The sequence below is a fragment of the Paroedura picta genome, chromosome 12 (genome assembly GCF_049243985.1).
Source record: "Paroedura picta isolate Pp20150507F chromosome 12, Ppicta_v3.0, whole genome shotgun sequence".
NCBI lineage: Eukaryota > Metazoa > Chordata > Lepidosauria > Squamata > Gekkonidae > Paroedura > Paroedura picta.
This window is the reverse complement of record NC_135380.1, coordinates 31,884,379-32,012,566: the sequence shown is the minus strand read 5'-3', so window position 1 is coordinate 32,012,566 and position 128,188 is coordinate 31,884,379. Positions and strand designations below refer to the sequence as shown.

Below are 128,188 nucleotides of genomic sequence, written 5' to 3'. Positions count from 1 at the left end.
GCATATGCAAAATTCTAATCTAACACAAGCTTCTTCTCATTTGAGCATTTACTGTTTATTTAATACATTTATACCAACATTTCTTCCCGGTGGATTATCTAGCACAAAATGAATAGGAAGAAAGGAAGATCTAAAAACAGATTTCAAAAGTTCTGAAAAGAGATGGGTGGGTAAGGAACCACTGTGGAAGTATGAAGCTGCCATATCGTGTTATTCATGCATTTATCCCAGGATTGTTTACTCAGACTCTCCCAGGACCTCAGGCAGAGAAAGATCTTGCCCAACAACTGACAATTCTTTAAGGCCAGAGGCTGAACCTGTCTCCAATCCTGTTCAACATCTTCATGCACCCTCTTACCCAGCTGGTACAAAAGTTCAGGCTGGGTTGTCACCAATATGCAGATGATACCCAGCTCTTCCTCCTGATGGATGACTGCCGTGATTCTCCCCCAGAAGCATTAGCCAGCTGCCTGGAAGCGGTGACAAAGTCGTCTGAAGCTCAGTCCTTCAAAGACTGAGGTCCTGTGACTGGGCAAGAAGGGTCCAAGCAAGAAAGTCCTTCTGTCCAACCTGGACTGGGTGCAACTGTCAGTGACCGACTCCGCCAGGAACCTGGGCGTGATCCTGGATGCTTCCCTTTCCATGGAGGCCCAGGTCACAAGAGTAGCATGGCTGGCCTTCTACTACCTTCACCAAGCCAAACTACTAGCACCCTACTTGGCCCTGGAGCACCTAGCCACAGTGATCCACGTGACGGTCACCTTCAGGCTAGACTTCTGCAACTCGCTCTATGTAGGCCTACCCTTAACTCTGATCCGGAAACTGCAACTGGTCCAGAATGTGGCAGCCAGGATCCTCACAGCAATACCGTAAAAGTCCCATATCCAGCCCATGCTCCAACAACTGTGCTGGCTACCAGTCAAATTCCAGATCAGGCTTAAGGTAACTACCTTCAAGGCCATACGAGGTCTGAGCCCAGTGTACCTGAAGGCCCGTTTCTCTGTGTTTCTCAAAGAGCTCTCCGCTCCGCCACCTCCAACCGGCAAGTGATCCCTGGCCCTAAGGAAGTCCACTTGACCTCAACCAGGGCCAGCGCCTTTTCTGTCCTGGCCCCCACCTGGTGGAACAAGTTCCCAGAGAAGATCAGGACCCTGACGAAGGTAAAACAGTTTTGCAGGTCCTGCAAAAGGGAGCTCCTCCACCAGGCATTTGGTTGAGGTTGATCAAAACTAAAAAACAGCTACTGGGTCCCGATCTTCCCTCCCTGAACCCATGTGACTGATCATACCAACTATGGGCCTGTTAGATTGTTTATATGCTGAAGGTTTTCTCTATTAATTGTTGTTATTATTGTTACCATTAATTCAATGAGATCAGTGAGTTCGATGGATTGTTCTGTTACTTTCTATGTGAACCGCCCTGAACCTTTATGGGATGACGGTATACAAATGCAAGCAAGCTGTAAATAAATAATAAAAACATGTGCTGGGTTCCAGAGGTACAGCTTTCCCCAAAATTCAGCATGTCTGAAGGAAGAACTTTGGCCAGGACAGAGAACAGGGCTGAGATGGTATTCGGTAAAAAATTGAGTGGGGAGAGAATATGTGAGGAAGATGCTGCCATACTCAGTAGCTCCAAAATCTGATGTGGTGTAATACAGTAAGACTCTGTTTCATTGTTTTGTGAGAGTTTCCAAACAGCCTTAGGAGAAGGCTGCCATAAACAAGATTTATCTTATAAAGGATGAGAAATATCTGGGTCAAAACTTCAGATAGAAGCTGTAAGACTGCCAAGAGGGTAACACCCATTATAATGAAACTACAAAGGTTCCTTCTAGATGATTTGTGTGAGCTTCAATTTAACTTAACAGGCCAGGCCTCAAGTTTGTTCTTTTGCATCGCAACATTTACTTCATTCTGTTTTCTGAGGCTGGCCTTGTACAGAAGTGAAAGACTAGGGCTAGATTCCTATCCATCAACCACTGGTAAAGTTGTAACAGTCCATGACCGAATTAATTTAATTTTTCTCGTGTAACATCAAAGTTGCCTTTGGGCAACCTTTTTGAATAATTCATATAGGCACAGAAAAATTGACAAGATATTATACTATAGCTTATAATACAAAGCATAGAAGAGGTATCAGTTTACCCCCAAATAAAATAAACTAAGAAACAAGTCTTCAAAATTTAGCTACTGGCTCTGTTACCCTGGTGTTAAGAATGGCAACCTCTAATCTAGCAAGCTGGGTTTGATTCCCCGTCCTCCACATGCAGCAAACTGAGTAACTTTGGCCCAGTCACAGTCCTGATAGTGCTGGTCTGTCATAGTTCTCTCAGTCCCAGCTACGTCATGGGGTGTCTGTTGTAGGGAGAGGAAGGGAAGGTAATTATAAGCCACTTGGAGACTCCTTTGGGTAGTGAAAAGCAGGGCATAGAACCCAGTTCCTATGCAGTAGTGCAGGTGGTCCTCCAGAATCTGGAGATGACCATGGACTACAATTACCATGAGCCCCTGCCATTGTTTGCTGGCAGGGGGCTCATGGGAATTGTAGTCCATGGACATCTGGAGGACCACAGGTTGACTACCCCTACTGCAATTAATTATCAGTTGGGTGTTTATCAGGGCCCCAGCCTAGGGCAATACACTGAATTAAAGAAAAAATAGCTTTTCATATGAAAAAGCTCCTTTATTCCCCGGGAAAAATCACATGAGCTTACTTGGCTAGGGGCTTATTGGGCAGGGAGGAGAGACTGTATAGAGGTAAGGTATCCCCTGTGCAAGCACCGAGTCATGTCTGACCCTTGGGGTGACGCCCTCTAGCGTTTTCTTGGCAGACTCAATACGGGGTGGTTTGCCAGTGCCTTCCCCAGTCATCACCGTTTACCCCCCAGCAAGCTGGGTACTCATTTTACCGACCTCGGAAGGATGGAAGGCTGAGTCAACCTTGAGCCGGCTGCTGGGATTGAACTCCCAACCTCATGGGCAGACAGATTCAGACAGCATATCGCTGCCTTACCACTCTGCGCCACAAGAGGCTCATGTATAGAGGTAGGGGGAAATAAAGAAGGAAAACAAAACATTGGTCCTGCAAAGAAATCTGAGTGTCCAGGTATATTTGAATCTAATAGCATCTTAGAGACAACAAGATTTTGGGGGGTATAATCTTTTGAGGATCAAAGTTCCCCTTGACTCTTACCCTCAAGCTCTTGTTGTCTCTAAGGCACTACTGGATCCAAATCCAGTTCTGTTTCAGACCAAAATGGCTGCCCTCTGAAACTCTCTTCATGAGAGTCCAGGGAAGGTGACTGAGAGCAGACATGAAGATAATGGGGGGGGGGGGAGAGGGAAAGGAAGAATTCAGTGATTTTAATGCTGTGGAAGTACATTCAGGAGCAGAACAGGCTGCAGAGATCTGACAGATACCTTTTACGTACCTTTAATTATAATTATATCAACACGGAGGTGGTTCCTTTTTTGAGATGGGATTGGACTCATGGTTGAAACTTGGAAGTCTTATTGAAGAGTTTGAAAGTAACTCCTAAAGTTGCCCCACGACAGGTGCCAAGATGAATCGGCTACTGATTGAATTATAAAATGATGAAGTTTGAGTGTCAGTGAAATGAGCTGGATGGGTTTTTGCAGGTAAGAAGAGAGGCTGAAGCAGGATCCTGGGTTGCTATTCATGGTCCCAAGTGGAGGGAGACGGGAGCTGCAGATTCTGCAGAGAAACCCTTCGTTAATTAATGCCATGGAGTGTTCAGGCAGGTAGGATGCTTAAAGGGGCCCACCTTTAATATTAAATTAGATATTTTATCCAGGCTTTATTGGCATTCCAGGAACTAGCAGTTGTACTCATAATGGGGGGGGGGGGTTACAAGTATCATCTTGCCCACTTTGACTCAGCAGCTGAGTAGGCATGGATTGTTTAATCAACATTTCAGTGTCTAAAGAATTTTAAAAAACTGACAGAAGGCTAACAATGGGGGAGTGTAGTCATGTTATTGATGAGTTCAGAAGAAAATTAACTAGGCTACATTATTGAGATGTTCATGAATTGCCAGTGAAGTATTGCCTTTATAGGCTGCCTTTCTACTGTGGAGCTTTGGGTGATTTATGTGTGGGATTCCCACTGAGTAACTGGCCAGGCCTAGACTTGCTTTGTTCTAACAAGGTGGTTACTGCTGCAACACATGCTTTTATACTGTATTGTATGTGAATATGTGTGAAGTCTTGTAAAGGGTGTGCATAAGAGACAGTAAATGGGGGGGGACTGGAAACGCACCACCAAAACTGTCCATGAACTACTTTGTGTTTCCTTGTTAAGAATTGTTATCTATTTATTGCTGCAAAAACATATACATACACATGAAGCTGCCTTATACAGAATCAGTCCATCAAGATAGTATTGTCTATTTACACTGGCTATGGCTCTCCAAGGTTTCAGGCTGAGATCCTTCGCATCACCTATGACCTGCTCCTGGGGATTGAACCTGGGACCTTCTGCATGCAAACCAGAGGCTCTTCCACTAAGCTGAATCCCCTCTCCAGCACAAAGATCCACAACTCTAGAAAGTGTGAGTAGGATGTTCTCTGCCTCTTTTCTCTCCTAAAGTAGTGAAGCAGTGCACATAATGTGGAAGTCTCTTCTCCACCCTCCCCAGTAGAATCCCAGCACTTTCTTTATATAGTACTTTTCTCTGTAGCCTGTCAGGGCACGCTTTCTCCCTGGCTCCTGGCTATTTTTGGAGACTTTGGACTGGGAGGAGGGGCTAGAACTTTGAAAGCCAATTGGCATCTGAGTAGAAAAGGAATATGACACATCTCTCCACCTACAACTGAGCAAAGGATTCCTGTAAGTTCCAACGATGTGCTGTTTGTACGCCTGTGTGAACAGTCATTCTTGTGTTACTTATTTGAGTCCCTGCTTTAATTTGGCAGCTGGTTTAAAGCATGCCTTGAAAACTCTACTGGCAAAACAGAAGGCAGATTATTCTGAATTGGCTCCAGAGTTATGATTATGTTTGTTTGCATCCGCATTAAGTCAGTTCAGTTAATTCTTCGCCAATAATATGCCCATCAGTATGACAGTGAGGGTAAATATGCCTAGAAGGAGGAATTCAGGGTTGCAAGAACCTGAGTGGGATGTGATATGTTTCTTGAACTGCTTCTGCACAACAATGACTTTTTGAAAAGCACAATAAAATCAAAGTTCATTTGCTACGGTAACAGAGCACTCATATGGAAGTCTGCCCCCCCCCACACACACACACTTTCCTTACCACAAATCCTTGTGGCCACCATCCCCCCCCCCCAAGCCCATAACAAGAATTATAGAAAGATGGGACTTTCTGCATGCAAAGTATGCAGTTTACCATTAAGCTTTGGCTGTGCCTCAAAAAACAGCTGTACTACACTGCATATTTCAGAGGTGCTGAAGTCATTCGTTAAAGGACCAGGTCTGACATAAATGTCACTTAGGGTGGGCCATGTGTGCCATAAAATGTAATGCCAGGTACCAGATATAAAAGACACAGACAAGCCTAATGAACTATTATTTTTCTCAAAATACAAACATGCTTAAAACATTAACATTCTTACCGTATTTCCTTTATTTAACAGTCTTTGATAACTGACATCTCTTGGTCCAAATTATTGCATCAAAATCTGGAGTCAACTTTAGAGCTCTAGCAATCTTGAGTATTTTGTTCAGGTTTGAATCTATAAGCTGAGAGAGAAGGAAGGAACAGATCCAGCAGATGCAACACAGGTCTTTTTGTAGCACTTTGCTGCTGCAGCCCCCTCCTCTTCTTTGCTTGTGGGCTGGAGAATAGACCTGGACCAGCCCACGATCCATCAGTTTGACATCCCTGGTATATTCCTTACATGGGCAAGATTGTTCTGGCTTGTCACCATTGCTGGGAAAGGTCCCCTTGTGAGTTTTTTGCCTAAATAGTTGCAAAGTTGGCTGTAAATGCACACTCGCTTTTGAATAATTCCTGCTACCTCCACCCTTTTGGACTATTGGTGCGACTCCTTAATGCCGTGGCTGAAGAAGTCCTCTGACAGAACTGAGACACCTCTCCCTCGACAGGCAGCAAAAAAACATAGTGGCAAAGGGAACAGGGCTAAGTGAGGCCTTGAATAGGAGTCAGGTCTTGCATCAGGGCAAGGAGCATTACTCTTTCGCCATTCTTCAGATAAGAAATTCTCCTGGCCTGTTGTGCTTTGAGCCCCAGGAGGGAAAAAGAAAAGTGGCCATATTGTTCTTCTTTTTATGTAAAAAAAATGTAATGCAACATTTTATTTATATCCCACCCTTCCCTGAAGGAACACCTAATAAAGATGATAATCAAAAGGTTCAGGACAGGCAAAAAGAAATACTTTTAACTCACTGAGTAATTGCACAGTTCGCTGCCAGTGGACATAGTGGTGGTCACAAGTGTAGATAGGACAGAGGCCAAAGCCTTCCCCGGATTTTGCCTCCTGGCTCTGGGATTCAGAAGTTTAGTGCCTGTAAATAAGGAGGTTCCCCTCAGTCACTATAGCTAGGAGCCATGTCCTCCATAAATCTTATCTAATCCTCCTTTAAAACTGTTTATTCCTGTGACCATCACTACATCCTCTGGCAATGAATTCCACTGTGTCAAGGCAGACAGCTAAAATCCTTTTGTATGAAGGCAGAGAGATCCTTTGTTGCTTAGAGTTGAATTCTGTGACATCTAGAGGCAGTAGCCTGCACTGAAAGTATGGGAGAAAATTCTCAAGATTGGGCTTTTGTTAAGACTGATGAGAGAGAGTTAACACCTTAATAATTAGGAGAGCTTTTCTCATTGGGGGTGGCAGGGTTCCACTTGTTTGAACTTGACTCTCTCTACTTCTGGTAAGCTACAAGAGACAGGACTGAGGAAGTCAAAGCAGGAAGCTAAAAATCTTTTGTACTGACGGCAGACAGCTCCTCTCTCTGGTGGCTTTAAGTAACTAATTGTGACTGCCTGAAGGCCAATGCTTGGAGCCCAACAGGTGACTGTCATGAGGGCTGGCAGCCATATGAAAGCTGAGAGGAACTCAATTAAGAAGCTCTGCAAGGGCCTATTCAGGTGGGACTCCAGTGCTGGTGTCCTGCTGCCAGTCCCCACAGTGATCGCATCGCATTACATATAATGTGTGCATAATAATGTGTAGTTTTGGCCTCAGATGGGGTCTGGGAGCATCATGCACAGGCAGGCCCAATTCTGATAAGGACTACAGAATACAGGGTCTAAAGCTTCTCTCCCATACCATCTTCCTGACCTTAAAATAGACCTTGGCAACTATGGTTTACCTTGCTGGAACAGCTAGATCATGTCTGTTCACAAGACCAGGACAGGCTCTGAGGGACATAGGCTTGCCAATTTTAGGAGATTTGGGAGTGAAGCCTGGAGAGGGGGGGATTTGGGATGAGGAGGGACTTCAGCTGGGTATAATGCCATGAAGCCCACCCTCCAAAGTAGCCATATTTTCCAGGGGAGAAAATGAAATCTGGAGATTAATTTTAATTCCAGGAGATTTCCAGGCCTGATCTGGACATAAGTTCTTTGCAACATAGGGCCCTAAGTGAGTTGCTTTGTTGATTGGTGGATGAGAGTGGGAAAAGAACTATGTGGAAGTATAATTTAGTTGGGAATTAAAGAAACATTGGTATCACTCATAACTAAGAGACACTTGGAGAATATGGAGTGTTTGGCAGCCTCTACTGCTGCTTCTGATTGGCTCCTTTAAATGTTACAATATCTGAACACTATAAGCATAAATGTCCTTATGTGTGATCTATTGAAGCCAGATGCTTATCTTAAAACTATGTATATCACAGTTCACTGTGATTTAGATGTAGAAAAGATAGGTCTTTTGTGTGACGAGCTCATGGACATGTAGAATGTGTAAGAAGTCCCTGGGAAGCCTCTCAGAGATGTGGTGTGTATACTTAGTCTGAACACAGCTGCACACTGTGCCCCAAAGTAGTTTGCATTCTCATAGCCAAGCTGCACAGTACAAAGGCAGAGAACCTTTTCAGGACTACCAGTGTTCTGAAGACATTAGCTAGGTGGACCATACATCTGAGACGCTTTTAGAATTTATCTTGATCTACCTAGTGCGGCTCCTTTAATTGAGGGAGCAGTCTATTAGTCAAAACTCCTTGAGTAGTTGACTGCCCAAAAGGTAAGGAGCAGCTGTATTTCTGTGATGTCTTTGCTGGGATTTTTGAACAGGCAGTTTTCAGAAGCTGAACCTGATCTTCTGAAGATGAGGCTGGGAAGAAGCACAAGTCCAAGAGAGCAAAACATATTGAAGGTGTCCAGTAGCCTGAGGACAAAAACTGACATTTGTTGAAACATGCCCAATTTTTTAAAAATCTAATTTTTATTTATTTATTTATTATTGGATTTCTACACCGCCCTCCCATATGGCTCAGGGCAGTTTACATACAACATTGCAGGGGTAATACATAGAACACAGTCACTAAACGCATCAGCAACAATCCAACAGTGGATCTAAAAGGAACTCCAATGGCTTTGGTCGGTGATAACAACAACTACAACTTAGACAAACCTCCAATGAGGTCAGGCTGGTTCAGGTCATGGAGGGGGTATCTGAGCGGGGACCCATGGATGTCGTTGGGCCGGTTGGACTCAATCAAATCTCTTTGTTAGTTAATCTGACTCTAAATTGAACACAATTTGAATTAGAAGTGTACTTATCTAGCTTAGAGTTAGGCACATATTTTGTGTAGTACAGTATCTTAGGAAAAGCCAGTTGACTCTCTGTTGTGTGTTTGGCCAAGCATTTTGCAGACAAAATTACTGCCGGGTGCGCTGCTGCTACAGTACCATTTGTATTTGATCTTGTTAGCTGGATGTTGCATTATTTCTGAAACAGTGGATGTGGTTTCCTAATATTTCTCCTGGGTTGCTTGAAGGAGCCAATACAAATTGTTCTGGTGTACAGGGCTGCAACTTTGGGGTAGAAATAGTTCAGTAGACTGAGGGAATATTTGTCCTGTAAATTAGTGTTGGTTTTGGCTTCCCCCAAAGAATCTTGGGAATTGTAGTTTGATTAACATAATGAGACTCGCTGTTAAGAGATCTGTAGCCTTTTCTGCATCAGAGCTATAATTTCTACAATCCCTTGGGAAGAGGGAATGACTATTAAACCAGTTTGTAGGATAGATGTGCCCTAGAGTGTCCTTTCCAAAAGCTGCATAAACTACACTTCTGTCTTATGGATAATTGCCAACAGTTGCTTGTGGGGTGGGCTGTGTAGTTCATTAAATAAAATTTAGCATCTTGAACATGCTTTGCTACGGTTGATAATTTGGATGGTTGATTACACAGGCAGTGCAGATACTCCTTGAAGGCAGATAAACCAGTTAAGGGAATTTATTCTATAATAACTCTAGAATTGCTACTCATCCTTTGGCTGATGCAACTCTGGTGTTCTGTGTCAGAATGTGGTGCAATACCAAGAAATTGTGACTCAGTAATCCTGCTACAAGCCCTCTGCAATTGGATGAACTTGTCCATTCACCTTTTTCTAAGGAGGCTCTGTGGGACCTTTAGACCTATCCAATGAACTCTGTGTACAGAAATGTGGTTCATGCTAACATATGTGTTAAGTAAGAGGTATGTTGTCTGTGAAAAGGAACATTAAATTAGCTTTGGTATCCTCTTGCTGTCTTTAGAGAACATTTATGGGATGCTATGATGTCTTCTGTGATGTGGGTTGGTATGGTCAAAAGGAGGAAGTGTCGTCAATTTTTTTTGTTATCTCAGAATTAGTATAGCTTAACCAAAGTTTGGCACTCAATGTGCAGTTAGACAGTACGTACTCAGGATAATTTTAATATGTATGAGGTTAAAGCATGCCAAAGAATAACTCAATGTTCCCTGAAAGGATGTTGGCTTCTCAGCAGGCAAACTTTTTAATCTGTCTACTTTGTGTGAGTATGCAACCATAACAATCCTCCCTCTTTTTTAAATGGAAAAAGGATGACCTCACACTTGAAGAGGACCATATCAACATTGTTGTACTGTATATCAGTGTTTGAAATTATAGCAGTTCGGTGTAGCAGATAGAGTGTCAGTCTAGGATCTAGGAGACCTGATACAAATTAGGGTTACTGGGTCCTCTCTGGCCACTGTTGGAGTGGGGGGGGGGGGGGCTGCCAGCTCCAGGTTGGGAAATTCCTAGATATTTTGGGGTGGAATTTGAGGAGAACAGAAACCTTAGTTGGGTACAATATCGCAGTGTCTACACTCCACAGCATACATTTCTTCTAGGGGAACTGATCTCTGTAGTCTGGAGATAAACTGTAATTCTGGGGCATCCTCCAGTCCCACCTGGAAGCTGGCATCCATAATGCAAATCTACACTGCAATGTGCCTTTGTGGGGATGAAGTGGAGAAGAGGAGAATATTGTTATGCTTTGGATCAGCATTGGGAAGCAAAGTAGGGGTACAAATGTCTAAGTAATGTTTTAAAATATGCTTTTCCTTCCAAGGCATACTCCTTAATCAGTACAAATCTAATCCTAGGACTATAGGTACATTCAGTATACTCTGTTTTCTGGGCCATTGACTTCACTAGAAGGTAATGCTTCAGTGTTCTTTTTGTTCTGTAATTTGAATCAGTATGGAGGCAATTTGCTCCTTTCTTCTTCCTGGCTGGGAGCTCCATCCCTGGCTCCATCTTCCCCTAGTTCAGGTTCTTGCTAAGTGATGTTGTGAACATTTCCTTCAGAACCCTATTACAGTATTTGCCGGCATATAAGATGACTGGGCGTATAAGACGACCCCCCTACATTTCCACTCAAAATATAGAGTTTGTTATCTACCCGGCCCGGCCCTGCATCTCCCTGTGACCGGCACTAGTGCGCAAGTGCGCGTGTGCTAGCTCTGCGTAGACAAGGGGCAGGCCAGAGAGGCTGGCAACCCCTGTCTCACTGCTGATGCTCGCCGCAGCCACGCTGGATACCACACGATACTGGATGGTATGTAGAATGAGGTGGGCGGGCATCAGGAGGCCACTATGGGCACCGGGCGGGCATCAGGAGGCCACTATGGGCACTGGGTGGGAATCGGGAGGCCACTATGGGCAGCTATATCTATCCCAACTGAAGTGCACCCGGCATATAGGACGACCCCCCCCCCCCCACTTGGATGCATGTTTTTCAGGGGGGAAAAGTAGTCTTATATGCCAGCAAATACAGTAATTAATGCAACATACAAAGAGAAGTTCTTGTTTTCATGAGTGCCTTTCAGTTTTCAGGAGACAAAAATTGTTAATACACTGCTTGCACTCGAAAGCTTGTACCCTGAATAAATCTTTGTTGGTCTTAAAGGTTCTACTGGACTCTGATTTTACTATGATATCAAGTACGGGTTTTGCAAATATTGTTGCACAACTAGGTTTTTTTTCTCACTGCTGTAAAAAACAGACATTGAAAAAGGATGTAATGAGGAAGGTGAGGAAAGATTAAAAAGAACATTCAGCCCCTTGGCCTCTCAGAGGACCTGAACCACCAGCAGAATTTATTTTCAATTAATGTGGAGTGCAAAATGTATTTTTGTGTAGTGTCAAAAGGCTAAATGTTTCTCAGCATGTTTGATACTGGAGCGGGGTTACTATTCTAATATGTACCAGTTCCAGGGGATATACAATATTTTCAAAGAGCCCAGAACCAAATTTCTAGATAAGATCCTAGCAACTTTCCCCTCTTCTTCAGATCTTGAAAAATTCTCATTTACGTTATCCGATGATGATCCCTTTATAACTAACAGAGTTGTACTCTTTGCTCTGGCTGCTGGGAGGCTTCGAGACAAGCAAGGAAAAGTTTTGGAAACAAATACCCAGCAGATATATCAGCTTGATTAAACCATGGGGCTTTTGTTGGTTTCATTTACACTGTTTTATTATAAGAATTTTTCTGGCATCTTTGTTTTATTCTGAATTTTGTATATTATATTATTTATTTTGTACTTATTTTCTACTCCTAATGTTTTATATTGTTACGCCTATTGCCACACACAATAAATTCAACTATGAGACTATTCTAATGTAAATATGGAACCATGGAGTGTCAGTTAGAGTTGCCAGCCCCAGCTTTGGAAATTCCTGGAGAGCTGTTTGAGAAGAGCAGGAAGACTCAGTGGGAATGTGATGCCACAATCTGTCCCACAAAGCTGCCTCTTGTCCCAGGGGACTTATCTCTATAGTCTAGACTAGGGGTAGTCAGTTTGCTGTCAGGGGCTCATGGGAATTGTAGTCCATGAACATCTGGAGGACCACAGGTTGACTACCCCTGCTCTAGACATCAGTCATAATTTCAGATCTCCAGACTCCACTGACAGGTTGGCAATCTTAGTAGCAAATACTCAAGACTGATTAATCTGCCAGTGTTTTTGTTTAATTTAAGCAGCATCATGGAGTGTCATAATATTATTTTGTTTGTAATTACTAACTAGAGTCAAGATTCAATCTAGGTTAGCATATTGCACCATGCAAATCAATCCTCATGTTTAAATTTCTAGTGTTTTAGTTACTTCTTCTGTTTATAAATTAAAGTCTTTATTGGGGCAATTGCTTCAATGGTTAGAAAAATATTTTAGTTTTTTTCTGATCAGGGAAATGACCATTGGAATGTGCCCCCCCTCCCTTTAAAGCTGTATGTAACACTACTCACATTAATAAACAATTCACACAACAATTCGCACTGGCTGTGTGGTTTTGTACATAAAATTACTTCGCTCTAGGAAAAATCAGGTGAAATTCATGGATAGCAATGAGGGGGCATTAATTTTCAAAAAGTTTTGTTAAATAAATAAATCTTTATTGTTCCCTCCTGCCCTTCCTGTTAGCTCAGAGGATAACAACTTTAATCATGATTTAAACACCAGTAAATGCATTAAAACACTTACATATGTTCCATCCGCCCCATTTCAGTTCACTTAGGCCTGTGATGGTTAGGCATTTACTATTTACTATAGCCATTCATTCATTCATTCATTCATTCATTCATTCACTGCCCTCCTCGAAGGCTCAGGGCGGTTTACATAGAACTATACAAGAAACAATCCGTACATATAAATAATCCGTACAAATAAATAATATTACTATAAAATCAGAATCCAGTAGCACTTTTAAGACAAAGATTTATTCAAGGTGTGAGTTTTCGAGTGCAAGCATGCTTGCATTTGAAAACTCACACCTTGAATAAATCTTTGGTCTTAAAGGTGCTACTGGATTCTGATTTTATTGTGCTATTTCAGATCAACACAGCTACTCATTTGAATCTATTAATATTACTGATAATTATAACAGTGGAAACAGTGCTGTATGTGTTGGTTTTTTTTTGGGTGCTGCTGAACGTTCTGATGTTAACCGGAACGAACAGTTTAAATGGGAGACTGGTATGAAAGCAGCATGACTTATGTACAATAACCAAATACCTAAAGATTCCTTTAAAATATCATGCCCGAATGTTGCTTCTCTGGGTATTTGCAACATGTAATAAGGGGAGCAGCCCTCCCCCTCCTTGGTTGCCTGATGGGCCTAAAGTAGCAACCCCCTTCTTCTCTGACAGTCCCCGCCCAGCGGTTGCTAAGGGCCCAGTAACCATAGAAACTTCCAGAAAGGCCCAGCCCTTCCTAGCCTTCATTTTTTAAATATGACGTGTCGCTGCGGCCAATGGGCTTCCTCCGCTTGGCCCATGCTCCGTCATCTGATTGGCTCGCGATACCGGGCAAGGCGGCCCAAGGAGTCTCTCGGCGGATAGGCAGTTCCAGGGGGAGGAAAGAGGAGGGTAACGTCGCGTCTCGTGGTGGGGTACGTCACGGCTGCAGTGGCCCAATAGCTATCGGACAGCATGGTGGGAAGCGACCAATAAGGAGGCTCCAGCGAGGAAAAGGTGACCAATAAGAGGAGTCCACGCAAGGCTGAGGGAAAGTATATAAAGCAGTCGGCCCCTGGGTCTGCTTACTGGGGTCGCACGAGAAAAGAAGATAGAGGCGGAATAAGAATCCTGCGGGCCGGCCGGCTTTGTGAATTGGGGATTGCGGGCCTAGCCAAGTAAGACTAGACGCAATATTTTTTCGGGGGGTGGGGAGCGTCGCTGCTCTGCGCGGGTAGATCTTGTAGAGCGCCCTTTGGGATCGCAGCATCCCAGGAGGGATCCGAGGGCCCCCTTCCCCCGTGCACTCGATACCCTCAGCGTGTCTTCTTGCCCCCCCCTTATTTTGTGCACCGGAGATCCTTGGAATAAAAGGCTCGGGGAGATTGAGCGGGGGGGGGGCACAGTCATGCTTAAGTCAGCGACACGAGGGGCTACGTGGGGCTTTCCCCCCCCCCCAAAGCTTTCCTGTCCCCAGTTCAAGATGGGGTAGATTTGAGGAGGGTTCACGTTCCCCCCTCTCCTCCAGGATGTGTGGCCTTGCGCGCTCGTTGTCTTCCTGTCTCTCGTTCGCCGTCTCCCCCCCCCCAAAAAAAAAGAAACCCGATAAATTAAAGCTTTGTAGTAATTAAACTGCAGCAGTCTTTTGTGCTGAACGGAGTCTTTCGATGAGGGAGGGGTTTAAAGCTATATGGGAATTTAGAGACCCCCCCCCTATTTTTTTTGGTCCTGATAGTGTTCGTTTCTATGATGGAGAGTACCTCGAATGACTATTATACGCCTTTCATTAGTGCCGTGTTCTTCAGAACTGGGTAGAAGAACGTGGATTATAGCATTGATGTAAAGCCATTTTGCAAAGGAGTTCAATACAGGAGTTGGTGTCTGTATCCCCCCCCCCCTTCGTTGTGGTTGTCTATGGCCCACCTGTTCAAACACCCCCTTATCCTGTGTGGCTTCCAACAATTTAACACATTCTGGGTGTTTAATGGTTTAATCTTTGATTGTTCTTTGCTCTCCCCTAGTTTTGGGCAGGTTGTGCCTTTATTACAGCATGTTAATTTTGGGTGTTAAAACTGGTTTCTTCTTCCAAAACTGGAAAGGAAGGAACAGGAATCCACAGTAGGCTGGTTCTGTGATGCCGGGATGTGTTGTATGTCAAGTTAAATTTTTGCTTCTCCAGTCTTTATTAAACTGGTTTTTCAATCAAGGGTTGTGGGTAAAAGCTAGAAAGGTTGGGCCTTGGTTATGCTGACCAGTAGTTTCTAGAGAACAGAGCATTCCATGAGAGAGTGTCTTGGAATTCCAGCCAGTGAGCTTTGATAGGTGACTGTCTGCTTTCCGTCTGCTTTTGGATGATGTGTGACTCCAGCAAGTCTTGTTCTTGTTCATGCCGCTCTAAATCATTTGTGCCTAGATTGGAGGCACTCTCCCAAGACTGCCAACATATGGTGGATTGGCAGCAGTATTTAAGCTGTGGCAAGCTGGCCTGCCTCAGCCTTCACACAGCCATTCTGGTATGCATTCTCTTTCTGCCTGGTGTTACAACTGATTGCTGGGCATTCTTTTTTACAGGGTTTTCAGCTACTGATTAAAAACACAAAGACTCTTCACGTGCTGTTAAGAAAACCACAAAGACAATATGAAGTACATACTTGTCTGTCTGCTGCTTGTTGGCAGTGTATTTTCAGACGAAGATGACAAAAAGGAAGATGTGGGGACTGTGGTCGGCATTGATCTGGGAACAACCTACTCCTGGTGTGTATAATGAGGGAGCAGAATGAGTTGATTAGCTCTTTTCTGGTGCTTGCCTCTAATAGTTCAGTCTAGTATGCAAGGTGAAATAGGGTAAAATCTAATGGAATAAAACATTTGCAAAAGTCAAGGGGTGTCAGCATCTTGTATGTAAGGATTCTCTTCTGTCCAATTAAATCCCAGTCTCTCCCTCCCTTTCTGAAATTTAGGAGAAAAAAAGATGCACATTTTGAGACACCATATTTCATGTTTCATGTATGGTTCATAAGTTCAATGTAAACCGCCCTGAGCCTCCAGGGAGGGAGGTATATAAATATAATAAATAAATAAATCTTGCTTGAGTCTGTGTTGCATTTAGAAATTTATTTATTTATTTATTTTTTAGATTTATATACCGCCATCCCCGAAGGCTCAGGGCGGTTTACATTAAACTAATCAACAATACATAAAACAGTCTTCGTTAAAAACATACAGTAATTTATAACAGTATAACAATATAATAAATAGTATAACGATGCAACATTGCAATACCACAACAGGTCCAGAGCGCTCTGGTGGAGTTCTGGGAGGAAGGGGGGAGCAGGGGGCCCTTCATTTGCTGTTGGTTGTGCCTGGTCTCAACCAAATGCCTGGTGGAAGAGCTCCTTTTTGCAGGCCCTGCGGAACTGTTTAAGCTCCGTCAGGGCCCTGATCTCCTCCGGGAGCTCCAGAATGCTCTGGCCCTGGTCGAGACCAGGCAGACTTCTTTAGGGCCAGGGACCATTAGCCGGTTGGTGGCGGTGGAGCGCAGAGCTCTTTTGGGGGCATAGGCAGGGAGGCAGTCCCTCAGGTACACTGGGCCCTGACCATGAATGGCCTTGAATTACCAGAACCTTTAGTCTGGTCCGGAATTCAACTGGCAAACACTGCAGTTGGTGGAGAATGGGCCGGATGTGGGAACTCCACGGTGTTGCTGTGAGGATCCTGGCCGCTGCCTTTTGGACCAGCTGTAGTTTCCGGGTCAAGGCTAAGGGCAGGCCTGCGTAGAGCGAGTTACAGAAGTCCAGTCTAGAGGTGACCATCGTATGGATGACTGTGCTAGCAGTAGAGAGAATTACAGAGGCATGTGTTTCAAATAGTTGCAGTGGTGTACCTTAAACCATTATTAATGCTAGTAAGGAGTATTCCTTGGCAGCTTTGCTGTATACATTTTAATGACCTTGATCACAATTCTCCTTAACAGTGTTGGAGTCTTCAAGAATGGGCGTGTAGAGATAATTGCCAATGACCAGGGAAACAGAATAACTCCATCCTACGTGGCCTTTACAACTGAAGGAGAACGTCTTATAGGAGATGCAGCAAAGAATCAGTTGACCTCCAATCCTGAGAACACAGTGTTCGATGCCAAGCGTCTGATTGGACGAACTTGGAATGATCCTTCTGTACAGCAGGATATCAAGTATCTGCCTTTCAAGGTGTGTATCTTTGTATTCTGATTTCTTTTAAAGCTTTAACTTGAAATTTGTTTTGGGGTAAACTGCTTCTCTGCTGGAAATAGTGATTTGCCAAGAACTAAGAATGCCTCTTGCTTGGGAAGCAGTATCCTGACCTTTTACAGTTTGAATCACTAAGTCAAACCAGGACTCTTCTCGCACATGTAAACACACCCCTATGTGGGACTCAGTAAAGCTAGAAAAAGGGATGCCAAGCACCTTACAGGCCATAGTATATGGTTACTGAGCCTTTATTACTTACTGAGTTGTAAACTGGATGACTAGTTTGCCCAGGATTTTTAAATGATTGCTTTTTATAAAGTCAGCCATAGTTCTATATTTCTTAGGAAGGGTTTTGACATGCAATGATTTTGATAGACTGGGAGAATCTGTACGGCAGGGGTAGTCAAACTGCGGCCCTCCAGATGTCCATGGACTACAATTCCCAGGAGTCCCCTGCCAGCAAACGCTGGCAGGGGGCTCCTGGGAATTGTAGTCCATGGACATCTGGAGGGCTGCAGTTTGACTACCCCTGCTGTACGGTGTTCACATGCTTCTAATTTGGTTGTTTCCTTGGGATAATGAACACAATGTATTAATTTTAATTGTAGTTTAGAGTTTGAGATTCTAGTTAAGGGGGAAACATACCATAAGTATGGGATGGCAACTAAGTGGTCTATTGATTTGAACAGGTTCTTGAAAAGAAGGCGAAGCCCCATATTCAGGTTGATATTGGAGGAGGGCAAATGAAGACCTTTGCTCCAGAAGAAATTTCAGCTATGGTTTTGACCAAAATGAAGGAAACTGCTGAAGCTTATTTGGGAAAGAAGGTAAGATGAAATATGTGCTTTTGAGGAAAACAGCATATTTCCCCCCTCCCCTTAAAACAGGAGTGGTTCAGATGCCTTTGCCTGCTCCAGGATCCCCTTAAACACTACTAAATTTGTGAACTTTTACTAGAAAAGCATTTTAATAGCTACTGATCTGTGGGCCTTTCAGAAGTAGCTTGGCTGCTCAAATCTGTGTGGTCTAGCCTTTTGAAATGTTCTTGGGAGAGCATTTGAAAAAACCAGGACTTTGGGTGCTGCAAGTGAGGTTCCCAAGTACAGAAATGAGGCTCAGGAGATGATGTTGTAGCAGTAGCACTTATTCATCTCTCTTTTTTTTTAAATCAGGTTACTCATGCTGTTGTCACTGTGCCAGCATACTTCAATGACGCTCAGCGCCAGGCTACTAAAGATGCTGGTACCATTGCTGGACTGAATGTCATGAGAATCATTAATGAGCCGTAAGTATGCTTTTAATAGTTGGCCTTCTGTAGGTGTTTGGGCACCTGTTTCTGGGGGAAAGGCTGATAATAAAAGTCCTGACATGCTTGCATATTTTTGCAGGACTGCAGCTGCAATTGCTTATGGACTGGACAAGAGAGAGGGCGAGAAGAACATCCTGGTATTCGACCTGGGTGGCGGAACCTTTGATGTCTCTCTTCTGACAATTGATAACGGAGTGTTTGAGGTTGTGGCTACCAATGGGGACACTCACCTGGGCGGTGAAGATTTTGACCAGCGTGTGATGGAACACTTCATTAAGCTGTACAAAAAGAAAACCGGGAAGGATGTTCGGAAGGATAACCGGGCTGTTCAGAAGCTGCGCCGAGAAGTGGAGAAAGCAAAGCGTGCTCTCTCTTCTCAGCATCAGTCCAGGATTGAGATTGAATCTTTCTTTGAAGGTGAAGACTTCTCAGAGACATTGACCAGGGCCAAGTTTGAAGAACTGAACATGGTAGGTATCTTGAGGTACCCTAAATGGGGCTCTATTTCTCCTCTAAAATGAAGTTGTTGCATTGGACAGGTGGAAGGGCAGCCATGAGTAATACTTGCCTCTGATTTTAAAGTAGTTCATAACAAATGCAAAACAAAATTTTGTGGTTGAGAATAAAATGGCTGAACCAACATGATGCAACTTAAAGTTTTGTGTTCTAAAAGATTGAACTGAGTGTTATTTGAAGTCCCTTCCACAAATGAAATACAGCTGTCAAAGGCCAGTCATCAAATATACATGAATCAACAATTGGGATCTAATTGATCCTTTGTATTTCATCTTTGAGCAAAAACAGATTTGAAGGGATCCATTTTGCAGCTCATTGTAGTAAAAATGGTGTGCTTTTTCTTAACTAAGTGATTTTAAATATTTGTAGGATCTCTTCCGCTCTACTATGAAGCCTGTCCAGAAAGTACTAGAGGATGCAGACCTAAAGAAGTCCGACATAGATGAAATTGTTCTTGTTGGTGGCTCTACTCGAATCCCCAAGATACAGCAGCTTGTGAAGGAATTCTTCAATGGGAAGGAACCCTCTCGAGGCATTAATCCAGATGAAGCAGTAGCTTATGGTGCTGCTGTCCAAGCTGGCGTGCTCTCTGGGGATCAAGATACTGGTAAGTTGAGCAGCCTTAATGACACACAATAATATGTTGGGAGCTACAGCTACTATCTTGTATACAGCATGCACCAGAGGAAGCTGAATAATTTTTTCATTAGATCTGAGATATGGTGACAGCTTTGTGTCCGATACTTACAAGCTCACCTTTGAATACCTCTGAATATTGTATAGCTGCTGCACTGAAATGGAATAGCCTTTAGACCACATATGTGATGTTGCACTGCGTGACAAGGGACACTCATGTCTTAACTGCTTTGTATTCTACCATAGGTGATCTGGTGCTCCTTGATGTCTGCCCCTTAACTCTTGGCATTGAGACAGTTGGCGGAGTCATGACAAAGCTTATCCCAAGGAACACTGTTGTGCCTACCAAGAAATCACAGATCTTCTCCACTGCTTCAGATAACCAGCCAACTGTGACAATCAAGGTGTTTGAAGGTAAATAGCCTGCATTCTTTTCACTCAGAAACTTTTCCTACTGCCTTGTATTGGGCTGCTGCGAGGGATGGGTTTTTAAAGCAGTAGGTGGGTCCAGTGTTAGAACCTGATTTTTTGAGGCAGACTTGATTACTTCTCAGGATTTTAGAGTTTGGGAATTATGATTAGCCATTGTGTAGACCAGTGTGTGTGTGTGTGATGCTAGTTGCTAAATAAGAAGCAGTTTTATGTTCGGATTCTCAGATAATGTAATTTGAACATGACTCTTCTTGTAGGAGAACGTCCTCTCACAAAGGACAACCATCTCCTGGGAACCTTTGACCTGACTGGCATTCCTCCAGCACCTCGGGGCGTCCCCCAGATTGAGGTCACCTTTGAAATAGATGTGAATGGAATCCTGCGTGTGACAGCTGAGGACAAAGGCACAGGCAACAAAAATAAGATCACCATCACCAACGATCAGAACCGTCTAACTCCAGAAGAAATCGAGAGGATGGTCAACGATGCAGAGAAGTTTGCAGAGGAGGACAAAAAGATGAAGGAGCGGATTGATGCCAGGAACGAGCTGGAAAGCTATGCCTATTCACTGAAAAATCAGATCGGGGATAAGGAGAAACTGGGAGGCAAGTTGTCATCTGAAGACAAAGACACGATAGAGAAGGCTGTGGAAGAGAAGATCGAATGGCTTGAGGGTCACCAAGATGCTGAGATTGAAGATTACAAAGCGCAAAAGAAGGAACTGGAAGATGTGGTACAGCCTATTGTGGGCAAGCTGTATGGTGGTGCAGCTCCTCCCCCTGGCGAAGATGAAACAGGAGGAGAAAAAGATGAATTGTAGGCCTCAATCTTCTGAATGTTATTACTGTAAATATTGGACTTTGAACTTTTGTTAAACTATTGAACTCTGGAATGTGATCAGAATCTTCACTCATGTGGAGTTGGAAATGCTAGCCCAAAGTGGCTGTTTACTGCTTTTCATTAGCAGCTGATAAATGTGGGGGGGGGGGGCAACCAACCAGGGCTATAGAAGTGTTCACCTTGAAACCATTCTATTTAACAAAGTGGGCCATGTGCGTTCTGTGAACTTTTCTACCCTCAAGTGACAATAAATTTGTTACTGACACCGGATCTGGATCTCCTTTATCGTTCCTATAGCAAGTGAATTCACAGGAATTATGACTCTGCAGTCACTAATCCAATAACAGGCAGATGCTACACTTCTGTTCATGTGAAAGCGCCATTCAGTCATGACTGAGTGTGTCCAATGTTCCATATTGCTTCTGGCCCCTCAAAAGATGGATCATAATGGAACTTGTGTGGGCCGAGTCCTTGACTAGCTGCTGTAAACACCAGCAGGGTTTCTTCAGTGATAGAATCTGGTATAACTAGCAATGAGAGAAGGTCTCAGTTTCCATCTGGTACACTAAACTCAGAAGGGGAAGCATGTCGATCAACTTATTTGGTCAGATGGATGAGCAATTGCACAGCCTGTCTTCGCAGTACCCTCAGCAGTTGTCTTGGTTCTGTAACTTTAAATTCTTGTGCCCTGCTGGTACTGCCACTGAAGGCCTCCAAAGAGTTATCCTATGCCATGGCTTCAGCAACTGCTGAGGGTACAGTGAAAATGTGCAATGGTTCATCCTGTCAAGGAAACCTCTGCCAGAATAAGCTGACCAACATCATTTCCCTTCTGCATTTAGTGTGGCTGGTTGAACATGAGACCTTTCATTGGATTGCTTGGGGGAATTGGAGTAGTCTGAAAAGGGACGATTCTGTAATTCAGAGTTAAATAGGTTTACCTTACCATGCCTTCAATCAAAATACACATTTCATTTCATCAATAGGGACATTTTGAGGCATAGGATATGGGCACACATTTTCTTTTGCTGAAGAGGTACTGTAAGAGGTATTTCACCCCACTTGGCCAACACTGAAAGATATACATCCTGCCTTACAGAGAGAGCAGAAGAGGGGATAAGTACTTTGTCAGATAGCCATGCGTATAAATGTAACCAAGCAAGAATGTTTCAATTTTTTTACCATTGAGGAATCCCTGAAATATTCTTCAGGCCTATAAAAAAACCCCAATGTAGCGTGATCATGCAGAATATAGTTGGGAAGCATAGCTGTGTACACACAAACCCCAGAGCCCCTCCCCATTCCCTCCAGGTCCATCATTGGCCATTTTGGGAGGAATGGGTGGGTCAACATGGCCATATATGGTCATACATTTTTACATTTCTTTAAAAATAGTTTTTAAATTAACTCCTACCATTCAAGAAACCCCATGGCCATCAAGAAACCACAGGTTTCATGAAACCCTGGTTGAGAAAGCCTGATGTAAGATATTGGAAGAGGGAGAGAAGAAGCAAAACAAATACACCATGGCATTGCTTCTGTAGACTTGAACTCGGCAGTAGTCCAGCATTTCCCTCCTATTGGTTGAAAGGATTACTTCTCTCACCTGTTGTGTCTCCCCCTAATTGTAATCCCTTATGCACTCTTCAGATTTAAGCTTGACAAGATTCTCTGGTGATGGTGCTTTAAAATCACATCCATCTTTACCGCTTCACAAGTTCCTTGTTGTGAGTCCTCTTATGCATGCTAGAAACAGCATTTCCCCCCTGCCCTAGTGGTAGCTGAAGTGAAGGCACCAACTTAAATGTAGAAAAACTGAGATGATGAGCAACCAGCCCAAGGAAGGAAAAGGTACAAGCTACATTTAACTACATATTTGAATACTTTCTATTTATACATATTTAAATTACCAGATACAATAATGAAAAACAACTCTTTTGTACAGGTTCTCCTTGCCCAGTCATTTTGAGCACTTTGGAAACCTAGGCCTCAAGAAGCACAAGAATGCACATATTCACAGTAGTTTGCCAAAAAGTTTTGGATTGTCAGTGAAAAGGCTCCACAGATGAAGGGTCAACCTTTGTGGTCCCTAAGAGCTGTGCTGCTTTCAGTACACTCTGATATTCTTACTGAAGTAGACTTACAATGCAATCCTTGTACAGCTCCCCCCTCATATCCATTCCCCCAAATATGAGACACAGGTGCTCCTTTGGGCAGCTTTCCTTCTGGCCACTGACCCCTTCCCCAGCTCCTGCTTCACCATCTTTCTTCTGGGAAGGAGCCTGCCAGGGGATGATGCACATGGAGTGGTCCAGGCGCCCTGGGGGCAAAGGAGTCTTGAACTCCAGATGTGTCCAGTGACCTTTTTCTGAAATGTTAAAAGGAATAGCAATGTTATGTTATGAAAATAATTTGGAGGATGGCAAAGCACAGGGAACTGGGTGAGCAACTGTGTTGATAATATTTCATCCCTCTGGCTTACTGTGAATGGGATGATTTGAATACAGGACTTGTGTGCTGGCTGTTGGAGACAGATAGCAAGGCTCAGTTAGCTAACTGCTCATGATAGGCCAGTCGCTTCCCAGTCATCCTTGCCAGAACCCACCTATGTGATACTTGTACATTGAGTCCAGTGCACCTGTTGGGTCCATTCCACCAAAGATGTACAAACAACCCTGAAAAACAGCTGCTGAATGAGCTGCCCGCCCTCCTGGGACAGATCCAGTGGCCGACAGCATCTCCCATTTCATATCTCCTGTACAAATAAGATAAATCCAATCATCGGAGGTATCCCACACAGAACTAGTTTGCAATTCACACACAGGCTTGCAACGGTATTCACAGACTATGCAGTCACATGGGTGAAAGAGAATTAAATGCATACTGAGAATCTCTGCTTCATACAGAATCAAAACAAATCTGAGAAAGATTTCTAGGACTCCGTATGTGGCACAGTTCCAGCAGTTCACCTTGCACTGCAGAATTAGAATCAGTTTCAGAATCCCAGTGATACCCAACAGGTTCTCCTTTAATAACTCTCTGGTTCCACAACTGGGAATGCATCTGTCCATTAATTGTTAATCTTGACATTTTTATTTCCTTAACTTTGTCCCTCCGGAATTAAAAAAATATATGATAAATTTGGCTTATAATTTCTGTAGGGCCATTGTATCTGGTAAAATACAGTATGTAACAAATTAAATGATCTATCCAAAAAGGTGGTCAGTCAAAGTTTATGAACTGGGGTATCTGTTTTACCACCTCCCTTTATTGCTGTATTTTAGCCGAAATGCTGTCTAAAGACTACTTGCTCTTATTGCATCTTATTATACTGTTCATACTGGGCAAAGACTAACAAATAACCTAAATCGTTGTACCTAGTAAACATCTCCATTCTTAGGTATACAGATCCATGACCTATTTATAATATGTGATTTTGTAACTCACGTTTCATGGACTGACGAAATATGCTATGCACACAAAAGTTTACACCTTGAATGAAATTTTGCTGGTCTTAAAGGCGCCACTGGACTCCAAGTTTGTGCTGCTACTTCATACCAACACAGCTACCCACTTGAATCCGTATAGTATAGTTTGTGTTTTAACAGGGAGAAACCTAAATATGTTCTTTTTGAGCTAGATTTAAAAGGCACAAGTGTGGAGAGCTATGAAACACTTTCTTTAAAATCAGCACCATCCCTTACTTACTTGTATCAATGCAGTACAGATCACTGTAGAAAGTATCACCAGCCAAACCACCATGGATGAAGAGCTTGCTCCCAAGAGCCACCACTGCGTGGCCGTGCCGAGGGGCAGGAGGGCTGCCCTGTACTTCTGCCTGCTGCCATGTCAGTGTGGCTATGCAAGAACAAACCAAGAGCATTAGGGTGAGGAGAGAAGACTTTCCTTTGACCTACAGTACAATAGCTTGGATTAGGACCTGCCAATATATTGCAATGTTGTGAGTAAGCTTTCACATCATCCAGAACTTTTCATCACAAGCTTGCTATTAGCCAACACTGGCTAGATGTTAATACGACACAAAGGTGGTGGTGGGGAAGATGTTGCAGGACTAAGCTAGACTCGGAAGAAGGCAGCTTCATCATTTAGGTACCTGATTCTTATTTTGGATGCCTGGACCACGTGTGGGGAAAGGCATCCTAAAATATTTAGAAAGGGGCCACAATAAGGTATTAAGGGGCTTACCGAGGCACATTTTGCACATGCAGAAGGTCCAAGGTTCAGTCCCAGTCAAAGGAGTGGGCTGGCTCCAAACTCAAGTAGCAATTTCCATCTACTCCCTTTCCCCTTGCACACACACATATTTTATTCCTATCCCCTCAAGGGTAGAATTTTGTGAAGATTGGGGGGGGGGGCGGCTACGGTGAAAGGGGTGAAGGAGGAAAGTTTCCTCCTGCTGACTAAAACTTTTGTCTGGACACCACCCACTTCCTCTGCCTGGGGTCCTGCTTCCAGTCACAGGTAAAACTACATGAGATGCACTAAAAAAGCACAGCAGCTTCATATATCCCAGGCACAAGGATCACATTCTCCTCATTAAAAGAAATTATATTTAATTATTTTCTTGGATGACAGCCCTTGCTTGTGCTTCCTGTTCGCTTTGAGATACCTGCAGTTCTAACAAGCTGCCAGTAAGACCAGCACTGCCATCGTGCCAGGCCTGCCCTCCCCCTGACCACAGCAGGGCTAAGCTTCCCTCCTGCCCCCTGCCTCCAAATGCCCCTAAAATGAATGGAAAGAGGGAAGCTGCTACCTACACAGGGGTACTTGACGTCAAGGGGTATCTGATCACAGTCCAAAATATTAATATTTAACTGGTTTTGCCCAGTGCTTATTCTGTAAACAGAAGATGTGCCGGTATTCATATATAAGGTTGCACTGATTTCCAGGAGTTGGGAGGGCAGCCCAAAAAGGGCCAGACAGTACTTCATATTGGCAACTACTGCCACCAACAAACAGCCCTGAATGTGTCAAGCCTACTCGAGGCAAGGCAGACTTTCATTCATATAGATGAAGACAATACTCCTTCTTAGAAAGTAAATAGTAAATCACCTGAGTCAAACACATGAAGTTGCTGGTCTTGGACAGGATCTGCCCCTTTATAACCTCCTCCAAACACATACAACCGGTCCCCAATTGCTGCAGAGGATGTGTGGTATGTCCTTGGAGACGGTGGGGTGCCAGTTACTTCAGGACTCTCCCAAATTCCACTTTCTAGTGAGGAAACCATAAAGATTCACAAAGGATCAGATTCATACCATGAAACCAATCTAGTTGTTGAAGCCATCCTTCTTGGAGGTTATATCTGGAGAATTGAGCTGGGCCTAACAAAAGCTCATATTGAAACAAACAGTTACTTCTTTGTTTCCTTCCTGTCCTATCACTGGAGGTCGAACAGGAAGTGACAGTCTCTTTTTGATGGTAACGCCAGGGTTGCTGACGCCCCCTCCCACAAGGCATGGATGATATCTTTCATGGCAGCTTTTAGGAGGACAGCAACAATTTACCTCTTCTGCAAAAATTTTAGTTTGTCTGAGGCTGGCTATACTAGAGATTTTAAATTTCTATCTAGAGACCAACATAACTGATTACTCTTATTGTTTTCCCAAGCACTCAATTTACGCTTTGTGAACTTTAACTCTGTGTTTTTAATGATTTCATATTTTTATGATAATGACTTTTATATTGCAAAGGGCCACATTTCATTGAAAACAGAGAGAGAGAGAGAGAAGCATTTTTAATAGGCAATGCAAGCATTACATTGAAATTAGGAACATCAGACATGCATACATTTTGGGAAAAGACAGCCACAGAACTTTTACACAGCTTTACAAAGCTTTTTATTTACTTGTTCAAAAGTAATTCAAGAGTGATCTGTTCTATTACTTCTTTCCCCTGGGCAGAAGAAGCCTCTTGAAGGGGAAGGCTCCTCATATGGGTGAGAGTGCCTGATAGTGGCACGGATCAATGGGATATGACCAATAATATTGTACGGAGGTCTTTTAAAAAGATAGTTTGAAGAAGTAACAAATAAGAAATAACAAACACTTACGTAGGTCCAAAACTTGCAAGCAGTTCCTGTTCCCTGACTCATTGGCCCCTCCAAACACCCAGAGTTTTGTGGGCTGGCTTACAGGAATGAAGGCTGAATGCTCATATCGGGGCAAGAGGCCCTCCCAGTGAGGCAAGGTCCAGCTGTGTCCATCTATTTTTAAAAAAACAACACTGGTGGCATCAGGTGGCTTGCAGTGCAATCCTAAGAATGTTTCCTCAGCAGTAAGCCACATTGAAGAGATCTGAATGGGATTCTAGAATCACAGAGTTGGAAGGGGCAATACAGGCCATCTAGTCCAACTCCCTGCTTAATGCAGGATCAGTCTAAATCATCCATTAAAAATAGTTGTCCTTAAAGACTGCCAGTGAGGGGGACCTCACCACCTCCTTAGGCAGCCAATTTCACTGCTGAAACTACTGTGTTAAATTTTTTTTGTCTTGATATCTAGCCAATACTGTTGTAGTTTCAACTCATTACTACTTTGCTGCCAACAGGTACCTTTCCCTGCCCTCTTCCAAGTGACAACCTTTCAAATACTTGAAGAGAGCAATCCTGTCCCCTCTCAACCTCCTCTTTTCCAGGCAGAACATTCCTGAATCCTTCAGCCTTTCCTCATAAGGTTTGGTCCCCAGGCCCCAAATCATCCTTATTGCTTTTCTCTACACCCTCTCAATATTGTCCACATCCTTTTGAAGCGAGGCCTCCAGAACTGCACACAGTACCCCAGATGCAGTGTGACCAATGAAGTATACAGAGCATTGATTAGACCTGCTTGGGATTGCTCTGTTACCATCACGGAGCAAAGTCTCTTGCACTGAATAAAATATACACATGCAAGTATTGTAATCATCTTCCTCTAAATAGGAAACAACATTCTGTATCCAAGTAACCTAAATCCAGGGAGCAGAAACACTCAATTCAGCAACTAGTATAAATTAAGTTTTATTCAAGGCATGAGCTTTTGTGTGCACGCATACTTCCTCAGATATAATGTGTGCATGCACTCAAAAGCTCATACCTTGAATAAAACTTTGATGGTCTTAAAGGTGCCACTGGACTCTAAATTTGTTCTGCTGCTTCAGACCAACAAGATGCTACCCACTTGCATCTAGCATAAATTATGTAAAGAAATTGGATTTCTCTTTATTTTGCACATTTTATAATGCAACATTTACTGTTTCCTTTCATTTTAACCTGCTTTTACTAGTCCACAGGGAGAGGCAAGAAACACATTAAGCTCAGAGTGCTCTAAATTGAGCAATAACCTGTAGTTATGGTGATTACTCCACATGACAAAGTTTGAGTAAAGTGGCATCTTTGAACTCAAAACTTTCTGCTGCTTCAGACCAATATGTCTACACACCCAATTACTCCACGTTAGTCACACCCTTTCAGGCATATTTTCAGAACCACAAAGACCAGTAACCTGCTTTTTAAGTATGAAAACTTAAGATTCCTGGGAAGTAGATTTCAGTACTTAATGTTGTACTTTTTCTGCACTCCTATCACATAAACTCAGCTGGAAAATATACCCAAATCCTTACCAAGATCAATGAAGTACACATCAGAGAAGCTGCCGTTTGGGTTTGCTCCCCCTACAATGACAACTTGGCCTTTACTACTGCCAGAGTCCAAGGGAGGCAAGTACAAGCAGTTGTGGCCCACACGAGCACAGGGGCTCTCTCCAAGCGGGGCAAAGTGGTACCTGAAATAAATAAGCAAAGGGTTTGCCGACAGACTGTAGTTTTATATGGACCAAGCAGGGGAGAGTGATAATTTTGCCAGGGCATAAATGCCATTGAATTCAGTAGGGATGACCTCTGTGCAAACTTGTACAGGGCTGGATTGCACAGCAGCTCAGAGGCCAGCCTGTGAATCAGGAAGCCTCCGGTTCCAATCATCCTCTGCTATGTATTCAGTGGCCTTAGGCCAAGACTCAAGACTACAAAATCGGAATAACACAAGGTAATATAGAACTCTGGTGCTGGAGAAGTTGCGAGTCCCTTGGACTGCAAGGTGAACAAACCGGTCAGTCCTAGAGGAGATCAGCCCTGACTACTCTTTAGAAGGCCAGATCCTGAAGATGAAACTCAAATACTTTGGCCACCTCATGAGAAGGAAGGACTCCCTGGAGAAGAGCCTAATGCTGGGAGCGATCGAGGGCAAAAGAAGAAGGGGACGACAGAGAATGAGGTGGCTGGATGGAGTCACTGAAGCAGTTGGTGTAAACGTAAATGGACTCTGGGGAATTGTAAAGGACAGGAAGGCCTGGAGGGTCATTGTCCATGGGGTTGCGATGGATCAGACACGACTTCGCACCTAACAACAACAAAGTCTACAGATAGGGCAGAGGCACAGGACCACATCAGAGCCTCAGAAAGTGAAAGAAAGCCTACACCCCACTGCTTCTGCCAACCCCCTCTCAATCATCTTTAAATCCCTCCTTTCCTCTCTTTCTTATGCACTAGTTTTTCTCCTTTCAGCTGAGAGTGGGTCATCCCTTCCAACCCAAATACCCCATTTCCAGGCTCAGCTCTTGCAGACAAAACAACTGGTCAACTCAGGCACCAGTCCTGTATTGATGGACGGAATCCTGGTGATCATTACCATATTATTATAGCATAATTCTATTTTAAGGAAGAGCTGTGCTTCCATGTTGCACATGCGCCTGGTATCTCCAGATTCCATGCAGCAGAATGTGGGGGAACCTTTTCTCTGCATGAGACTCTGGCATGCTAGCCAGAGAAAATCCTACCCAATTAACCAATGGCTTGCCCCATCCCCCGGATATTCGAGCATGACTTCAGCCACAAGAGAACTAGGAAGGTGTCCCTCTCTCCATTCGTGAACACAAAACTGACAAAGGGCTTGCTCCTTTCCCACTGGGATAGGCCACCAACCACGCAGGAGCGCCGAGAGCTCTTCCGCGTCGGATCCCAGCCCCCTCTCCCGAACCCTGCAGCGCTGACTCGCCTAGTCGCGAGGGGAAAGCTACATTCACACGTGCACGAGCCTCGCCAACGCACCAGGTCGCGCCCTCTGGCGCCTCTCCAGGCTGTAGCTCCCGCAGCGATACCGGTGAGTCCGAGTCCGGCCCCATTGATCCAGCCCGAGGAAGAAGAGCAGGGGGCGGGGCCAGAATCCGGTCCCCGCCTCCCCCCGGGCCGTTGCTAGGAGACGCATGGCCCCGCCCTTGGAGGCGTAGCGGCGCGGCCCTTCTTCCCCGCGATTTGTACGCGCGGTTCTGCCCTTTTAATGCCGAGGCCCCGAAATCCATTTTGAATCCAAGGGAGGGGCATTGGAGAAACAGTGCAGATAGTGCCGGAGAGCATGTGCGGAGATCCGCGCAACAGAGAAACACTCCCGTTACGGATTAAGCACTGCACATTATTCAACACCATTAACAAAAGAAAAGAAAAAATGGGGGGGCTAAAAGGGTCTTGCGGCATTTTATAAATTTAGCGGCAGGAACTTCTGAGATCTGGAGTCTATTTCGTCCAACGCAGGGAGTATTATTCTCAATTAGCAGACTCTCCATATAAGCAGAGAATAGACATATGCACATGCATGGATACCACTTTAACGTTTTGTAGACATTTCCCACATACCAGGAACTTGTGCACACAGCAAGTTAATCCAGCGAGATTCGAGTCTGGTAGTAAACAAATATTGCAAAACAGTGGCAAAGATTATGACAACTGTATCCCTCGAAACCACAAGTTCAAGGTGGCAATCTTAAACACATTTACTTAAAAACAAGAGAATTATTGTCTGCAGTCAACCCATTTACCAAGGTCTAGTTCTAAAACTGTCACAAGTTATGAGTTATATGAATCCATCATATGAATTCCTTTTCAGCAGCTTCATGATGGAGTCTTTCTTTGAAATTCTATTGCTGAAATGCAACTTTTAAGTCCGCTATGGCAGTGGTCCCCAACCCCCGGTCCAGGGACCAGGACCAGTTAGTGGATCAGTCAGTACTGGGCTGTGACTCCTCCTTGTCCTCCTTCCTGGTTGCTGCCTCGGGGGCTGCCCTGCCAGTCTGCTGCTGGCTCACCTTTATTGCTCTCCAGTGGCAACCATGGCTGCCCCCCCCCCCTCGGCATGGCACCGCAGAGCTGCTGCTCCCCCCCAGTGGGCGATGGGAAATCAGGCACGCTGGCGGGAAAGCAAGTGGAACAGTGGCTCAGGCAGTGGCGACATCCCTCAGCAAAAGACTACCCCCCACCCCCTGGCCTCAGTAAAATTGTCAAGCTTGATCACCCCAGTGATAAAAAGGTTGGGGAACACTGCGCTATGGAATTTCAGAGAGTTTGAAATAGTTTGAGTCTATTTCTAACGTGTAAAACCAAAAAGGAGTTTTGTACAATGTTATGTGGCTCTATTCAGAATCGTACTGGTCTACTCAGTGGGGAAAGTTCACTTTCAGACTGACAGGTGTTTTGATACACAAGCTTTCTTGGGCTAAAACCCATTTTATCAAATGCCAGCAACACTCTTACTCATGAAATCCCCCAGAAGAGCCATACATCCTCTTCATTTTATTTCTTATTTTGGATAACATAATTGAATAGCATATTGCACTGTCACATAATGAACAGTAGAACAAAGTGTAATTTAGGAATTTAGTTCTCAGGTCTGAGGACAGAATTCTGCATGGCCAGTTACTTATGGGGATGCCTCCATGCTTGGGTGGAGACAAATTACTCTCATGTTCCACAATTGGGAAAGCATCTGTCCGTGAATCTTGAATATTGACATTTTAATATATACTATGTCCCCCCCCCCCCAAGCGTTGAACTCAAACGACCTCAGAAATGCTGGTTTTCGTTTCTGGGCCTTGGTGTCTCCTTCCCCCTCTCCTTTCTCTTGTTCTCTCCCTTCCTCCCTCCCTTCTCTCCTTCACTTCTTCCCCCACCTCAAAGCAGCTCTTCCAAAATGGCAACCCTGAACTTGGATAAGTTCGCGGAGATTGGTTAGTTTCTAGCTTAAGTGGCTTTTGGCTTTGGAAAAAGACAAGGAAAATTAATGGAAATGTCAGTCCATAGCTGTTCGACACAATGGATAAATGAAAACTCCATGTTCAGGAGGAGTATACCTGTGAATTCTCATTGCATGGCGAGGAACAACAGAAACAGGTTTCGACCTCTTGCCCCAGTTTCTGGGCTTTCCCCGTGCCTGGACATTTGCTTTGATTCAGCCGGGTTCTCTTCTTCTGCTCAGACACTTAATCTATTGCACTTAATCGGGCGACTTTTTTGGAGAAGCGCCGTTATTTTAGGCTAAGGAAAGAGGAATGGACTACGAATCCCAGAAAGCCACGGGGCAAAAAAAACGGATTCTCGCGCCCAGTCACGCAAAACGCCGCAGTGCAGACTGGGTATGGGAAAGTCGGAAACAGCCTTTGCCCAGCTAGGACGTCCGCTCGTCTATAGAATTCAAACGTAAACCGGAAGTGGGTGTTCAAATTTCCGGTGAGGTCTCGCTCCCTCCCGCCGGGAGGGAACTGAGAAAGAGAAAAGGAGGGGGGGGGGAGAAAGAATTTGTGCCATTCTTGATATCCTTCCGCGCGCGGTGAGCCCGAAAAATTCCGGGAGCTGATTTACGCGCGCGCAACCCGGAAGTGCTAGGTTTTGTTTCCGGGCCCTGGTCTCTCTCCTTCTCCTTTCTCTTGTTCTCTCCCTTCCTTCCTCCTTCACCTCTTCCCCCACTTCAAAGCGGCTCTTCCAAAATGGCGCCCCTGGACTTGGATAAGTACGTGGAGATCGCGCGGCTCTGCAAGTACCTGCCCGAGAACGACCTCAAGGTAAGATGGGCCGCCGCGGGGAGGGAAAGGAGCGGCTGGGTCGTCTCCTCCTCTCGCTCCACTTGGTTACCTTTTAGGTAAGCCGCCTGGGGGAGAGAGGCGGCGCACGAAAGTTTTAGTGGCGTTAGACAGCGAGCTGGGAATGCGGCTGGGGCTGCGGTGATTTGGAGGGAGTTGAGGTGGCCCTGAGATGGCATCATCAGGTCCCTCCGAAGAGAGTTTTGGGTGGGGAGTAACGTGAACTCCTCTCTCAGTTGATGTTGTGGCAGTGGGTTTCAGGGAGGTTTTGTAAGCCTTGTCCAGCATCTGACGACTGGGATGCCACAGAAATCCTATAAATAGGCTGTATTGTAAACTGATGGTTAATAGTAACATTTTCTGGAGGGCAACTAAGTTTTCCTTACAAGGTCTATGGTTCATTGCAACGTTTTTGTAAACTTTCTGAAGCCCAAGGTTATGCACAAACAAATTAGTTAGGGGGCCTTGACTAAGTTGGGTAGGACACTGGCATTTGACATATGGTTAGGAACAGATAAAATTTTCTGCCAGCAAATAGAATTTTCCTACCTCCATACTGCAGCCCACTCATTTCTACACAACGAGCCATACAGGACCTTGAGGATGGCATGAATTGTTTAGCAGGAAGGACAAATTGGTGGAAGCTGCTACTTAAGTCTGCATCCAGCTCATAGAGATAAGCTAATATTTTAAAGTGCAATCAGGGAGAAGAAGGAAGTATATGTTCTGATAAATGTAGTATTTTAGTAGAAGAGAAAACCAAAATGGAGCTTCATTCTTAGAATATGAACCTGATGAAAGGAGAACAGCAGGGCTTCCTTTTTCTAGAAGGTGGATAGAAGAATATATTTAATCAGGTATGGCTTTTCTTATCTCTGCATGACACACTACTATCTATTATCTCAGTACTTTTATACACACCTATGACAAGGTTTGAGAGCCCTGCTGGGTTAGTTGAAAAGTACAAATTATCTTCTCCCCAGTGTGAGTGTATTACTGCAATGACAGATTGGAATACGTGGGTTCATTTCCTATGAGCAGTTTTTTGTTCAGCAGGCTGCAAAGCAGTTGTCTCCAGGAAATGGTTTGTAGCTAATTTTTTGCCGTAATTTTGTGCTTCAAGCTCTTGGCAGCCAGGGGTTTTTAAATCTATTTTTCTCTTTTAGATCACTGTAACCTGCTTGTTAAACCACTTTAGTTTTGCAATGATATACTAATTTTTATGTTAAAACAAAATTGTCTTTCAAATGTACTTGTGCCTGATAAAGTTCTTTGCCATGAACAATGCTTTGTATTGTATACTGGAGCAGTAATTTGATGGGAGAAAAATATAACCTAATTGTGCATTTTATTTTTAAAAATGGTTCACAGTGACAACCTTTTACCTTTTCTGTGAAACTAGTATTTGGTTAAGCCTTTGTTCAGTCAACTTTATTCTCTTTTCTGTTGCTATTAAATATCTAAATTTATTGGAAGTTCTCAACAGAAAAGATTGGAAATAATTCGGGATGTAGGTAGCTGTGATGGTCTATAGGAAAGTCCAGGAAGGGGGAAAAGATTAATTCCTTATAATGAAACTAACCAAAATACCACACCATGGTTTTGCTAGTGTTCATATTCTCCAGAATTCTTCCTGGATGTTTAAGGGTGGGGGGAATTTCAGGAGCGAGAGCTTTTATTCCCTAATTGTAAGGTCACCAAATGTGCCTCTTGCATGAGGTGATCTGCCACCTTGGAAGGATAGAGGGTGGGACTAGTATCAAACTGGACCTTTGCAAAAAAAGGGAATCCATTAATTTAAAAACATGAACTGTGGTAGCTTATTTATTTATCGTTGCATTTTAGCCTGCCTTTCTCTAGTGGCTCAGGGCAGTTTACAACACAGTTAAAAACATACATCCATTCTTATAAAATTATAATCAATGGCTTCAGGTTGTTCTCATATAGCTGCTATCTACCCAAAATGTACACATTCCATCATTAGCTGCAAAGCCCGTTCATAAGAACGGGCTTTGAAAGGGTCTTCCCCATGAGCTTCCCGGCGGCTTTACAGGCTGCCAGGAATCACTGAGGGCGAGGGGGGGAGAGGGAGCACTTTCCGGGGGTCTGGTAAGCACACCGGGAACCTCTGCGAGGCCCCGGGTGTACTTCTCAGGCCTTTAGGAAGCGCCCCGTCTCTCCCCCCTCTTGCATGGCTGGATGGACTACCAGGGGCCTCTGCGGGGCCCCGGGTGTGCTTTCCAGGCCTTTGGGAAGCGCCCCCCCCCCCCAAGGCTGGGCCTTTTACCTGGGGCGCTGCAAGTGGAGCGGTAGAGTCACAGACATGCCTGGCTCTAAGCCAGCCAGTTACGTCTGTGAGGCAAGGGGTGAGGACTTGGTGAGGGAGGGCGGGAGCAATAGGGGCAGGGCGCATCAGGGTGCAGATGGCTGCACCTGTTTGGCCCTGAAGAGGCCAGACCGTTTGTCCCCCAAGGCTGTTTCAAAATTATTAAGAGGCACTAAATGGAAAAGGATGCAGCATCAGGTAATTATTCAGAGTTCAGACAAACTTTCATAATGACCCAAGTAATTTCTTCTCCCTGTAGCGTTTGTGTGATTATGTGTGTGACCTGCTTCTGGAAGAATCTAACGTGCAGCCTGTTTCTACGCCAGTGACCGTCTGTGGAGATATACATGGACAGGTAGAATTTCATACATATTATACTTTTGATACTGTCCTTTCCAGCACCAGAGAGGGCAGAAAACTGCCAATGTTATAGAAGAGTGATTTATTTGTTTTTCAGTGTTTTTGGTGCCATTGAAGGAAAGTGGTCTCTTATTTGTGCTTACTAACAATACTAGAATGTCTGTGTAATTCAGGAGTGATAGTCTGTATGCTGCATGCCTATAATCTTGCTGGTGTTTTCTAACTTTTCCAAAGTGAGCTTTCAGTCCTATCATCTCCCTACCCCAGACATATGTTGGTTGTCTCCCCACCTCAAAAGTATGTTTAGTAAACCAAGATGGGTAATTCAATAATTTTCTGATGATCACAGTTATGTAAGGTAACCAGATTTTAACATTGGTAAAACGGTACACCATTGACCGGGGGGGGGGGTGTCTTGAATTTTCATAGAATGCAAAAATAGTATTGTAATATATATATATTTTAATTTCAACGTAAGTACATTTTGCCAGGTGCCCCCAGTTGTCCCTCCAAAAGTAGGACAATCTAGTCACACGGTTATGTAACATCCTTTTTTCTGATCTGTATTCAGAATCTGGTAGTTTTTAGACTACTGTTAATTGAGTTCCTTAATGCTTATTATTATTATTATTATTATTATTATTATTATTATTATTATTATTATTATCATTATCATCATCATCATCATTATTATTATTATTATTATTATTATTATTATTAATTAGATTTATTTCCCACCACTCCCCCTAGGCTCGTGGCGGGTCACAACAGTCTTATCCCCATTAAAATACCCATTAAAAGACTTTAAAACAATCCCAACATGGCGGAAGTTCTTATTATTCCCACCCCTGCTATCAGAGCGGCAGGGAGAGTGGGGAGGAGATCTAACTTACTAGGTCCGGGGGGGGGGGGGAATGTTGGCACTCATTCGCTGACTCCGGCCTCAACCAAAAACCTGGAGGAAGAGCTCCGTCTTGCAGGCCCTGCGGAAAGCTGGTAAATCCTGCAGAGCCCACAGCACACCCGGGAGCTCATTCCACCAGGTAGGGGCCAGGACCAAAAAAGCCCTGGCCCTGGTCGAGGCCAGGCGCGCTTCTCTAGGGCCAGGAACGATCAAGGGTAGGCCGGCGTAGAGCGAGTTACAGAAATCTATTCTGGAGGTGACTGTCACATGGATCACTGTAGCCAAGTGGTCAGGGGACAGGTAGGGTGCTAGTAGTCGGGCCTGGCGAAGATAGAAAAACGCCTGACCCGCTACTCTCTTGACCTGAGCCTCCATAGTCAGGGAGGTATTGATGGTCACCCCCAAATTCCTGGCCTGGGGCGCGATAGTAAGTTGCGTTCCTGCCAGGGTGGGTAAGCTCGCTGCCTGGTCCTGCCCTCTGCCTCCCAGCCACAGGACCTCCGTCCTGGAGGGGTTGAGTTTCAGGCGACTCTGCTCGAACCATTCAGTCACTGCTTCCAAACATCTGGCGAATGGTTCCGGGGGGGAGTCTGGGCGGCCGTCCATGAGGAGATAGAGCTGGGTGTCATCAGCGTACTGCTGGCAACCCAGCCCAAAACTCCGTACCAGTTGGGCCAGAGGGTGCATAAAGATGTTGAAAAACGTGGGGGAGAGGACTGCGCCCTGCGGTACCCCACAGGGGAGTCCGTAGGGACATGAGAACTCTTCCCCCACCGCAACCCTCTGGGTCCGGTTCTGGAGAAAGGAGCGTATCCAGCGCAAGGCTAAAACGGCCGATTAGCTTGCGGCTTGGCAAGCTTCTCTTCCCTCCCCTCCCGAAATAAGAAGCTTGCCGGGCCGCAAGCTAATCGGCTGGTTTGGCAGCCGATTTGCTCGCGGCCCGGCGAGCTTCTTGCTTCGGGGGGGAGGGAAGAAGGAGCCGCGGCCCAGCGCCAAGGCCTTCGCAGACCGGCACCGGGCCGCGGCCCGCGAGTTGGGGACCACTTCCTTAAGCAACCCATCTCTTTTAGCTCTCAGAAACAACTTGAATTGGGTTTAAAATGTTGCCACCTAATTATAGTAGGAATTTATTTATTTGCTCTCCTGCTTTTATTTCCCTTGTGGAATTCGAGACATTGAACTCATCTGAAGGTTTCTTCTCTCCAGTTAGGGCAAAGTCATCCAGAGTGGTTAGGTCACACCTCTGCTCTCTCAGGTAGGGAAATTGTAATGCAAATTTTGCAATCCTCTAGCTGGTGACCAGAGCTTGACCTTCCAGTTCTTCCCAAGGCCTGCTGCATTCAGTTCTTGTGTGAGGCTATGCCATCAATGGTGAGGTGTCCTTTTTCAGCTGACCGTTCTGGCATCAGTGCTGAAAGCAGCGGCTTTTCTTTTTGTGAGTCTACAGTGAACATACACCTCCCTTGGGCAGGATGTGGATGACTTCGCTCTGCTGGAGAGAAGAAACCTTCAGATAAGTGCAATGTTTTGTTCTCCTACAGTGAGGCTGAAGTCATCCAGAGTGGTTAGCTGTTCCAAAGCTATAGTCAGGGCGGGTAAAGCCCCTTGAAGTCAGTCCTGCATGGCTTGCCGCAAAACTCAACGTCCAAAGGTAGACTCCAGGGAGTCCTTCTGGTCGATGCATGAATGTCTGACGAAAGTGGAGAATGTTGATCATGTTGTCGCTCTGCAGATCTCTGCTACAGGTGCTCTGGTGGAAAAAGTCACAGACGACATGGCAGCTTGAGTGGAATGGGCTGTGATCCTGCCTGGTGGTATCTTGCCTTGTACCTCATAGGTTTTGATGATGCACTGTTTGACCCAGTAGGCTGTGGTAGCTGAGGAGACCTTCCGACCTATATTGAAGGAGTTGTGGGAAATGAAGAAGGTCCTGAAGTTTGCCATCCTGGACAAGTAAACTCATAGAGCCCTGCACACATCCAGTTTTTGGCGTTCCTTGTATCCCTGTGTTTTAGGTTTGGGGAAGAAAGCAGGGAGAATGACAGGCTGTTCCATGTGGAAACATGAAGAGACCTTGAGAATAAAGCTAGGATCTGTCTAGCATGACTGAGTTTTTTCCCCAAAGTAGACAGTTCCTTTCTGGATGACAGTGCGGCCAACTTTGACACCTGTCTTGCTGACATTATGGCCACTAGAAATGCTACCTTCCAGGACAGATACTTGAGTTCAGCTTGATGTATGAGCTCAAAGGTAGGTTTGATTAAGGCGGCACAAGGAACTAATGGAAGCATCCATGCGAGAAATCTATGATGTAGGGGAGAGTCCAATTGCTGAGCTCCCTTGAGAAAACAGTGGACCTACACGTTGTCGGGAAAGAAGTTAGACCTCTAAAGCCCTAACATGGTGTTTAGGGCTGCCACTTGCCTCCTAAGTGTATTTCCCCTACAGCCCTGTTTCTGACCTCCATAAAGAATGCTATCACATCCTTCTAGGATGCATGAGTTGGTGCCAGCCCATTCCTGGTGGCCCATCTTGTAAATGCAATCCGGGCATGGTTGTAAATGTGTCTGGTAGATGGTCTCCTGGCCTGCAGCATAATGTCCCCTACTTCCAAAGCAAAGCCAAGGCTCTGCAGAGTTCGCCGCTCAATTTCCAGGCTGCCAATCGCAGCCACCCTGGGTCTGTATGTTGCAAAGGACCTTGAAGAAGGCCCCTCCTGCTTGGTAATGGCCATGGGTGTGTCGTCGAGAGGTGGATCAGGTCTGAGAACCATGGCCACCAGGGCCAATGAGGAGCTACAATGATGACTGTGGCCCTTCCCCGCCATATTCTGTGGAGTAAGTTGCCCACTAGAGGTAGCAGAGGAAATGTGTACAGGAGTCCCTGAGGCTATGGGAAGGTAAGAGCAGCCTCACCTGTTGCTGCTTTATGATAAAAGCATGTCAGAAATTTCGGCATCTCTGCATTCTGAGGTGTTGCCAATAGGTCAATTATTGGTGACCCAAATTGGGCTGTGACTTGGATGAATATCTTCTGGTTCCAACTCTACTCTCCCAGGTCCAGGTCCTGTCTGCTGAGCCAATCTGCTTGTTGGTTCATGGTCCCTTGCAGGTGCTCAGCCCTGAGGTTGGCCAGGTTCTTCTCTGCCCATTTTAGAAGGAGGCATGCTTCTAAGTAAAGGGAGATGGACTGTGTCTCACCCTGTCTGTTGATGTGGGCTTTGGTTGTCATATTGTCTGTGTGCCCCAAAACATGGATGTTTCAAAAAAGTGGCTGAAGTCTTTGGAAGGCCAAACACACTGCCCGAAGTTCCAGACAGTTGATGCTGTGCTGCTTTTTCCATCCATCTGTGTTGTAGTCGCAGACATTTAAATTGGTCTTGCAAATTCTTCTTGCATCCCAGTGATGATTCGCTCGGAATCTGGATTTCTTAAGGTTTCTCTCCTTGTTGATATTTAATTAAATAATTCCTTATCTGAAGCAAGGCTCGGGATCTGCTACCTGAGCATGAAGACTGGAAGGTCAGGCTCTGGTCACCAGCTAGAGGGCTGCAAAATTTGCATTACAGTTGCCTACCTGAGCAAGCAGAGGCGTGACCGAACCACTGGATGACTTGGGCCCCACTGTAGGAGAACAGGTCTCCCACCCAGGTTGCTGGTGGGACCAAGGCCTGCCTAGCCTTGTATAGTTTGTATAATTGTTGTATAATTGTTATAATTGTTACATCAGCTTGTTACAGAGTGAGTAACCTTGGTTGAGATAAGTATGGGATTCTAAGCAGGTGCATGCTATGGATGGGCTCTGTTCAATCTGTATGTAGTAAAAATGCCTTTTAAAGCCATTGCTTATTAACAAAAGCAAAGGTCACCTATCAAATTAGGGTTCTGAGTAATTGGATTCTCACACTAAAAGCTACAAACTTGCTCTTGGTAAAGTTCCCTTTTTTACACTTTTGTATTTCAGTTTTACGATCTATGTGAATTGTTTAGAACTGGAGGTCAAGTTCCTGACACAAACTACATATTTATGGTATGTATAAACTGAATGCTAAAGAAATACTGTTAATGAAGCATAGCATAATGAAACATAAACCAACAGGCTTTTGGCTTGTATTCAGTCTGTCTTGCCTCTCTGCTTTCCTTACAGTCTGGGGGGAAAGTGGGGGATGGGGCAGAGAGCTAAAATGTGCTGCCCGTGAGCAGGAAAGGCAATTAAAGGAGCAGAGGTCCATAATTCTAGAATTAACCAAAACATTAAAAGTCTGCATTTTTCTGTAGAGTAGTCCTGATGGTCATGATCTTCCAAGCTTTTTTTGCTGATTTACTTTGTGAAAGAGAGTGGCATGGGAAGTACATTTTAAAGTAGAAATAGTGGGCTAGTCATGTGCATGTGCTGTCTCAGATTCCACAGAGCTCAGTTAAACTTGCTCTCAAGTAAATGCAACTAATATTGCTACCCAAATAATTGCTATAAATGTACATATGCATGCAAAATATATGTTCTGCCACTGAGTGAAACACTGTTTGAACTTACAGGGTGACTTTGTAGACAGAGGCTACTACAGCCTTGAGACATTCACATATCTTCTTGCCCTAAAAGCAAAATGGCCTGATCGTATCACACTCTTGCGTGGAAATCATGAAAGCAGACAGATAACACAAGTCTACGGATTCTATGGTAAGAAGTTTTCTTTTTAAAAAAACTCCATTGTAGTCAGTGCACAACCATAAGAAACAAACTCGTCTCTCTGGAAATTGTAGTTTTTGGAAACTTGTCTCTCTGGAAATTGCAGTAATGTGAACCTGGATTATGGGAAATGATTTTTATCACAACTGTAAACAAAGATAAGAATGTAGGAAGCTGTAGGCAAAGATCTAATGCTGTGGATTACTAAAATCTAGCAACAGTAGTTCTAGGTGTGGGTTTTTTTTGGTGCTATTTGCATAGGTGTGAGTCTTGGCTGATGGATAGTAAACTGGATTGGGCTTGAAAATGCTGTATTCAAATCCCTAGTTTTTTATGACAATGCTGAATGATCCTAGCCCTGGGAATTTTAAATATTCATTCTGTCATGTTGTTAAAGTTCCCCATCCTTGAACAGTGAGGAAGAGCAGGTAAAGATTGTCCATAGCCTGTCCCATCTTTGCTTTAGACAGCGTATTTTAAATTGGTGCTCAGTCATTCATGAAACATTGATGAGTGCAAAAGGGCTATCCAAATGAAGTGGCTTGTGGAGGTGTCTGTAGACTGAGTTAGGTGAACATACATGGCCAGGCGCTCATCCATTCTAAAAGCTTGCTTGAGGCCGACTGACCCAAAGCATCTCCAGGTGTCCCCCCCCCCATCAGAATGAGAGGTCGAACTTACCAAGGGACTGTCAAAGTTATTGTTGTTGAAACGTTGTTCGAGTTGATATGTTATTGTTATTGTTATTTTGATATTGTTCAATGTAAATGTTCCAAAATGTTTTATATAAAGTGCCCAGAGCCATAGGGAAGGGCGGTATAATAAATAAATAAAGGTCAGTGTGGTTTGTCTTGTTATCTGCTGAACCTGTGACTACTAGTCCAGCTGGACTGTGAAATCGTAGCTAACGTAACACGGTTTTGTGTGCCTTTTCCCTTTCTTTCATTCTGACAGATGAATGCCAAACCAAATATGGCAATGCTAATGCCTGGAGATATTGCACCAAAGTCTTTGACATGCTTACAGTAGCGGCGGTAAGGGTTTTCTTTTTAAAATGCATCTTCTGAAAATGGGAAATGAGTGACAATCCAGTTTCCTAAATGTCCGCTGAATTTCAAACTTGTGACGCTTGTATCCCTCTCTTCACCTTTAAGTTAATAGACGAGCAGATACTCTGTGTACATGGGGGCCTGTCTCCAGACATCAAAACACTGGATCAGATCCGAACTATTGAACGCAACCAAGAGATTCCACACAAAGGAGCATTTTGTGACCTGGTCTGGTCAGACCCAGAAGATGTTGACACCTGGGCTATTAGTCCTCGAGGAGCAGGCTGGTTATTTGGAGCAAAAGTTACCAATGAGGTAAAAAAAGTCCCAAGCCCATTTCATAAAGCGGTGTGCCTAGCAGCAGTTTCTGGTGTTTAATGGTATTATAAGCAAGAGAGGTCAGGAGGCTTGTCTGGCCTGTATATTTTGTGTGTGTTGTCTCTAAAACGATGGTAAGATTGCTGAACTTTTTCTTTCTTTCTTTTTTAAATTGAGGGAGTTAATCCCTGATTTTTTTAAAGACAATACATCAACTTGGTAGCAGCCATAATGGTCCAGAATAGCCCAGTCTCCTCAGAATTTGGAAACTGAGCAGGGTTGGGACTGAGAGGGGCAATCACAAGGGAAGACTGTGGCTACTATCCAGATGAAGGCAAACCAACTCTGCTCACTTCTTGCCTTGAGAATCTCACATGGTGGAACTTCATGGGGTTGCCATGAGTCAGTTGCAACTTGGCAATACACTTAAATCCTCATCTTGAAAGAATTGCTGAAATCTATTTTTCCAGCTTGCTATTGCCTCTGGGACAAACAAGTATTTTGCAGGGAGAAATACTTTTTTTTGCTTCTCTTGCAGTCTTCTCATTTGGTGTGCTATGATTGCAGGTAGCAGGTAACATGGAGGGGAGAGGAGGAGGCTGCAATCCTGCTGAATTGGCAAGCCCTAGTTATACTTGTGGCCCAGTGGAAAGCTCTATCTGGAGATGCAGCTGTGACACTGATGTTAGAATGGCACTACCGCTGAAGCCTTAGGGCAGGGGTAGTCAACCTGTGGTCCTCCAGATGTTCATGGACTACAGTTCCCATGAGCCCCTGCCAGAATTTGCTGGCAGGGGCTCATGGGAATTGTAGCCCATGGACATCTGGAGGACCACAGGTTGATTACCCTTGCCTTAGGGTGCAGCAAAAAAACAGCAGTGGTACTGTATCCCGAGTTTATGTGTTTTGCACCATTTGGTGCAAAATGCAGCTGCTAGGGTCCTTGCAAGTGCATCTTTATTAATCTCACAAATACATCTTTATTAATCTTTAAGGCCATCCATAGTCAGGGTCCCACGTACCTGAAGGATCGCTTACCTGCTTATACCCTCAAGCTCTGCATATGCAAACTTACTCGAGAGCCCTGGCCCGAGGGAGGTTTGTCTGGCCTTGACCTGGGCCAGGGCCTTTTTCGTCCTGGCCCCAACCTGGTGGAATGAGCTCCCAGGAGAGCTGAGAGCCACGATGGAGCTTACACAGTTCCACAAGGCCTGCAAGACAGAGCACGTCCGCCAAATCTTTAGTTGAGGCCAGGGCAGTTAAGATCTGGGCTCCCCCTTGAACGAGTAAGATCTAAACTACACCCTATCAACCCCCCCGAGGTGTTATGCATCTTCTGTGAGGGAGGATGGGAGGGGGTTTTAGTCTGCCACTAAAATGTTGTGCTGATTTTTATGCTTTATAGGGGGGTTATTGTGCGTTCATTTTTTATTGTTAGCGACCTTGAGCCTATATGGGAGTGGTGGGTTGTAAGTTAAATTATAAATAAATATAAATATTCCTTAAGCTTTTATGAGCAGATTTTTAAGCTTTGGGTTGCATCCTTAGCACCATGTAGAGGTGTGCTTATGGAATTTTTCCATTCCTTGCTTTAACCTGCTGTGTTTCCCAAAATTCAGTTCCTGGGGATTGATGAACCCTTGAGAAAGCCTGGGGTGCAGTGTTGAGGTGTGCATTGTCTAAATTTTTAAAATATATACAATGATCTTTTGAAGGGCTGCCATCACTGCTGCCAATGACATGGGTTTCCTCCTTTATTGTCTCCATTGTAAATGTTTTCTCTCCTGCTCCTTTTAAACGTTAACAGTTTGTCCACATCAACAACTTAAAGCTCATCTGCAGAGCCCATCAGCTGGTGCACGAAGGCTACAAATTCATGTTTGACGAGAAGCTGGTAACAGTATGGTCGGCTCCAAACTACTGCTATCGCTGTGGAAACATTGCTTCAATCATGGTCTTTAAAGATGTAAATACGAGGGAACCAAAACTCTTCCGGGCAGTCCCAGACTCTGAACGTGTGATCCCGCCAAGAACGACCACGCCGTATTTCCTTTGAGACATCGCTCAGCTCCTTGTACTGTTTTCTCTGTGGCATACTTTTTATCGAGCACTTTGCTGCTGAAATGTTGCCTCTTCCCTTTTTTTATTTTTAAATTATCTAAATGTGTTGTATATGGTGTCTGTAGCAATGCGTCTCTCGATCCTTTCCGCGCACCTTTTGTACCCCACCTGCCTTCCCCAGACTTGTCTGTGAGTGCTTGTGAAATGTCTCTAGCACTTATCCTGCTGATGGTTGTTCTGGCATATTTGTGGGAGCGTGTGTGTGTGTTTTTTTAGGGAAAACTGCACTTTTCCTTAAAATAATAAAAATAGAGCAAGGCATCAGAACTAGTCTGAACTTCATTTCATTCAGGAGGTTGTTTTCAGGGAGGTTTTTTCTTTCTTTTTTTTGGAGGGGGGGAGTTTTAAAGAAATTTCAGCAGCAAAGGCATATTCAACATTCACAATGGGACTTGTGATGGAAAGTGTAGCATACACATGTCCAAGATGTGAAAGTGAATTGTCCTAGTTATATTTTTTGTTTTAAATTGGGTATAAATAAGTAGTCTAAAAGGCTGCCCCGATTATATTTTTGTTTTGTTTGCTTCGCTTTGGGTTTTTTAGGATTCAAAAGTAAAATACAGAACTGGCTACAGGTATTTGAATTTGTATAGTAAAATAATTGTTCTGATTTTTTTCAGATACCTTGTATTTTTAATAAAGTCATATCCTGAACTCTGCCTCTAGGTTAAACATTGGAAATAAAACCCTACATTGTTAATGTGGATGTATATTCTCGTTCTCTTGCCTGTGTACATAAACATCTATGGAAGATGTGATTTTGAGTGGGCTGAGCACAGCTGAGTCCCATAGGAATGCTGTTGTATGAAACTGATACCACCAATGTGTCAGTTCTCTGTTCCTACTAAAACTTGAAGTATCCAGACAGCTTTGGGTGGATTTGCCCAGTTTTTCTTCAATTGTGGTACAGCTGTAGAAATAGCAGAAGGATGGATTTGACAACTAGAAAGGACTGGATTCTGACCTCCCTTTATCTTTGTTCTGCCAAGAACACCTGAAATACTTAATATCATAATTGGTGATTCTTTATTAGATTCCCAAAGAAGCAAATACTTTTTAAACAAATAGTATCATTTTACTTGAATCATCACTCTCTTTTTTTTTTGGGGGGGGGGGTTACTTACCTCACCAGTGCCCTTCTGCTGTGCAGTGCCAGGATAATAAAGTTGGATTCTGTCATTTGTTTAAACTCCCTTTGAAAGCATGATGTCAAGACAAATGAGTCTTGTGCCTATTTACTACAGTCTGCAGAAGCAGCAGTACCAATTTCCTATATTTCACAAATGCCCCACCCTTGTCATATGACTTGCTGTGTGAGTGTATATAAGAAGTATCAGTGCTGGAATATGATTAAGTGTATACAAAATCTCTTCTGTCTGAGTGAATGTATTATGACCTGATCAACTTTTTAAATATGCTGCAGGGTTCATTTTCAGGTACCAGGATATCTTTGTGCTGTGCTGTCTTTGTTCACAACAACTAGGTAAGGCCATCTTCACAGTGCTGTTTAAAAATGAAATTCAACTGTCTTTTTTCCCCTGCTCTTGTAGAAGAAAGCTTTCCAAGTCACTTCTTTCAACTGTTAGCAGCCCTTTTTCTCAGAGCATAAAATTTCACATAATTACTTTTCCAATACACAGATATCCAGATTAAATAAAGCACCTCATCTAAAAATCTTGAATGTGTATTTACAAAATCTATCCTACATAAGAGTGCAGGTAGATTCTTTATACTTTTTTTATAGCCATGCCATGATAAAGTAATTGGTTCCAGTAGACAATCTGATATTTTTACCTGTTCTTCAGCATTTTATAAACAGCATTAAGCCCAGTATCTCTGAGAAATTGTTAATGTGCGATCCGAAGAACTGAGAGCATATACAATGATATATTTTAAAGGCTTGGAAAAAGCCCTCAGTGCAAGCTATTTTAATATCCACTTGTGCCTACCTCCCACTTCAGAAATTGTATGAGTCATGTGTGAGTTTGTGGTAGGGTATAAGTTGTGTTCATAGTAATTTGTAAAATTGTAGCTTCCTAATATCACAGCTATACTGAATACTGATGTTTTAGAAATCTATATAATTGTAGGAAACTCTAACTTGCAACTGAGTGGTAGAGCATGCCCATGAATGCTGAGGCTTCCAGGTTCTATCTCGGCTAAAGGTTTGCAGGCACCAGGTGATTGGAAATACCTTTCTCTGTCCAGGGCTTTGGGAAAGTCACTGTCCGTCAGAGTAAACAGTGTTGGACTGAGTGGTTTGAGCAGCTTCATATGGCTTTCATCTGTTCATAAATGTGTTATATTTTTATATTGCCCTCCCTTGCGGTTCACTTATTTTGACACTTAAATGAAGACTGCCTTTTTGCCATTTAGGGGGACATTTTGTCTGTGAATTTAAGGGTAAATCCAAAATCATGTTGCAACAAATCTGAATGTACAGTCAATATGGTGTTTGTGTTTAATCCTCCATGAAGTTGCAAAATACAAAAGGCACTCCTGGTTTTGTTTCTTTGTTAAATTGTGAGCAGCTTGGTGATTTGTGTACAATGAATGTTCAGCTGGGTACTTTACTCCTAAGCAGGTCTAACCACTGTCTTACTAAAGCCTATTTGATGGGGCTTAATCCTGGGGAAATGCTGTTAGGATGGCACTGTGAATCAAATTTATGTCAGTGGTATCACTGGGTTTAAGGTTTGTGTGTGTGTGTATACATACACTTGAAAGTGATAACCAAGCAACAACCCAGTGAGCTCAAATTAGCTGAAAATGCTAATACCATAACAAGAATTGGTTATTTATATGCTACTTATAGCATTTTAGAAATAAACGACAATAAAAAATTGTCTTTTGCGTCTCATAGGCTTAAGGCTTGTTCTTATACTCTTTACTGATAACTGTTGTTAAATTTATAATAAAAATGGCTCAAGTTGCATAAGTGAATAGTGTTCAACGGGAGTCAAGTAAATTCGAGGTACTCGGTTACAGGAATTATTGTCAATTAAACGGCAGAACCGAAGGAATGGGTTGCAGTCCTAAAGTGAAGGGACGGCGAAACCGACGGCAGATGGACTCGGATGGGGCCGTTAGAATGCATTACTACTTATTCACCTCCAGGGGAGTCAAACTGAAAGGCTCTTGAAAGAAGGAAGCCAGGTGAGTTTTCCTGGAAAGTACCTGCCGCAGGTGAATGAGGTGGAGTTAAGGTCAGACCATCCCGAGACTACCCCCCTCCCTCCCCCCCAAAATGCAGAAGTTGCCTCCGGCCAGCCCTGGGCACCGAAGCGGGGACTGAATCGGAGGGCAGATCCGAGCAGGAGATGGAAGCGCGTTTCAAGGGAAACGGAACGGCGAGCCCGACAAGGGCGACACGGGAGACGAGTGCCCGCGGCTCCCCGGCCAAGGGACAAGGCGGGGCCGCAGATCCTGCTCGGCTCCGGGATTGCAGGGCGGGGCTTGGCTGAGGCGCGCACCCCGCCTCCCCTGCCGTCTCAAGCACAACTGCAGCCTCCGAGGGGGTCACGTGGGAGGCGGCAAGCCACAGTCAGGCGGCGCCGCTCGAGGCCGAAGCGCGAGTTCCGGAGGCGAAGCCCCGCCCCTTTTCCAAGTCCCCACCCTCCGCTGCTCAGCACCGCACGCGGATTGGCTGGCGCGCCCGTCGGTCACGGTTTCCCTTTGCCGTCTGCCGGCGAGTTTCCGCTTCCGGCCGGTGCGTGGGGAGGGGGCGGAAGTGGCGGCAGCGGCGGTGCCGGACGGGCGGTCGTCTCGTCGCGCTCCCTCCTCTCGGCGCGGCCTGTCATGGCGCGGAACTCGCTCTCCTCGCGCTTCCGCCGCCTGGACATCGACCAGTTCGACGAGAACCGCTTCGTAGATGAGCACGACGGGGCCGACACCGGCACTGCGGCGGGCGCCTCGGAGACTGACGGAGGGCCCGGCCCGGAGGTGGAGGCGGCGCTGCGGCAATATCCTTTGGCGGGCCGAGGGGAAGAGAACCGCCGCCCCGCAATTCTAGGCGTCCAGAGACTCCCCTCCCCTTTCCCATAGAGGCAGGTCTTCCCCTTCGCAGGGCGCCTTAACTTTTTTGTGGGGAGGGGGCGGCATTCCTCCGCTTTCCCCTTCTTTGCCGCTGGATGGCCTCCCTCTGCCCGATCTCTGTTCACGGAGGGCCATTCATTCATTCACAACTGCACCTTCTTCCCTCTTCGTACATTTGGAGATGTTTTCAATATGCGCCTCTGATCATTGGAATCCCCCCCCCGGGGGCCTTTCCTAGGGTACCGCATGTCCCATTGTTCTGAGTTTAGGATAGAGGTGACTGTATTTGGAAATTTACACACCGCCCCCTCAATATTGGCACGGTATTGGTCTTGTGTGTTGAGAGAAGTTATTAGGTCTCTTGTTTTTATGGGCCTTAATGTGACTCATTTATACCCAGGAGAGTTGGTGGAATAGCAATGGCTTAAAAAAAAAGTAATGCCTATAATTGCCTAGAGAGAATGTGCCCCAGCTGACAGGCTATTTGCAAATTGTCTTGGAAATGCAGGTCATCTGCAGTAGCTGTCTTGCTGTCCTTGCCCTATCTATAATATTTACTACAATGAGTAACTCATCTCAAGGTGCCCACCTTTTCTGTTCATTCCTGTGCAATGAAAACTGGATCTTGAGTTTGGAGTATTACATTGATGCAGAAAGGGAGTGGACATGGGACATTAAGACCATAAAAGCTAGCAGGGTAATTTCAGGCAGCTGAGCTGTGCTTAATAACTGTAGCCTTTGTGAAGCTGCTAAGTGTGTCATGGTTACTGTTTGCTGCAGTGTGTGTGGCATGTCCTTGTCTCCTGTACAATCAGGTCTGTCTAATAACCAAGATTATTTGAAGCAGGTGTGTGAACTTCGTAGGCTGTTAAGTGATAGGGTAGAGATATAAATTTGTAAAGACAAAATGATGGTAGGGTGCTGTAGTATAAGATGAGCCCCACCCTGTAGATGCCCATAGTTGTCACCAGCAATGAACCCATGTAAGGTTGTGATGCATCTATCCATCATGCAGGGAATTGAGTTGAGCAAGATAGGACTGGTTTTACTAGGTGCAGCAAGTGTCATGACAGATGGGCTTGTCCTGGCTGGTTAGGGTCATCAAATGCTGCTCTGCATGTTGCTAATCTTGAAAAAGGAGTCTTGTTTTGTTCAGAAATGTAAATACTCAAGAGGTTTTCAAAGCTAAGTAGTTTGAGGCCCATGTTTTAGAGTTTTTAAGGCTCTAGCAGGGAGCAGTTTCTCCTTTGCTTGGCGGCTTGCATCTCTTCAGCTCTTTTCTGACCCAGTTTTCATGAATTGTTTTTAAAAAGTAAATGGGCATATGTAGGACTCGACTATTTTACTGAGAACAGGTTAAGTTGGTGCTAGCATCTGAGAGATTTATTTTTATTTGCTTCCTCTGGGGTTTAATATTTTTGAATTAAGTGGCTCCTTGCAAATAAGCATGACAAATTATATGGTTGACTTTCAAAAATTTTTTAGTTCTGCTGTTGACGTTGTGACTTTCAATTTGTATTCTGAAGATTCCAGAAGTTCCTCCAGATTAGTAATGGTAGACAAGAATCATTCATAGTATATGAAGAAGTGAGCTGTAACTCACAAAAGTTCATGCTGAAATAAATAGCCTTTAAAAGGCCTTTGAACTTTTTATTTGGTAACAGTAGACTAACCTGGCTACCCCCTTGGAACTGTCCACCACAGCCTATCTTTCCTTGAAATTCCCAGCACATTCAGTTCACGTGAAGCAGGGGGGAGGCCCAACAGGTTAGCCATTGCCTTTGTGAACACAGCAAGTTCTGGAATTTTCTGCAGTAAATTTGATTTTCTTATGCAACCGATAAATTACATGGAAAGAATAAATAGTCTTGGAGCCCTTTAAAACAGGTAGCTTGTTATAACTAATTGCGTTGGACTAGAGCCCACTTTGTCAGAAAGATAGGCCATCTGAAGAACACTGAAGTGGTAGGGATGCGTATGATTTTGGATCTGGTGATCAAGACAAGACAACCTGGTTAGAATTTTTCCAGGATTTGCCAGGTCTCCAGTGTTGATGGATTGAAGAATTAAGTACATAGTAATGCTACAGGGAGTGAATACTACCTTTTACATGTCTTTTGAAAAAATATCTTGGGCTGGCTGATATAGTTTATAATGAGATATTAGAACCCAGCTGATATAAAGCTGCTCAAAATAACTGCCATTAATCTCTTTGGGATGAGACCCAGATCACTGCATTTCTGTGGATGTTATTCTGTTTGAGCTTTGCAGCTTTTGTGAAGTGGGAAGACATTAGTATCAGGCCAGGCTTATCCTGCTTCTAGTATAGTGTGAATGTTTGTCTTATTTGTTCTCTGTCAACAAAAGGGTAGCTGTGCCAGGTACAGTAGCAAAGGGCATCTCCATCTGGTGTGCAACACCAAAACCTGTGTAGTCAATCTCTTAGAAAGGAGGTTTCCTGATCTTTTAACAGGGCTGTGCTCTGTGGGATGAAGTGGTGAATCACTAGGGTGGTATTAGAAACAGTTATGGGCTTGCCAGTTCAAAACCTTGATGGTGCCATAGTTGTGAATCAGAATCCTGTGGATTTTTTTTTAGTTGTTCAACAGTTTTTACTTATTTAATACAAGGCATTTTTAGCCCCCTTTCCATCTTATGGAAATCAGGGTGGCTTATGTCGTAAATAACATAATAAAGCCCCAAATTTAAACCACAGATTAAGCCTGCCATCAAATTAAAATATAGTCCTCAATAAAACCTTATTTCAGTGCTTCTCCAAAAAATTAAAGTGAAGGCCTCCCAGGGGAGGCTGTTCCATAATCATGGGGCTGTCTCCCAGAAGGCTGTCTTGTGTACCCAAGCAAGATTCTTTGATTTAGGGGACGCCAAGAGAACTTCTGCCTCTTGCTTTAGTTCCCAGGCAGGAGACTGTCCTTCAGATACCCACTCCCAGGCTATCTAGATCTTTAAAGGACTAAACACCTTGAATTGGGGGAGTAGATCAGTAGCCAGTATAATTGCTGCAATGCTGGGCCTTACTATTGGTGTAGGGATTTATGTATGGAAATCTGTATCAGTGTTTCTCAATACATTTATTATGTATGTATATGAACTTACTGTGAGGTATACCAGTGTGGTATAGTGCTTAAGAGCAGTGCATTCTAATCTGGAGAACAGGTTTTGATTCCCCACTCCTCCACACGCAGCCAGCTGGGTGACCTTTGGGCCAGTCACACTTCTCTTAGGGCTGGTTCTCACAGAGCAGTTCTTGCAGATCTCTTTCAACCCTGCCTACCTCACAGGGTGTATGTTCTGGGGAGAGGAAGGGAAAGGTGTTTGTAAGCCACTTTGGGACTCCTTTTGGTAGTGAAAAGCAGGGGAAAGCAGCTCCTCTTAATAGTGAAAAGCAGCTCCTCTTAATATGGATTTAAAATAATTGTGGCCACAAAAAGTAGCAGCAGAGCACTATCTGTGTTCAGTCATGGAATACTAAATTTTATTTTTGGAAGTCTTCTTCAAGTGTAAAGATCTCTCCCTTGTTTGTATGATAAGTGCAGTTGTTAAGACATCACAAAACCCATACCTAAGAAGCAACCCCCACCCCTAGGAACTAAAGGGGAATGAAAGTTTCTTTGATAAAAACTGGGTTTCTACATTTAGTTTCCTGAACCAAATCCCTACCTTGCTTTTTAATTCAGGAGTTACAGGGTCATTACTTTCTAGGAGCTTAAGGGGACAAAATGATGCAGAAAGAGTGTTGACACAAGTTAATTCGTAGCTCAGTTTGAGGGTCTGGTCTTGGTCTAATGGCTTCTGTGTACTCAGTAGTTGGCTCTTTAACTTGCCCTGCTGCACAGGGGACATGCTCCGTGCATTCCACGTGGCTTTACGGAATTCGCCCGTCAACACTAAAAACCCAGCAGCAAAGGTGAGTGGTGTCTTTGGTCATCATCAGTGTAATAAGATATAAAGTTCAGTAAATCCAATCTTGTGGGCATCGTACCATCGGTGCTTGAAATCCCTTGTAAAGTATGGCATTTTTCCTAATGGGTTACAGGTGCTGTGGGAGCCCTCCTTTGGTCAAGTCTCTTCACTGTTATATTAGTTGCTAGGAAATAGCTGTTAAGAGTTGATGCTGTATCTGCTACTAACCTGGGGGGGGGGAATTTATGCTGTATCTGTGACCTCACTCTCCTTGTATCTTTCTCTAGGAGAGGGCCCAGGAAGTAGTGATGAAGGTCCTCACCTCTTTTAAAGGCAGCGAAATCGAACAGGCGGTAAACTCCTTAGACAGAAATGGTATTGATTTGTTAATGAAGTACATTTATAAAGGATTTGAAAAGCCAACAGAAAATAGCAGTGCAATACTACTCCAGTGGCATGAAAAGGTATGTGATTTCTGTCATTCACCTGGCCATATAAGCCAATGATGTTTTGAATGATTGTCCACTTGTCTGTTAACATTCCATATTTAGCCACCTAGAGACCAGATCTTCCAACTAGATGAGGTAGTATAGCAGGTTATTAAATATCATGTTTGTGTAGAAGTTAAGGCCACTTCTAAATAGAGAGTGATGATTTCTAGAATTGCCCAAGGCTCTGTTTTTCTACAGTGATGATTTAGCACATTTGATCGGTAAGTCCCACCTAGGCCACGAGTTTGTTCCCCAGCACACAAGCCTGGCAGAGAAGGTGCCAGGAAAAGTGCATGGAGCATCCTGGGCAAGACAGCTCTTGTTGGCTCCAAGGCATTATTTGTATTAGTGGTCATACTGCCAAGTGCCAGAACAAGAGATAGAAGCTGCGTGCCTAATGCACAGTCCATCCAGGAAGATAATTTCAGAAGGTAGCCATGCTGGTCCACAGGAAAGCTTAAGTCCAGAAGCACCTTAGAGACCAACAAGAGTTTTGTTATCAAGTTTCGAGAGTCAAAGTTCCCTTTGTCAGACACTAGAAATGGAGAACTCTGGAGTCCTCTTATTCGAGTTAGAAGGGGCTTGTAATCAGCTTGATCAGAGCAGAGGGAGAGCTTGTGCATGTGAGCTGGGTTCTTGAGGAAAGCATCTATGCATAAGCTGTAGAACTAGTCTTTGCCCTGTAGTATTGGCATGATGAGAATTATATTGATCTCTGCTGTGAATAAATTTCCACAGCTTACTGGTGAAATCATGTCAGTATTGGATTTCTTGCAGATCTACCAGGGGGTGGTTGCAGGCCCTGTTCTCATGACAACATGAAGAGCGTCTTTGCTTGCTCTCCTGTTTCCATTGGAAACGGCCGCTTGTGGCCAGTATAGGTTGGCATTTGTGGTTCTGTGAAGCCAGACAAACTGCCTATTAGGTAGGAGGAAAGACTGCTGAGTGTCTGTGTGTGTGGCTGCAGCAAAGCATTTCCGAATGTTTTGGACAGCATCTCAGGGAAACCTTTACTGGCATCATTCTGCAACGGTAAAATGTTGACCTTATGGCGAGGCGTCTTTCAGTTGCTGTGAGCAAATTCTGCTGTCTGAAGGCAGGCATCCACAGCCACTTGAAGTAGTTTTGCCAGTAGGGCCACAAAAACTGATCTTGCATGCCTTTTATGCTCAGGGATACACATGAAACAGGGATTGACTACAATTGTCTATTCCATGGAGATGCCTTAATTGATAAGGGAAGGGAGCTTCTGGTAGCTTACTTGTCAGTCGTCTACCAAACAAATCATGACTTGAGCACTGATGTTTTCTCTCCCCTCTTATCACACAGACTCTGCTTCAACAGTCCTGCAGCCTTTTTGGCTTGGGCTTAGCGCCTGCATTATAGCTATATGCTTAAAGACATAGGTTGTTTTTGATGCATATATGGGTTTGCTTTTGTCTTGAACTGGGTTCAGTTATGCACGGATTTCTTTTCTCATTCACGCACAGAGCCTGAAAGTTAGAACTACTGACTTTTGAATTCTCAGGATGCCATAAAATCTAACAAATGTGCTATTTTTTTCTCTTGGAAATATTTATGTCCAGGAGATGAAATAGCAGGTTTGTTAAAATGTTTGATTTGGAATTGCTGTGCCCTGAGGGAGCTGATTTGTTTTCCTTCTGGCCCTCTTTACCTATACCCTTCCCTAATTTAGGAGCACTAAGGATAGAAACTTGGCTTCATACAGCAGAGCCCTGAAGGATAGGGATTAAGAGAGAGGTGGTGTTCCTACTAGACAAAAGAATGGATTGGGAAGATACAGTATTTTAGATATAGAAGCTGCTTTGTGAATCAAGAGCCAGTAGGAACCTGAAAATCCTTTAGAGCACTTGGGAGATGTTTCATAATTGGCATGTTTATGATTAGCCCCTAAACTAACATTTGTGTTTTTCTCTTTCCCCTTAGGCATTAGCAGTAGGTGGACTTGGATCCATAGTAAGAGTTCTTACTGCACGAAAGACTGTTTAACAAACTGTTCCCTTGAATTGAGACACCGAGAACTCTCTTGGAGCTAGGAGGCGGCACTGGCTATGCTGATACATTGGTGTTCCCTTCTAGGATCCACAATCTACTGAAATACTTTGGGAATCTCCTTCCTCTCTTGGAACACGTTTTAACCATAGAAATGGTGGGGGAGGTCCAGTATATTCATGTTTTCTGACTATCAGATTCAGGAGCTGGGAGGGGACTACTTGCGATTTGTGCTGCAAACAGAAATGGGGGTGGTATATACGCGTGTGCCTGTCTGCAATATGGTGGCTGTTCTGGCCAAGTGCGTGTGCGTGTGTGTGTGTATGTGCTTGGGTGAATAAGTGAGACTTAATTTAAACTTAACAAAAGTGAGTGATGGGGGCAGGGGTGGAGCTGGGCTGTCAAAGAGAGAAACAAAAGACCGGTTTGGGAGTTGGAGGGTTTTCTTATGCAAGAGGGCTTTTTGTATATATGGATAAGAATAGCTGGACTACAGAGTTTGTTTCATGTAAAGTGCCTGCTGCTCTATCTAGAAGTTCTTGGATGGTTAGAATAAATAATATTCCATGATGGATTTTGAATGTCCTTCTTGGTTCATTCTTTACTTTCTCACATGCACATATTTGTTCTAGCCCAATTTACCTACTCTCAAGTTTAGGGGTGGGGCAATGAAATACCCAAGTCTGTTTCTTATATTTTTTGTCCTGGGCTCATATAACCAAAAGCGGGAGTTCTGTGCCCCGTGCACGTCCCTTATGATGTTTACCTGTTGGGTCTCTAGCTGCTCCATTTTCCTGAAGATAATATGTGCTACAAAATATTTGACCCAGAATAGTTTAGAAATTAGATCTTGTTCATCTGTTTTAAGTTATGTAGTACACCTTTCTTTTACTTAACTCTGTGCACATTTGCCCTAACCCTGCTAAATGGAAAGCTGAATTCTCCGATGTCTTTTCTTGTTTCTTGGGTACTTAATGGCTGGAATCTCTCTGATGTATTTCAGGAGGGAATGGTATCACTCCAAGTCCGACTTAATTCTGGTTCTCAGGTGGTGAGACAGGCGCTTACTGTTTTGTTAAATACACAACTTGGCAGTAGTGGTAAGAAGGTAAAACAAGGCAGCTTCTAGTTTTAATCAAAAATGTATTGCACCACAAATTAACTTTCTACAAGCCATTACATAATACAGTCCCTCTGTACACAGAATGAGTAGACAAACCAAGTATCCATAAAAAGGCTTTTTTATATACATTCTATATGTATTATTTGTACAAGAAAAGTGCATCAGTTACTATTTAATGAATACATACATGAACACAACCGCAGGTATGCTCTGATAGCTGAAAATAATTCAACACTTGAGCTACAAAAGGTATCGGAGGGTTTTATTTTCTATGCTGTGCCTTAAAATTGGCTCTAAAAAGGGCTGGCTGAGCCATGGGTTGGAAATTTTACTCTGTGCTCCTCATGGTAAGGAGGATACACACACCCCAATCAAACTAGCAGATTCAATTTCTTAAGCAGTTGGTAAAAAATTAGAAAAAAATTAATTCTGCAATATGCCACAGTTTGGGCAGTTCTGTAAGCTACTGGTTTGCATGGTCAGCCACCCCTACAGTACATAATAGTACATTTTGGATACTTCAGTTAACCTGTAGCTTCCAAACTAGGTGTTCTTGGTTTTTAAGTTACTAAAAGAATAAAATTAAACCAAGAGAGATTTCATATTGAAGGCTTCCCTGTCTGTAGTGTCATTTCTAACCACATTCACATTGACAGCAGTGGCTCCAGTTCATATTGCATCTACTGATAGCATATGAATAAGTTCTAGGATCTGTCTGAAGTAGCTCAAGTCCTCATTGTGAGAATGGCGCACCAGACCCCATAAAGCACACTTCCAGATGAAACACAAGCTCTGGTCTCCTTCATCAGCAGCAGCCACCTCACGTTCCCACTTATTGGGGGGGAGGGGGAAGAGCTCAGAGATAGGCTGCTACCCTTTCCCATCTGTACAGTCTCCTCTGTGAATCTAAAATTCTATAGACCAACAAACCAGGACAAATATGGACTTATCTCACCCAACATAAAAGGTAAAGGTATCCCCTGTGCAAGCACCGAGTCATGTCTGACCCTTTGGGTGACGCCCTCTAGCGTTTTCATGGCAGACTCAATACGGGGTGGTTTGCCAGTGCCTCACGCTGACCAAAGTGGACAAGTTGCTAAAAGCAGCAAAACCAACTACCTGCTCTCTGGATCCATGTCCATCATGGCTGCTAAAAACATCCCATTCTAGAGTAGTAACCCCCCTCCGGGAAATAATCAACCTCTCCTTTCAACAGGAGAATTCCCAGAGGGTCTAAAAGAGGCAGTGGTCTGCCTGCTACTCTAGATCCACGACAGCCATCCAACTATTGCCCCGTCTCGCACTTAGAGTTTCTGGGGAAAATGCTTGAAAAAGCAGTCATGGACCAACTATCAGAATACTTGGAAGAAGCTTCGGTCCTAGATCCATTCCAGTCTGGTTTCCAGCCTGGCCGTGGGGTAGAGACAGTGCTGGTCGCCATGATGGACGACCTCCGTCGCCAGCTAGATCGGGGCGGATCGGCACTGCTTATATTGTTAGATCTCTCAGCAGCGTTCGACACAGTAGACCATGAGCTTCTAGCTTGCCGCCTCGCCGATGCCGGGATCAGAGGGACTGCCCTTCAGTGGCTGATCTTCTTTCTCTGGAATCGCGGACAGAGGGTAGCATTAGGAGAGAGCTCATCAAGCCGTCACCAACTGGCTTGTGGAGTCCCCCAGGGGGCAATTCTCTCTCTAACCTTATTTAACATCTTTATGCGCCCTCTTGCCCAGCTGGTGTGGAGGTTTGGGCTGGGTTGCCACCAATATGCAGACGACACCCAGCTTTTCCTCCTGATGGATGGCCACCCTGATTCTCCCCCTGCAACATTAGCCAGCTGCCTGGAAGCAGTGATGGAATGGCTTAAGCAAAGTCGTCTGAAGCTCAACTCTTCAAAGACGGAGGTCCTATGGCTGGGCAGGAAAGGTCCAAGCGAGGAAGCGCGCCTTCCCAATCTGGATAGAGTGCAGCTGACAGTGGCCCACTCCGCCAGGAACCTGGGAGTGATACTTGATGCCTCCCTCTCAATAGAGGCTCAGATCACGACGGTAGCACGGCTAGCATTTTACCACCTCCGCCAAGCCAAACTACTAGCGCCCTACTTGGCCCCAGAACACCTAGCCACAGTGATCCATGCAACTGTCACCTCTAGGCTGGACTTATGTAACTCGCTCTATGTTGGCCTGCCCTTTTCCTTGATCTGGAAACTGCAATTAGTCCAAAATGCAGCTGCCAGGGTCCTCACATCAACACCTCGGAGGTCCCACATCCAACCCATCCTCCAGCAGGTGTGTTGGCTCCCGATTGAATTCCAGATCAGGCTTTCAGTTTTGGTTGTCAACTTCAAGGCCATGCGCAGTCTGGGTCCAGTATAGCTGAGGGATCGCCCCTCCGCCTACACTCCTCAAAGAGCCTTGCGCTCTACCTCCTCCAACCCCCTGCTGGTCCCTGGCCCCAAGGAAGCCCACTTGACCTCGGCCAGGGCCAGAGCCTTTTCCATTCTTGGCCCCCACCTGGTGGAATGAGCTCCCAGAGGAGATCAGGGCCCTGACAGAACTAAAACATTTCCACAGGCCTGCAAAAGGGAACTCCTCCACCGGGCATTTGGTTGCGGTCGACCTGTCCATCGCTTCCAATTGGCCCCCAAGCCCTCCCCTCCTAACATGACTAAACAAATCCACCCAATCCCTGGGTCTCAGTACGAGTTGACCTAAGGCTCTTGTAGTTGCAGTTTCACCTTCCTTTAATGTTACTGTTGTTATTGTTATTATGTAAATGTTGTTATCGTTGTTGTTACCACCTTACTGTTACTTGAATGATGCTACCTGTACTATTTTGTTGTTTCTTATAAACCAACCTGAGCCTTTATTAAAAAGAATAAATAAATAAAAGGCAACTGAATAGCTATGACATAAAAGACCATTTAGAACTATTTTTCTTTAAGAAATATAAAGGCAGCCAACTCTTGAAGAAGTTGGGTGATCCTGCTGGAAGCTCAAATCTGCTCTTTCCAGCAGCCGTGCTCGCAGTCTGACAAGGCAGAAGATCCCATCAGGCCTGGAACGTTTTATACTGTCAGGAATGATCCCAGCACCATGCTGACTGAAGAGATGTGCATTCTGTGATGACAGGAGTAAAGATGCATCCCACGCAGACAAGCACTTCCTCCATGAAGGCAGTACTTCAGTTCCTCAAGATGTCGAGAGCCAGCCCCTTCCAAGCCCCCTGCCCTCCCCCCAAGGGAGTCGCAGTTGTAGCAAAGGATACTCCCTTTTACAATACAGTTTTGTAAACAGTTTTTTAAAGTCCTTATACAAAATACTATGGTGAGCATAATTAAGACACACCTTAATAGACAGGTGCAGTATCTTTTTTCTAGAAAGAAAGAACAACTAAAAGGCCAGTAGGCAGTCCATTCTTTGGAGCCATTCACAACCATGGGGTCCTGGGATTTGAGATGGAGGGTCGGATGCTGCCCCTGGAAGATGGTTTTGACCCAAACCAGGACCTCTGGCAGGGAAAAAGCACAACACAACACTTACAGCTTAAACGGCAGTCCTTGAGCAATCATGCACAGCGTTCTCTCACTTTTTAAGCCATGTGTTTTTCAACAGGAAAGCAGCCCCCTAGTGGCCACAAGGTCCTCAATTCCAGTCTACTTCTCAGACAGGGAGAGGACTTTTGTGTGGCCACCCCTATCCGGAATGAATGTGAACCAAAGTGCTCAGGACACAGCCCCAAATTGGCAAGGCACCTACGCATCAGTGCCCCAAATTGGAAACGTGAGAAACACAAACCATTTTCATGGATTAGTAAAGGGCCAGGAACAGGAGGCCGTTGCAATAAGTATCTATCCACCCATTGAACCAGGCAAAGGGAAGAAGTCTTTAAATGTGGCAAGAAAATAGTTGCCCCTTTTCCACCTTGATCAATCTTAGACTGATGAAGCCGTACCCACAGCCCCTCACGACCGCTAGTAATGTCCTCTATTCCCAAAGCTGCGTGCCCCATGCTTGATCGTGAAGGTGCTAACAGCTCACTGCACCTAAATGCCCCGTAATATGCTAAGCAAAAGGCGGCACTAGCCAATGCCACTTCAAATTTCGTATAGCAGATTTCCGGCAATTTGGCCAGTAGTCCTTTTAGTATGTCCCTGGTAACTGGGCGCCGAGTGTCTGCCAAATTTGGCTTCACCCTTTTCCATCCCTTTATAGCTCTCTTAGCCAAAAATGATGACCCAGGGTCCCACATGCCCAGCACTTTGCTATACAATGAAAGTCCTGCTAATGTCACCCTCATCGAAGTTGGTGACCTGCCAGCCTGCCAGAGATGGGCTAAATAACACAATAATAAGTCCTCCCGAATGGGCCAGCAGTTTCTCCGACCGAGCCTTGTAATAAACTGATTGTAACCCCGAACTGCCGCCTCATAAGCTTTCTGGGTAGAGGGGGCCAAGGACCCTGTGATTCCTTGTAGGATTACTCGACGCCAAGGCTCCATTTCTGCGAAGACATCAGGCTTCGGGTTGGCTTCTGGTACCAAAACTCGAAATTTTGCGCCCAGGGAACGAGAAAGTGCATCCGCTGCTTCATTCTGCAATCCCGCAATGTGCGTGGCAGAGAAAGAAATATTATGGTCAAGGCATAACAATACTAAGTGCCTAACCAGTTTCATGACTCTTACTGATTTCGCTGTCTGTTTGTTCACTCTGGATACGACTGCTAAGTTGTCACACCAAAAACGCACCCGTTTGTTGGTGAACGCCCTATGCCATAGAGACATTGCAACTACTATTGGGAAAAACTCCAGGAAAGTCAAATCCCGGAGCACTTCCGCTTTCCATCCAGCTGGCCACTTTTGTGCACACCAATGATTGTTGTAGTAAACTCCGAAACCCATATTGCCTGCTGCGTCCGAATGAACTTGTAACGCATCCTGTAAGTCCAATGGTGTTTGCCATATGGCCACGCCATTGAATTTCTCTAAAAACTGTTGCCAAACAGCCAAATCCTGCTTTATCTGTGTTGTGACCCTAATGCAATATCCAGGTCTCTGCACCCCTGATGTAGAACTTGCTAACCTGGCGCAAAATGCCCTTCCTGGAGACACCACTTTGCACGCAAAATTTAGATGACCTATAAGGGACTGCATCTCTTTTAGAGTGCATTTTCTACGTGAGCCCATGGCTTCCAATAAATTCTTTAAAGTGTGAAGCTCATCTTCAGGAAGCCGGGATGTGCCCTGTACCGAGTCCAACTGTTTGCCCAGAAATGTCAACACACTAGCAGGACCCTCGGTCTTTTCTTTTGCCAAGGGGACACCCAATTCCTCGGCTAATGTCTGAAATGTCTTTAAGCGCTCCGCACATATGGAGGTCCCAGCAGGCCCAGCAAAAAGAAAATCGTCTAAAGAGTGAGTGGTCTGCGTAAACCCACCCTTGTCCCTCACTGCCCGAAGGTCTCAAATGCAGCACAAGCAATTGAGCACCCCATGGGCATGGCCTTATCTACATACCATTTTCCTTGGAAGCGGAATCCCAGCAGTCCGAAATCCTTCGGGCGAACAGGCAGCAGACGGAAGGTGGACTGGACATCACTTTTTGCCATCAAGGCACCCGGGCCACACTCCCGAACAATGGCAACTGCAGGGTCGAACGAAGAATATCTGACCGCACATAACTCAGGCGGGATGGCATCATTGACGGGGCCCCCCCCGGGGGTATGACAGATGATGGATCAAGCGGTATTCCCTGGGGGCCTTCTTGGGTACCACCCCAAGGGGCGATAACCGCAACTTATCCAACGGAGGGGCAGAGAATGGCCCCGCTACTCTACCCGCCTCGCATTCTTTGGCAATTTTCCGCGCAACCACTTCTGGAAGATCTGTTGTAGATTTTAAATTGCCACAAGTCGTGGCTATCCTGACCCCTTGATAAGGTATTGGAAAACCCTTCTTAAAACTGTCCCCAATATACTGAGCGGCTTCCCTTTTGGGGTATCTCCTAATGAGAGATAACAAAGCTGGTAACTTTACTGGGGTCGGGGCCAGAACAGTCAATACTGGAGGTATTGGATTAGATTGTTTTTGCGCCAGCTGAAGGCCCTCCGGTTCCCGATCCTCCCGCCTTCTTGGCAGAGGATCGGGCCCCTCGAAAGGGCGTGGAAGAGCCACCCTGAGTGCAAGCCGGCAATCCGTGATTGCCCCCACAAGCTTCACAGTGATGATCAAAGCGGCAACGCCGCCGCATGCATCCTTCGTTATTAAAATCCCAGCAGGGAAGTCCCACAGCCCGACGGCCAGGTCCAGTCCCTGCAAATCTTTCTCTCGGCTTTCTAACACTAGGGCCTACGTGCAACAACCCGGTGTCTTGGTGCTTGACATCCCACCTTGCAGAAGCATTGTGAGATGCCAATTCCCGAAACCTCTGGTCATACTCCATCGCGGCCTCATCTCCAGCCAGGTCCCTGGCTTCTAAAACATTAGAGAGATGTCAACCCAAATGCTAACCTCGTTCAGGATAAGAGGCAGATACTAGTGTAAAATATTCCGTGAACCCTTTTAGCCAATTGTCAAATGTGCGCTCATGGGTGGGCACGGTTCTCTGTCTTTTACTGTCTTTTTTACTGCCTGTGTTGCCTGCTTTTCCTTTTCCTCGCACAAAAGAGAACACATCCACATAATATCCCTCTAGTGCTCTTTCTCGTAGTTTCGTAGGCAAGTGAACACCCGGAGGAGCCTCTGTATCCTTGAATCTGTTTGGTGGAACCCTATCTCCCACTGGGATACCCTCGGCATCCAGCAAGCGGGTGGCTTCCCCCCGCCTGTAATGCAACCATGCTGGCAGGCCAGGAACAAAAGCCCCCTCAAGCCAGTACCAGCCCTTCCTCCGCACACCCATTCCCTCCTCGGAGCTGGAGGACTCACCAGAGGTTGGGCTGCTGTGTGCCGCGCGCCTGCGCTTATGGCCACCAGACCTCTGCCGCCTTCCACGCTTTCGTCTGAGCCCCATTTGGACCCTCGCAGGATCAACCATGCCCGTTCCGGAACCCCCGCTGGCCTCCTCAGATGTACTGCACCTGTGGGAGGAACCATGCCTGGCCTTGGCCCCAGTGAGTTGAGCCACCGCCTGGGAGTAGCCCTGCCAATATGCGCTGGACCCGGTTTGAGGAATCAAGTTGATGCTAGAAGTGCTCTCTGTTCCCCTATTCCCAGATGCCTCCGAAGAAGAATCACCATCTGAGACCCGTGTTGCTGTAGCAGGAGCTCTAGCACGTAAATGACTGCTGCTTTTTTGACTACCCTGTGATGCCTGCTGGCCACTGGTAGAAGGGGCCACCTCTCCGGTTTTTTGTCTGCGCCTTATTCCTAAGCCCCCTGATATCCTCCTCTTCATTAGGAATGCTGGCAGCAGCTTCAGGCCTGCGCTCTGAGGCTGCATGCTGACTCTTACTAGGCCTCTGCCTGCTTCTAGAAGCAGAAGTTTTGCGCCCTCTTTTGGTGACTATTGGTGTGGCCACCCTTTGCCGGCTTCGATCTGGGGCCTGCCTAACTCGCTGCCGCCCACGCTGCGATGCTGGCTCCACTGTGGCCTGTGTCATGGCCGAATCCCCCCCGTTTCCCCGAGGAGTGGGCGCTGCCGAAGCCCATGCCTCAGGAGCCCGGGCGGTGCTCTTTCGCCCACTCCCTTTCCTTCCTGCCCCCCGAGGAGATTTTTCCTTGGGTGCTGGGTCGCACACCCTCTCTCTGTCCCGACTAGCTGTCTTCCCCACTGATCTCGATGAACGCCTTGAAAACGGCATCCCTTCGCCTGCAAGCTTTGTTTTAATTTTTTTTTTTTTAAAGATATCAGGCCAAAGCACTGGGGGGGAAATCAAGCCGCTCTCTGCCCGGCCCACAAACCGCTCAGCCGCAGCTGACTAAAACCCCTTTTTTTTTTTTTAAACTACCCTCGCTCACCGACGGATTAACGAGTGGCAAAAAAGGATCCTTGCCCCTCACTAATCCGCCACTCCCCGCCGATTACTCCCAATTCAAGGTCCCACGACGCTGAACAGCAAGCTGTTCAGAGACGCTCGGCGAAGAGGCCGAGCCCTAGCCACAGGGTGCCTTAAATAGGCTCCCCGTGGCCCCGCCCACACCGGCGAGCGCACTCCAGCGCGCCGCACACTCGCCGGTGCTTCAGGGACCAGCCGCGTCCCTTTTCTGCCCGCCCGCACCTCCACCACGCCAACAGCCAGCCCCGGTAAATCGCGGCCGTGTCTTACTCAGCAATTCAGAGGTTTAGTTCCAACGAGCAAAAAAGCCTGTCGTACCTCTAAATGCAACATGTGCTACCACCCTAGGCAGGCCAGGCAAGTCCTGCTGCAGCGGCCAGAGCTGCTCAGGGCAGAGGGAGTGCTGGTGGGGACTGGCTTGTGCTCTCCCCCTGCCTTTGCAGCGCCGGCAAGGGCTGGCGAGATCATGGCTGGGGCACCTCCGGGTGGGGGAGATTGCTGGCAGGGACTCCCACACCCAAGGGGCTGCAGTCCCAGCCCTCCACCCTCTCTCCAGCTCCCACTCACCAAGTTGACTGTTGGGAAGGAGTTGCATGAGGAACAGTAATGAAAGCTCTGCTGGTGGGGCTTCAATAATAGCTTTGCGTATACAAAGTTACCCGGTGATGTAGGTGCACATGTGAACAGTAACTGCGAGTTCAGCTCAAGCCTCACCTTGTATTCCAGGGTTTCCCTGAGCATGCTTTCTTCCTCTTGAGAGAAGTTCAGCAAAACAGATACAGCTTTGATGAGGTGGAATGCCTAAAAGACAGCAAAGCCACGATCGGTCATCACAGCCCCTTCATTCAGAAAAGTATATTCTGCCTACTTAAAAAGCGACCACAACTTAGAAAGACTGGGAGCTGAGCTCAGAGCTAATGATGCCAATACAAACAGTCCAGAGAAATGTATGGGAGGAAAGTGCTTTACAGGTCCTGCAAAACCCCAACAAGGATGCTGCCTTGTGTACTTCTGGCAGGCTGTATCACAACACCAGGGCTGCCATAGGAGATGATAGCAGAGAGGAAACAACCAGAAATGTCTCTTGAAAAAAAGCCCTGAATTGTCACCTGGGCTCACAGGGAGAGGCAGGCATTCAGGTTTGATCATGGAAGCCAGGCCAGGTAGCTAAAGAGCAGTCTCCCACTAATGGCATAAGTTAAGGGCCATGGCTCAGTGGTACAACACACGTCTTTGAAGTATATGGGTCTCTAGTGTGTGCGGGGGAGGGGGATCTGGAGAACTCTTGGAGAACCGCTGCCAGCCAAAACAGTATCACAGCCCCTTCTCGAATTAGCAAGTACTGGGAAAGATCATTTGCTCCCTGACACTTTGAGAAAACTACTGCCAGTCAGAGGAGAAAATAGTAAACTGCATGGATCAAAGGCCTGGCACAGTTTGGTATATGGTTTAGAAGCCTCTTAATCAATTGCACCCTTACTTTGTGCTCCTCTGCTATTTGCTTCTTCAGTTCCCTGTTCTCCTTCTGCAGCTGGAGTACGTCCGTAGCAGCCACTTCCCCATTTGGCTTCACTTTGCCAACTTCAGTGGAGTGCAATTGTTTCTTCAAGGCTTTGGATGCCAGTTCCAGCCCAGCAGTCTATTTGGAAACAAAAGGAGCCAAGATAAGCAAGATCAGAGCAATAACAAGGAAGTGCTCCATATCAATTAAGAAAAAAAAACAAACCTAAATTTCTTCTTGCCATATATGCATGATGGAGATGGACAAAGAGGCACTAATACCAAAGGGACAGCTATTCCAGATTACATGTTAGCCTTAGTAGCGCGGGCTTTATGAACAGAGCCCATACAAATCAAGGAAAGCAAGGGCATATATACACAATCAGTTGTATGCCAATTCTGCAAATCTGAACACTTGTTTTATCTTACACGTGTCACTTCTCACCACAGAACAGGGCAAGGATAGGTACAAGACATAATAGCTTAATTGACTGGCCAATGGAATCGTTTCTCCACCCGCCCCCCACTCCCCAGATTCACCATGACTACCCAGACACCCTCAGATGTCTCTCTTTACCATAAGGGCTAGGAACCTTCTTAAAAATAAAAAAACTAAAATCCACAAAGTTTAATTCTGTGCCCAATATTGCAAGGGCACTTTTCCCAACTCTCATGATACACAGAGCCCCAAATTTAAGCTATGAGGGATGCCTCAGAGTCTAATCCATATTGTCTAACATACATAAGGACTCATGGGATTAGGCCAGGAGTCAACCTGGTTCAGCTTGCTCTTTCTGCTAATGACCAGCCTGCAAGACATCCACAAGCAGGGCCTGAAGGTCATGGTGCCCTCCCCTCATTTGACACCCCTTCTATGTTAGCTAGATTTAGTCTCTCTAAAACTGGAGTTCCATTTAGCTGCTGCTCTCCAGATACACCAACAGGCAGGAGGTCTTTAGGCCAGAAGCACTAGGGGTGGGCAGAAGCAGTTCACGGAAAGGCCTTGGCAGACTGTGAGGGCTCCCTGCCACACGCTGAAGGGACATCTGCTCACCTGGCTCTGGCTCTTGCGGGTCAGCAGGCGTGCCTGCTGCTCTTTTACCTTTTTCTGCAAAGTACTCATCTGCTTTCCCATCACAGTTTTCTTCTCTGTAGCTTGTTTGTGGCACAACTCGAGGTCGGTCTTCAACCGCTGCGTCTGCACATGAAGCCCCTTATAGGCTGGAGCAGAGGGACACAGCAAGAAGTGGATTCAGAGAAAGCTTCCCACAGAGCCATTCTTTAGATCAGGGGTAGTCGAACTGTGGCCCTCCAGATGACCATGAACTACAATTCCCATGAGCCCCTGCCAGCATTTGTTTCTATTTATCTGAGTAGTCCATGGAGATCTGGAAGGCCACAGTTTGACTACCCCTGCTTTAGATAGTACATGCAGATGTGGCATTGGGGGGCCTCAGATTCACAGGAGAAGAAGAGGGGAGAGGGGCCAGCTATCATGGCATTACCACCCCTGCCAGTAGGCAGGATTTGCTGGGCCTCACCTCGCTTGATGTATTTCAGCTCTTCCTCCTTTTTCTGGAGTGTGTCCGTTTTATCCAGAATTAGCCTGTCCTTCTCCTTCAGCAACAAGGTCAGGTCTGCAACCTAAACACCAAAATAGGATCAGGGGACTTAAAAGGTGGCTGTTGGACTTGACTTGAGAAATTCTCCATCCATCACTCCGGGCAACTTCACACATGGATATCTGTTTTGAATCGCTTCATTCAACTTGCATGTGTGATAAAAACCATCACAAATCAATAGTCAAAACCAGAGCCCTTGTTATCTCCTTGGCACACAAGGCCTTTCAAACAAAACCTGTTGGGTCATGAACGGCAAAATACTCAGTTATGCACAGTACACACACGCAAATCAATCTCTTTTTCTTCCCCCTGTAAAGCTCATCCTCACTTCCTGTCTGTCCCTTGGTCTCTTAGAACTGCTGTCCCTCTCGAGTCTATTTCCCTTCACATTCTGCTCAGACACTCACTTCTATTCAAAGCTTGCCTTGAATAATCCTGAGCAGCACTTCCACACTCTCTCTAATGTCCCCCCTCACACATTCACCAGCACTGTTATTTTTCTTCCCAGTGTTGACTGTGAACTCTCCAGGTAATTCCATGCTCCGTGTGGCAACCAAGCTCTATATATGTTGGACTTTGTCATTTAGCAAGAGCCAGCCACAGACTGTCAGTCAAAAGGGTTAAACTGTTTGTTTACACTTGTTGCTAGTGGGACAGGCAGAGTGGGTCAAACGGTCTGTTTTACAATGTAAATTTCCTAGCTTCCCGGCCATAGCTTCCCGGCCTGACTCTGGTTTGTCATGTACACAAGTTTGGTAGGAAGAGAAAGAATTCTACTTCCTCTCTTTGTTTTGAGAAGAACTCTGCTTTGGGCAGAGAAGCAGATCCATCTTGAATCTCAACCATGTAGCAGCTAAGGTAGTCAGCTCCTGTAATGAGCTAAGTATTTTCTTGTTTTTTTACTTCCAGTGCCCTTACCCTGTTTAGCTAGTAAAGTTTGTCTTTTTATATACAGTAAACCTGCCTCGTCTGGTCTCATTATTTATATAATAACTCTGCTAAGGAAATCTGATTTTTCCCAACATAAAGGTTATGGTGGCCCAGATGTTTTTTTCTGTGCATGTTTGAATTTTTGAGACCTGGCAGTGAAGTTTAAAAGCTAGAACAGGATAGGAAGGAAAAAGCATTTTTTGCATTTTTCTTATTGGAGATCGTCCTGAGCTTTTTTTGCAAGAAGAAGACGGATTAATGTCTTTTTAAGCCAGAGCTAAGAGCTTGAGAAAAGTCTCTTTGATAGCTGTGCAAAAAGAAAGACCCGCGCTGACTTTCTGCAAAGGAAACGGGAGCTGAGCCTGTGTGTGCGTTTGTGGATATCTGGAAAGCAGCCAGCAGCAGCAGCAGCAGCCAGCCAAGATGGCCCCAACTGGAGAAGAATATGATCCTGATTCTGGAGAAAACAGGGTACCCCTACTCCTAAATTAAATTCCTCCTCAACCCAATGTTTGCCATTTCTAACTCAAGACAACTTTATTTCGTGGCGTTTCAAAGTACATAATGTCTTAGGAATGAATGGATTAATCCATACTATAAAGAAAGATTTTCCAGATGAGAATGCCCCAGAGTATGAACAGTTTGAAATGGATAATTATGCTGCAATGCATATTATTTCTGGAGCAATTCAAGACTCTGAGACAAGGCTGTTCTTAACTGCAAAATCAGCAAAAGAAATGTGGGAAAAATTAGAGGAGAGATATCAGAATAACTCTGCACTATCCCAAAGATCTCTCTATGTAAAATTTCTGACTTCAAGATTAGAAGAGGGGCGGGACTTAAGTAAACATTTAAACATGCTGTTGGAATATGCAGACAGACTGAAGAAAATTGGACATGATATTAAAGATGAGTTGATAATTAATGTTATACTTGGATCTTTACCAAAAAGATATGAAGCCAGAGTTCACAATTTGATGTGTAAGGACAATCTTACAGTGGATTATACTACTGACTATTTGCTGAAGAGTGATTTGAATGCTACAGAGCATGGAGCTGAAGGTTCAAAAGGCACATCTGTGCTACAATTAAATAAGAAAGAAATTGTGTGTTATTACTGTGGAAAATCTGGTCATAAGAAAAATGTGTGTAGGAAATTCTTGAAAAATAAGAATAAGGACCAGACAGATTCTAATGTACAGAGTGGATCTCAGCGAAAGGACTTTAAAACTGATAAGAGCAAAGGCCAAAGGTGTTAACTCTGTCTGTGAATCAGTTGTGTGGGACTGAAAGAGACAATATTGTTTGTGAAACAGAATTAAATTTTTGCTTAGATTCTGGATCAGAGGTTGTTTTAGCAAATGAGAAAAGTCTGTTTACTCATTTTGAGGAATGTTCTGAGTCTCTGTATTCTGTGGATGGTCAAGAAATTAGAGTCATTGGAAGAGGAACTATATCTTTCAAATGTAAAGGGATTAGTGGAAATTTTGTGCACTACAGTATAAGAGATGCTTTCTTTGTTCCCAATGCTAAAGCTACAGAAAGAGGAAATCTTTATTTTCTGAATGCTGAAATGGAAGGATCTGATAAGGAAGATAAGCATAAATTGCTGAATGTAAACAGGGATGTTTGCAAGCATAGGAACTGTATTTATGTATTTCATAGGCGAATGGGACACAGAAACTTTGAATCTGTTAAGAAATCTTTGTGTGATATTGATTATAAGATTGTAGAATGTGAAATGTCCAGGAAAGGTTGTGAAATTTGTCTCATGGGAAAGGCAACAAGGCCCACCATGTGCAGCAAACAAAGGAACTCTCAGAACAAGGAATACAAGCTTCTAGAGAGGGTCCATGCTGACTTAATCAGTCCCATTACAGCATCTGCTGGAAAAGCAAGATATATTCTCACTATAATTGATAATGGAACAAAATATGCTTGTGTGTACTTCCTGAAAACAAAGGATCAAACTTTGGACAAATTTAAAACTTATGCAAGCTATTTAAAGACAAAATTCTCGAAAGTTCCTGAATGTTTAATTACAGATGGAGGTTCTGAGTTCAGCAATTTTGCATTTGAAAACTATCTTGAGCAAGAGGGGATTTCACATGGGAAGACTGTCCTATACACCCCAGAATTGAATGGAACTGCAGAGAGATTTAATAGAACCTTGATGGAAAGTGCTAGATGCATGTTATTAGGTTCAAATTTGCCTGATGTGTGCTGGGCTGAAGCTGTGAATACAGCAACTTACTTGTACAATATATCACATTCAAAAGTGATTGGCAAAATACCATATGAGGCCTGGAATGGTAGAAAACCTAGCCTGGGACATTTGAAAACTTTTGGAGCTAAGGTTTATGCTTATGTGCCGAAGCAAAAGCGTGGAAAGTTGGATCCCAGAACTGAGCTGGGAATTTTTGTAGGTTAAAATTCATACAACAAAGGATTTAGAGTCATGAATCCTAAAACTTTTGAAGTTGATATAAAACATGTTGTGTTCGTGGATGAGAATTGTACCAAGCAGTTTTCTTTACAGGATTTCTCTACAGGAGAAGAGGAATGCAGGAACAATGAGGCAAGCAGCTTCACGCAATGGGTGAAGATGGCGGCCACCAGAGCTAATGCTCAGGAACAAAGAGCAAGCTCAGCAGAAGGGGCAGCGCCACCCAGTGAAGAGAATGCCAAATTACATCACCTTATTCAGACAGAAGGGGCAACGCCATCTGCTGGTGAAGACACAGAACTACAAGATAATGCCCAACCGGAAGGAGCAACCCAAGAAGCAGATGAGACAGCGCCACCTGCTGTGAGGAGGTCGAAAAGACAGAATAAAGGAATACCTGCAAAACGTTATACTTGTCAAGTCAAAGCACCAGATGAATGTGAACCGTCAACATGGGAAAAGATGATGAATCTTCCAATGAATGAAAGAATCAAATGGCTGGATGCAGTGGATGAAGAGCTTGATTCTCTTCGTGGATGAAGAGCTTGATTCTCTTCGCAACAACCAAACATGGTCATACACCAAATTGCCAGCTGGAAGGAACACAGTTGGATGCAAATGGGTATTCAAGATAAAGCGATTACCCGATGGAAGCGTGGACAGATACAAAGCACGTTTAGTAGCAAAAGGATATACCCAGACCGTCAAACTGAGCTATAAACTTGTGTCAACACTCTTTCTGCATCATTTTGTCCCCTTAAGCTCCTAGAAAGTAATGACCCTGTAACTCATGAATTAAAAAGCAAGGTAGGGATTTGGTTCAGGAAACTAAATGTAGAAACCCAGTTTTTATCAAAAAACTTTCATTCCCCTTTAGTTCCTGGGGGCGGGGGGGGGGGGTGGGAATGCTTCTTAGGTATGGGTTTTGTGATGTCTTAACAACTGCACTTATCATACAAACAAGGGAGAGATCTTTACACTTGAAGAAGACTTCCAAAAATAAAATTTAGTATTCCATGACTGAACACAGATAGTGCTCTGCTGCTACTTTTTGTGGCCACAATTATTTTAAATCCATATTAAGAGGAGCTGTTTTTTTATACCCTGCTTTTCACTACCAAAAGGAGTCCCAAAGTGGCTTACATACACCTTTCCCTTCCTGTCCCCAGAACATACACCCTGTGAGGTAGGCAGGGTTGAAAGAGGTCTGCAAGAACTGCTCTGTGAGAACCAGCCCTAAGAGAAGTGTGACTGGCCCAAAGGTCACCCAGCTGGCTGCGTGTGGAGGAGTGGGGAATCAAACCCTGTTCTCCAGATTAGAATTCACTGCTCTTAAGCACTATACCACACTGGTATACCTCACAGTAAGTTCATATACATACATAATAAATGTATTGAGAAACACTGATACAGATTTCCATACATAAATCCCTATACCAATAGTAAGGCCCACCATTGCAGCAATTATACTGGCTACTGATCTACTCTACCCCAATTCAAGGTGTTTAGCCCTTTAAAGATCTAGATAGACTGGGAGTGGGTATCTGAAGGACAGTCTCCTGCCTGGGAGCTAAAGCAAGAGGCAGAAGTTCTCTTGGCGTCCCTTAAATCAAAGAATCTTGCTTGGGCACACAAGACAGCCTTTTGGGTGACAGCCCCACGGTTATGGAACAGCCTCCCCTGGGAAGTGACCTTCACTTTAATTTTTTGGAGACGCACTGAAATAAGGTTTTATTGAGGACTATATTTTAGTTTGATGGTAGGCTTAATCTGTGGTTTAAATTCGGGGCTTTATTATTATGTTATTGACGACATAAGCCACCCTGATTTCCATAAGATGGAAAGGGGGCTGAGGAGGGCTCGACTTCCCGGAGGCTCCTCGGCCGCGGAGGAGGCGGTTGTCCCGGCGGCGTGGAGAGTCCGGGGGAGGCGTGGGGGGAGGCGGTCAGGATCAGAGGTCCTTTCAGGGAGCCGGCGGCGGGTGGGGGGGGTAGGCTCCAGCCGGGCGCCCTGGACAGTTGCTGAGAGTCCTTCTCGCCGTCTGCTTAAAGGGGCTCGGGGGAGCCTTGGGGGGCAGGCGGACCCCTATCCATGGCAGGAGTCCACTCTGAGGGGCTGAAGGAAGCCTTAGCGGATGACCGGCCCCTGAACTCGTGGTTGTCGCGCCAGGAAGCGGAGTACTTAAAAAAAAGAATTTAATGCTTATTACTTCTGTGCCGTGTAGTGTGCAGGGAGGCCCGGTGGGTATACTAATAGTACATAATAGTACCTTTTTGTATACTTCAGTCAACCTGTAGCTTCCAAGCTAGGTGTTCTTAAGTTAAGGTTAAGGTTTTTAAGTTACTAAAAGAATAAAATTAAACCAAGAGAGATTTCATATTGAAGGCTTCCCTGTCTGTAGTGTCATTTTTAACCACATTCACATTGACAGCAGCGGCTCCAGTTCATATTGCATCTACTGACAGCATATGAATAAGTTCTAGGATCTGTCTGAAGTAGCTTAAGTCCTCATTGTGAGAATGGCGCACCATGAAGCACACTTCCAGATGAAACACAAGCTCTGGTCTCCTTCATCAGCAGCAGCCGCCTCACGTTCCCACTTATTGGGGGAGGGGGGGAAGAGCTCAGAGATAGGCTGCTACCCTTTCCCATCTGTACAGTCTCCTCTGTGAATCTAAAATTCTATAGACCAACAAACCAGGACAAATATGGAATTATCTCACCCAACATAAAAGGTAAAGGTATCCCCTATGCAAGCACCGAGTCATGTTTGACCCTTTGGGTGACGCCCTCTAGCGTTTTCATGGCAGATTCAATACAGGGTGGTTTGCTAGTGCCTTCCCCAGTCATTACCGTTTACCCCCCAGCAAGCTGGGCACTCATTTTACCGACCTCGGAAGGATGGAAGGCTGAGTCAATCTTGAGCTGGCTGCTGGGATCGAACTCCCAGCCTCATGGTCAGAGTCAGACAGCATGTCGCTGCCTTACCACTCTGCACCCAACATAGACATCAATAAAAATGGAGGGGGTGACAACATCAGGGGGGCTGATGGAGTCAGGGATCCCGATACTGAGGGGAAGAGTTGGGAAAAGACAAGGAACCCGATGCATAGGCACCCTCGGGACTCTTCCCGCCTCCGCCCCATCCCTCGGGTTACTAGGGAGGAGGCAAAGGTGTATAACCCGCCTCCGACACTGATGTTGTGCAATGCCAGATCGATCAAGAACAAAACGCACACTCCGCAAGATTACCTGGGTCAGGGAAGCCGAAACAGTCGCCCTTAAAGAATTAGCCCCACTTGGCTTCTCTATCCATCAGTTTCGGAAGCAGGGCAGGGAGGAGGGGTGGCCATCCTAATCCGAGAGAATTACTCCTTTAGGGCTCTCCCTGCATCGTCAATCCCAGGAATTGAATGTGCTGGCCTCGGGTGGGACTCAAAAGAGCGTGGCTGTCTGGCTGGTGTACCATGCGCCCAATGTACCTCCAGATGCCCTGCCAGTTCTACTGGAGGAGGTAGCGGCCTGGGCGCTACAGTTCCCCGACTCCTAATTCTGGGTGACTTTAACGTCCATGCTGAGCTGCCGCCCTCTAGGAATAGGCTGGACCTAGTGTCAGCCATGGCAACACTGGGGCTCTCGCAATTTGTTGTTGGCTCGCCCGCAGAGACTTATGGATCCAATAGGATTCCTGAATGCTCTGCGGGACCCAATGACTCCCGGCACTTCTCTAGATGGCCTGATCAGTGACTGGCACAACAGAATGCTGGCAGCCATCGATGAGATAGATCCCGATGTCCTCTCCGCCCCCGTTGCAGACGAGCTCCTTGGTACACTCAGGAGCTCCGCGAGAAGAAACGAGAGCTGAGACTATTAGAGTGAGTCTGGAGGAAGACTCGTGACGAAGTGGCGAGAGCATCTTATAGAATGTAGTTAAGAGCCCATGAGATGGCGGTGAAGTCAGTAAAATGCAAATTCTACTCGACGGAAATCGCATCTGCTAACTCACACCAAGCTCAATTATTTAGAGTAGTCAGATCTCTTACCGCCCTAGAGGAAGGGCACCAAAATAATAGCCAATTGGACATTAGCTGTGAGGCCTTTGTGAGTCACTTTGCAGATAAAATCTCGTCACTCTACCATGACCTCCCTCCTACTTTAGAGATAGTAAGTGAACTAGAGGCCCCTTGGCCACCTTTGGAGGATTCACTGAGTAACTTCAGACGACTCACGCTGACCCAAGTGGACAAGTTGTTAAAAGCAGCAAAACCAACTACCTGCTCTCTGGATCCATGTCCATCATGGCTGCTAAAAACATCCGATTCTAGAGTAGTAACCCCCCTCGGGGAAATAATCAACCTCTCCCTTTCAACAGGAGAATTCCCAGAGGGTCTAAAAGAGGCAGTGGTCTGCCTGCTACTCTAGATCCACAACAGCCATCCCACTATTGCCCCGTCTCGCACTTAGCGTATCTGGGGAAAATGCTTGAAAAAGCAGTCATGGACCAACTATCAGATTACTTGGAAGAAGCTTCGGTCCTAGATCCATTCCAGTCTGGTTTCTGGCCTGGCCGTGGGGTAGAGACAGTGCTGGTCGCCATGATGGATGACCTCCATCGCCAGCTAGATCGGGGCGACCACCTTACTGTTACTTGAATGATGCTACCTGTACTATTTTGTTGTTTCTTATAAACCAACTTGAGCCTTTATTAAAAAGAATAAATAAATAAAAGGCAACTGAATAGCTATGACATAAAAGACCATTTCGAATTATTTTTCTTTAAGAACTATAAAGGCAGCCAACTCTTGAAGAAGTTGCGTGATCCTGCTGGAAGCTCAAATCTGCTCTTTCCAGCAGCCGTGCTCACAGTCTGACAAGGCAGAAGATCCCATCAGGCCTGGAATGTTTTATACTGTCAGGAATGATCCCAGCACCATGCTGACCTAAGAGATGTGCATTCTGTAATGACAGGAGTAAAGATGCATCCCACGCAGACAAGCACTTCCTCCACGAAGGCAGTACTTCAGTTCCTCAAGATGTCGAGAGCCAGCCTCTTCCAAGCCCCCTGCCCTCCCCCCAAGGGAGTCGCAGTTGTAGCAAAGGATACTCCCTTTTACAATACAGTTTTGTAAACAGTTTTTTAAAGTCCTTATACAAAATACTATGGTGAGCATAATTAAGACACACCTTAATAGACAGGTGCAGTATCTTTTTTCTAGAAAGAAAGAACAACTAAAAGGCCAGTAGGCAGTCTATTCTTTGGAGCCATTCACAACCATGGCGTCCTGGGATTTGAGATGGAGGGTCGGATGCTGCCTCTGGGAGATGGTTTTGACCCAAACCAGGACCTCTGGCAGGGAAAAAGCACAACACAACACTTACAGCTTAAACGGCAGTCCTTGATCAATCATGCACAGCGTTCTCTCACTTTTTAAGCCATGTGTTTTTCAACAGGAAAGCAGCCCCCTAGTGGCCACAAGGTCCCCAATTCCAGTCTACTTCTCAGACAAGGAGAGGACTTTTGTTCACTGAGACTGCAAAGTACTATCCTAGAACCAAAGCAAACATGTTGGAGGATTCAGGTAAATTGTGCAATCAGATGTAACGAGGACCAGGGCCACATAGGAAAAGGAAACCCGTAAAGCCTACTCCGGCTTGCCAATCAAAACCTATGCTATTAAGTCAGTTGGAAGAAAAACACCACGGCTTTTAAATGGTACAGCTTTCCCTTACAAATTGTTACTAATAGGACAGGGAAACCAACAGGGCTTGAAGCTTACATTCCCTTGCTCTCCACCTAGCCCTCGTCTGGATCATGGCTGGTGTATAGCACACCTCTAACTAACTATCAGAAGAGCAATTAACAGAAAGGTGATCCACTGCAATAGGGAGTAATTGCTTTGGGAAGCAGGAACTTAATAGAGAAGGCCTCTTTCACTATAAGAAGCAGACCTACAATCAGGATTACTGTGGATATAGTCGTTAGAGAAAGAAAAGGCTTGGTTTAGATCAAATCCCATGCATCTGGTAAACTTTTATAGACTAAGAAAGGAACAAAGGGGTAGAAGGGATCTGGAATACAGAGCCAATGGCATAGTAAGCAGAGAGAGCAATGAGGAAAGAAATCTCTTTTAACAAAGCATTTGGGGAGAACGCAGGTGAAGATAAGGCCTTAGTGAGCAGGAAGGTTAAAGCCAGGTAGGAATATTTTAAGTAGTAGCTGCTAAAAGAGTTAATATTTTGGTGATTTGGAAAAGGCCTAACGCATACTAGCATTTCCTAGACAACAGCAGGCAGCAGCATTTAAAACCTGGACAAAAGTGCTCCATTCAACAGAAGAAAAGGGGGGGGGTTAGTTTAGTTCCAACGAGCAAAAAAGCCTGTCATACCTCTAAATGCAACATGTGCTACCACCCTAGGCAGGCCAGGCAAGTCCTGCTGCAGCGGCCAGAGCTGCTCAGGGCAGCGGGAGTGCTGGTGGGGACTGGCTTGTGCTCTCCCCCTGCCTTTGCAGCGCCGGCAAGGGCTGGCGAGATCATGGCTGGGGCACCTCCGGGTGGGGGAGATTGCTGGCAGGGACTCCCACACCCAAGGGGCTGCAGTCCCAGCCCTCCACCCTCTCTCCAGCTCCCACTCACCAAGTTGACTGTTGGGAAGGAGTTGCATGAGGAACAGTAATGAAAGCTCTTCTGGTGGGGCTTCAATAATAGCTTTGCGTATACAAAGTTACCCGGTGATGTAGGTGCACATGTGAACAGTAACTGCGAGTTCAGCTCAAGCCTCACCTTGTATTCCAGGGTTTCCCTGAGCATGCTTTCTTCCTCTTGAGAGAAGTTCAGCAAAACAGATACAGCTTTGATGAGGTGGAATGCCTAAAACACAGCAAAGCCACGATCGGTCGTCACAGCCCCTTCATTCAGAAAAGTATATTCTGCCTACTTAAGGTGATGATAGGAGAGAGGAAACAACCAGAAATGTCTCTTGAAAGAAAACCCTGAATTGTCACCTGGGCTCACAGGGAGAGGCAGGCATTCAGGTTTGATCATGGAAGCCAGGCCAGGTAGCTAAAGAGCAGTCTCCCACTAATGGCATAAGTTAAGGGCCATGGCTCAGTGGTACAACACATGTCTTTGAATCATATGGGTCTCTAGTGTGTGCGGGGGGGGGGGGATCCAGCTAGCAGATGGTGTTTGAGCTGCCGTTTCATCGTTGCCACGCTCCCCCCGAGTGAAACCCCCCCCCTCACGGGCGCGATTTTCGGCCGAAAACAGTGTGAAAATAAAGGGAAAATAAAGGGAAAATAAACCAGCAAACGGGCCTCTGTGTTGCTTGTGCTTGGTGACTTTAAACAGAGGGATTGCAGCCGGGGAAGCCTTGCTGGGTACACGAAGGCTTGCCGGTGCGTTGATGTCCACTCGCTCGGAAAAAAACAAATCTCTTTTTGCGGATCGGTTTCATAGAATTATAGAATCATAGAGTTGGAGGGGGCCATACAGGCCATCTAGTCCAACCCCCTGCTCAATGCAGGATCAGCCCTAAGCATCCTAAAGCATCCAAGAAAAGTGTGTATCCAACCTTTGCTTGAAGACTTCCAGTGAGGGGGAGCTCACCACCTCCTTAGGCAGCCTATTCCACGGCTGAACTACTCTGACTGTGAAAAATTTTTTCCTGATATCTAGCCTATATCGTTGTACTTGAAGTTTAAACCCATTATTGCGTGTCCTCTCCTCTGCAGCCAACAGAAACAGCATCCAGTGACAACCTTTCAAATACTTAAAGAGGGCTATCATGTCCCCTCTCAACCTCCTTTTCTCCAGGCTGAACATTCCCAAGTCCCTCAACCTATCTTCATAGGGCTTGGTCCCTTGGCCCCATATCATCTTCGTCGCTCTCCTCTGTACCCTTTCAATTTTATCTACGTCCTTCTTGAAGTGAGGCCTCCAGAACTGCATACAGTACTCCAAGTGTGGTCTGACCAGTGCCATATACAATGGGACTATGACATCTTGTGATTTTGATGTGATGCCTCTGTTGATACAGCCCAAAATGGCATTTGCCTTTTTTACCGCTGCATCACACTGCCTGCTCATGTTTAGTTTACAATCCACAAGTACCCCAAGGTCTCGTTCACACACAGTGTTACCTAGAAGCGTATCCCCCATCCAGTAGGCATGCTTTTCATTTTTCTGACCCAGATGTAGAACTTTACACTTATCTTTATTAAATTGCATCTTGTTCTCATTTGCCCATTTTTCCATTGTGTTCAGATCTCGTTGAACTCTGTCTCTATCTTCCGGAGTATTTGCCAGTCCTCCCAATTTGGTGTCATCTGCAAACTTGATGAGTAGTCCCTCCACCCCCTCATCTAGATCATTAATAAATATGTTTAAAAGTACCGGGCCAAGCACCGAGCCCTGAGGTACCCCGCTACTCACCTCTCTCCAGTCTGATGAAACACCATTGACAACAACTCTTTGAGTGCGGTTTTCTAACCAATTCCCTATCCACCTGACTATCTGAAAATCCAGATTGCAGTCTTTCAATTTATCCATCAGAACATCATGGGGAACCTTGTCAAAAGCTTTACTAAAATCCAAGTAAATGACATCAACCGAATTTCCCTGATCCAGCAAACCTGTTACTTGGTCAAAAAAGGAAACCAGGTTGGTCTGGCAAGACCTGTTGGAGACAAATCCATGCTGACTTCCTTGGATCACCAAATTGTCCTCCAGATGTTTGCAGATCGCTCCCTTTAATATCTGCTCCATTATCTTCCCCACAACAGAGGTCAGACTCAGTAGTCTGTAGTTTCCCGGGTCATCCTTCCTCCCTTTTTTGAAGATTGGAATAACATTTGCTCTCTTCCAGTCCTCCGGGACATCTCCAGTCCTTAAAGAGGTTCCGAAGATGATGGACAAGGGCTTTGCAAGTTCTCTGGAAAGTTCTTTGAGTACTCTCGGGTGCATTTCATCCGGACCAGGGGATTTGAACTCATCCAGTGCAGCTAAATGCCTCTCGACAACCTCTCTATCCATGTTAACCTGCCACCCAGACACTGTCCTTTGGCTATGGCCATCTCTAGATGTGCCTAAACACTTTGACCTGTGGGAAAAAACAGATGTAAAATAGGCACTAAGCCTTTCTGCTTTCTCTGCATCTTCCGTTAGAGTTTGTCCATCCGCACCCAACAGTGGGCCTATTTCCTCCTTTACTTTACGTTTGCTCCTCACATAACTGAAAAATCTTTTCTTGTTACAATGGGCTTCCCTGGCCAATCTTAGCTCACTCTTAGCCTTGGCCTTTCTTATGATTGATCTACAGTGCCTAGTAACCTGTAGGTACTCTTCTTTAGAGCTCTGTCCTTCCCTCCAGTTCCTGAACATTTTCCTTTTCTTTCTTAGTTCCTCTTGAAGTTCTCTGTTCATCCAAATAGGCTTCTTAGAGCTCCTGCAGTGTTTTCGTCTTTCTGGGATAGTCATTGATTGAGCATGCAATAGCTCTTGTTTGAGTAGCGCCCATCCTTCACATGCTCCCTTCCCTTCCAGCATTCTCGTCCATGGTATGACACTCATCATGTCTCTGAGTTTATTAAAGTTTGCCCTACGAAAATCCAACATCCAAGAAACTAGCTGCTGGGAATATGAAGAAATATTTCCTGTCTAGAAGGGCTGATGGCCCATAGCTGGCAAATCCTGGATGATTGTCTTTTCCCTTACTACTATCCCCAGGCACAAGCAAAGACCAAATCTTGGATTAGATGTTGAAAGAGAGTGGCCAGTTCCCTTTATGAGACAATGTGCTTGGCTGGCTGGAGGGGAGTCTTGGGTGGGGTGCCTTTGTCTCTTTGTAGTTGCCAGGTGTGCTGACAAACTCCTCTTTTGTTTGCAAGCAAGTAGGTTGGGGGAAGCCTACCTCCAAGTCCTGCTTCAGAGCCAGAAGTGGGTTTTAGTTGCTCTCCCATTATGCTTTGCAAGGCTTGACCTGGCTTTTCTCTCTGGGGCCAGGATCTGCGCAGGAGTGTCAGGAAGGGTTGACACGCGTGTGCCAGCCTTTGATGGAGGGGTGACAGCCCACATAACAATCCCCCCCTTCATTTGGGAACTACAAAGAGTGGAACTCTTTGGAATGTTCACAAATGACCAAACACATGTAAGCAAAGATAAACTGTCCACAAAAGAAAATAGTCAGAAAGACTTTTGGGAGGGTGAGGTAGGTTTCCAGTTCTTGCCACTAGAAAAACTTCCTACTCTATCAAAGCCAAATTAAAAGCAAAAATAGTATTAGGAGCTAAGGGCTGGTCCCTTTTAGTTGTCTGTGGAAATGTGTGGGCAAAGTGAAAGCTGAATCTTTTTCCTTATGACAGGTATGGGCAGTTATTTCTAACATGTGGGCAGCAATCTACCTTACAAATACAATCTATAGTAAAACATTCTAAATATCATTAATTAAAATTACATTCAAATGCTTAAAACCTAAGGGAAAATACACACAGATACACATCAATACAACAATACAATAACAGCAAATGAAATAAAATACATAACTCTCATGGAGGGAAAGAGGTTAGGCGTCTTTCCCTTTAAATCAAATGTCCAATCTGGTAGGGCTAGCAGCTGCAATTGCTTTGCTGCTATTCAGTCCAGTCCATGTGTAGGCTAGAGTCAAATTTCTTCCAATCAAAAATGAATTTTTATTCCATCACCATCTTGAGTGGGTAGACAGGAAGGGCTGCTGTAGGTGATGCAGGTCCACAGCTGTACAAGAAAAATGCAGTGGAACAGAGGGATCCTGTCCATGCTGGTGAAAGGCAGAAAAGTGTTCAAATCAGAGTCCATAGTCCTTGGGGCTGCAGGAGGTATCTTCCCAGAATACCCAGGCAGGGGAAAGCAGGAAGCATAATAGTTCAAAGCCAACTCCAGGTCAGGAGGTGAATTGCAGTAGCAGCCAGTAGAGGGCGCAGAGTAGACCAAGGGTCCATTATGGGTACGAGGCAATTAGGTACAGTCTGTTGAACTGTCCCTTTTCCCAGCAAGAGAGGCAGAAAAGGACAATGACCAGGGTGATCTGGCAGATGAGGATGATGATGGGGTGCATCTTGAAGTTGATGGCACTGGTAGCATTGCTTGACCATCTTAGGAGGGATTCCCACCACTGGTGATGTCCCAAGTTAGTAATCTTGGTGGCTAAAGTGGAGATCTGGTTACCATTATCAGTGACGATCAGGATGGCAGCGGCTCCAGCTGCTTTCACTGCTTCCAGGGTTTTCCAAAGAGCAGGATGCATGAGGAGGTGGTGGAGGGGTTCCATACCAAGTCCCAGGACGACAGGAGAGATATGGGAGCTCTTGCTTCGTCCAGAGGACAGCGGTGTAAGTGAAGACCCATTCATGGATTGAGTACATTTTACAGAAACAGTGATTAAATAATGGTGCCATGGGCTGGATCCGGTGATAACCAGTGGCCGAATTATACTCTTGGGTCACGTCCAAAAGAGCATTTTTCCTGATCAATTTTTGGTGGGGGCAAGGCACAGGTGATGTGCCTCTAAGGCTTCACTGTCACAGATGAGGCCTTATTTCTCCCGGCATTGGCAACCTTGGACATTGACTGTCTGCCAACCCGTAGAAGAGAGATCCTAGCCCAGTGGCTAACATAGAGAATGTCTCCGGACTGAGTTAGAAGTCCAAGAAGAACTACAGGGTGAATTTGGAAAAATTCCTGTGGAACTACTGTCGCCACGAACAGGCGGAGCAATCCCGGCTCGATCTTGACATGCAAGAGAGCCCACCAATCAAATAGGGCAGCTTCATTCGGCATGAGGGTTGCCATCATGAACTGCTTTACTTAATGTGGCCCTCAGATTTAGGTCTGATTAGTTCCGTGACTAGGGCCAAATTAATAGAGTGAGCCTGCGCACATGTGGGTGCCAGGGAAACGTTCGCTCGTTGAGTTCGTGGAGTGCTGTACTTCTACAACAATCTCCAGAGGATTTTGGACTGGTTTGGCCAGTTGAGAGGTGGCATCAGTTGCTACTGCCAGTTTATTTGTCAGAACTTCAGTTTTTGCTGCATCGATCAGGGAAGCACCCATGCCAATTGGGGCTAACCAGATGGATACATTTATTAGCTGTGTAAAGTATTCCCCCCCCCCTCGTGTCCGAGAGCAGGCAAGGTCTTTGTTCCTATTTCTCTTTACCCTGGATCAAACTGGAGGAAGGTTTCTGCTACACCTTCCAAAGCAGGCTCTCCTGAATTGCTCAGTGAGAGTTGTTTGACCACCACTGTTGCGGTGGGGCTGGAGGTTTGACTTCCGGGGGCTCTTCAGTGGCACAATCCTCCTGGGGATTGTCTGATTGTCCTTTCCATTCCTTGAAATGGACACAATGGAAATACTTCAACCAGATGCTCCCATTCTTAGGCAGAGAAACCTGGTATCCTGAAAGGGAAAGACTGTTCCTGTGCATGGGCAGAGGGTCTTTATTGGCTGACTGATAAGCTAGATTTTCATTTAAAACAAAAAAAATGACAAAAAGAAAATGTTCTAATTGCCAATTAAAAATAAAAAGACAAAATGTAAAAGGGAAGAAAAATCTGTAAAGGACGCATTTCCCAAAGAGGATCTGTGACTTCCCCCCCCCCCCTTGCTTCCCTGAGGTGGGAGTCAGTCTTTAAAGAAACAAAACTTCTTCCCTTCCCGATTTGAGAAGAAAGAATACTTTCTGTGCTGTTAAAGTTCCTTAGATATGTAGATTATTTGCTTCACTGGGGAAGAGCAAGGCATGAGTCATAGGGCTGAGTGCCTAGGAAGGCAGTTTGACAAAGAGAGTCTGTTTTAAGATTGCAAAATAGTGGCTGTTTCAGTGTGAATGCAACTATCAGTGGAGGCTCTACCAATTGCAGCCAAATTTAAAATTTGGAGGTTTAAAAGTAAAAATGGAAGCACACATGTTGAACCATTATTGTGAACTTGGATTTTGGAACTCTGTACAGGTTCAGAGGCAAGGTTTCCTTCCTGACTCAGAGATGGGGGAACTGAGAATATTTCCTCTTTTTTAAAGACAAGAGGTGAAGCTGGGTTGCCGGATCTGCTGCATTTTCTTTTCAATTTACTATCTGTGTGGCTTTGGAAATCCAGCACATTTTGCAAATGGGTTTTTACTTTTAAAAGTTCACCCTGAAATTCCTTGTTTTTCTCATTAAGATCTTTAATTTCTAGATCTTGTTTCTGGGTAAGAGTTTTAAATTTCTCTATTTCCTTCTGCCAATCCTTAGGGGATTCAGAAAAAAATTCTGTGGGCCTAGTTCTTACCTCCATCTCTGGCTCAGGTCTGAGCATTTTCCTGGTTTTCCTCTTCCTCATGGCCTTCACAAAGGCACACATGAGCACAGATGTAGGCTGGTTATCATACTGGGTCATGTCTGCCCCAGCATTTCTAAGTTCCCGCCACAGAAAAATCCGGTCACTAATTTTATTCTGCTGCTGAGGGGCAGAATCTCTATTAGGTTTGGGATTATTCTGGGGGAAGTTACTATAAGAAAAACCACTCTGTGTCTTATCCCTGTTTTGGGCAGGGGAAGGTGGCTGTGGGCGCTCTGCTGAGTTGGCAGTAAGCTTCCCATAGGCAAGGGCTAGCTTCCCCAGAGGCTGCCTGTTGAACTGGGCCATGTCCAATCTGGCCTCCTTGAGCCCGGCCCAGAAGTATCTCCTTAGGAAGGTTTCCGGGTGCTGAGACCGATTCTGGGCAGAGGGAACTGCCTGCTGAGGGTTCCCAAGAGGTGTTGGGGGAGGCACAGCAGTTTGGGTGCCAAGGAAAGACTCTGCACTTTGGCCAGAGGGGTTTTTCCCTGCTCCAAAGCTGCTGTGTCTCCTGTTTCTTCTAGGTTTCAAATGCGGGCCACTGATGGCATAAGTGACCACATGCACTGGTTCCTGGGAGCCTTTCTTGGGATGCTTGACTCGAGAACCTTGAGCATAGGCCGCCTCACGGAAAAGGTCGCCAGCGAGCCGTACCTTCTCCTTGAGCGCATACCAAGTGATGTTGGTCGGGTTGAACAAGCCTATAGCAATTTTTGTTCTTGTGTTAAGACCATTGTAGAACGGAGTCTTAAAATTGTCTACATTAAAGTTCCATATACCCTGAGCATTTGCCTGAACCTTCTCAGCTAACTGCGCAAGAAAACATTTGTGGATTGAATAGCTTTCAGGGTTCTCATCCGGGCCTTGCTTGTCCATGAGGAACAGTAGCTCCGCTGATTCGCCCGGCCATAGCAACTTGGCTATTTCACAGGCCCAATTCATTGGACCTAACTGTGCCATATTACGTTGGAGTAGGCCATTCCGTAAGGCTTGTCCAGTAGCGCACACCCTTACCAATTGGCACAGATCCTCCCCGCTGGCAGTGGGGTACTGCTCTAGGGTTGAATACAGCCATTGCACGCCAGTGTCCCTGTTGAGAGGGCCCAACTGGTAACCAATAGCCTTCGCTTCATGAGGCTTCCAAATCATGACTCTCTCCTGGTTGGTAACCTCAACACGGCCGTTTGCCATGTGCCTCCGGACTGTCTCATGCTGGACAGGATGGACCGGAGTGGGGGTTTCCGTCCAATCAAGGTGGATTGGCGGATGTGAGACAGCCTCTGCTGGCAGTACCTGCTCGGTGTGAGACAGGTCTGGCAGGGAAGGGAGTGTCTCGGGGTGCACAGTTGCAATGAGAGCAGTCTGAAGCCCCAATTTTTGCTTCAGACTTTCAATTTCACGGCGGCACACATCATGGCTTATGGCTGAGACTTGTGCTGCTTTTTCCCTAGCCAGAAATTGTGCTGCACTCTGTGCCTGATCATGCAGCTTGCCCAATTCTTTCACCTTAGCGGAGGCCTCTTCTGCTCTCAGAAGAGCCTGTTGGCACTGGAGATCTTTCTCCTGTACCAGATTTGCATAGTGGTTTTTGTCCACAAGCAAGTCAAATTTCTCTCCTTGCAACTGTTATGTTTTTCGGTGGAGCTTGCTGATTACAGCTTCTCGCTCCCCAATTTCTCTCTCAAGATCTTTTCCCAGGGACTCAAGGTGAGTTTCTGTATCAGAAAGCTTGAGTGCATACTCACGCTCCTGATTTTCCAATGCTAGTTGGAGGTCCCGTTCCAAACTTTCTGACGCTGTTTGTAGTTCTCTAATCTGTGCCACACTGTCTTGCAGCGCGATGTAGAGACCCCAGGCAGCGTGGGTACTCAAACTTCGCAGTTTCGGCCTCCTGGAGTCACAGTAGGACTGAAAAGTCTCTGTAAGTTTCTCCAGGGGATTTGGATCTTTAAAGAACCCAGGTTTCCAGGGGTTGCGCCCCTTTGACATGACCCACTTGGTCAGCTGGTCTACCCTGTCCTTGTTCTGAAAGGCTTCAGCAAGAACAATCTTTGCAGCCATCCCTTATGGCAGCAGTTACCCAAACACTCAAAGAGATAGGGGAAATCCTACAGGCAACGCACCCAAGAATTAACCCAAAGATTGCTGGCACCGAGCTCCGGTATGCAGCAAAAGAAAGACCAGGCCTGTGTCCTCTGCCTCTGCAGAATGATTACCAACCCTGATTCACGGTATATACAGCACATGAACAGGAGGAAACTAAAAAGAGGGGGGGGGGGGGTTGGCACGGCGTCCTTCCTTGCCCTGCACTTAACGGGAGTGCCCGAAGTCAGGAGGAGCACCTGCAAACCTCGACTGATTCACGGTATCTACAGCTCGTGATCAGAAGAGGAGGAAGAGGAGCCCTAATTCACGATGTATACAGCACATGAAAGGGTAAACCTCAGCTCTGCCTTAGCGAAGGTCAGATGCGTAAGGGCGGGGTTCCCTATCACACGCTACCGTGGCGGGAGACACCCAGTGGGTCTGAAAGATGCAATGTGGGGTCCCCACAGAGTGACAGTCAAAACCCACAACAAATTCCAAGTGAACACCGTTTTAGCCCACGGCCAACAGGCTTTGCAGTACTAAAGGGGAGGGGAACAGAAAACAGCCCACCCAGAATTCACACAACAGCGATTGGCAAAGTCACTCAGACAACAAAAGCCACTAGTTCGACTCAGAGACTTTTCCCCTACATCACAGAGGTTTTAAACCGAGGTAGTTGCGCGTCTGCTTTTACCACGGAATAGAAGCCCTGGGGCAATTGCCCGCGTGATCCACCAGGTCTGTTACGCCAAATGCGTGTCTGTAAGGACACGTGTCTAAATTTAGGTGTGGGGAATCAGCTAGTAGAGCCAGCAAGAGGCAGCGTGGCGTAACGTGGGACCTTGTATTGCACAGTTTACTGGGTAATTATGTCACTGAGATAGAACCAAGGCAGACAATGATCTAAACATGAAAGGATTTTATTAACACACACTAATTAGACAAAAGACAACACATGCACACTCTAGCATAGAAAAGTACATTCCTAGCCACTAGCACACAAGGAAAAGGCTTATAGGGGAGGAACCTATACTAAGGGTTGATAGGAAGTGATATCTACCTGTCTTCTGGGTGGAGCAGAGTTCCGGAGGTCCAGGGAAGCAATTTGGGGCGACGGACGAGGGACCAAGACGAGCGTCGGACAGAGTTTCTGTAGCCTGGAAACTGACTGCGCTTTGTGGCTGTGGGAGCCCAATATTTAAAGGAAATTTGTGGCCTGAGGTTACAGGGGGCTGATCCTACCTTGTGATATCTACCTGTCTTCTGGGTGGAGCAGAGTTCAGGCGGTAAACTCCTTAGACAGAAATGGTATTGATTTGTTAATGAAGTACATTTATAAAGGATTTGAAAAGCCAACAGAAAATAGCAGTGCAATACTACTCCAGTGGCATGAAAAGGTATGTGATTTCTGTCATTCACCTGGCCATATAAGCCAATGATATTTCAAATGATTGTCCACTTGTCTGTTAACATTCCATATTTAGCCACCTAGAGTCCAGATCTTCCAACTAGATGAGGTAGTACAGCAGGTTATTAAATATCATGTTTGTGTAGAAGTTAAGGCCACTTCTAAATAGGGAGTGATGCCCAAGGGAGAATTGCCCAAGGCTCTGTTTTTCTACAGTGATGCTTTAGCACATTTGGTAGGTAAGTCCCACCTAGGCCACGAGTTTGTTTCCCAGCACACAACCCTGGCAGAGAAGGTGCCAGGAAAAGTGCATGGAGCATCCTGGGCAAGACAGCTCTTGTTGGCTCCAAGGCATCATTTATATTAGTGGTCATACTCCCAAGTGCCAGAACAAGAGATAGAAGCTGTGTGCCTAATGCACTGTCCATCTAGGAAGATAATTTCAGAAGGTAGCCATGCTGGTCCATAGGAAAGCAGATTCAAGTCCAGAAGCACCTTAGAGACCAACAAGAGTTTTGTTATCAAGTTTCGAGAGTCAAAGTTCCCTTTGTCAGACACTAGAAATGGAGAACTCTGGCGTCCTCTTATTCGAGTTAGAAGGGGCTTGTAATCAGCTTGATCAGAGCAGAGGGAGAGCTTGTGCATGTGAGCTGGGTTCTTGAGGAAAGCATCTATGCATAAGCTGTAGAACTAGTCTTTGCCCTGTAGTATTGGCATGATGAGAATTATATTGATCTCTGCTGTGAATAACTTTCCACAGCTTACTGGTGAAATCATGTCAGTATTGGATTTCTTGCAGATCTACCAGGGGGTGGTTGCAGGCCCTGTTCTCATGACAACATGAAGAGCGTCTTTGCTTGCTCTCCTGTTTCCATTGGAAACGGCCGCTTGTGGCCAGTATAGGTTGGCATTTGTGGTTCTGTGAAGCCAGACAAACTGCCTATTAGGTAGGAGGAAAGACTGCTGAGTGTCTCTGTGTGTGGCTGCAGCAAAGCATTTCCGAATGTTTTGGACAGCATCTCAGGGAAACCTTTACTGGCATCATTCTGCAAGGGTAAAATGTTGACCTTATGGCGAGGCGTCTTTAGGTTGCCGTGAGCAAATTCTGCTGTCTGAAGGCAGGCATCCACAGCCACTTGAAGTAGTTTTGCCAGTAGGGCCACAAAAACTGATCTTGCATGCCTTTTATGCTCAGGGATACACATGAAACAGGGATTGACTACAATTGTCTATTCCATGGAGATGCCTTAATTGATAAGGGAAGGGAGCTTCTGGTAGCTTGTCAGTCATCTACCAAACAAATCATGACTTGAGCACTGATGTTTTCTCTCCCCTCTTGTCACAGACTCTGCTTCAACAGTCCTGCATACCCTAGGTTTCCTTGGAAATACAGAACTGCGCCTTTTAAACTCTATATGGCAGGGGTAATCAAACTGCAGCCGTCCAGATGTCCATGGACTACAGTTTCCATGATAGCCCCTGCCAGCATATGCTGGCAGGGACTCACGGAAATTGTAGTCCATGGACATCTGGAGGGCCGCAGTTTGCCTAACCCTGCTAAATGGAAAGCTGAATTCTCCGATGTCTTTTCTTGTTTCTTGGGTACTTAATGGCTGGAATCTCTCTGATGTATTTCAGGAGGGAATGGTATCACTCCAAGTCCGACTTAATTCTGGTTCTCAGCTGATGAGACAGGCGCTTACTGTTTTGTTAAATACACAACTTGGCAGTAGTGGTAAGAAGGTAAAACAAGGCAGCTTCTAGTTTTAATCAAAAATGTATTGCACCACAAATTAACTTTCTACAAGCCATTACATAATACAGTCCCTCTGTACATAGAATGAGTAGACAAACCAAGTATCCATAAAAAGGCTTTTTTATATACATTCTATATGTATTATTTGTACAAGAAAAAAGTGCATCAGTTACTATTTAATGAATATATACATGAACACAACCGCAGGTTTGCTCTGATAGCTGAAAAAAATTCAACACTTGAGCTACAAAAGGTATCGGAGGGTTTTATTTTCTATGCTGTGCCTTAAAATTGGCTCTGAAAAGGGATGGCTGAGCCATGGGTTGGAAATTTTACTCTGCGCTCCTCATGGTAAGGAGGATACACACACCCCAATCAAACTAGCAGGTTCAATTTCTTAAGCAGTTGGTAAAAAATTAGAAAAACATTAGTTCTGCAATATGCCACAGTTTGGGCAGTTCTGTAAGCTACTGTTTTGTGTGGCCAGCCACCCCTACAGTACATAATAGTACCTTTTTGTATACTTCAGTTAACCTGTAGCTTCCAAGCTAGGTGTTCTTGGTTTTTAAGTTACTAAAAGAATAAAATTAAACCAAGAGAGATTTCATATTGAAGGCTTCCCTGTCTGTAGTGTCATTTTTAACCACAATCACATTGACAGCAGCGGCCCTCTAGCGTTTTCATGGCAGACTCAATACGGGGTGGTTTGCCAGTGCCTTCCCCAGTCATTACCGTTCACCCTCCAGCAAGCTGGGTACTCATTTTACCGACCTCGGAAGGATAGAAAGCTGAGTCAACCTTGAGCTGGCTGCTGGGATCGAACTCCCAGCCTCATGGTCAGAGTCATAAAGCATGTCGCTGCCTTACCACTCTGCACCCAACATACACATCAATAAAAATGGAGGGGGTGACAACATCAGGGGGGCTGATGGAGGCAGGGATCCCGATACTGAGGGGAAGAGGTGGGAAAAGACAAGGAACCTGATGCATAGGCACCCTCTGGACTCTTCCCGCCTCCGCCCCATCCCTCGGGTTACTACGGAGGAGGCAAAGGTGTATAACCCGCCTCCGACACTGATGTTGTGCAATGCCAGATTGATCAAGAACAAAACGCACACTCCGCAAGATTACCTGGGTCAGGGAAGCCGAAACAGTCGCCCTTAAAGAACTAGCCCCACTTGGGTTCTCTATCCATCAGTCTCGGACAGCAGGGCGGGGAGGAAGGGTGGCCATCCTAATCCGAGAGAATTACTCCTTTAGGGCTCTCCCTGCACCGTCAATCCCAGGAATTGAATGTACTGGCCTCGGGTGGGACTCAACCGAGCGTGGCTGTCTGGCTGGTGTACCATGCGCCCAATGTACCTCCAGATGCCCTGCCAGCCCTACTGGAGGAGGTAGCGGCCTGGGCGCTACAGTTCCCCGACTCCTAATTCTGGGTGACTTTAACGTCCATGCTGAGCTGCCGCCCTCTAGGAATAGGCTGGACCTAGTGTCAGCCATGGCAACACTGGGGCTCTCGCAATTTGTTGTTGGCCCCACTCATCAAGCAGGCCACACCCTGGACCTCATTTTCGGTGTAGGATTGAATGTGGATTTGGTTTCGGCCACGGCCGTGCCATGGTCAGACCACTATGCCCTGAAGGCCCGGCTAAGGTTGGCGCCCCCTCCTCAGTTAGGCGCCGAGTTTGAGTCGCCCACAGAGACTTATGGACAAGTTGCTAAAAGCAGCAAAACCAACTACCTGCTCTCTGGATCCATGTCCATCATGGCTGCTAAAAACATCCGATTCTAGAGTAGTAACCCCCCTCGGGGAAATAATCAACCTCTCCCTTTCAACAGGAGAATTCCCAGAGGGTCTAAAAGAGGCAGTGGTCTGCCTGCTACTCTAGATCCACGACAGCCATCCCACTATTGCCCCGTCTCGCACTTAGCGTTTCTGGGGAAAATACTTGAAAAAGCAGTCATGGACCAACTATCAGAATACTTGGAAGAAGCTTCGGTCCTAGATCCATTCCAGTCTGGTTTCTGGCCTGGCCGTGGGGTAGAGACAGTGCTGGTTGCCATGATGGACGACCTCCATCGCCAGCTATATCGGGGCGGATCGGCACTGCTTATATTATTAGATCTCTCAGCAGCGTTCGACACAGTAGACCATGAGCTTCTAGCTTGCCGCCTCGCCGATGCCGGGATCAGAGGGACTGCCCTTCAGTGGCTGATCTCCTTTCTCCGGAATCGCGGACAGAGGGTAGCATTAGGAGAGAGCTCATCAAGCCGTCACCAACTGGCTTGTGGAGTCCCCCAGGGGGCAATTCTCTCTCTAACCTTATTTAACATCTTTATGCGCCCTCTTGCCCAGCTGGTGTGGAGGTTTGGGCTGGGTTGCCACCAATATGCAGACGACATCCAGCTTTTCCTCCTGATGGATGGCCACCCTGATTCTCCCCCTGAAATATTAGCCAGCTGCCTGGAAGCAGTGACGGAATGGCTTAAGCAAAGTCGTCTGAAGCTCAGCCCTTCAAAGACGGAGGTCCTATGGCTGGGCAGGAAAGGTCCAAGCGAGGAAGCGCGCCTTCCCAATCTGGATGGAGTGCAGCTGACAGTGGCCCACTCCGCCAGGAACCCGGGAGTGATACTTGATGCCTCCCTCTCAATGGAGGCTCAGATCACAACAGTAGCATGAGTTGAGCTAAGGCTCTTGTAGTTGCAGTTTCACCTTCCTTTAATGTTACTGTTGTTATTGTTATTATGTAAATGTTGTTATTGTTGTTGTTACCACCTTACTGTTACTTGAATGATGCTACCTGTTCTATTTTGTTGTTTCTTATAAACCAACCTGAGCCTTTATTAAAAAGAATAAATAAATAAAAGGCAACTGAATAGCTATGACATAAAAGACCATTTAGAATTATTTTTCTTTAAGAAATATAAAGGCAGCCAACTCTTGAAGAAGTTGCGTGATCCTGCTGGAAGCTCAAATCTGCTCTTTCCAGCAGCCGTGCTCGCAGTCTGACAAGGCAGAAGATCCCATCAGGCCTGGAACGTTTTATACTGTCAGGAATGATCCCAGCACCATGCTGACTTAAGAGATGTGCATTCTGTGATGACAGGAGTAAAGATGCATCCCACGCAGACAAGCACTTCCTCCACGAAGGCAGGACTTCAGTTCCTCAAGATGTCGAGAGCCAGCCCCTTCCAAGCCCCCTGCCCTCCCCCCAAGGGAGTCGCAGTTGTAGCAAAGGATACTCCCTTTTACAATACAGTTTTGTAAACAGTTTTTTAAAGTCCTTATACAAAATACTATGGTGAGCATAATTAAGACACACCTTAATAGACAGGTGCAGTATCTTTTTTCTAGAAAGAAAGAACAACTAAAAGGCAGTCCATTCTTTGGAGCCATTCACAACCATGGGGTCCTGGGATTTGAGATGGAGGGTCGGATGCTGCCCCTGGGAGATGGTTTTGACCCAAACCAGGACCTCTGGCAGGGAAAAAGCACAACACAACACTTACAACTTAAACGGCAGTCCTTGAGCAATCATGCACAGCGTTCTCTCACTTTTTAAGCCATGTGTTTTTCAACAGGAAAGCAACCCCCTAGTGGCCACAAGGTCCTCAATTCCAGTCTACTTCTCAGACAAGGAGAGGACTTTTGTTCACTGAGACTGCAAAGTACTATCCTAGAACCAAAGCAAACATGTTGGAGGATTCAGGTAAATTGTGCAATCAGATGTAATGAGGACCAGGGCCACATAGGAAAAGGAAACCCTTGAAGCCTACTCCGGCTTGCCAATCCAAACCTATGCTATTAAGTCAGTTGGAAGAAAAACACCAAGGCTTTTAAATGGTGCAGCTTTCCCTTACAAATTGTTACTAATAGGACAGGGAAACCAACAGGGCTTGAAGCTTACATTCCCTTGCTCTCCACCTAGCCCTCGTCTGGATCATGGCTGGTGTATAGCACACCTCTAACTAACTATCAGAAGAGCAATCAACAGAAAGGTGATCCACTGCAATATGGAGTAATTGCTTTGGGAAGCAGGAACTTAATAGAGAAGGCCTCTTTCACTATAAGAAGCAGACCTACAATCAGGATTACTGTGGATATAGTCGTTAGAGAAAGAAAAGGCTTGGTTTAGATCAAATCCCATGCATCTGGTAAACTTTTATAGACTAAGAAAGGAACAAAGGGGTAGAAGGGATCTGGAATACAGAGCCAATGGCATAGTAAGCAGAGATAGCAATGAGGAAAGAAATCTCTTTTAACAAAGCATTTGGGGAGAACGCACGTGAAGATAAGGCCTTAGTGAGCAGGAAGGTTAAAGCCAGGTAGGAATATTTTAAGTAGTAGCTGCTAAAAGAGTTAATATTTTGGTGATTTGGAAAAGGCCTAACGCATACTAGCCTTTCCTAGACAACAGCAGGCAGCAGCATTTAAAACCTGGACAAAAGTGCTCCATTCAACAGAAGAAAAGGGGGGGGGGCGATGCAGCCAATGTTGCTGCAGGATTTAGACTCAGCAATTCAGAGGTTTAGTTCCAACGAGCAAAAAAGCCTGTCGTACCTCTAAATGCAACATGTGCTACCACCCTAGGCAGGCCAGGCAAGTCCTGCTGCAGCGGCCAGAGCTGCTCAGGGCAGCGGGAGTGCTGGTGGGGACTGGCTTGTGCTCTCCCCCTGCCTTTGCAGCGCCGGCAAGGGCTGGCGAGATCATGGCTGGGGCACCTCCGGGTGGGGGAGATTGCTGGCAGGGACTCCCACACCCAAGGGGCTGCAGTCCCAGCCCTCCACCCTCTCTGCAGCTCCCACTCACCAAGTTGACTGTTGGGAAGGAGTTGCATGAGGAACAGTAATGAAAGCTCTGCTGGTGGGGCTTCAATAATAGCTTTGCGTATACAAAGTTACCCGGTGATGTAGGTGCATATGTGAACAGTAACTGCGAGTTCAGCTCAAGCCTCACCTTGTATTCCAGGGTTTCCCTGAGCATGCTTTCTTCCTCTTGAGAGAAGTTCAGCAAAACAGATACAGCTTTGATGAGGTGGAATGCCTAAAACACAGCAAAGCCACGATCGGTCATCACAGCCCCTTCATTCAGAAAAGTATATTCTGCCTACTTAAAAAGCAACCACAACTTAGAAAGACTGGGAGCTGAGCTCAGAGCTAATGATGCCAATACAAACAGTCCAGAGAAATGTATGGGAGGAAAGTGCTTTACAGGTCCTGCAAAACCCCAACAAGGATGCTACCTTGTGTACTTCTGGCAGGCTGTATCACAACACCAGGGCTGCCATAGGAGATGATAGCAGAGAGGAAACAACCAGAAATGTCTCTTGAAAAAAAACCCTGAATTGTCACCTGGGCTCACAGGGCGAGGCAGGCATTCAGGTTTGATCATGGAAGCCAGGCCAGGTAGCTAATCAGCAATCTCCCACTAATGGCATAAGTTAAGGGCCATGGCTCAGTCACACGTCTTTGAAGCATATGGGTCTCTAGTGTGTGCGGGGGAGGGGGATCTGGAGAACTCTTGGAGAACCGCTGCCAGCCAAAACAGTATTGAGTTAATTGAGTTAATTGGTCTAATTGGCCTAATTCTGTATGGCAGCTTCATATGGCAAGATAGGCAGATTTTACATCAAAGTCAACACGTGAACTGCTTAAACTGAATTCGTTTGCTTTCATTTTTTTTTCATTTAACAAACATTAGGAATCTTGTGGAACCCACAGACACGATGAGGAGGGGCTAGAAACAGCAAAAGCTGTATCAAACAATGCATTTTTCTTTTTTTTACCTCTGATTCCCGGCAGGACATAAATTTTAATACCACATGCTTAAGATACTCAAAGTTTTTCTCCTGGTAGTCACTCAAGTCTGAGTTGTTTGTCACGGTCAAGGCAGCGTTGTGTGCTTCGGGGACCTCTCTGTCCGGTTGAATTTTCTGTAAGGAACACAGTGGCAGATTAAAAGGCCCTCTCTGCCATACATCGACAGGCCAGATACCACTGAAGCTTTACTCCTGTCTTTTCCTGACTACACGCTCTTTGCAAGGAAGGAAACTGTGTCTCCACTAGGGAATGAACAAGGAAAGGGATGCAAGTCTTGCCCTTCCTGTCCTCTGCAGCAGGTGACCAGCTGTGCCAACTCACAGACTGGAAGTCACAACTGAACATCTCCCAAGGAGCTGACTGCATCATTGACTTCGACTAGTTTGTGAGATTCGGGTCCATTAATGGTATAGATCTGTGAACGGATTAGGATTTTTACCTATATAATCCTTTACACGATACAGAAAAGAACCAACTTGAATGCTTAATGGTATGCTTTTATTTTTTCCATGTCACTTGGGAATGTATTTTGCTGAGTAGTCGGTGGTTAAATGAAATTTAGCTCCGGGATCATTTTCATTTTGCACCAAGGAAAACTATTATTCCACAACTTTTGCATAGTTCTTTATTCTGCATAATTTACCCTAAAATGCTTGCTATTTTCAAGCTATTATCCTGGTTGTGGTAGTTGCAGGGGGAGGGGGGACCACTGACACACCCCCCCCCCAAAAAAAAACCCTGACCTCTACAATCATATTCAGCCTCTTCCCTGGATTTCAGCACAGACTACACGTGTGTTTTGAAGAATACCTTTGCAGTCTTAAGGGCTAGAAACTTGGTTTTTTTTAAATGTTTATCAGGAAGCCAAATAGCTTGTTGCACTATCACTTTTCATGCCATTTAAAGGCAACTATCACTTTACATGCTGTTCCTGCTGAATTGTGACAAAGAAGGACACAGATTTGGAGGAGAACTTCTGATAAGGCAGAGTTAGACCATGCTTGTTGGCTGCCTAAGCCAATACTTTTGTGAAAGTGCAATAGCGCCATACACATTCAAATGTTGCCCTAAGCACAGAGCTGGAGGAGGACTGATTCAGGCTGGGGGGTAGTTTGGGGCGAGCTTACCAGTTCCTTCTGTAATGTCTTCTTCAGTTCTGCCATCCTCTGCTGTAACTGTCTGATCATCTACATGGGGGGGGGAGGAGGGGAAGAATGATATGACTCTTCAGGTTCCAGGAATACTCAAACCCAGCATCTTTTATAGAAGCTAACTGCCGTGTTTCTCATAGAAGCCAGCTAGCTCTTACGTAGGAATACGGTAACCATTTGGTTATTATTAGTTATCCAAATAAAGCAGCCATTTCATCTTAGAAATGCAACAGATCCCCTATGGGAACAGACGGCATTGCTGTACAGATTATATCACAATGCCAGCAAAACAAGAAAACAATGCAGCACACAGTTTTGGTGAATCAGATGTACCGGAGGTTGTTGAGGCCTTTTACTCACGCAAGCAAAGCTCTGGATATTGCAGCCTATTATGGGTCACTGTGTCTAGTGATTTCTGGGATCCGCTGCATGCAAGCAGACACTTTACTGCTGAATCACAGCCCCTTCTCGAATTAGCAAGTACTGGGAAAGATCATTTGCTCCCTGACACTTTGAGAAAACTACTGCCAGTCAGAGGAGAGAATAGTAAACTGCATGGATCAATGGCCTGGCACAGTTTGGTATATGGTTTAGAAGCCTCTTAATCAATTGCACCCTTACTTTGTTCTTCTCTGCTATTTGCTTCTTCAGTTCCCTGTTCTCCTTCTGCAGCTGGACTACGTCCGTAGCAGCCACTTCCCCATTTGGCTTCACTTTGCCAACTTCAGTGGAGTGCAATTGTTTCTTCAAGGCTTTGGATGCCAGTTCCAGCCCAGCGGTCTATTTGGAAACAAAAGGAGCCAAGATAAGCAAGATCAGAGCAATAACAAGGAAGTGCTGCATATCAATTCAGAAAAAAACACCAAAATTTATTCTTGCCATATATGCATGATGGAGATGGACAAAGAGGCACTAATACCAAAGGGACAGCTATTCCAGATTACATGTTAGCCTTAGTAGAGCGGGCTTTATGAACAGAGCCCATACAAATCAAGGAAAGCAAGGGCATATATACACAATCAGTTGTATGCCAATTCTGCAAATCTGAACACTTGTTTTATCTTACACGTGTCACTTCTCACCACAGAACAGGGCAAGGATAGGTACAAGACATAATAGCTTAATTGACTGGCCAAAGGAATCTTTTCTCCACCCACCCCCCTCACTCCCCAGATTCACCATGACTACCCAGTCACCCTCAGATGTCTCTTTTTACCATAAGGGCTAGGAGCCTTCTTAAAAATAAAAAAACTAAAATCCACTAAGTTTAATTCTGTGCCCAATATTGCAATGGCACTTTTCCCAACTCTCATGACACACAGAGCCCCGAATTTAAGCTATGAGGGATGCCTCAGAGTCTAATCCATATTGTCTAAAATACATGAGGACTCATGGGATTAGGCCAGGAGTCAACCTGATTCAGCTTGGTCTTTCTGATAATGACCAGCCTGCAAGACATCCACAAGCAGGGCCTGAAGGTCATGGTGCCCTCCCCTCATTCGACACCCCTCCTATGTTAGCTAGTCTCTCTAAAACTGGAGGTTCCATTTAGCTGCTGCTCTCCAGATACACCAACAGGCAGGAGGACTTTAGGCCAGAAGCACTAGGGGTGGGGAGAAGCAGTTCAATGAAAGGTCTTGGCAGACTGTGAGGGCTCCCTGCCACACGCTGAAGGGACATCTGCTCACCTGGCTCTGGCTCTTGCGGGTCAGCAGGCGTGCCTGCTGCTCTTTTACCTTTTTCTGCAAAGTGCTCATCTGTTTTCCCATCACGGCTTCGTTCTCTGCAGCTTGTTTGTGGCACAACTCGAGGTCGGTCTTCAACTGCTGCATTTGAAGTTGAAGCTCCTCATAGCCTGGAGCAGAGGGACACAGCAAGAAGTGGATTCAGAGAAAGCTTCCAGCAGAGCCATTCTTTAAATCAAGGGTAGTCGAACTGTGGCCCTTCAGATGTCCATGAACTATAATTCCCATGAGCCCCTGCCAGTGTTTGCTTCTATTTATCTGAGTAGTTCATGGAGATCTGGAGGGCCACAGTTTGACTACCCCTGCTTTAGATAGTACATGCAGATGTGGCATTGGGGGGCCTCAGATTCACAGGAGAAGAAGAGGGCAGAGGGGCCAGCTATCATGGCATTACCAGCCCTGCCAGTAGGCAGGATTTGCTGGGCCTCACCTCGCTTGATGCATTTCAGCTCTTCCTCCTTTTTCTGGAGTGTGTCCATTTTATCCAGAATTAGCCCGTCCTTCTCCTTCAGCAACAAGGTCAGGTCTGCAACCTAAACACCAAAATAGGATCAGGGGACTTAAAAGGTGGCTGTTGGACTTGACTTGAGAAATTCTCAATCCATCACTCCAGGCAACTTCACACATGGATATCTGTTTTGAATTGCTTGATTCAACTTGCATGTGTGATAAAAACCATCACAAATCAATAGTCAAAACCAGAGCCCTTGTTATCTCCTTGGCACACGAGGCCTTTCAAACAGAACCTGTTGGGTCATGAACAGCAAAATACTCGGCTATGCACAGCACACACACGCAAATCAATCTCTTTTTCTTCCCCCTGTAAAGCTCATCCTCACTTCCTGTCTGTCCCTTGGTCTCTTAGAACTGCTGTCCCTCTCGAGTCTATTTCCCTTCACATTCTGCTCAGACACTCACTTCTATTCAAAGCTTGCCTTGAATAATCCTGAGCACCACTTCCACACTCTCTCTAATGTCCCCCCTCACACATTCACCAGCACTGTTATTTTTCTTCCCAGTGTTGACTGTGAACTCTCCAGGTAATTCCATGCTCCGTGTGGCAACCAAGCTCTATATAAACGTGGGATCATAAAAAGGCCCCAAAGCTATCATCTTTGCAGAGCCTTGCAACAGGAGGGCTCCTGCCTCTGACTTATTGCTGGGTCTAACTGTAGAAACAGCCTACCCCATTGGGTGAAAGCTTCAAGGCAGCCTTCCTCATGGCCTGCAGGAGGCAGGTGCAAACCCACCACTGCTGTGAACAAGAACCTTCCATCCCTCAGACTGCTAAAAAGGCTACTAGAAACACTGGCTGGATGATGGACCAAGACTGAGTTATCAAATTGGGCAGTCAGCCAGGTGATCTCTAAAACAGTTTTGTTTTGGAGACAGAACTTCACAGTTCCTTTGACTGATTTCAGTCTCACCAAGATGTTTTTGACACAGAGGCCGAGAAATGATTTTTTCCATATATCTTTGCAAGCAAAGAGGCCAGTGACTTGCTTTTTAAAAGCATGAAAGTAGGAAATTCAGAGAACCTGATGCATATTTTGGCATAATAGGATATTGATACAACGCTATTAAATTGTTGATGAAAAAAAGAAAAACCTTCTGCGATAGGGACAGGAAACAGTAGTTGTGGGGAAAGTGGGCTGATCAGAAAAATGCAGATAGCCACCCAAAACTTTAGGACACACAGACTTGCAAAGGTTCAGAGAAAATATGTGGAAATCCCGGGAGGCACACAAATGCATCACAATGCTGTGGAGAGGCAAAAAGAACCCACACTTCCCCACAGCATTGAACTATGCAGAAACACGTCAACTCTAAGTGAGCCAATGGCTAGCCTGAGGGGCACATCACAAACCATGTTGTACAACAGATGCCCTGGATTCCCTCAGGTTTGGTCTCTGGGGAAAGAGTCTCAAGGCCCCCTTACCCCTTATTGGAGTACTAGCAGCACAGACTCACCTGTTGCTGCAAGTCTTCCTTGTGTTTCCCTGCCTCTTCCAGGGCTTTGGCAATTTCAACACTGACTGTTTCCCTACTGTTTAATTCTGCCTGCAAAGGAGCAAGAGTCCTGATGTTACTGACAAAGGAAAGTTAAGAATGACATCAAGCTGAGATCAGTGGGGAAGAGCCCTCTCTCCAGCCAGTTCCCCATCTCCTATTCTAGCCAGTTTTATCTGAGTAACATTGCTATCAAATGCTTTTATAGCGTCCCATATAATGACTTGTCAACAGGAACACTGGGGAAGGAAGAAAGCAAGCAAAAGCAGAAGTCTTCTGTAACAGGTTCTCTTTAAGCCTAGTGCTTGGAGCAATTCCACCTCTGAAGTTGACTGTCATCCGGTACAGCCATCTCCATTCAGGAGAAAAGCAAGAAAGAAACACATAGGCTAATATGGCCTCTATCTGGTGCAGTCTGCTCTCTTGGATGCTCTGCATGCATTCCTCTCCCTCACTCAGCTGTGTCTGCCCTGCCCCACCTTGCAATTCAGCTGGTGGATCTAGGAAGCAACAAGCTTTGGCTCAAATAGCAGGCTCGAACTTCCTGGGCCAACCATGGATTAGAGCTATTTGTTGAACTGAGTTTCTGTCCCCTCAATGCTTCTATAAGCACAAGTTCATTTCCAGTGTCTGGGAGCAGGCCAACAGCTACAAGCCATACCAGCCTGTAGTTGACACCAACTACAATTTGCACCAACTACAGGAGCTCCAGTTCTGGCATGCCAGATGACCACAAGCTACAGCTTGTCAGTTTCAACATCGCTGTAGTTAAGTTCCCTCCTTTGGTCCCATGTCTGCATCAAGTCTCCAATTGTGCATTGGGCAGCAATACACAATTAGGAAATGTGCCTGGTGCGGATTTCACAGCCTCTGTCACCTCACCCTTCAAGTGGAGGATCACATGCCCATGACCACCCCTCCATGGCTTGTCCTCTGTGACGCAGCAGTTCTACATGCGCAGGGAGATTGGGGAGGGGGACATTCAAAGATTTAACATTCCAACACGCAGAGCCAGAACTCCCTGCAAGGGTCATGAAGGTGCATTTAAGTTCTCAACATGAAGGGAAATATATGTCTCTTTTGTCTGTCCCTCCTCAAGGATAGGTTTACATTAATATTTTACAAATCCAGTTTATATTTCTTTTCAAATACATATCTCAGGAAGTTGTTTCTCTTAATCCCAAATGTACAGGGGATGGCAGGATAAGAGATGCTCTGCTTTCACTTAGAGAAAGTAATTACTCTCTCACTAACCCCAGGCCTGAGCTGGGGCACTGAAAGCAGATTCTGAGGCTAACCACTTTTTAAATTAAGTCAAGAATGCTCCTTCAGGATCCATGAATGCTGTAGCTCTCTCACACAAAGGCCTTGTCCAGCTTGCTTACCTGAGTCTCCAAGAGGCTCACGCTCTCTGCATGACTCGCCTGTGCTGCTGAAAGCTGCTGCTGGGCACTCTCTAGCTGCTGCTCCAGAGCACTTTTCTGGAAAAAGCACAAACAGCCATAAGCCCAAGCTGCACTGCAAAGGAACTGACACACCCTGGGACCTGCTCACAAACTCTAATAGGCAACCACAGACCCTCTATGGTGGCAGGCACCTCGTCCGGAAAGCACAGTGACTGAACCAGGGTACTCTTGCAGAGCAAGGACATGTGTAAGCAAGCAAACTCCACCGGCCTCAGAAGGTGCCAGGGATACGGTTTGCCACACACAAACAAATTACATGTCCTTAAGTGCACTGCCTTGACATCCTTTCCAAATGCTACCCATGATGCTCTGTTACCTCTTGGAGCAGCTCCTGTGCATGCTCGTCACCAGAGAGATTCTCCTCCAATCGCTTCTCCAGAGTGGCCAGTTTCCCTTGTAAGTGACCTATGAGCTGGCTTTTCTCCTCCATTTCAACAGTCATCTGTTGGAACACCCAATGCGTACATCATTGTCTGGCTGTCTACTGCTTGGTGCAGAGCAGGGGTGGGCAAACTGTGGCCCTCCAGATGTCCCATGGGAATTGTAGTCCATGGGCATCTGGAGGGCCACAGTTGGCCCACCTCTGGTTAGAGGAAGCTTTCAACCAAAACAGGAACATCTCAGCAAGAATATGGGAACCGTCCTCTCTAGCAACAGAAATGGCGGTGGGACACAGTTCTTTAACTTCCATGCGCTGCTGTAGAAATTCTACCAGAAAACAAGAGCCAGGAGAACCCCAGCAGGTCACGTAGAAACCACATGCATCAGGAGCAGACCTACACCCAGCAGCTTTAGCTTTGTTGGCTTTGGAAATCTGACAGCACAGCCTTCAGTGTTGCCTAAGCACACTAGATCAATGTTTTTGGTCTTCCCTCCGGCATAGCTCAAGCTCCTGATGTTGTCTTTGGTTGTCTGCATGGGAAGGTTCACGATCTACCTTTTGTTTGTCCTGTTCATAGTTCAGCTTCAGAGATTCATGTTCTGCCTGCAGTGTTTCCAATGTCTTTTCATAACTGGAGGCAGTAACCTGAGTCTAGAATAGCAGAGAGAGAGAAACTTCAAAATCTAACCTTTGCAAAGTGGAGCCACTACCACTCCACTGCTTTGGGACTCATCAAACCAAGACTGAGTAAGAGGATTGGCTGGTGGGGGGGGGGAGTGTTTCTCATTCTGGGATGACAACCCCCCCCCCCAGCTCTTGAAACCATTCCTCATCAGTAACTGCTCTTGGATCATTCATGAGTCGCTGATTCTTTGCACAACTGGGAACTCACTAAGAGGTAAACAGTCCAGCTATTATATTGTGTCATCTGCTTCTTGGAAGCAAACACAGGCATGCTTTTAATTGTGGACTTATGAGGGGCACAGTAACGTGTGGCAGTATTCTCTGCCAGCAAGGAAAGATGAACATTGAAGGGAGAAACAAATGCATTTCCCAGCTTACATTTTGAAGCTCTACTGACATCTCCTGGATGTGTGCTTCAAGTTCATGGCCCTGTTGCTCCAGGATGGTAATCTTATTGTTTGCGCTCTTCTTTGCATCTAACAGCTCATCCCTTTGCAAAAAGGAAAGAAATTCACCACTGGGCAAAGATGAGCCAATGTAAAGATGAATTAACTGGCTCTTTCCTAACTCTTCTGTAGTACCCAAAATCTCGGAGGCCAATTAAAAAACATTAAAGCCTTTGAATGTTCAAGTAGTTAAGAGTTGCAAGTGATAAGATCACATGTTCTCATCACAGAGAGAAAGAGAGTGCGCGCTGTCCACTGATATGCAGGGATTTACCATGAATATTTATTTATACTCCACTATTCTCCCTGAAACATCATTAATGCTTGGTATGGACAGGGGCAAAAGGAAACGTGGTCACCAAAGGATCCGCTGGCTTGACACGATCAAAGCTGACAGGGATGACCATGAACCAACTAAAAGAAGCGGTCATTGACAGAGACGCATGGCGGAAACTTCCCTATAGAATCGCCGAGGGTCGGAGACGACTGAATGGATGACATCATCATCATCATCATCACCATCCTCTCTGATAGAAACCCAAAGAGAAGGTAACTGGCAAGGAGTAGTGGGGTTGGATAACATTGTAACCAATATGAGCTGGTGTGCTAGAAGGGGCGGAGTGCAAATTGAAAAATGAATAAATAAATACAGTTCACAAGACAGGTAGGTGTGAGGGATGAGATTTAGTCCAGACAAGTCAGAGCTAGACAGGAGCAACGAAGGACTACCCCAACTGCACCCACAATCTATATTAGCTCATCAATAACCTAGGTCCTGAAAGCCTGAGACCACGAGGCTGTGGTCATTCAGGTTCCAGATCCCCCAACATCCACCCAATCTTCCCAAGAAATCAGGCACACACGCCCTCCCACTACACAACATGCTCACACCAATAACCCTTCCCACCTCTCTGCCTTGAGGTTTGCATGCTGCTGCCGTAGCTCCTGCAACTCAGCAGAAAGACGGGAGAACAAAATGTTAGACGCCTTTAAGTCTTCTTGGGTACAAAAAAGTTCTTGCTTGGAGGCTTTCAGTTCTATCTCCATCTGACCGAGGAACTCTTCTTTCTTCAAAAGCTGAATGTTAAAGAAAAAACTGAGTACACACAACAAGCAGCTCAAAGGAGGCACTTCTGCAATTGAGTAGAACATTAGTTACACATAAGCATCTGCCGCCCCAGAATTGCAAAGAGAAGGCAAGGATGGAGTGAAGAATGAGGGTGGACACTGGCAGCAAGACAAAGTGGATGAAGTACAGTGGGCTCAGATAGCAGCCTACTGTGGCCTGGCAGCCAGGCTCATCAAACCCTGAGCATATGAAGTTGCTTTATTTATACTGAGTCAACCCCTGGGCCCATCTATCCCAGGGCTGTCCATCCTGACTAGCAGTATGTCACCAAGATCTCAAGCAGAGAAAGGTCTTTCCCCTACACCTGCTACCTGACAGCCTTTCACTATGTTCAGCTACATCCCTGCCGTCCTCCTGAAGCAGGTTGAGAATGGGGCAGTCTCCAGTTGTGGAGGAAAGAGGGCAGGACCAAGCAAGGACTTGGTTGACTAGGACAATGTTACAGACCAGCTGGCCCCGCCCCACCTGCCTCACCATGTGCTTGACTTTAGCTAGTTCCTGCTGCTGAAAGCCTTCCAGCTCATCGTGATCGTCTCGTTTCTTGAAGAGATTCAAGCTCTGGTCTCGCATCTCTTGTAATTGTGCTGTAAGCATCTTCCTTTCCTGTTAAGTGGCCAATAGGCATACAGAACAGAGTTAGGAAAGAAATATGGCAACACAAAAGCCAACCAGAGTCTAAGACGAAGCTGCTGTGCTTCCCCCACCCCACCCCCGCAAGTCCATTTTCAAGGCCCTATGAGCATCCCTCCTGGGATTTCAGCCATGGCTGCATGCCCCTGAATAATTCAGCCTCTGGTGGATGACCCTTCCATGTTCCTTTACGGAGAAAGCACATCCAGTTATTGCTTTCTGAAGAACTACAACTGAACCACATATAGGGGAGAAAGCGAAAGGCAGAGAGACCAAGCAAAGTATGCAGTGCAGCTTCAAGCTTTGCGCCCCTGGGTGGGTGAAAGATGGATCTCCAAGAAAGTAATTTTGCTCAGGCCTGCTCAAACATCTGGGGTTAGCTTTAAGCAAACCAACTTACGTTTTCCAAAAAAGACAGCCTTTCCCTCCATTCCTGGAAACGGAAAATAGGACAAGTAAACATTGTCTCATCTGCTCCAAATGTATACAGGAAACAATGAAGAGATCAAGGATGAGCTCCCTCACTGTACGTTCCAAAGAAACCAAGGAATAAACCAGTGAGAGCGGAGCACTAGGAGCAAAGCCCAAGAACAAGTTGCTCAGGGCTCAAGTAGCAAAGGAGCCAAATTCTTCCTAAAAATAACTTAAGGAAAAGTAATAGTGGCCAGACCTTCCTCAGCCATGCAATGGGCCAAAGAGATCCATGGGGAAAAAAGAGAGAAAACACAATGTATTTTAAGCCTTGCCCAGCACACCCCAGGGAAGATTCCTAGTCAAAAGTTCAGGCAGACACCAGAAATCCACTTCAGTCATTCAACGAGTGGAACTCAGATATTATTGCTGATAGAAGCAAACTGTTCAGCAACTTGCAGTTTGCAATGAATAATCAAAACAAGGAGTTGAAAGATACTGGTAACACATGGAAATTCAGCAAATGACTTTTGAATAGGCTGAACAGACACTGAAGTGACTCCATTTTTTAAAAAAAACACTCCTGGGTACAATTTTACTACTTAAATAAAGAAAAACCATAGCAGTTAGAAATCCTTGTTGTAACGTATAAAGTTGTGGAGGATTGTTTTCGATTCAAGTAGCCACAGGTATGGGGCAGAAGAGGTTTTATACTTAACAAAAAAAGTATTTAGTGCCATGGAATAGCAGGGTACCCCAAGGAAAGGGAACCTCCTCTAGCAATTCTCTACAAGCTCAGAACATGCCAGGGATTTCACAGAAACCAATACCTGGTCTTTCTTCTCAAGTGTTAAGGCCATTCCTTCTGCCATCTTGGCCCTGCTGGCCTGGTGAGCCTCATTCTGTTCCTGAAGTTTCCTGAGAGAGGCTGTGGGTAACATACAACACACAAGTCCATGTAACATTTGCGTACTGTCTAAAGAAAACTTTGTAGTTTTCCCCGATTGTCTTCTCCCCCAGCAACCACTATTCAGAACAGCCCTGCCTCTAATCACAGATCTGAATTGGTGCTAGCTCTCTTTTTAAACCTGTGTAATCTGGCATCCATCGCTTCATCTTGTGGCAGCAGGTTCCATAACCTGGTTATGCAGACAGCAATCTAGTAAGAAACCTCAGCATTCCTTTGTTCACTTTCAGAGATTCTCAAGCCCCTTTTTCAAAGGAAAGATAAGAAACATATGTACCGTCCTGGTGCTTCTCTAGCGCAATTTCAAGCTTCTCCTTTATCTTCTGCAAGTTTCGAACCTGCTCAGCATAATCTTGGGGGAGAGAAGAGAGATGGTGGAGAGATGGTGGCACCAGCCAGATGTGGACAGACAACAAGAAAAAGGGAGAAGAGGGGGTGGAAGGGGGGAAAGTCAGTGAAAATGGATGATTTTGCCTGAAAATCATTTTTATGTTAAGGCAAGGCAACCAGCCTTACCTTGATGACATACATACCATGACTGCTAACTAACTGTGGAGGAGGTACAGACAGGAAGGAGAAACTCACTTTTTGCGGCTATAAGGATGCATGAAGACCGCATTTGACATAAGCACAGGGATGGATACAGTGCCAGCCAATAGGTTTTATGACCATACTAGGCATCAGCATCACATGAATCAGGACACGGGTGCCCAACCTGACTGGCTGACACACAGAATACCTGAGTAGCTTACCTTAAAATAGGCTTCATTGTGCTCCAAAATCAGTTTCCTTCCCGTGCTGCTTTTGTCTGTGGAGAGGGCATGTGGAGACAGAGAAAGGAGCAAGTAGCTCCGCCCATGGCTTTTTCCACTGACAAAAATTAAATGAGTGGGAAACTAGAAGCCCCTCCACCCCTGCAGTGTTCCCCAGCCAAATAAAGCACTTCCAAAATAAGTTGCCCGTTCTTACCTGTGATAACAGGCTGGGCAACCACTTCCCAACTTCTGTCACACATAACATCCAGTTTGCCTCTTAGACTGAGTCTTGCACCCTTTTAGAAGTGTCTCAAAGCAATTCCAGTTAGTGCTTTGAGGCATAAAAGTTAAGCTTTAATTCCAGTTGCCTCTAGAATCTTCTGTAGATCCTCCTGCAGAACGTCTTCCCACCCCGAGAGCATAACCACTGAGCACGCTAGAGAAAAGAGTCCCAGAAAATACCGAACAACACAATGATGCCACATTACTTCCTTGGGCATCTGCTCCCCAGGGTTTGGAGGTTTTGCCCCAAGAGCCTAACAAGTCCCCATGACTAATAGGCAGGGTAGTGTTCTTCCCAACTCTTCAAACAGTCTACTGTGACACTTTCACAGATGTGTACAAGATTGTATGTATCTGTATCTAACACAATGTGTGGATTGGCCTACATTATTCCAAAGTATCTTTGTATGTACCACAACCCTAATCCAGGTGGGCGCTCCTACTCCACAGTTCATAAAACTAACAACAAAGACTACAGCCTCATTATATGATAAGGGAGCAACAACTATATGCTCAGAGGTGAGAACGTTTTACAATACTGATAAATCCACTGAATCATAAAAAAACGACTGTACCAGATTAAAGGAATACATTCAAATAATAAGTTTAAAAATACGAAACTGCCTTAGAATAGATCATTGATCCCTCTAGAACAGTACTGTGAATGTTCAGGGACTCTAGACAGAGAACAGGAAATCTGCTCATCTGGGAATACTTTTTCTATGTATTTGTTGCCATTGTTGGGTAATTTTCACTCTACCCAATTAAAGGCAGGTTTCTTTTCACAGAAGGAACATTTATATTTTTATTTATATTTTGATTTCCCAAAGCCAGTCCAGCTCGTGGCGGTTTACAGTAAAAGAATACAATACAATATGGCATGATAAAAATACAATATGACCCCTCAGCAATAGCAATAACCAGAATGGCAGAAAAACAATCTAAAAGCCCAATCCCTCCCCAATAGCCACTGTCAGTCTTGGGAGAGAGCCTATGCCCAAATATCAAAGGCAGTGTCCTCGCAGGGCTTATATGGGTCAAAGACAGACAAGCAGGTAACTCCCAATTTTTTTCTGGAGCCAACTAGAGGTTTCTGCCTCCTAGGAGAAGGCTTGAACCACAGGATGGTAACGAACAGGGAGAAAGGCCCATTTCCCTGCTTTACTAACTGGAGATGTCACTCATTGAGCAACTGCATTCAAAGCATGCACTCCACCAATAAGTCATGAGCCCTAACGCCCTTTTGAAGTCTGCCTGAACAGCGGGCAGAAGACTATTACTTTTACATCTGATAGGTTTATGGTTCCAAATGCAGCAACCTTGTTCCCAATTTCAGCACCATGTTCACAATGGAAAACATACCAGAGAGCTTGACTTCCAGCTTCCGTATTTGTTCATTCCTTCGGAACAGCTGAGATGAGAGGTCTTCTCTGGAACTACTTCCATCAGAAGGCTTGGTGGGTTAGAGAGAAACAAGCTCACTTAAAATGAGAGGAAAGCACGAGCTAGTACAATTTCACAGCATGAGGAAGATAGAAGAACCTTTCCCAGATGCAGATTCTAAAGAAGAGAAGAATACATCTCCCACTAGTTAACTCAACAGTAAGATCAGAGGGTTATTAAAAGGAGGGCTATCTTCCTGCAATTTTTAAGTCATGGGAAATTCTCCCTTTGTTCTTCCTTGTGACTAAACGATACAGGCATACCAAGCCGCTCTCATGTTCACACACTTTGGTTGAATACACTTTGCTGGACTCAACATGGATGTTGATTAAACCACACATTACACATTCTCCCCAGCAGCAATAACTAGGCAGAAGCACCAACAATCACATTACAAAAGAGCTCACGTGCAGCACATCACCAGTCCTCCAGGAGAGTGACAGAAGCAATCCCCTTTTGCAACAAGTGGCATTCACAGGAAATGTTCAAGGTTATATTTTTGTTCTACTCTTTCTGTATCTCAGACATGTTTAGACCCAGCAAAGATTTATAAGCAGAGAAAAACTGGGTACAACAGACCCTACCAAAAACAATTTGCTCCATTTTCTGGTTTACTTTTATTCTACAGATCTTCTGCAATTGACAGAATATGTATAAATGAATAACCGGCTTTGGAAATACAGACTAGGAGAGCCCTGCTGGATCACAGCAAAGATACACCAAGTACAACTTCCTGTTTCCAGTTTTCCCACGGTAGGGGACAGAGATGAATGTCTCCTGCTGCAGCTGTCACCCAGCCAATGGCATTCAAAGGTACACTGCCTCTCAACGTGCAAGTCATACGCAATCATTATAGCTAACAGCCATTGATGGACCTGTAGATGGAAAGTGCTGTCAAGTCACAGGTGATTTATGATGACCCTTTTTTTTCCAAGGCAAGAGATGTTCAGAGCTGGTTTGCAATTGCCTGCCCCTGAACACCAACCTTGGATATCCTTGGTGGTCTCCCATCAAAACACTGATCAGGGCCAACTTTGATGGACCTATCCTCCATCAATGCAATCCCTCTAATATTCTAAACTAATAGCCATTACTGCCTATCATGGCAGTACATTACAGAAGTTAACGGTGTGCTGTATGAAGACTACTGTTAATTGTCTACCTTGAATCTATTGCCCATAATCTTTACTTGTTGCCCTCAAGTTTTAGCATTTTAGGGGAGAGAGAAAAAAAGTTCAATTTACTTACAAAGTCATCCCCTGAATCTGCTCCCACAGATGTGATTGACTCCTTGCTGACTGATCGAGGGATCCTGGCTGCCCCTCCTGGCCGTGGTGCAGTAGCTGCTTCCTCCGCAATCTTCTTCTTCAGTTTTGCAAACATCCTTGTGTGAGGCCCTCAGAGTCAAGACTTCTCCAAATCAGATGGCCAGCAAACACAGGAAGAGACTAGAGAAATCTCTCTTTATGCCTGACCTCACTTCCATCTGGTGAATTTCCTTCCCTCAAAGAGCTTCTAGCCCTGCAGTGCTTGGAAATCAATGAGACACATGTGAAGATCAGATCTAACCAGGCAATTACACAAACATAACCCACATCCCAAGAACAGTATTTTATATTTAGAATAGTCTGTCAAACTTTTAAAACTCCTGAATTTACCAAACTGTCAGCTCTCCTCTATCCACCCATCCCCAAAATTCAATAAACTATTTGATAACTGAGCATGCGGAAAGTGCTTTGTCTTGTGACATGGATCCCACAATACAGTGCAGAAGAGTCTCTGGGATGGGGGAAGGGCTATTAAAGAGCTCCCCAATAAAATTGCCTTTCTCTTTGCCTTTCTTACTGCAGCAGCGTTCCCTGCCTAGCCACTCTGTAGGACAGGAGCACAGCTTCTTCTTCCAATTGCTGCTTCATCCTGTAGAAGAAGAGTTGGTTCTTATATGCTGCTTTTCTCTACCAGAAGAGAGCCCTGATATTACTGCTCTGTCAGAAAAGCGTTATCAGGGCTGTGGCGAGCCCAGGGCCTCCCAGCTGGCTGCACATGGAGGAGCAAGGAATCAAACCCAGCTCGCCAGATTAGAAGTCTACACTCCTAACCAATATACCAGGCTGGCTCTCTGTGACAGAGAAACTCCCCCGCTTCTATTTGCCTGGCAGCATCAGCCGGTTTCTTGTGAAGTCCCATCTTTCACAGCTTTCCTGTAGGTCTTGAGACCCTCCTAGTAGGTGCATGGGAACTGGGAAGGAGTGTGAGAAGTTCAGCTTTAATGGGCACCTTGCTTAGGAATTTGAGGCAGGTGGCCACAAACTACTTGAGCTTCTGAAAAAGTGCTTCTCAAAAATAAACAATGGGCCATCTTTCAACAAAGGGGTATTCACAGCTGTAAGGTGACTCTTTGGACAGTTCCTCAACACCTTTACCAGGCTAACTATATGGCCAAAATCAAGGCAGGACAAAAGTGCGACTAGCTAAGATTTTAATCTGATTGTACCTGAACTGTTTTATGGCATGATCTTATTGTTGAATGCTTTTGTATGATGACTAAACCAATGAACTCCAACGTATGCTATTGCCGAACTGCATGGTGGTGTCACTGCAGGACAGAACTGGGCTTCATTGGTTCATATTAGGGGCAGGCCACAGCTCAATCCATCTTTTAAGCCCCCTCAGCCTTTGTCCAGCCTCATAGTGCAATGTTATTCCTGTTATGCCAACTCTGACATAGCTCTACAAAGTCCCATAAAAGATATGCAGGAAAACACAACTACCTCTCACCATACCCGCCCCCAAGTACTAGCACAAACTAAGGGCAATCAATCACTGCTCCACCCCACCCCAATCATTACATAAAAACCAGCTAGATCAGCCAGAGATGTGACAGCATGCAGTTCTCTCTCATGTTGTGCATATTTTCGGAACGGGGGGGGGGGGAGGGGAGACTGGGTAATGGGAATCCTGGCAAAAGGCCCCTGTGGTTTTTATCTAACACTGCTATGCACCAGCTCCTTATAGCTACTCCACACAGTGTGCTGTAGTTGTTAGAAAGCCAGACTAAGATCTGGGGGAGCCAGCTTTGAATCCCAAGTATGGAAGCTAACTGGGAAACATTGCAATAGTCATGCTCACTGACCTACCTCACAGGTTGCTGCGATAAAATTGATTGGGGGGGAGAATGATGCAAACTGCTTTGGATCCTCATTGGAGGAAAAGATGTCAGAAAGGGGGAATGCCCAAGCCGTGTCTGTTTATGCCTCACTCCCCCCACTCCGAAATGGCTAGCAATAAGTATATAGTACAGAATGAGGAGAGGGACCCCTCACAGATATGTAATTTCAGCACAATGTCATCTCATACCAGTGCACCCTCTGCAACCAACGGGTACAGGTGACACAACAGATTAGGGTGCCTTTTCAGCCGTTTCACCCTAAGCAATACTACTGACTGCACACTAATGATGCCTACTGCCTAGCTTAAACAGAACCCATGAAACATGCAGAAAATTTTGATGGATCCCCCCCCCCACAAGGGATGGGTAAGTATTGGCTCAGTGACTATACCACATCCCCTAAGAGCTGCATTCCACCATGCTGGAAACTCTAAGAGGGAAAGGGGCTGGGGAAACTGCAAGATCACCATGGGCAGAATTATGGCATCCACTTGCTGTTTGCTGCTGTTATGGAATATTGTTCACCACCTTTTATAAGTCTCCTTAGGCTCTTTGTAAACAGCCCTCCAGAGGAAGAGGGTGGGCTCCATTCACAGTGCAAAGACAGTCATCTGCTGAGTCTGCAACACAACCAACAGATGAATGACCAGTGTGCATCTGGCTACTCTGCTACGGGGTTGCCACTTTGCTATCACACTTTGACCCTTTTGCAAGCTGCGTGGCAGACAGCTGTTTTACCATCACAGTGGTCTCCATCACTATCATGGGCATGCAGTGATAGGCCAGTTCCAATGGTGATTCTGAAGCCTGTCAGAGGCACAAGGTCTTTCAAAGGAAGGATCCCCATTCACCTGCCTTATTTTTAGAACTGTATGCCTTATTACAGCCACAGTCATCTCTCTATTTGACTGGGGTTTGATAGACTTGGACTGGTTTCCAAATCATTGCTTACCTCAGCTTGGGAGACGGGAAGGTAAGAACAGCCTGCTACATCACACTACTGGTCCACCCAGACTGACAGTGTTTAACACAGCTGCGAACCACCTGCCCTGGTGGGGCAAACAAGCAAGGGATAGGAACTGAAACCATTTCCTGTTGCTGCCTCCTAGCACTGGAATTGAGGTTTGCCCTCTCTGTGGATTGACATTCCCTTCAGTCAGCATGGATAGAAGCCACTGATGCATGGCAAACGCTGGAAGGGGCTCATGGGAATTGTAGTCCATGGACATCTGGAGGACCACAGGTTGATTACCCCTGCCCTAGAAGACATCTCCGCCCAGCTGACCATCGCCACCAGTAAATTGCTAACACTCGGAGGCCTCTATGGTACACAGGGAGGCAACCTTAGTGGCTGTGGGGGACAGTAACTGCTTTGCTGCAGGGGGTAACTGATAACCGGTTTTTATATAGTATGTTCTTACATGGGGGTTTCCTGTCTAGCGGCAGGAAATAAATCAAATTATAATAAGTATTAATAATAATAAATTATGAATCTGTCTAACTCCCTTTTAAAGCTATCTATGCTTGTGTCCATTATCACCTTCACTAGTAGTGTATTCCACAGTTTAATTACTTGTTGAGAAAAAGAGTATTGTTTGTCCTGAAAGTTTTTCCCAAAATTTTCATCGGATGTCCCCAGGTTGCAGTGTTAGGGGAGAGGCAGAAAATTCTTCTTGGCACTTTCACCACCTCATAACAAATTTTCTAAACCCATACATGCATGGCCCAGGTTAAGGTGATCTTATCTTATCTTAGAAGTTAAGCCTGGTCAGCCCTGCTTGGTACTTGGATGGGAGTCCACCAAGAAAGTCCAGGGTTGCATTGCAGAGACCAGCATGGCAATCGGCTTCTGAATGTCTCTTCCCTTAAGAACCATCCGGGGTCACCATAAGTCAGCTGTGACTTTATGGCACTTTTCACCAGCTTATGTTCACCTAAGATATGCACAGGCATGGCCTCACAAGGGAGAAGTGAAGGCTCCTTAGCTTCCACATCACTCTCCACATCACTGCTGGAATCGGTGCAGCCTGCAGGGTGAAGGACGGAGCACAAGGGTTGCTTAGATGAAGAAGAACAGGCAGCAGCCATGAACCTGATTGTAGCAGGGGGATGAAGAAACAGCTGGCTGAATTATGATTGCTGTTTTTACCAGAAAATTTTTTACGCCACGAAACAGCTTTGATTTGTATGATATGGCAGGAAGTTAAACCTGGACTGCTGATACTCATTGTCCCATGAAAAAGGCTGGGGCCTTATGTATGGAAAGCATGTGCTTTGTTGTTATACAATAGTACAAAACACTATTGCTGGCTCTTTAGGGGGAAAAAACTTGATCTGATACCAAGGAATCTGAAATACATTTCTAGGCCTGAAGCCAGACAAGTGTCCCTGTTTGGATACCTTCCTTGAAAGCACAAGAAATATAATTTGTACAGGAAAACAGAGAAGAAAAGCATTTCTAAGAAAATGTTTAAAAATGATCCGGTTAGTTTGTATACCTGGCGCACACTAACAGCACACATACAGCCTTATGAGCAAAACCAACGTGGGACCGAACCCTATCACTGCTTTGCTTAAGCATTTATTATTTACTTAAAGTATTTATATTTCGCCTCCTTATTGCTCAAATTGCTAAGGAGACAGGTAAAAGATGCTTCAGCTGACAGTACTAAAAGACTGACAAGAACTATTCTGCATGATTTATGCTTGACATTTCTAACTCCGTCAGGGTTGTATAGTGCCTGAAATATTGGGTTAGGACAGAGGAAATCCAAGTTCAATTCTCCACTTAGCCATAAAGCTAATTTGTTCTCCTATTTGTTCTCCCTCATCCTAATCTACCCATAAAGGTTGCTGTGATAATTAGTTAGTAGGAGGAGAATCATGTTCATTGCACTGAGTTTCCTAGAGCAAGAATAAAAACTGAAGACACTGAACACAAGAGAAACCAATCTAAGGTAAGGCTCAGCCACATCAGGGAAAACTACTATCACCCTGCTCAGCCTTTCCATATACCTGACACCATCACCCTGAGCAACCATGAATTATTAACTGGTTCACTTCTCAAGCTCATTGATTGCTCTGCCACACAGATCTGTAGAGGGTCTTAGTGACATTATCAGCCCAACAGCTGTACTAGGCAGGAGACTACAGCCCTCCCACCCACTTAATTAAGCACACCAAGACTCATTCCTATAAACTCCCTTGAATTTGTGGGATTATGTGTATCTGAAAATCAGTTACCAGTCAAAAACATAACCTTATACGCATGCTAGCATTGGCTAATGGTGAAAGGAAGATCATTCAGCAGATGCACCAATGTGCTATTATTTACATGTTCTTGCAGAGAGCCAGCTTGGTGTAGCGGTTAGAAGTGCAGACTTCTAATCTGGCGAGCTGGGTTTGATTCTGCGCTCCCCCACATGCAGCCAGCTGGGTGACCTTGGGCTCGCCACAGCACTGATAAAGCTGTTCTGACCGAGCAGTAATATCAGGGCTCTCTCAACCTCACAGGGTGCCTGCTGTGGGAGGAAAGGGAAGGTGAACGTAAGCCACTTTGAGACTCCTTCAGGTAGAGAAAAGAGGCATATAAGAACCAACTCTTCTTCTTTAACTAAAGCCTTCACTACAATGAAAGTTTCTTGCTGCTCTAGGTTCCTCCAGTACAGTTAGGGTAATAGCAAGTTACTGCATTTAGTGCTAGCATTCAGAAAACTACATGTCAGAAAAGTAGCTATATTATATTAAGCGATGCATCATACATCATGTTTTTCCACTGAATAAAATGCATGCAGCTTATGGGCAGATATGAGAAGGTGAAATATGAGACAGCTGCATATACATGAGTAGTTTATAAAGAGGAAAATGTAGTTTTATATGTGCATGTGATTTCCATACAGCAATGGTTCTCACCTGTACTATCACCTGGGAACATTTTAAATGGTCCAGTAAGGAACAGGTGTAACAGGAAAGTTCCTGCACATTGCCAAGAATCCTAGAAGATGTTTTGGGTGCACACTCAGTTCACATGGTTGCCTCAACACTGTCCCATGTGGGCCCAAAAGGCATACTATAGAACTCCACCCTAGAAGACAGCATGTTACACAGAAAACCCACATGGGGGGGGGGGGAGAGACAAGCTGGCTTTCTGGGGAAAATAACTGGCATAGGCATTCTTCTCAAAGAGGGCCCCCAGAAGTCATTATGCGGGCTTTTGAGAATGCAGAGAATTATTTGTATTTCCTGTTGCTACTACCTTGAGAACATTGTCCACTTATGTCTATTATTTATTTACAAGACTTATCCACTGCACTTATTTGCATTCCCTGCTGCTATTACCTTACTGTCCAGTTATGATAAAACATGCATATAGAATTATTACCATGATATTTAAGTTTAATTAAATGAGTCATGACCCAAGCTGTGTTCCCTAAGCTCTTTCCTAATTCGATAGGTCATCCATCCAAACCGGCCCTGATCTAGCAAGAAGGGCGGGAAACAAGAATAAGATTAATATTAAACCTGGCAGCTTTTCATGTCAGCTTCTGATTGTTATCAGCCAACATATTGGAAGGAAGGGTCCTTCTACTTCAGCCAACCCAAGAAGCAAGAATGGGGCTACGGCAGAACTTGCAGGCAACACGCTCTAAAGACCCCGGAGTTTCGGCTCCACATCCAACCTCGTTGTCCAATGATGCCTATTCTACTTATTCAGAAAGCTTCTCTGCCGCCTTTCCGCAGAACCCGCTTGAGGCTATTTACAAAGCGAAACTTTTCTTTAACCAACTCAAAGCCTGGCCGGACCACGGAATGAACAACACTCCGCAGCTAAGAACCAGTCTCGACACGGACTCCGTCGAGGACACCGGGCCACCCTGCACACAAATAATAAGCAGTAAATTCTTTTTTTAAGTACTCCGCTTCCTGGCGCGACAACCACGAGTTCAGGGGCCGGTCATCCGCTAAGGCTTGCTTCAGCCCCCCAGAGTGGACTCCTGCCGTGGATAGGGGTCCGCCTGCCCCCCAAGGCTCCCCCGAGCCCCTTTAAGCAGACGGCGAGAAGGACTCTCAGCAGCTGTCCAGGGCGTCCGGCTGGAGCCTATCCCCCCCCCCCACCCGCCGCTGGCTCCCTGAAAGGACCTCTGTTCCTGACCGCCTCCCCCGGACTCTCCACGCCGCCGGGACAACCGCCTCCTCCGCGGCCGAGGAGCCTCCGGGAAGCCAGGCGAGCGCCCTCCGCCCCGCCGGCCTCTCCGACACAAAGTTCCGCCCGAGTCGAGCCCTCCTCAGTCCCCGGGGGAGCCTCCTCCGGCCCCGCCCGCCAGTCAAAGGACTCCCCGCAGGGCTCTCTCCGCGCAACTTACCGGCTGCTCCTCACAGAAACGATCCTGCCACCGGACCCGGAAACGCCGCCTGGACAGGCTGGCGGAACCGACGGGAAGGGGATTGATGACGTAGGCGCCAGCCGGCAAGACCCGCCCCTCGCGTGACAGGAAAGCGCGGGCAAAGGGGAGCGGCCATTCTAGCGCCGTTGCGCTCCTCCGTGGCTGGTTTCGGGCGAGCTTTCTGCAGGGATCGGGGTCCCCCTCGCCGGTTTCGGTTCTAGCCCTCTATGAACGAAGAATGTTGTGCTTGATGGAGACTTGTCCGATCATCCCTCGGAGGTGCTCGCTTTGAAGGAGGGGGCTTGGTTTTTAAAGCACGGCCATTCATAACCTCCATGCGTTACGGAGCTTCCAGGACAGTAAGAAGAGCTCCAACCGCCTCAACAGCTAGCTCTCCTGCCCGAAGACGTGTCCCCCAGGCGGTCTCGCCTCTCTTCGCAGAAGCACTTGCAAGACAATTAACACAAGTTCTGGAAATGGCTGGAGATGTAGGGTAGCACTTTTAGGTTAAGTGGTTTTCAAGATCGGCAACCACAGACTACAGAAAAAGGAGATGACCCAACCGGAATGCTTCTTGACGTGCTGCTACTAAATTTCACCCACAGGGGTTCAGGCCCAAATATAATGCTGCATGGAGGAGAGGGCACTTCTTTGCACGCAGAGAGTATGTGTGGGAAGGGGAGAGAATCACCTCTCTGTTCTGGATCCCCTGGTTTTTCGGAGGTGTAAACACCTGTGGGTTCAAGACACTCTGTCTCTAACAGGAGCTATCAAACCACCCTTAAGGCATCAGTTCGGTTTTATAGGGAGAACTAGAGACTTTGTTTTATTCTCAAATATATATTATTGAACCTGTAATATGAACTGTAAAAACCAAAATCAGACTCCAATGTGAAATTGACTAAGTGGGATATTCATTCTCTCAGCCTAGCCTACTTAACAAGCTTGTAATAATTGAACCAGTAGGCAAGAATATGCATGTCCCCTAAGCTCTTTGAGTAAGAGTGGATAACGATATAAAATGACAGATGACCTACTATTTAACAACCATTAGGGGCCAAGACTAGGTTTTGAATAGGACAGCATAGCCTATGACATTCAGGATGACATTGGTCTGTCTACCCTCCCCCCCCCCCCCCCCGAGTCATTTTTAAGGAGTCTGTTGAGTGGGATATGATTTCTTGCCATCTCGGGTGGTTTTAGACTGTTTTAATGGGATATTGTGAGGACAGATGTTACCCAACTACGACTACTGCATGGGAGTGGCGGGATACAAGTTGAAAAATAAATAAGCTCTCATCAGAGAACCATCACCATACTCATTGCTGCAAATAAGCTAGGATTTGCAGTTCTTCATAGGATAACTAACTCAATGGCTACAATTTAAAACTTTTCAAATGTTAGGCCCTAGAACTTGAACTACATTTTAAATACACGTGATTGCTGCCAACCTATATATTTCTCTCTCATACACTTGTAATGTTTGGTGTTTACAAAGTGATGTGGTCATTCAGTTTTTTTCTACCAAGCATTCATACTTCACATATCTTTGAAAAACAAGTTTAGGTAGCAGAAAACTTAAAACTCATAGGTGCCTAAATATTTATGCAAATTTAAAACAGAAACAGGAATTTCATATCAACCATTTTAAGAACAAATACACTTAATTGTACTCAGTTTGCTGCAGAAAGTTAGAAACAAGGGAAGTAATGTGTACCTTGCGAACTGCCATTGTAAAATTAACTTCAAATAATTGTTACTGCTAATTAAAACAACAACAATGTGAAATTAAGAGTGATAGAACAAAAAATCTAGCCATTGTTCAGCCAGGTTGTAAGCCTGTTTCCAAGTCACCTAGTTTTGGAGAAAATCCAAATCTGAACTAATCTTTAACCACTCCTAGCGGAGAGGATTAAATATTTTGTTAAGGGCACCAAAGGTGGGCCCTGTCCATGATGAGGAAGGGTGCCCATCGGCCCCTTCCTCTGGAATGACAATCAGGGGGCCCAATCGGCAGGCGCAAAGCCCTCCTCAGTTCCCGGGGGAGCCTCCTCCGGCCTCCACCAGATTGTCAGTCCGGCGGCAAGGGACCAATTGGTCCCTTGCCGCCGGACTGACTAAACGGGAGGCGCTTTACGCCTCCCGATCCGCCCCCCTTCGTCCTCGCCTGCAGCCGCCCGCAGCCATAACTACCCTCACCTCCACTAAGCACGCTCGCCGCCTCGCAGCGCTGCCGCGGCCTCGCCGCCGCCGCACTACACGCCACCATGACCGCGGGGCCTCAACACGCTGCGCTGCGTTGCCACATGGCCGCATCACCAACGACGACTCCTGCGCCATGCCCCACCCGAGCTGCCCTGCGCCGGGCAGCCCCACCCCACCCCCCACCCCACCGACTCCCGGGCCCCGCTCACGCCCCGGACCACTGCCGCGTTGTGCTGCCCCACGGCCACATCGCCAACAACAACTCCCGCGCCCCACCTGAGCCACCCTGCTCCAGGCACCCCTGCCCTGCCGGCTCCCGGGCCCCGCTCGTGACCCAGACCACGGCCGCGCCTGACCAGCTGGCCCCGCCAACTCTGAAGCCCCACTAGCACCCGCTAGATTGCAGCGGGCTTATTTACTAGTAATCCTATAATTGGGTTTCAGAACTTCAGACCATGATCAAGGGCATCACTGCAAACAATGTTGTTCTGTAAAAAAAAAAAGGAATGTCTAAACACTTTCAGACAATCTTGGGGTTAATAAAAACATGATCCCTTAAGCTTCTTTAATATTCTATTGGAGGGCTGATCAGAAGACAAACAAGAATGAAGGAAATATTTAACAGTAGGATAAAAGATCAAATAGCTCTTCATTTGTTTATGACCCATCTAATCCTGAAAACTCAAACACACAATTAAGCAAATATCTTTATTGTATACTGGTAATACATAGAATTTGAGTGGGTTTCGTACAAAATTCATGTTCAGTAATTCACAACTGATGAATGCACTCACATTCCAAGCAAACATTAACCAACGTGGAAGTCTTCAGTACACTGACAGCAAAACCCCAGAAATGTCATCCTTGTTACTTAATACAACACAATTCTGTATTTTACAGTGTTTTGTTCCCTTGATGCTATGTCAGCTCTGTAGAGAATCACAGTGTTAGCTTTTAAATTTATTTAGTGGAATAAGTCTTCCAAACAGCAATGAATCAAGGGTAGTGGCAGAAGCTTTGGGTTTACAAAAAGATGGCCACAGGCCCTACTGTAACCTTCTTGCTGAGATAGCTTTTTACTGAACCCTTGGAAATACATCTGCACGAACCACAGCATGAATCAATATTAGCCAACAAACTGGGAGAAATATTTGATGGAGTGAATAAGGTTAACATTCATGGTTGAGCTTATGGCTTCAGTAATTCAGATGCATTAGAGACAAAGTTGGTACAGTATTACAAGAGACAGACATCAGATTTCCACATCAACCGAGGACTAAGGTGTATAAGCAATAACTCTTGGCAAGGAAAAAAGTATCATTTACAACCTTGTAAACAAGAATGGTCCCTGATCTCAGCAAAAGAGAAGCATCGCATCCTGCTGGTCAGATCAGGAATTGCTGTAAAAATCTCAAGTCATAATGTAGATAAACTGGCACCAAGACGTGGTTATGTAACAAAGGTAACAGTGGCTTTGTGAACCATTACAGAGGTTTGTTACCCTACAGCATTATCACATGCACTATGGACTAGCAGCACTTAGAACAGGTTTGGTACATGTAAAACGCTTGTGCTTCAATCTCTTCGTGAAAGAGATCCTAAGATACAGCTGTATATTTCCTACAACTGGCATCACAGTTCAACAACATTTCAATTACAGACAAGCATTTGCCACAGATTAAAATTCTTTTTACTACTAACGAGGCAAGGAATTACAATTTCCAAATAAGATGTTTTTTTTAAAAAGTCATGTTACTTTCTAATACAAGCTTTTTTTTTTTAATCACAAGTTTGTCAACATTGTGCCATTCTAGGTGCAGACAATGGGATTGACTAGCTTGTTAAGAGTTGGTTAGAATTTCAGTGGGAACCCAGTCCTAACATAGCATTACAAATTTATTCTGGTGCACTCATAGCTCTTTCTGCCAGCTGCTTGCAGTCTGATAAAATGCTTACCGATTTGAGAATTCATTTTAATTGTACTGCAGAAATCAATTCTATTTAAAGCTACTGAATTAAATTTTATTCTGCATTATCCTAACATGCGCATATGAGCAAAAGGACTAGGAGAATCACTACAGCCAAGAATACACTTTGACATAGCCAAACAAAGCATCTGCAGAGCTAGAGATTTGAAAGATCTGTATAAGCAAAAAAATATGCATTAACGTGCAAAATGGCACTGAGAGGACAGGCTTAAAGATCCACAACAGAACTGGGAAACTGGCCCTAGTGATATCAGAATTCAAAGCCACCAAAAAAAGGAAAGGTAGAATCCAACAAGCAACTTTAGTACTTGTTCAAGATTTAATTTCATCATGTGATGCCAAGCAGTTACTTCCCCATCTTTCCCAGTTCTCAAAGGAAAGTAATGCTGAAATAGAAACTAGTTTTTTTTTTTAAGCTGCCAGTTTACAATTGTTACCAAAAAAGACAGAAGCAATCTCCAACCACGGGTGGCAAGGCAACCAACGACCCCACTACCAAGATGGAAGCGACATCTGGGGGTGCAACGAAAAAGAAGGGAGCTTCCAAAAAGACCGTCCGTTTGCTGCTGGCCCCTCTGAGCGGCACCGTAGCAATCCCAAGCTCCAGCAGCAGCGGGACGGGAGAGGAACCAAGTTCCAGCGAGCAGTAAGGAAACGAAGGTGACCTGCTGTGAGAACGCCCTGCCAGCAGGTCCCTGGCAGGGGCAAACATTCAGTGAGTGCTCCCCCATTAATTCTCCTCCCCGTTACACAGTGAGCTGGAAGAAGGGCACAGTCCAGTTCCTCTATCCAGGGTGTGAGGCGCACCGGCGGGTCAAGCCCCCCCGAACCCTCTTGGAGCGTCCCCCCTGCAGTAGCGGCCGAGGCTGGGGACGAGGGCTTGCCCCAAGACTATTGGGAATTCCGGAATGTGTTCGCAGAGACTGAATGCGACCAGTTGCCCCCCCACCGCAAGACTGATTGTGCGATTGAACTCAAACCTGGGGAGCCGCTCCCAAAAGCCAAATTGTACTCCATGAGCCCACGGGAGATGCAGGAGTTGAGGGCTTTCCTGGATAAGAACTTAGCCTGCAGATTTATCCGTACGGCGACCTCCCCCTTGGCGGCGCCTGTTCTGTGAAAAAGAAGGACGGTTCGCTACGCCTCTGTACGGACTATCGGGGGCTGAATGCGGTGTCCACATGTAATGCTTACCCGCTGCCCCTGATAAAGGACTTGTTGGGGCACCTGGGGCAAGGCTCGGATTTTTACAAAACTGGACTTGCGAGAAGCCTACTACAGGGTGTGCATAAAAAAAGGGCACAAATACTTGACGGCGTTTAACACATCTTTGGGACAATTTGAATGTACTGTCATGCCGTTCAGCCTCGCGGGCGCTCCGGGCGTGTTCATTAACATGATTAATGAAATTATGCATAATTTATTGTATAAGGGGGCCCTGGTTTACCTGGATGATATTTTGGTGTATTCTGACGAACTAACTGAACACGTGTCGTTAGTGCGAGAGGTGCTGGGTAGACTCCGGAAGCACCACCTGTATGCCAAACTTTCCAAATGTGAATTTCACCGTGAGGCGGCGGTGTTTCTGGGATTCCGGGTGTCTAACAGAGGGACTGAAATGGACCCTGGCAAGGTCCGGGACTTGTTAGCGTGGGAACCGCCTCGGACGCGGGAGCAACTCCAAAGTTTCCTAGGGTTCACTAATTTTTACCGGTCCTTCATCCCCAACTTCGCTAAGGTTGCGTTGCCTCTAACCAACCTTTTAAAAACCAAAGATGGGGCAAGGCAGCGACAAGGCCAGGCGCACCCTTAGGGTGGACGCCGGCTTGCCAAGCAGCATTTGAGCACTTGAAAGCCCTATTCACGTCGGAGCCGGTTCTTGCCCACGCAGACCCCCTGAAGCAGTTCACGGTGCAAGTAGACTCCTCGGATGTGGCCATGGGGGCGGTGATCCTCCAAGAGGGGAGGGACGGCAAACTGCACCTGATCGCCTACTTGTCAAAAAAATTCTCCAGTCCGGAGAAGAATTGGGCGATTTGGGAAAAGGAGGCCGCTCCTTTAAAACTGGCCATAGCAACCTGGAGGCACTGGTTGGAAGGGGTGGCCCTCCCATTCATTGTGTGGACGGACCATAAGAACTTGCAGGCGCTCAAGCAACCCCGCTTGCTCTCCGCTAAGTTTTTCTCCTGGTTCAATTCCACTCTCAGGCATCTGCCAGGTAAAATGAACTTTTTGGCTGATGCGCTATCGCGCCTCTCCCAGTATGACAGCAAACGCGACCCATTGGTCGACACGGTGTTCACTCCCTCCCAACTTGGGCTGACGGTCATGATGTGCAGTAAGGCGAAAGGGGGCGGACCATACCCAGGGGGCTGGGTCCAAAAGGACATTCATGGTGACGCGGAATTCAGGACGCTCCGCTCCTTCCTGGAGGAAAAGGGGGGCCTGTTTTTGAAAGACAATCGCCTGTTTGTGACTCAGAGTGCCCAAAAGGAGGTTTTAAAATTGTGTCACGACTCCAAGCCTGCTGGGCATTTTGGCTTTGTGAAAACTCTCCACCTGGTCAGGCGTCATTATTGATGGCCCACCTTGCGCAAGGATGTGGATGCCTATGTTCAGGGGTGTCCGGTTTGTTTGACTTCAAAACCCATGGGGGTAAGAAAAAGGGCCTGCTGCAGCCTCTGCCCACCCCTTCTCGGCCCTGGTCAGATGTCACCATGGACTTCATCACTGATCTGCCCCTTAGCTAGGGGAAAAGTGTGATTTGGGTGGTGGCGGACGCCTTCTCGAAACAAGCCCATTTTGTCCCTTGTGCGGGGATGCCCTCGGCAATGAAACTTGCTTCCCTGTTTGTCACCCACATATACTGACTGCACAGGATCGGGGCCTGTTCTCTACCATTATTCTCTAGCATAGCGATCTCCAACCTGTGGGCTGCGGACCACATGTGGTCCTTCGACTAATTGGAGGTGGGCCCCGAAGGACGCCTTCTCCCCCCCCCCCGGCCCTTTACTTCATCCCCCCCAGCCCTTTACAACACACTTCATTGTTGTGGCATGTCTGTATCTTATTTTGGAGGGATGTTTAAACATTACCATAGCGATCAGAGAGCACTAGGGTAGTGGTTGAGAGTAGAGGAGTAAACTACCCCCCCACCGGGACTTAGTAAAAGGCGTTGAGTGGTCCCCGGCGTTGAGTGGTCCCCGGTGATAAAAAGGTTGGGGACCACTGCTCTAGCAGACAAGGGTGACTCCATTTTGCCTGTGTCCTATTGCACCCTGTATTTGCATATTGTGTTTTATCCTTGAAACCCATGTCTATTCACTGTTCCCATGTTATCATGCTCTGTAGTTGCTTGCTTTGATTTGTTTACTTTGATCTCTGCCTGCTCACTCAGCATATTGTCTCCCTTTAGAGAAACACTGTAACAGGGACCCTGCGAATGGCTTTATCTTACCGCCGCCGCCGGCTGGCTCAAGGACGCACAAATTTCAACACTTCTGGCAGGAAGCCTGGGACAGCACCTGGGAGAGGGGGCACCCCCCTTGGTTACACTCAAGTTTTGGGTGGGAGAATTGTATTGATAAGTGCTTGCAGTTCTGTTGTTTGGCAGATTTGACTTCTTGAGTTATAGTGACTAGAGCTACTTCCATTAAAAAGCTTTCTTTTCATAGAAGTTTTGTGAGAGTTCTTTCAGCACTTGACACTAATGCCATCTGTTTCCCAAACACTTCCCGTATCCCAGTTCTTTCCTAACCCTACCACTTGTCAACCCAACAGGGCAAAAGTTCTTAGTTGTGCTTTATGACTAAAAAGGCATAGAATAAATTCTATACAAGAAATTTAGTCAATGACTTGGGTCTCTTGCCTAGCTTAGCATGGCTCCAGTACTTAATAAAAGCCTGAAGAAATCTGCAATATAAACACTGAAAGCTCTTCATTGAAGCAAGCTGACAACTGTCTCATTGGGATTTTCAAGTGTGCTTGAGACTTTAGCTTGGCAAATACAAAACATTCCAACTTAGAAACTAGACATGATTCCAGACCAAACTGGATTTCTGAAACTCCTATCTTAAGGGTGGGTTTGGTTGACCTTGCAAGAACCTAACAGGAAAAACTCACAATAACCACTCCAAGTAGATTATTTATGGCTAACAAAAGTACATTAAATTGTCCACATCAATGACAGCCAACTCAGCAGAGCAAAAGGGTGAGTGGAAGCCAGTTGTATTCCTAAAGGTTTCTCAGTAATTTGGGAGTTGAGCATCAGAAGTGTCAAGGTACAAGGCAAGTGAAAAGTAATTTCTACCATATGTTTTGTCAGAATGATCCCATGACCAGTATTTCAATATCCTGGCCTCAGCCATCAACAGATGAAAACCAAATAAAACCCATTTAAATAATGCTTCAAGTTGGCCTACCACCCTATGATACCTAGCAATCCCCAAAATGGCAGTAGTTTGGTAGAATTGCATACCGTGGTTCCAACATGAAGCTCGCTTATACTGAATCAGACCATTAGTCATCAATTCCAGTAATGCCTACTCAGACTAATAGGGACAGAGAGACACAGGAGAATATCTTTCATACCACTTTGTACCCGATCCCTTTAATTGGAGATCTGGCAGTTGAACCTTGCACCTTCCTACACGTAAAGCAGATACTCTACAACAGAGGCACAGCCTCTTCTGTAATGTGGTAAATGGAGCAGATTTTGGCAAGTTCTCAGGTGGTCACCCAATAACAGCAACTATGAGACCTAACAAAATGTCCATATCAGAGGGTGTCTTCATAAAATAACACAAGAATGAATATAGTTGCTGCCATTAATCTAACTACTGTGCAGAATTTTGTTATGAGTGGATTTACATATGATTACCTTGCTAGATCATGGGAATACTGTGGACATTGTTTACCTTGCTAGATCACGGGAATACTGTGGACATTGTTTACCTTGATTTCAGTAAGGCTTTTGATAAGGTTCCACATGGTATTCTTATTCGCAAGTTGGTAAAATGCAGTATGGATTCTATTACTGTTAGGTGGCTCGAGAACTGGTTGACAGATCACAGCCAATGGGTGCTTGTAAATGGTTCATCACCTTGAAGAGGAGTGATGAGTGGAGTGCCTCAGGGATCTATCGTGGGCCCTGTGTTAATCAACATGTTTATAAATGATTTGGATGAAGGAATAGATGGCGCTCATTAAATTTGCAGATGATACTAAACTGGGAGGGGTAGTAAACATACCAGAAGACAGAATCAGGATACAGGATGATCTTGACAGGCTGGAATACTGTGCTAAAATGAATAAGATGAATTTTAAAAGTGAAAGATGTAAAGGTCAGCACTTAGGTAGGAAAATATATGCATCACTATAGGATGAGTGAGACTTGTCTTGGCAGTAGTACATGTGAAAAGGATCTGGGGGGGGTCTTAGTAGACCATACACTGAAGATAAGTCAGCAGTGTGACTTGGTAGCTAAAAAGGCAAACGGGATTTTGAGCTGTATTAAAAGAAGTATAGTGTTCAGATCACGCGAGATGATGTTACCACTTTACTCCACTCTAGTTAGACCTCACTTGGGGTACTGTGTTCAGTTTTGGGCACCACAACTAAAGAAAGATGTAGAGAAATGGGAGTATGTCCTGAGGAGGGCTATAAAGATGGTGAGGGGTTTGGAGACCAAGTCATATAAGGATCGGTTGAGGGAGCTTGTTAACCTGAAGCTTGTTTAGCCTGGTGACTAAGAGGTGATATGATAACCATTTTCAAATACTTGAAAGGCTGTCATATAGAATAGCGATCCCCAACCTGTGGGCTACGGACCACATGTGGTCCTTTGACTAATTGGAGGTGGGCCCCGAAGAACGCCTTCTCCCCCCCCCCCGGCCCTTTACTTCATCCCCCCCCAGCCCTTTACAACACACTTCATTGTTGTGGTGTGTCTGTATCTTATTTTGAAGGGATGTTTAAACATGACCATAGCGATCAGAGAGCGCTAGGGCTGTGGTTGAGAATAGGGGAGTAAACTACCCCCCCACCGGGCCTCAGTAAAAGGCGTTGAGTGGTCCCTGGCGATAAAAAGGTTGGGGACCACTGATGGAGCAGAGTTGTTTTCTGTTGCCCCAGAACCAATGCGTTAAAATTAATTCAAAACAATTTCCGGCTAAACATCTCGAAGAAGTTCCTGACAGAGCAGTTCCTCAGTGGAACAGGCTTTCTTGAGAGGTGGTGAGTTCTCCTTTGGAAGTTTTTAAGCAGAGGACAGATAGCCATCTGACAGAAATGCTGATGTTATGAATTTAGGCAGATTGTGAGTGGGTAGGCAGGCAGTTGTGAGTTCCTGCCTTGTGCAGGGGGTTGGACTAGATGACTCTAGAGATCCCTTCCAACTCTATGATTCTATATACATAAACACTCACTAAGATATCTTTCAATAAGAAGAATATTTCAGAGGTTCCCTCAACAATTTAGACAGTCTTCCAAAGCTGACAGAACAATAAATAAATCCAAAATACCAAGAATCCTTAGACAGTCCCTGATCATTCTCACTTTCTCTTGAACTTTGAGCAATGTTATGGAATCAAGTCAAAGACATGTTCCAAGATTTGTTTTCACAAGGCTAATGAATATCAAAATTATTTTTAAGAACTTTCCGAACAACACCCTTTGACTCTGAATACAGCATCTTTTCTTGCTCTCAAAAACAGTTTGATCGCTAATGACTAACCCATCCAGACAAAATTTTACTTGGAAACAATATAATACAAACCTAATTATAGTTTTAGGGGTTTCAAGGAGTTCATATTTTGTTACTGAGCCAGGTTCAATGCAATACAACAACAAAGCAATATCGATGTCCAAGAATCTCTACATTCTCAGAAAATGGCCT

At 45.5% G+C, this 128,188-nt stretch overlaps 8 protein-coding genes across 15 annotated transcripts; 4 read left to right on the top strand and 4 right to left on the bottom strand.

Moving 5' to 3' along the window:
• Positions 1–13,936: 13,936 nt before the first annotated feature.
• HSPA5 (heat shock protein family A (Hsp70) member 5) lies at positions 13,937–21,148 on the top strand. The gene is made up of 9 exons (XM_077306721.1): positions 13,937–14,099; positions 15,493–15,675; positions 16,895–17,126; positions 17,837–17,974; positions 18,320–18,432; positions 18,536–18,926; positions 19,342–19,579; positions 19,855–20,022; positions 20,298–21,148. The coding sequence occupies exons 2-9, from the start codon at positions 15,560–15,562 to the stop codon at positions 20,858–20,860; spliced, it is 1,959 nt and encodes a 652-aa protein (XP_077162836.1). The 5' UTR covers positions 13,937–14,099; positions 15,493–15,559; the 3' UTR covers positions 20,861–21,148.
• A 1,601-nt stretch (positions 21,149–22,749) lies between these two features.
• RABEPK (Rab9 effector protein with kelch motifs) lies at positions 22,750–32,290 on the bottom strand. 2 transcript variants are annotated; one of them, XM_077306723.1, is made up of 7 exons: positions 32,055–32,290; positions 28,501–28,661; positions 26,954–27,106; positions 25,954–26,115; positions 24,589–24,738; positions 23,486–23,635; positions 22,750–23,248 (listed from the first exon to the last, which is right to left on the bottom strand). In XM_077306723.1, exons 1-7 carry the CDS (start codon positions 32,066–32,068, stop codon positions 23,007–23,009), a joined length of 1,032 nt encoding a protein of 343 aa, XP_077162838.1. In that variant the 5' UTR covers positions 32,069–32,290; the 3' UTR covers positions 22,750–23,006. The 2 variants fall into 2 exon arrangements, with proteins under 2 accessions (XP_077162838.1, XP_077162837.1); XM_077306722.1 differs by lacking the exon at positions 32,055–32,290 and adding an exon at positions 29,983–30,248.
• A 151-nt stretch (positions 32,291–32,441) lies between these two features.
• Positions 32,442–45,244, top strand: PPP6C (protein phosphatase 6 catalytic subunit). The gene is made up of 7 exons (XM_077306724.1): positions 32,442–32,762; positions 35,366–35,461; positions 40,334–40,399; positions 40,906–41,047; positions 42,011–42,090; positions 42,211–42,420; positions 44,231–45,244. The coding sequence occupies exons 1-7, from the start codon at positions 32,688–32,690 to the stop codon at positions 44,477–44,479; spliced, it is 918 nt and encodes a 305-aa protein (XP_077162839.1). The 5' UTR covers positions 32,442–32,687; the 3' UTR covers positions 44,480–45,244.
• A 3,002-nt stretch (positions 45,245–48,246) lies between these two features.
• On the top strand, positions 48,247–55,592 carry ARPC5L (actin related protein 2/3 complex subunit 5 like). Its single transcript, XM_077305396.1, has 4 exons — positions 48,247–48,507; positions 52,436–52,507; positions 52,791–52,967; positions 54,942–55,592. Exons 1-4 carry the CDS (start codon positions 48,343–48,345, stop codon positions 55,002–55,004), a joined length of 477 nt encoding a protein of 158 aa, XP_077161511.1. The 5' UTR covers positions 48,247–48,342; the 3' UTR covers positions 55,005–55,592.
• A 3,624-nt stretch (positions 55,593–59,216) lies between these two features.
• LOC143821444 (uncharacterized) lies at positions 59,217–64,015 on the bottom strand. Of its 2 annotated transcripts, XM_077305393.1 has the most exons (3): positions 63,055–64,015; positions 61,645–61,771; positions 59,217–60,723 (listed from the first exon to the last, which is right to left on the bottom strand). In XM_077305393.1, exons 2-3 carry the CDS (start codon positions 61,645–61,647, stop codon positions 59,722–59,724), a joined length of 1,005 nt encoding a protein of 334 aa, XP_077161508.1. In that variant the 5' UTR covers positions 61,648–61,771; positions 63,055–64,015; the 3' UTR covers positions 59,217–59,721. The 2 variants fall into 2 exon arrangements, with proteins under 2 accessions (XP_077161508.1, XP_077161510.1); XM_077305395.1 differs by having other exon boundaries at positions 61,645–64,015.
• Positions 64,016–67,982: 3,967 nt separating this feature from the next.
• Positions 67,983–74,685, top strand: LOC143821700 (uncharacterized). The gene is made up of 2 exons (XM_077305964.1): positions 67,983–68,647; positions 70,716–74,685. The coding sequence occupies exons 1-2, from the start codon at positions 68,600–68,602 to the stop codon at positions 71,160–71,162; spliced, it is 495 nt and encodes a 164-aa protein (XP_077162079.1). The 5' UTR covers positions 67,983–68,599; the 3' UTR covers positions 71,163–74,685.
• An 8,006-nt stretch (positions 74,686–82,691) lies between these two features.
• On the bottom strand, positions 82,692–88,392 carry LOC143822149 (uncharacterized). The gene is made up of 2 exons (XM_077306927.1): positions 87,319–88,392; positions 82,692–87,122 (listed from the first exon to the last, which is right to left on the bottom strand). The coding sequence occupies exon 2, from the start codon at positions 85,163–85,165 to the stop codon at positions 83,450–83,452; it is 1,716 nt and encodes a 571-aa protein (XP_077163042.1). The 5' UTR covers positions 85,166–87,122; positions 87,319–88,392; the 3' UTR covers positions 82,692–83,449.
• Positions 88,393–89,228: 836 nt separating this feature from the next.
• Positions 89,229–117,178, bottom strand: GOLGA1 (golgin A1). 6 transcript variants are annotated; one of them, XM_077306920.1, is made up of 20 exons: positions 117,080–117,177; positions 109,796–110,076; positions 108,467–108,557; positions 106,345–106,419; positions 105,931–106,028; positions 105,090–105,122; positions 104,534–104,662; positions 103,838–104,007; positions 102,863–102,974; positions 102,356–102,451; positions 101,735–101,860; positions 101,338–101,433; positions 99,914–100,003; positions 98,373–98,475; positions 97,886–98,052; positions 96,819–96,977; positions 96,174–96,233; positions 95,013–95,159; positions 94,184–94,270; positions 89,229–92,704 (listed from the first exon to the last, which is right to left on the bottom strand). In XM_077306920.1, exons 2-20 carry the CDS (start codon positions 109,928–109,930, stop codon positions 92,624–92,626), a joined length of 2,055 nt encoding a protein of 684 aa, XP_077163035.1. In that variant the 5' UTR covers positions 109,931–110,076; positions 117,080–117,177; the 3' UTR covers positions 89,229–92,623. The 6 variants fall into 6 exon arrangements, with proteins under 6 accessions (XP_077163035.1, XP_077163038.1, XP_077163037.1 ...); XM_077306923.1 differs by having other exon boundaries at positions 97,934–98,052; XM_077306922.1 differs by lacking the exon at positions 117,080–117,177 and adding an exon at positions 115,629–116,205.
• Between the last annotated feature and the right edge of the window lie 11,010 nt (positions 117,179–128,188).

Excerpts from the sequence above, each read along its gene's own strand:
- HSPA5 (XM_077306721.1), top strand. The coding sequence starts at position 15,560 with ATGAAGTACATACTTGTCTGTCTGCTGCTTGTTGGCAGTGTATTTTCA. Across the intron at positions 18,433-18,535 it reads ATGAGAATCATTAATGAGCC|GACTGCAGCTGCAATTGCTT; the intron begins GTAAGTATGCTT and ends ATATTTTTGCAG. Across the intron at positions 19,580-19,854 it reads CTCTGGGGATCAAGATACTG|GTGATCTGGTGCTCCTTGAT; the intron begins GTAAGTTGAGCA and ends ATTCTACCATAG.
- RABEPK (XM_077306722.1), bottom strand. The coding sequence starts at position 30,233 with ATGGATTTCGGGGCCTCGGCATTAAAAGGGCAGAACCGCGCGTACAAA. Across the intron at positions 24,739-25,953 it reads ACTTCATGTGTTTGACTCAG|CCACACTGACATGGCAGCAG; the intron begins GTGATTTACTAT and ends GTTCTTGCATAG. Across the intron at positions 23,249-23,485 it reads AATGTACAAGTATCACATAG|AAAAAGGTCACTGGACACAT; the intron begins GTGGGTTCTGGC and ends TTAACATTTCAG.
- PPP6C (XM_077306724.1), top strand. The coding sequence starts at position 32,688 with ATGGCGCCCCTGGACTTGGATAAGTACGTGGAGATCGCGCGGCTCTGC. Across the intron at positions 32,763-35,365 it reads TGCCCGAGAACGACCTCAAG|CGTTTGTGTGATTATGTGTG; the intron begins GTAAGATGGGCC and ends TTCTCCCTGTAG. Across the intron at positions 40,400-40,905 it reads ACACAAACTACATATTTATG|GGTGACTTTGTAGACAGAGG; the intron begins GTATGTATAAAC and ends TTGAACTTACAG.
- ARPC5L (XM_077305396.1), top strand. The coding sequence starts at position 48,343 with ATGGCGCGGAACTCGCTCTCCTCGCGCTTCCGCCGCCTGGACATCGAC. Across the intron at positions 52,508-52,790 it reads CTAAAAACCCAGCAGCAAAG|GAGAGGGCCCAGGAAGTAGT; the intron begins GTGAGTGGTGTC and ends ATCTTTCTCTAG. Across the intron at positions 52,968-54,941 it reads TACTCCAGTGGCATGAAAAG|GCATTAGCAGTAGGTGGACT; the intron begins GTATGTGATTTC and ends CTTTCCCCTTAG.
- LOC143821700 (XM_077305964.1), top strand. The coding sequence starts at position 68,600 with ATGGCCCCAACTGGAGAAGAATATGATCCTGATTCTGGAGAAAACAGG. Across the intron at positions 68,648-70,715 it reads CTGATTCTGGAGAAAACAGG|GATTTCTCTACAGGAGAAGA; the intron begins GTACCCCTACTC and ends TTTTCTTTACAG.
- LOC143822149 (XM_077306927.1), bottom strand. The coding sequence starts at position 85,165 with ATGGCAAACGGCCGTGTTGAGGTTACCAACCAGGAGAGAGTCATGATT.
- GOLGA1 (XM_077306920.1), bottom strand. The coding sequence starts at position 109,930 with ATGTTTGCAAAACTGAAGAAGAAGATTGCGGAGGAAGCAGCTACTGCA. Across the intron at positions 96,234-96,818 it reads AAATAGCAGAGAAGAACAAA|ATGATCAGACAGTTACAGCA; the intron begins GTAAGGGTGCAA and ends CCCCCCATGTAG. Across the intron at positions 95,160-96,173 it reads AGACATTACAGAAGGAACTG|AAAATTCAACCGGACAGAGA; the intron begins GTAAGCTCGCCC and ends TGTTCCTTACAG.